The 144179-nt window shown below is 37.4% G+C and overlaps 1 protein-coding gene across 7 annotated transcripts; it reads right to left on the bottom strand.

Moving 5' to 3' along the window:
• Positions 1 to 28409: 28409 nt before the first annotated feature.
• NETO1 (neuropilin and tolloid like 1) lies at positions 28410 to 132829 on the bottom strand. Of its 7 annotated transcripts, XR_011504362.1 has the most exons (12): positions 132484 to 132648; positions 130383 to 130436; positions 130014 to 130151; positions 123689 to 123937; positions 68155 to 68196; positions 67909 to 68036; positions 57784 to 58012; positions 37160 to 37273; positions 31245 to 31803; positions 30195 to 30269; positions 29432 to 29478; positions 29206 to 29333 (listed from the first exon to the last, which is right to left on the bottom strand). XR_011504362.1 is itself a non-coding variant. In XM_070512862.1 (11 exons), the coding sequence occupies exons 1-10, from the start codon at positions 132509 to 132511 to the stop codon at positions 30209 to 30211; spliced, it is 1602 nt and encodes a 533-aa protein (XP_070368963.1). In that variant the 5' UTR covers positions 132512 to 132648; the 3' UTR covers positions 28410 to 29333; positions 30195 to 30208. The 7 variants fall into 7 exon arrangements, 4 of the variants coding, with proteins under 4 accessions (XP_070368963.1, XP_070368964.1, XP_044630807.1 ...); XM_070512862.1 differs by lacking the exon at positions 29432 to 29478 and having other exon boundaries at positions 28410 to 29333; XM_070512863.1 differs by lacking the exons at positions 29206 to 29333; positions 29432 to 29478 and adding an exon at positions 28410 to 28918.
• Between the last annotated feature and the right edge of the window lie 11350 nt (positions 132830 to 144179).

Below are 144179 nucleotides of genomic sequence, written 5' to 3'. Positions count from 1 at the left end.
ACCTTTCTTGCAATCCCCAATGGGTGATAACTTTCTTCAAAGCAAACCTAACCTCCTTCAGATCGTTCCCTTCAACATTTCACCCTCTCTTAGATCAGCGGGAGATGCATGATAAGGCTGAGGATCTCAGGGCCAGTGTTTGCATTAACACACTGGAGACTCCAGAATAAAGGACCAGTCCCCCTGCCTGTTTATTGCAAACCAACAATATCCTGTCATTTGGATATTTAAAATAATTTAATGATTATTTAGCATTTAGTATTAACATTAGCTATATTAGAGAAAACATCTTTAGAGCTAAATCTTTGTTCACATCCTTAGTAATTTCACTTGGATAATTTTTAAAATGTAAAATTGTTTTTTTGAAAAAGTTTGAATTATTGGATTCATATTGGATTCATATTTTCTCTCCATTAAGACTTTACCTGCCTACCATCAGTCTATAAAGAACCTGTTTCTGTATCCAAAGCATCAATAATAGATATCAAAATTGAAAGAAAAATATTTTGCTTATCTGATAGATGAAAAATACTTCAATGTTTTGTTTATTTGTTGAATACTAATGAAGTTGAATATTAATCTATGCATATGGGCCATTGGATTTCTTCCTTAGTGAACTGCTTATTCATAACAAAATAAGAATTCTTGATTTTTCTCCCAAAATTGCTCATACATCTTCTCTATATAAGGAAATGCTACCAGTAAGCCATTACTGAAGTTAAAAGTTAAAACCATGTGAGTCATTCTTGATTTCCCTCTTTTCCTCCCTCTCCCCATCAAACCTTTCAGCCTGTTGTCTCCGTTCTATCTCCAGAATATATCTGCAAGTCATCTTCTCCTAAAGCTATTCATCACTTGTTTTGTGGACAGCTGCTATGGCTTTCCATCTGGTCTCTGTGCTTCCCAGAAACTCTCTATATAGTCATTTGCTTGGAGAGTTTGGCCTGGAACAGTGTCAGCTTGGAGGACGAGCTGCCGTTTTGCAATGTGTCCTCCCAGAGGGGAATCTTCCTGTGATTTTTTTCCCAAAAGGACAGCACATGCCAAGAGTGTTAACACCCTTCCACTATCCCACTCCCCAAATATACTTTCCACAGAGCAGCCAGAGTAACCTTTTAAAGATAAAATCTGATTGTGTTACTACGAAACTTGCACCTTCCAATTATTATCCAGTATTTAGAAAAATTCTAGCCTCTCTTGTAAAAACTACTTTTATTTTGAAACAATCTCAAGCTTACAGAAAAATTGCAAGGATGGTACAAAGAACTTCTGTTCCCCAAATCATTTCAGAAAACGTCAATATGTCATCCATCATCCCAAATATTATAATGTGTATTTCCTACAAACAAGGACTTTCTCCTGCATAATCACAATATGACCAGCAAAAGGAAGAAAGAAAAATGAATGTGTTACTACACTATCATCCTCAGACCCCATTCACGTTTGTCAGTTGTTCCAACACATACTTTGTTTGTTTGTTTGTTTTGTGTCTCAGACAGACCAAGCACTTGGTAAATGTTGGCTGTCATTTTTGAGAACTAATCCAAGCTACTTATTTTAGAGAAGCAGAAACTGAGGTCTGGAAAGGAAATTTGATTCCAATAGCATTCTTTATAGGAAAAAGATCCAAATAAAAATCACCCCTTAAAATTAGTAATGTCTCAGGGGGCTGGCCCCATGGCATAGTGGCTAAGTTCGCATGCTCTGTTTTGGCAGCCTGGGGTTCACAGGTTTGGATCCTGGACATGGACCTAGCACTGTTCGTTAAGCCATGCTATAGTGGCATCCCACATAAAGTAGAGGAAGATTGGCACAGGCGTTAGCTTTGTGGCAATCTTCCTCAAGCAAAATGAGGAAGATTGGCAACAGAAGTCAGTTCAGAGTCAATCTTTCTCACCAATAAATAAATAAATAAATTAGTTTTGTCTCTTTCTCAATCTTTCCTTGACTTCATGACCTTGATGCTTCTGAAGATTACAAGCCAGTTATTTTCTAGAATGTCCTTTGTTCGGTTTATCTAATATTTTTATATGATTTGATGGAAGTTATGCATCTTTGAAGCAAGTATCACAAAAATGATAGTGTGCTCGTTTCACTGCATCCTATCGAGTTTGATTTGTCTCATCTCTGGTGATGTTAACTGTGATTCCTTGATTAAGGCAGCATCTGCCAGGCTTCTCTGTAAAGGTACACATCTGTGTGACCAACACCCTATTTGAGAGCTGGGACATTTCCCTCACTCCATTCTCTCTCTCAATTCTTGCTGCCACATTAGCTAGAAACCAGAAGTCAGTTTTGTCTTCCTTTTCCTCTCATCCAATCATCAAAGAAGTACAGTAAGAAGAACGACTTTGGGCGAAACGATGGTCCACTTCTCAACGTTATTGGAGGCATCGAGGTGGAGCTGGCAGCGCCCTGACTGAATGTAGGAGCCTGAATCTGAGAGGAGAGGGCAGGGCTAGGGAGTTGTTAGCACCTGGATCATGAATGAATGGAATCATTCATTCATCCGCTTGGTGGAAATGCATGGGACAGGAGAGTGATGGGACAAGAACAGTCCTTAGAAACACTAATATTGATGGCATTATTGGAGGACTGAAAGTTGAAGAGCAAATAAAGAAATTATTGCTGAAAACTTACATGAAGAATCATAAGAGTGAGGAAGTTGGTAGCAAGAAGAAAGAGCCTGTCAGAGCTTGATCAACAGCAGGTGTAACTGCAAAGTATCTAGAGGTGACTTAGTTAGACATTGAAAGGAGAAAAATTAGAGGTTTAAAACATTTGCTGGTTTCCTGGATAAATAAAAACGTATACATCTTGCTTTGTGAAGATGGAAAACTAACATATTGGCTACCCAATGTACATCTGTCATTTTGCTAGATGTCTTAGAATAATCTTATTTAATAAACTCTCATGAGGAAAAATTTAAGTAGGCATTATTATTCCTAATTTATAGTTCAAACAGTGCTCAGTTGGCAGGTGGCTTATTCGTATTGGAACTCAGGTCTATCTGAACCTCAGATCTGCACCAGACCATGTGTCCCAAGGAGAGCTTGAAATGAGTCAGAAGTACGTGTGCATGATTAGACTAATACTAGATCAGAGACCCATATTTCTGCTGCCCTCTCTTCAGGTGTCTGTACGACAAATTAGAATTCTATTTTCTTGAGTTATAATTGTTTTGTAAGATTTTCTGAAGGACAAGATTTTTCTCTACCTTATAAATGTCAAAAATCAAATGTAGACCACATTAGTGATTACTAGAAACAGACACTAGAGAAATAAAGAACGAAGAATGTATAATGCAGGAATATTCCCCACTTATTTATCCACTTGGTCAACATGTATTTAGTGAATGTCTAAAATGTTCCAAGCACACTTTTGATGTTGAGAACATAGTAATAAGCAAAACATACAAATCCCCTGCTCGCAGAGAGCTTAGCTTTATAGAGTGGTATGATAGAGAATAAACAACCAAAAATAAAATGCTAAGGGATCATGATCATTATGAAAAAACTAAGGCAGCGTAAAGGGCTAAAGACTGATGGGGATGGGGTGCAGAAGAGGATGGAGTGATGCTCCTTCAGGTAGAGATGTCCTGGGAGTTGTCTCTGTTTGGATGACAATTGAGCGGAGACCTGAAGGCAGTGAGTCACTGCTGTGGATAGCTTGAGCAAGAGCTCACCTGGCAGAATCAAAGGGCTTTGCTGTTTGAGTGCCAGCAAGGAGTCTTTCCTGCTTGAGGTGGAGTAGATGAGAGATAGAGTGTTAGGAAGGTGGGGAAAGATTGTGTAAGAACGACTATAGTAATGATGAAATATAAATAAGTGATATTCAATAGTGAATGGCCTAATTTGAACCAATCAGACCTTGTTTTGTGTTTTATTCTACTTGATTTCCACCAACAAGGACACTCTTGTGCAGATGTTCAAACTCTTTGAAGACCAACTGCTTAGAACAGAAGAGACCCATTAGCTCATTGCCTCCATCCCTCTGGCAGGACAGAACAGAGGTTAAAAAGATCCTCAGCAATTATCTATGACTTTACCAAGCCAAACCCTTATAATTAATCATTCACAACATCCCACTGTGGTATATCTAAGCATTATAATTTCCATTTTCTAGATGGGGAGCTGGAGACAGTAATAAAGCTGAAGGCAGCTGAGGAAGTTATTTTCAAGCATAGCTTAAATTTTGGGCTTACTAACTTCATGATATGTTATTAGACTGGAAAACCCCAAATCATGAATTGGAACAGATGCAAAACCCGCATGACTCCTTATGCACAAAGACGCTTAATAGCTTTTAAGTCAGAAGAGGGGAGTTACAATCACAGGCTCCTCTCCTGGGATTTTTGCTTCAACCAGATGTGCATGAGTTTAAGGCAGAAAGGACAGCCCCACCACATCAAGAATTTCACAGTATCATTCCTACAAGGCATGTCATTTTGAATGCAAATTCAAGGATGTGTCTCTGTAGGATTACCTTGTTTGAATCAAGAAGTAATTTCAAACATTATGTTCTTATCACATAAATTTCAGAAACCATTTTTAAAATCGTAAAGAAGAGTATTAGCCAGAAGCACAGAGATAAAAGTCTTGTATTAAAAAGAAATAAGGAAATAAAACATTGACAGGACACTGCAGGAGAGCACCCATATCGCTAAGAATATGAGTTTTGGAGTTAAACAGATGTGGGTCTAACCTTAGCTGAGCAACCTTGGGCAAAATTCTCAGTCTTTCTCGGCCTCAGAACTCTTGTCTTTAAAATGGGCAAAATAATAATACTTATTTCATAGGGTTGCTGTGGGTGTTAGAAAAGATAATGCCTGTGACTTGGTGAGCACATTTCCTGGCATATAGGAATTCCTGGCATTCCTTGACAATGATTCACTTAATTAACAGCTATTAGAAAAAATATTTAAGTGATTACACCGTTTTGTACATTTAAGTAATAAAATATTATGTAAATGTATAAAATAGTGTAATCATTTAAGTATTTCTTATTATTTAAACTTTAAAATATGTTTTTAATGTATTTTTATGGAATCATACAATGTGGGTTTTATATATTATAAAAGTATAAAAATACTTTAGCAAAACTTCTTTCGTAAAGAATTCCTGCTTTCAAAAGACGTCATTATATCTGCACGATGTTGAGTCATCAGGTTCCACCTAACATTCCACCATAAAGGACACCTTTTGGGAAATAAGTCATGAAATAGTAGACGGTTTTCATGTTTAAGCTATTTTTTTCGATATGGCATTTCAGCATGTGTTACTGGGATTGGAAAGAGACGTTCTGCATGGTGAGAAGAAGGCTAATATGACCACCGAGATGTGTGTTTTTTATATCAAGAACATTTTAAATCCAAAATTCCTAAAGCAATATACACCCCTCAAATATAGATTACTCCACATCTCATACAAATATAATTGGGTAGTAAAGGAAAAAAAATAGCTTACCCAACTGGAGGAAGATATAAGAATTTCAAGATGAGATTGGAGTTTTCTTTCTTGCAGAAATTTAAAAAATGTGAGAAACATTTATCTATTTGTGTGATTGTCTATTACTTATGGAAAATAAGCACAATCAAGCAAACGCATTTCTTCTTTCTGGATTATGAGGGTAATCTTGACAATGATTCTAAAACATAAAAGCTCGACCCTTCCAGAGGGATCAAGTGATAGAAATTTACATCACATGGTAGTATAAGCTCTAAAATCTAAACAGGAAAGCTTCCTGGTTTTGTTCTGCTTGCTGTCTCTGTGGGCTGGTGGGTGTTAATTTAGGTTAATGATTGTCAGCTGCATTCCATCATATTTTCATTTGCTTCTTCTCACTTTAACTATCTACAGATGATTCTACTTGCAGAAAAAGGGAGAACTTTAAAATGAGTCATCCTGAAGCTACTCCGGTTAGGGTGCTGGTGGTGGTGCGTCACGTGAAGAGTTTACCGCACAAGAAAGCTCCATTTTGAGTCTGTTTGAGAGTGCTCCTTGCCCTTCGTGTTCTAGTTAACTGTAATCATCATATGGTCACGTGCTGCCAAGTGGCGTAGTTATCAGGACCTGGGATAACACGCCCATCTCCTGAATGAATACTCAATACACTGTATACTGCAAATTCAAATTTAAGGCAAATGGTAACTAGCAAAATTCAGATCTTGTTTTGCTTAAAACGTTATAGAGTCCACAAATCTGAAAACTAAGATTTCTCGTCTTTCTCAATAGAAAATCAACCACAACAACTCTGCCATTTTACAGCATTTCTTTGTTATCTCAGGCAGCCTATATTTATAGTCTCCTTAATCTTGGAAGCCATATAGTGACCACAGTGTCGTTATGTCTGTGTAATAGATGAAAATTCAGGGAGATGCAGAGATCTGAGCGGTTACACCACAACTGAGTGCCTGCCAGGCTGTCGGAGCTTCCCACTATGCAACACTTCCTGCCTCTTCAAAGTCCGCTGAGTTTCTACTGATATTTAAGAAGCCATTTATAAAGACTATATCTGCCCTCTGAAGTAGAAATTTAATTACTAGGGCCTTCTTAAATATACATGTTTAGAAATATAAAATGACATAAATCCATATGAAGATATATGCATAATTGTTTCTTACAACAAAGTAAAAACAATCCCTTTGTTTTAATGACTGCTACCAATATGCATCTTAGCAAAATAACAATAAAAGTTTTCTGAATAAATATAAACAAACACGTAACACTTTAATGCACAGTTAAGGTAGAAAGTCAGGCTTTGTGTTGGTATCATGGCTTCAGAAAGAAAAGAGTCAAACCTTTGCTCATGAGATAAAGAGAGAGAACGGCTTTTAAGCTTTCAAAGAGAAGCTATATAAGAACATAAAAGTGAGAATTGAGGGATGGAGAAAAGATCCAAAGGAGGGTAGGACCTAGTCCTTACAAGGAAAATTGTCGAGAAAAATCTCCATTTTGTGAGGTCCAAGACAAACAAATTAAAAATCTCTCCTATGTGATTTTGAATATGTGTTGGGGTTCAACAACACGAAACACTCCCGGGGATCCTTAATTGTTCAGTAAAGTGTTCTTGTTTTTTTTTTGGAGGAAGATTAGCCCTGAGCTAACTACTGCCAATCCTCCTCTTTTTTGCTGAGGAAGACTAGTCCTGAGCTAACATCCATGCCCATCTTCCTCTACTTTATACGTCGGACGCCTACCACAGCATGGTGTGTAAAGTGGTGCCATGTCCACACCTGGGATCCAAATGGCAAACCCCGGGCCGCCAAAGCGGAATGTGCGTACTTAACTGCTGTGCCACTGGGCCGGCCCCAGTTAAGTCTTCTTTATTCACAAGTGAGAGTAGATTGTGGGTCTGGTGAGCAGAAAGTGAGAGGCTGGATTTTTTCACCTGTCTGTTCAGGACAGTGAGCAAACTCATTATCACCTGCAATTAAAGGTGACCAATAAAATACAAGACTTTTTTGACTTAATTGACAAAAATATTCCAAGGAGAGCTTAGACATCCATGGGGTTTGAGTATTAGCGAGGAACTGCTTAGCCAAATGAGGCCTTGAGTCTTCAGTTACAGTGGCCAGCCCAGAGTGGTGCATGGAGGCACGAGGCCATCCAGTCTTGGACTCTGTCCATTTTTCTGCTCTGCCACCATCATCATGGGGATTTTGTCCTTATGAAATCAAAATAATCACTTCAACTTCAGACACCATGTCAACAGTCCAAGTGAGAAGAAGGAAGAAGTAAAAGTCATGGGCCACCTGAGTTGTGTGCTTTGTGGTCAAAAACAACGGTGTTCGCAGAATCCCTGCAGCAAACTTCTGCGTGCATGTCACTGACTAGAACTGGTTCATGGGGCCATGCCCAGCTGGGGAAGTGAACACTTAACTAGGCACATGGTCTGAACAAAATTGAGACTCTGTTACTAAAGAAAAAGGGTGAAATATGGGCGACACTCTAAAGGCCAAGAGACTCTAGATGGTATTGGGGCTATTATTCCTTCTCTTAAAAAAGAATTCTTAAATTTGAAGAGTCTAAAGGTGCAGAGAACTAAGAGTTTGTCATTCTCACCTCAATTTTAACAATCTTCTAAATGTTTCCCATATTCATACCATAGAGTTAATTAATGCCAATGGTAGTTTCCTGGAATAAACTCATTAGGTAAATCCCAAATGGATCTCAGGCTGCCAGTCAGGAATAAAAAGAAGTAGGCTTGTGTACAGCTGCTGCATTAATTAGAACCCATCTGGTTTCATGAAACGACTCCAGAATCTCCACAAGCCAAAAGGATGTGTTTTATCTGCGGTGACAATAACAACACCTAAGGCTCTGTGTCAACTGATTTGATCATTAGTATGCCAAAGTGGCTGCAGCTTACATTTCCTCTGGGCCTCCCAAGGTTCTCCACCTCCAGCATGTTTCACGAAATCATAAAATTCCATAACCTTATGACTAAAGAGACCTAGTATTTCTTTTTTCTTTTTTTGAAGAGACAATGTCTTCCCCTTTTAGATTTTGTTGGTATTGAATAAAATATGGTTTTAGAAAATGAAATCTGCTTCGCAGACGCATTTCGATCTACCTTCTTTCTTCCTAACAGAGTTTACTTTGTGGGATGCTATGCAAGCAGCACCAAACTAGTAATTAGAGAATGAAATTGTATTCTCCGATCTGTTGAAAGACCTTGGAGAAGTAACGTGACTGTTCTGGCCGTCAATTTGTCATCTATGAAGCCAGTAGCCTGCACTAGATGACTCATTACTTTCAGCTTGCACACTCTCTCCACCAAAAGGCAAGACCCTGACTATATACTCTCTAATACATTTTTTAAAATGCCCACATTTATGCGAGGTAGGTCATTTGATATCGTTTCCTTTTACTAGAAGGCAAAAGTTGCTTCCCCTTCACTTCCAGTCAGTGTCATTCCCAAAGAAGACTGAGAAGGTAGTAAGATTTTGGCAAAGATGGAAAAACAGAAATAATGTAAAATTGTTAGTTTACATCTGGACCTGATACTGGGTGCAACCTTAATAATGATTAATTAGAGCCACTCACTGGCAGTTTACCTTTTCAGTTTTAGCAATTAGATCCCTCCAATTATTTATAAATATGTATAAATAACTAAATATTTATTCCTGATAAGAGAAAAAGTGCACTACATACAAAAATGTATTACATACAAACTTTCCACTGACAAAATATTTGTAACTGTGGTCCCCTGATGTGGCGGTGCCTGGAGGAAAGGAGCTTCTTTTTCTGGTGCGAGGGAAGCAGTGATGGGGTAGAAATGAAGAAGTTGAAAAAAATGACAATAAATTATCAATATAAGTGCACTATGTTTAATAACGTAAATTAATTAAAATAGTGATCCCCATCTTTCTTTCTGAAAGAAAGAAATATCCTTATATCTATACTGTTCCATTTGTTCCATAAATAAGCTGCCAAAAACATAAATAAATAATGTTAATAATTTAAAGAGTTGAAGAAAGTAGAAGTTAATAAATAAATACGATTCAAAGGTGCTGAATTCTATATTAAAGTTTTACTATGTTGCTTCATCTTACCCCCTTAAATCTGCATTCTCTAAAACCACATATTTTCATTATCACCTCCAACACCTCAATTATCTTTATAAAAAGGAATACTATAATTGCTATAATTAATATTGGTTAACAATTTACTTATTTAGGGAAAGCTTTTTAGTCTAAATTCTCTCTGCTATTTCTCCTGAAGGGTACTGCTTCAGTCCCTAGGTTCTAAAAGGGATAAAAAAACCTCACAGCATCCACCTTGTACTTGGGAAACTTTTACAGCAGAGAAACAAACAGACCCAACCACTCTGTCCCTCTCAGTAATGCAGTTCAAATGGGTTAATTGATAGAAACTGTCTACTTATTCATAATGCATGTTAGTTATTAATAAATGAACAGTAATTTTTGGAGAAAAATGTAGGAAATCATGACAAGAATACTTGGAAAAATTTTCTTGTAAGACTGGGGTGAAGGACGTTGACTTTCTCTTAATGTGTCATCATTTGCTCATAAATTCTACACATGTTTATTGGACATAACCTACACCAGAAGTTTTGCTGGGTTCCAGTGGTAAAACATAAATAGGACCATCTCTCATCTCAATATTCAAATACAATGGAGAGAAGTAACCAAGGAAACCTGTCATTGCAATAACACACTATGGAGGATGAATTCAAACCTATGGGAGTGGAGTAGAGGGGCAGCCACACCAGACTGATAAAATCAGGTATTCTGGAATGCAGGAAAGACACAGAATCTCATAAGGGGTTGTCAAAAGTCAATCTGAAAGATGAAGGAGGTAAGATGATACTAAAGACGTCAGGTTAAAACAGAAGTTGTAAAGCAAACCGGGTCTCTGAAAAGCTAATTTGGTACCAAAGAAATGCTTAGGCTGTCAGATTAGGAAATTTAGATGTCTGAATGTCAGTCATGGCAATTGATGGAAAATAATATACATGGTGACTGAGAAAGGAAAGGCCAGAGAAACTTCAAAGATACTGAGAGTAAAGAGGAATTTATTTTGTTGCAAGTTGATCAAGTGCAGTCTGAACGGATTGAAGCTGTAGGGAAGGAAGAAATATTCCTCTACCCTTCTAGGTTATGTTGGCTGGTCTAAAAGTTAAGTCTACAGGAGACAGAATGACAGGAGAAAACCAAACAAATTTAATAACATGTATACATGGGAGAAACCCAGGAAAACTGAGTAACTCAACAAAATGGCTGAAGCTACCACCTTAAATACTATCTCCAGCTAAAGACAAAGGAGGATGTTGAGGGTAGTGACTTGGGACTTCAAAGGAGAGGAAGGCAATTCACGTAGAGATGGAAAAGCAAATGTTTGGTAAACAAATGTTTGCCATGCCTTGCAAAGACAATGAGACATGGAGAAGACTTGGATCAAATGGGCCTTACTAGGTTCTCCCTGCCTACCACACCTGGCTCATAGTGTATTATAGTTATGTGTGATGATAGTTCCTTCCGGAAACAGCTCTTCTATCCTAAAGTCTTTTAGGGAGTTAGGGAGAAGGTCAAAGTTTCTTTTGTTATTCAAAATAGTTAAACCAAAGAGACACATTTTTGGGATGGCAAATTCTGATCCCCCACAAAGCTAAAACAAACATTAGAAAATCTTTGGAGGTTGCAGAACAAGAGATGGTGATGGAGGCAGGGAGCATTAACAGCATACAGATAATTTGAAAATGGATCCAGAAAACCCTGCCCAGCAAAAGTCACAGAAATTTCAGAAATTTCCGAGAGCATCACCGACATACAACTGGTTCAGACTAATTAGGTTTCTACTTTCTGGTCTCAGGGTAGTTTCTCTCACACCAATCTTCCAAGAATGAGAGCTTGTCCTCCCCATGATCTTGCATTGGTTTGTGAGACTATTTGATGACTTTCTTCTCCTCTGCTAGTGACTATAAGGCTCTCAAAGTCAGAGAACCATTTCCTTTTTGTTCATGATTGTCCCTGCACATCCAGTATGTTGTCCGGAAAAGTTTGAATTGCAAGAGTGAATGGTGAGTGGATATAGTGATTTACAGAAAGGTAACCTGAGCAAGACCATCACAATGAAAATTAGACAACCTGGCCTCAACCTACTTACTGCCTGGTCTCACCTCCCAGGCAGAGCACCTAGAACATACTGTTCCCTTTTACAAACTCCAGCAACAGTCCCCTTCCTTGGAGGGCACTTAACAAGCCTCGTCACCAGGAAAACTCCTAATTTTCCTTTGACTCCCAGCTTAAGAGTCATTTAAGTGGCACAGGTTTTGCAGCCAGGCAAACTCCATTTGAATGTTACCTCTGCCAGAGAAGATGATTGTCATTGTGTGATCATAAGAAGACAACATATATAAAACATATGTAAAACAATCAGACCGGTATCAGGCATATTAGAATATATCTTTCTAGTTTTCTTAGGGAATTAGCTGCTTTCACAATACTCAATTTAAATTATATTATGTATTTATATTTCTGTATGGTTGAATCTATGGTACTATAATTAAATATTTATTTGTCTTTCTCTTGAGAACATGAATGTTCATATTTACATTTCTGGATCTCAATATAAATGTCTGGCACAGATCCTACACTTTATAAATGTTACTTTAATGTGTGAAGCCATGATTGAAGAATTAAATAAACATATATTTTTTGAAACATAAAAATGAGAAGGCTTTTACATGAGCATAATTAAATTACTTTATGGCAAAACTTTATTATAAAGTACAATAGCTACATATATCATTATGTATACATTATAACACTTCAAATATTTACCATAAAATTTATTTTTTGTTGTTGCTAGTCAAAAGTCAAACTAATAAACACTCTTGATTTCTACGAAAAGCCTGAGAACCACACAGCTAACCGTCAAATTGTCACGAAGCTAGGTAAAGCCTATGTATACAGCGTTAGTTCTATTTGTTAATTTAAGTTTCATATTTTGATTTTAGTTTAGATTCGTTTCAGAAGCAATCTGTCAAATTATTTCAGGTTGGAAGATGGCACACACAGACACTTTATTCTGAGATGCTTTGAAAGACTGTGGGTGGAAGAGAGGGGAGATTTTTCTTCAAGAAGGAAATTGAAAAGTTGAATTTCTTGCTGCTGGTAATTACACTCTTATATAAGTTTCTCAATACTTTTCTTATGAAGAAGGATATAGGGAAATACTGAAGGAATGACAGAGACCTAGCTGATCTCTAGAGTTAAAAAGGAAAAACAAAACCACTCCTTTATTTGTTTCTAATATTGTAGGTTGGAAGAATAGATTGCCTGAAGGAAGACAGAGAAAGCAGCTGAAGCCCCAGGACCTGGAGGTGGAGAACAAATCCCAGCTTTCAATATCAATGCCAGTTGGTGATAAGTTAGCTAAGGTGTTAAAATGATAGGAGAAAGATTTCACAGAGTCAAAAGTTACCGTGCAAAGCGATGAAACTAAGTGTTCATTCCAGCATAAAGATATTCAAGAGAAAGGAGCGGGAGGAAGAAAGAGACAGAGCAAGAGTTTCTCTAAGTCTGGAGCTGTGCTTGGTACTTTTTTACATGTTATCATACCATTTCCACAAAAACTTTCTAAGGTGGGTATTTTAGCTCAATTTTTTGCATATACTGACGCTAAGATTTAGGGAGGGCAGGTAACCATGAATCTTAGAAAGATCACAGATATTTTAATTGTAGGGCTCAAATTAAATGTGTTGGATGCCAAAGACCTTTCGGATTTCTACCATTGTAATTAACAAATTCTGGTCCCTGAATGTCATACTTAAAATGGAAGTACCTTTCTGAAAGATACCTCCTTTACAGGATCAATTTTATGGAGAGGTGAGCTGGATTGTATTATTGTCTCTAACTGTTTGCTCCCCCTTTCTTTATAAGACAATTTTACACCCCTCCCCACTGATTCTGGGTTCGGCCATGTTACAGGTTTGGCAAATGTGGCGTAAGCCGAGACTAAGCAGAAGCTTCAGAAATATCACTTGAGTTTCCTCTAACTCTTGTTTTTTCCTCCCCGATGGGAATAGCATGTCGTCAATAAGGTCTTCTCCTTCAGACTAGCTTCTGTAATAAGAAACATGGGGAGCAGAGCTGTTGGAGCCCCTGACATGTAAGGAGAGTGAGAAATAAATGTTTGTACGTATGAGCCTTTGAATCCAGGGGTCACATCTTACTGCTGCCAAGCTCACAACTATACAATAAAAATGCACTGGTGTTGGAAACCACAGACTAAAGTTAAATATCTTGAAGTCTTCCTAGAATATTCAAAATGCATGCTGATCTCTCGACATGAAAAACAAAAAAAAGAAACTGAACATAAGTTATTATTTTTAAGCGTATTTTCTCTAAATCACCTATATATTCATTACCAAATACACACTGAAAGCCTGCTGTATTCCTGGAGCTATATTAGACACAGTATATGGAGCCAGAATTCAAAGGTATAAAGCGGGGCCAGCCCTGTGGCCAAGTAGTTAAGTTTGCACACTCTGCTTCGGCAGCCCAGGGTTTTGCCATTTCGGATCCTGGGCGTGTACATAGCACCACTCATCAAGCCGTGCTGAGGTGGCGTCCCACACAGCAGAGCCAGGAGGACCTACAACTAGAATGTACAACTATGTACCGGGGGGCTTTAGAGAGAAGAAGGAAAAAGCAAGAAGGTTGCAAACAGATGTTAGTTCGGGTGCCAATCTTTAAAACAATAATGAAAGAAAAAAAAAGGTATAATGCATGGTGCCTGCCCTCTATGGAGTTTTCGGTCTAGCAGGATGGCTATTTTCTATCCTAATTGCTGGCTCATTGGACTAATGTTTAGCTCAGTAGGGCGGTGGACTGAGGAATGCAGGAGTGAGAACCACCCAACAGGAATACATGCAACGGGGTACTGAGAGTGACTGGAGAGCAGAGACAGATAGTGTCTTAGCCAAAATGAAGGTTAAATAACACGATAAGCAGGAAAAGTGGATATTATAGAAGCTTTAAATTATAAAATTAAGTAACCAAGATAGAGTCTCCCAAGAACACAACAACAACTTTTTTGAGACAATTGTTTTATTTTCTGGGTTTATACATTAAAACTTGGCATAACCTTGTTGAACATACATGGAGGCAAACACCACTAGGTAGGTTTCCTCCTGGGCATCTGTGCAGTTCATCCCCACTCCTTGTGATGGTGTAAGAGCTTCAGCATTTCAAGTAAAAGAGGCAGAAATTAGGTACTTTGTTGTCATTGTAAGTGATAGTCTCGATTGTCATAGGCCCCAGACATGTTCTCTGTGACACAGTGCGGGAAAAGTTCACTACACATTTACCATATTATAGATCTAGTTCTTTTTCATGCTGTTCTTGGAGCATGTATTATGCTTAATAAATTAGATTTTGAATTCACAAATCAGTATTCACTCATGTTCACAAAACATTGTCTAAAATCTGTGTTATTCACAGATTGGCAGCATGGCATGTAACTGTTTTGATCAAATTATTAAAAGTCAAATAAAATATTTGTAGATATATCGATAGTAATGCCATTCAATAACAAATTCACAGCAGTCCCATGAACAAAGATTCTTTATCCTTATCCCTCAGAGACACAGAGAGAATAGAAGTGAGTAACACCTGTAACAGAGAGCAGGCTGTTAATCTTGATTTAGTGGATACTGATGGATGGGGCTAGATCTCATAATGGTAATTGCATCGAGCACTTAATAGCAGGACTTGTTTTCAAAGGGCTTCTTCTGCATTAATCTCTATGACAGCATCAGTGACAGTCCTATCATTTTATATGTTTAGGTTTGTATACTGTGCACACAAGTTGTTTTTTTCCACCGTATATAATTTAATATGCTGCCACTTGGTGCATAGTTAGATCTTATCTTATGATCTATGATCAAAAACTCCAGGCTTTTAAAATATATGCTTACCTGAAAATGTTGTTTTCTTAATCTTGCCCTATATTACCTATCACAAAAAATGTTATATATTTTTTATATATAAGAAATTATATTTCTTATAAACTTGATTGGCTCAAACTTTGTATATACTCAATAAATGGTAGCCATATTAATAATAAAAAGTGAAATACATTTTCTAGAGTACAAACTTTTAAAATATAGTCAATATTTAATATACCAATATCATTATGCATATCAATAGCACATGAAATCCTTAGTCTCATTCCTAGATAGTAAGACTACTTACTATTACTATAATAAGACTACTGTTACTATTTCTGTTTTTATGATCTCAAAATCCTTTTGCACATGCGTGTGTGATCCACCTCATGTCAAAGCCAACACACATCATTACTCTTCTCTCGACAGCACCACTTGGCCTGTAAAAGCAATTAGGGTCATGCATTCACCTTATCATTTCCACAGGCTTCTTGGTACATGTTGATTATTTCTCTGATGCCTTCTATCTTTTTTTCCCCCACAATCAACCAGGTAGAATTAAGGAAACATTGCGATATATTTAATTTTTTAAAATTTCAAGTGTGTTCCACCAAGGACAACTCTTTTTCTTTCAGGAAAGAATCACTGCCCCTATGATGGCAACACCACAATCTGGAAGAGGCCATGGGGTATCTTCCACTGTATTATTCTGTGCTCAGTCAGGAAAGCAGAATAGCATCACAAGAATAAGGAATTTAATATAAGACTTGGGGATTCCATGGAGAGAAAAGTCTGGAAGACAGCAGCTGAAGGATTGGAGAAGCGGTCCAGAAGGACTTAAGACTGGAGCATGGGGACTGGAAAAAAGCCACAGCTCACTGAGGTGCTTGGAGTCTCCACGTCCGGTCACCGCAGTGGAGAACTGTGAGTTTGTGGAGGCGGCCAAGAAGCTGCTGCATCCACCCACCGTGACTTCCTGAGAAGAATGACTTCCACTCCATTCCTCCTTCCAAATCCTGTCTGAGTGCCCTTCATTGACAAACTCTAACCCAGAGCCAGAGAGGGAAGGAACACCACAAAGCCTAGTTTCTGGTCCTGGTAAAGAGTGTTGGTGGTACTTCATTAAAAACAGACAATCCAAGAAAATTCCCATAAAGAGAAACCAAATAAATAACTCACTGTTGATGAGAAAAATAGTTTTTATAGAGATGAGGATGCTTGCATATTATCATTGTTGGTTTTTTACCCTCCAAATGGTTTTAAATCCTAATTAAATTAGTCATTTAAAGTCACTGAACATCAGTTCCCTCAGGAAAAGCATGAGGTTGCTTATACCAACCTGATAATGTGGTTATGAGGACTGAATTAGATAGTGTGTATTATCAGTATTAGCACATCTCAGGGGTTCAATATGTGAAGTCATCCTTTTGGCAGAAAATGAGTTTGTCATCGGAAAACCTAGATTAAAGCCTGGGAGTCCCTCCATTTATTGGCTCTGGGAATTGGATAAATCAGTTGACTCCTTTAAGACTCAGTTTACTTACCTGTAAAATTGAGAATGTCATAATATCTTCCTTCAGAATTACAACGAGGATACAATTAAGCAAAACAACATGTGTCCAAGAATCTTCGTTACAGTCAACCCGATTTTATTTTGTAGAAACGTGTCATTTTCACGATGGACACTTACTCTGAGACATGAGAGAACTAGGTGTCCATTGTTGAAAAACCAGACCCTTCTAACAGATGTGTGTGTTGTCTGCCTTTGCTGTGACTCCAGCTGCTGCTGTGCTCTCACCTGCCTCGGACCATGAGGTAAACTGAGACTGCTCCATGGAGAACAATGGCATCAAACCCGGTTTGAAAAGGGTTTTGTTGTGTTTGCACTGTTGTGTTTTAATAAGTACAATTTCCAAAATATTTTATAGTCTTTAGATCTATCCTTTCAAAACTTGACAAGAAGATTTAGCTGTCTATCTATAACATATTGCAGCAAGAAATGTAATGGTATCTGAAAAAAAATACAAGCATATCAATTCAATTATACTTGGTAAGCCTTGAGGAGCCTATATATCTTGAATCATTTTTTTCCCAAGTCTATCATGAATATTTGAAAGATTCCCCTGATAAAAAAATACTAATAGAAAAAATAAAATTGTCTATTGAAAATGTTTTGTAGCTGTTTTAAGCCTGGCTGTGCTCTGCACACATTTTTACAAAAAATTCCTGCTGCTCTTTCTGCTATTTTTCTGCTCTTCATGTCCTGCCCGTAATGTCCAGGACTTCCTCCACAAACTCTCTCAAATTCAAATCATAATTTTATGTGGATCATTTCTCTCAGTGTAGATCACTTTACTATATGCCTTTCTACTTGCTCATTGTGATTCTCTTAGCATATTAGCATTTAATTTGCCCTATGATGAATCTTCTTATTATGGAAAGGTTTTTCATTCAACCAAAAATTGTTTATCATGCATCCAATATATTTCAGGAAAGACTCTATATTCTGGCGATACAAAAATGAAAAGGATTTCTACTTCCCTCAAGAAGCTGGTACACTAGTAGGAAAGAAAGATACAAAAATAAATAATTTAATTATTTAATTAGTTATGTACATTGGGGTAGACTTCTACTTCCAGAGGATAGACTATGACCATATATTTAGCTTCCCTCTCTACCAAGCCACTGAGAAATGAATGACATATAAAAAGATTACACTGAAAGCAATGCTACAAACAGGTAACGATTCTGATTTAGGGAATTGTAGAAAATATAAATTAGGGATAGAATTTGTCAGTGATAAGCACTCATGTAAGATTTGGCAGATGGAAGAGGTGGAGAGGGCATTGTTCTCTACAGGCACATACAGCCAGAAGCATGGGCACATATGACATTCACATATGTGTAGGCATGTTCTTCAGAACTACCCTCCCCACTCCGTTTCTGTAGACTCAAATAGTTCTGTGGAGTTTTCCAGAGAATCTTGAGAATTGCAGAATCTTCTAGGCATCAGACCTACTTCAGCCTTATCCTTCGCAAAGCTTCTCTGGACCTTTGCTCCTTCAGGTTTTCAAAGCTTATTTAAGCCCTGAATTCCTAGATATCTTTCCACTGCCCTGATATTTAGAGTGGCTTGGATTTTTCTGACTGCCCCTGACAGGTGTGCCACACTTCCCTCATCTCTCACCTGCACTATTATCACTCTCGTTGTTCTCACTGATGTCACTCTCTCTCCTTTATACACTGTTCTCAACCACAGCAGACAGGGAAAACCAGGTGAAGCACAGCCATACCCTGTCACCGCCCTATTAAAACCCTTCAGTGGCTTACCATTTCCGTCAGAATAAATTTTATTTTTTTAGCACTGCTTGATGATCCCGACCACATCTCCTCCCCATCTACTTCTCCCTTTATCTCCTACAGCTATCACTCTCTCAGTCCATTCCTACCACTCTGTCTTCTCAAACACATCAGGCAGACTCCTTTTGCCAGGAAATCCTTCCCTGAGATAAAACACATGTCTCAGTACTTTCCTTCATTAAACTTCTGGTCAAACATCACACTATCAGAGATGCTGCTCTTTTCCACATAAAATACCAATTCTGTATCTCATCACTCTCTATTCCCCTAATATGCCTCATTTTTTTTAATCAAGGCGCATTCATAACATGACGTACGATTTTTCCCAACTCTCCAGGTCCTTTATAGCTGCAGTAGCAACCCTGCCCCCACCGCTTCCCCTCACCCTAACAGTTTAAATCTAGGAGCTCTCTAAGTGGTGTGTGTCGGGCATTACTTATACAAAGAGAGATATTTCAGTGATGAAACATTGTCATTTATTACTTATTCACATGCTGACTCTAATAGTTTTAAATAGGCCTTATACCATAAATCCATGACTTCTAAATTTATTTACCATAAGCAACCTAGACAGACTAGGTACATCATGCTAAAATCGTTCCATAGACAAAGATTCTCCATTATTTTTCTCCAGTAATTCCCAGCAGGAATTCCTAAAGCATGTTTTCAAGGAGAATTGACTGTCTTTTGTTCCTTGTCTCTCTCCTCTGTCTCCCTGTGTGCTCAGTAGTTTAGGAAGCATGGGTTTCCAATCAGTGGCTAAGATTTTCCTTCCCATTTATTAATTTTAATAAGTGGGTAGTCAACTAGAAGCGGTATGATGCTTGGTTAAGTCTATAGATCCTGTACCCAAACTTGCGAAGTTTACGCCCAGGGCTTACAGTTGATTAGTTACATGATCTTGGCAATGTTATTTAATATCTTTGGGTCTCATTTTCTCACCTGTAAAATAAAGCTAATAATAATTACCTTATAAGATTGTCATGAGGGTTAATTGGGTAAATACCCATAAAATACTAAGAACAGTGTCTTAACAAAAACTGAACATTCAACAGTGGTTACTTATTTTTAATACTTCAATGCAGAGCTACTGTCTCTCAGGTTATCTGTTTTGAAATGAAGCCCATTCTTCTTTTCGTCCCTTCAGAAATGGCAAAATTTGTTAGATGTACTAGGAAAACAGGAATATACATGTGAATGTTCTGGTAAAAGTCCAAATTTAAGTAGTGTCAAGAATATTTTTTTGTATGAAATGATTCTATCTTAACAAGCTAAGCTTTCATCTGATTAAGGCAAAAAAAACCCCAGATCTTTCCCCTTGTAAAATCACAAACTGGAGGGAGTTAGTTACAATTTGAACAGAACACAGACTGAGTCAAAATCACTCAGTTCACCTATCAGCCTCATTTAGTTGTCTCCCTGTTCCCTTGAGATAAAAGTTTGATGATGGTTGACTTTAGAGATATTAAAGTTCTTTTCACCAGTGATTAGATCTGAAGTCATTCCCTGTAAAATTAAAGTTATAAAAATTTAACTTCCCAAGCTCTGTGGCTGATTAGGCAGAATTTAAGTCATTAACCCTCCTAGGAAACGCTCTGAAACTTCTAATAGGCCGGGTCGGGGTGCCTAGGCTCTCCTGAAGGCATCAGCAGGCTCATACTGGACAACCATTTGAAAAGAACTTTATTTCTAGAGAATAAAGTAAAACTTAGAGACATGCAAGAATTAATTGTGGTCCTCATAAATGAATTATGAAGTTGCCTAGAGCTGGCTAGGTCAGACACGTAAATTGGAAAGAGGATCCACGATGCTTTTTCATTTGAATATAAATGATATTCCCCCCTTTTAAATCCTCATGAGAATTGAGAAATACCCACCCCACAAAAGTGAACACCTGCTCACTAAAGTTATGTATTATAGTCATACAAAATTTAATGTCTCATGCTATAGAACTAATATCCAAGAAATAATTTAGCCAAATATTTCTTTCTAGTATGAAACTTAATTAGGCAAAGGTGTCAGAAGTTAAGCAAGAGTCTCAGGGAGGAATTTTAAAATGCTCTTAATGAGGAAAAAAATTCCAGTTAAAGTCCATCATAATCTTCTGGTCAGTAAAACAGAAAACAGACTCGATCCGTCAACAGAGGGACCATGATAAAGGGAGTCTATTACACGGGTTGGAAGGCTGACAAACCAAAAGGGGATTAGGAGGCAGCATGTAGATAATCAGCTTTACAGAGCCTGACCAGCCTTGAGACTGAGGAAAAACTTGGAATAAATTGGGGTTTTCAGAATCTAGAACCTAGAAATTGTCCATTAGTGGCAAATCTGGGAGCTTCAAGGAGGACACAGCTGGCTGGTGCAGATACCTCTGAGGGGTGGTAGGAGGCTTGGTCTCCAAGTGCTAAAGGAAGCTGCAGGCTACTTGAATCCAAGTGCCCTTTCTTGGACGAGGCTGACAAGAACAGGAAGCGAACGAAAAAGCAAGTCCTTTATGTCCCCTCTGTCTTTCCGTCTTCCTCTACTCCCCTCTGTTAGGAAATCTGAAGAGGGATCAGCTGGCAAAGGAAATGATTAGTTTGCAGAGTCCCAGCCATAGTAATTCAGAGCACAATCGATTAGAAAGTGAGATACAATATCTTACCAACTCACACAGTCCTTAAAAAAATGATGCTTATTTACAAGTGACCAAAGGAGAAGCATGTAGTCAGAATATAGCTGTATATTTTATGAAAGTCTCCAAATAGTTGGGAGGAAAAGCTCTGCTAGAGCAAAGGAGTAGAGAGAGAAAGTGTTCTCCCCCAAGTTCATTAACATTTTATAAAACATTTTAACATTATATGACTATTTTACTATCACCAATTTAATATTATCAATTAATAAGAATTAATTCATCTTTTTAACACATAAAGACTATCCTTTCAGAAAATTGGGTAAGTATATTATATGAAATGTGTTCATAGGATGCATCTTAACAATAGTGATCTACTTGGAAAAGCTGCTTTTTAGAGTGATATTTAAAAACGACACTTTTATTCATAAAGTTAGCAAATGAGAAAAGCTAAAACTCTGGAAGGATCGATAGTTCCTAAGTATACTAAATTGATATTTACTTCAAGTAATTCTATTTAAATGTTATTCTAAGCATTTGTGCTTTAAACTTAATATTTTGTGCTTGTTTATTTTGAAAATACAACCTGAGAATTAATTTTTTTTTAAAAAAATGAGAAAGATAATGTTCCCATAACAATGATTGTTAAATGGTACTTATTCAGGCTTACTTTAGAATCTGGCTTAGTTCTGTAGTTTCTAGAAGGAAGGACTAATACATATAAGCCAGGTGTCAGGTCAGGACAGTGCTTCTGTGACAAATAAAGGAATTTATTTACTTGTTTAAATAAAATTCTTCTGCTCATTTCCTCATTTAACAGACCCATATTGACTCTGCATTTAGTTATTTTGAAGGATACGGAAATTGGTCATTCGGATACCCAAACTGTCTTCAAATACTTAGGTTCTAGAGATTAGCAATTCTCACTGACACATTATTAATAGCATATCTCTGTTGGTGCCTCTTCCAGTATCGCTCTCATTGATGCCAAATGGTGGCCCATTAAGATCTAATAGTTAGTGTCTGACCCCTATTCTTCCACACCTAACACCTACATTCCTTCCATTTGGTCCTGTGGTAATAATCCCTCATACACTGATGTCAGCTGACTCGTGCCTATGAAAGGTGAGGTCTTTTCCTGGGTTGTCTAGACCCATGGGGATCACAGAGATGGCGTGCTCCACTTTTGTCAGCAATGCCTGGTTCACAGATATAAAAGCATGGCATATAGGAGACACTATTCCCTCTCCGAAGCAAAAACTGGTAAAATACAAATGTAAAAATTAGAGCCCACAGGTTGGCATCACCGATTTCTTGCTGTTTGTTTATGGACACAATCTCTCACTGTCACACAACTTTCTTCATCAGGTATAGGCTCTCTATTCTACAGATAAAGAAAGTGAAGCTCACAGGAGCCAAACAACTATTTTAAGAGCACATAAGCAGCATCAAGTGAAATTAAATTTGAATTTGTCTTGTTGAACAGCTCTTTTTTACTGCATTGCACCACATTTTTACGTCATACTTACAGTTCTGAGATTACGGTTATCTGGATAACTATAGACATACTTGCTTATCCAATATTATGACATCATGTGAATTTGTACCAAACAATTGTCTGGGATTGAAAAACAAGACTTTCTTTCCAGTGTTGGTATTTCTGTGTACACCTGATGGCTAGGGCTTTTGGGGTCACCCAGGAGCATTGGAGTTCAACGTTGTTCAATAAGATGATGAAATAAAATAAGCATTGGTGAAAATGTCATTCATTTGAAACAAGAATTAGTAGGTTCTGGAAGTCATACATTTCACTGTGGACAAGCGAAGGCTGGAAGTTATTCTTCATTACTGCTCTTTGTAGACGATGTGTTTGCTCCATATCGATTATAAAATGAAGTTTACACAGGACTTAGGAAAAATTGTTTATTTATAATGTATTATAGGGTATAAAAAATATCTTCCAATGCATTGTCATTTGATCCTCAAATGCCATAGGGTGGAGAGAAGTTGCTATAATACATATTTTTACAGATGAGAAACACAAAACCATGGGGTTACTATGAGCAAGTATCAGCTTCTTTCAGTGAAACACACTATGTTGCGTAGTCAAGGGTTGTACTGCACGTCAGTGAGGCTGCTGGCTGACTCTGGGGTTAATCGGCTTGGGTTCAGAGCAAGATTTGTCACACCCTATTGTGCAGTCTTAGAAAAGCTAATAAAACTCTCTTCCGTTTCCTCATGTGTACAATGGAATAACAACAACAACAGCCATAACAACTAGTATTATTATTATTAGCCACAGAATTGCTAAGATGACTAAGGAATTATTTACATGTAAAACACTCCGACTGGTGTTGAGTGTGTAGCACTCAACATGTTCACTAGTTAGCCAACCATAATCTTGAAATAATAAAACATGATAGAAAATAAATAGAAAAGCAAGACAGATATTTCTGGATATCTAACAACCCATCAGTTATTCTTTCTTAATGTCTTTTTTCTGTATTGTATTGATTTCTTTTATTTATTCCAGTCTCATTCAATTTAGCAAACACACTGCTGTCAGAGGATTCTACTTAAAGTATAATTTTTGAGCCATACTCTGCTAAGAGACACGAAAATACGCTCCTTTGAATAAAGTGTGAACTCTTTTGGATGGCATTACATGCACTCAGAAATCATGATGTAACTGCCAACCTATTCTTCCAACTACATTTACTATCACTCCTTTTGTCTACTCCTGTGCTCCAGCCAACTCAAATACATGGTCTTCCGAGACTGCCCCTGCTCCAGGTTCTCAGGGTGGCAATGCTTCCCTGAGCCACTATTTGACAATGGTCTCCAAACTTCCAGACCTGCTTAGAAGGGTAAGTGTTCATTAAGCCTCTCTTGAGCTACTTGAGAATATATTTTTATCCACATATTTCTGCTTCTAACTTCTTTATTATAAAACATCATCTGTATTATACTCTATTGAAAGTTGAATATATTTTGTCTTCCATACAAGTTTGTGAAGGAGGTAACTAATTAGCTTTTCAAGATGGAAAGCTTAGCAAATAATTTTGGACTTTATATTCCTTATTTAGGGCCTTCTAAGTGCCCTTCCTTCTGCGAGGATCCAGGATTAAGCTCCCCACTGGACTGCTGCCTTTTCTTTTTCATCCCCAAAGCACTTAGGAAGAAGCCTGTTATATATAGAGATTGAACAGGCTCAAAAAAGGCTGGCTATGCTGCTATTAAACTTAACTCATGGGAAAGTGAACAAAGAGTACAAATGTTATAAGGTGATATAATAAGAATGTTTTCTTTTAAATAACTTACACATCATGTTTTCAGGTCACATTTACATTTTGTGTTTATATCTGTGACTACTAAGAGGAGGGCAAAAAACTTCATAATTTTTCAAAGAATGAAGCACTGTAAAGTGACTTGACTCAGAGTCCAGAGAGGTGGTAGATGTTGGGGAGAAACAAGAACATGTTGACGGTACAATTATCATGGATATAAAAAGGTGGTTTAACTGTATGATCATATTGGTTCAGGAATAAGAACCTTCTGGAAATCAGCCCTAGTAAATGCCAGAAGTCTGAACCAGGTTGAGTTTACTATTCCTACTTCTGAGGAATTAAAGGCAAATTAAGGGGACTTTTACTTCTTTAGTCACACACAAGGAAGTACAGAACCAGAAGCCACAATAAAAAATGATGAGATGTTATGAGCGACACCTGACATCGGTCGCCTATATTTACTATTTTATTTATTTTATTTTTTTAAAGATTGGCACCTGCGCTAACAACTGTTGCCAATTTTTTTTGTCCTTCTTTTTCGCCGCAAATCCCCTCAGTACATAGTTGTATGCTTTAGTTGCGGGTCCTTCTAGTTGTGGCATGTGGGTCGCCACCTCAGCATGGCCTGATGAGTGGTGCCATGTCCACACCCAGGATCCAAACCAGCGAAACCCTGGGCCTCTGACGGAGCACGTGAACTTAACCTCTCGGCCATGGGGCCGGCCCCAATATTTGTTGTTTTTATTATACTGTTGGATTTACTTGAATGGTATAATTCAGTTAAAGAAATTTTCAGTACAATTTAAAAAGATTCATTAATAAAATTAATCAGGATAATTCTACATTAACAAAGGGCATCATACTTACTGAACAGGATTATTTATAAAAACATGTCTGGTGATTTAACATTATACTTTATTTTGCTAATTTATTCAATCTTTATGAGAGAAATGGGAAATATGAATTAAATGGATGAGATTAATAATTATTTCAAGTCCTATTTATTTTATTCTTTTGTATATTTAACAATTTCTTGGCTGACCATCTGTAATAATAGAAGTGAGCACAGGGAGGAAAGAATTCATAGGTTGACATGATATAGAAAGTAACTCGCTTCAATGAACTTGGACAGAACTGAAACTCACTCTTCAGATCAGATGCATTTAGGATCCAGAGGATTTTAAAGATTTTATTTAATCTGCCTCCAGAGTTGGAAACTGACAGGACTCATTTTCGTCATTGAAATATACAAACTTCATAATAAGATAAAATGCTATTATTTATTCTATCACCAAAACATCAATAAATTATTTGCCATTATTTTGATTAAGGTAACAGGAACCAGTATCATATTTTGCAATTTATTATGATATTCTGAGGTCAAGGAAAATCCATTCAAGGAATTTTTTTAAAAAGCTATCAAATTAGAGGAAAACCCAAATTCTTAAGGGACAAGTGTAGAAAAAGTTGATGCAATAGCTTAAGTGAATAATCAAGTAATGTCGAAGACCTAACTTTATTAAATATCGGGAATAACAGCTTATGGAGTCAGTTAGACTCAGTGAAATCATTTTCACAGAAAAAAATAATGTGAAACAGAAAAACCAGCATCTCTACAATGTGGATTATCCTCCTTTAAAAGCCCAAAGACATTGATCTCCAATTAGATTTATAGCCACATTTTAATTATCTAATCAAGTGGAAGTTAATTATGTCAAATCAAACATTATATATGTCTATTTTGTAATATGATGTGTAAAATGGCATGTATATAAAATCAGGTACAAAAACTCCTATTTCCCAATCAGCACACCAACCTTGAATTTGGCGGGTAAACTGCACTTGGACAGAAGTAAAAAATTTAATTCAGATTTCATAGGTGTTGCCCATAATCATGATACGTCTCCCAGACTTGGAAAGTGAATTCAAACAGAGAGAAATGAAATGAAAAGAGCTATTTTCAAATTAACTTACATAGTCTGTAATTATGCCATTGGAAAACATCTTATGGAATTAATAAAGCACTTGTGTCAGTAATTTGAATTCACTTTATCAAAAATATATTTATTTATTAAAATAACTTGATTTGAAAGTCTTGAAGCATCTCATTCCTTATCTACATGTATCGCCCCGTGTGAACGTAAATCAAAGACTGATAGTCAGGTGATATGATCTGACGTAACCAGTAGATAGAAGTTTTTAATATATTGATAGATTTCCACACTGGCTGTTAAAGAGCCTCCTCCAGGGGCCTCCCAGGTATAGTGGAGCCCCACGTTCCCAAGATCCAGCACCCAGAGTTACTGCCAGGGACGACAGATGCCTCCCGGTCCCTTCCCCGGCATCAGCACTGTCTTCTTTTCTGATGAGTCAATGCCCATTTTTACATATTTTTGGTATTGCCACTGAGGAGGCCTATTTCTATTTGAAATATTTTTGTTTACCCATGGAGCTGTTGTCTATTAAATACATGTAAGCAATCCGTCTTTATCATTATACTTAGTGAAGTTGGATTTGGTTTTAAAAGTCTCCATTAATGGATCTCTGGTGCAAATATCTTTTAAGCAGTGAACCAGCAGATCAGAAGCACTCTATATATTTAGGAAGAGCTGGAAGAGCTGGAAGGCTGTGGACAGCTACAGGACAATAAGCGGTTCACCTAATTTATTTTCCTGTCATAAATAAAATGTCTTGACATAAATATCATACTTTTTTGAGATTATTCCTTCAAAGTGTAAGGAGTCCTATGAAGATTTCTAAATAGAGACAGTAGTATAAAACATAACTAGCACTTCAAAAAAAAATCTCTGGATGCATTAACTTTGAATTAAAGGGCATAAAAGTAGGCATGGCAATAAATAAATCAGTCAAGTCAAACAAAAAAGGCTAAATTTTAACATAAGCAAGGTGTATAAAAATATACAGTAAAACAGTAAAAATACCATTTCTTTATCATGTTCAATATATTTTTTCTGTTCACCAGTTTATCAAATTCATGCAAGCGATTCCTTCTGTAGATTAATATTTTTTCAATATATATTATTCAGAATTGCTATGGTAATTCTTTAATTTTGTATCATAAAATTTTCTTTCTCATTTATTTGTTTTTGTAACGTGTATGAAATTGAATTCCTAACAGAGGTGTATGTGAGCAATTCACCTATTGGATTCGTGAAGCCTGCTGGAGTTACGAGGTTTGGATTGTGATAGACCAGACTGCTTTGCTATCTAAAGGACAGAACCTCAGAGAATTCAGCAGTTTTGGAAATGCTGGTAAGCAGATTTATACTAATTCTGATTTTTCAAATTTATTTTCTAAGAATACACATTCAATATTTTAAAAGTGCCCACCCACTAAATCAAACTTTATAGAGTGTATATATAATTCAACAGCAATTAAACATATTATATCATTTTACTTTATTTATATTAAACACACCATAATTAGTAAGCTTTCAGGTATTGTATGTGTGCCTGAGTATGAGAACAACTCAGAATGGTATAATTTGGGTCATAAATTGGCCTGGTTTTTTAAAGCATTTAAAAAGGACTTTCCTATTCTAAAAGGAGAACATATTCCATAAAATTTTAGAAATCAAATTTTGGAGAAGTAAGCCTCCATACCAAAGGACATCCTGTAGCCTAAAATGTGGAAACAGTTGATATAAAGTGTGTATTTATGTGAGTGAGTTTTTTATCACTCTAATAGAAGAAAACATTTCTCTTAACTCAAGTTAGGAAATTATTATACATTTTTATATATCTTTATATAAAAAGTTACAAGTAGCAAGCATGTGACACAAAGAAATGGAAGAGTTAACAGCAGTATTCAAGAATGCATGCTTTTTACAATGTGTCTAATAAAAAGGATATTTTTCCAACTCAAATATCCAGTACTGACATGCAATTCAATCCTATTGCTAAGTATTTAATCAAAAAACATTTCTATTCAAGGGTATGAATGGTAAAATACCTAATTTCAAAAACTACTTCTGAAACTCGGTATCTTCCTTTGATATAAAACAAAAAAGAAATCGGGGGTATATAGGAAAGGCCAAAAAAAGAGATTTTTCTTATTGCAATCTAGCAGTTTTACTCATTACTTTTGGCTGCGTTTAATCATAACACAACAATAGATGCTTCTAGTCCATGAAACCTCTAGCTGGTGTCTCCATGGTCCATGTTTTCATTTTTCACTGGAGCATGTTCAAAATCACTCAGGAGCGCACTATTCTCAATCAGTCTATATAATGAAAACAATGTACAAGTAACATAAAGTTCATCCCAAATTGTGTTTTTTCACATATCACACAATGTACAATTATCTAACAAAGACATAAAACAACATAGAAACAAAGTGAAATTGACAGTAAAAATAAAGTTGGGAGAGTCTTAATCAGGAACTAATTTCTTCTTCAAGTTTCCAGTAAATCTCAAAATGTATTTAAAAACTAAGGAGCACTTGGTGGCCAGCAACCAAATTACGAAATGAACATATCATTGTGCAGCGGGGATGTCTTGCCGAAGAAATAACAAATGTCTGTAATTCTTAAGTTTGGATAAAGGCAGTGGAATGAATTTAGAAATATGTCCACTTTTCACAATTCACTATAGAATTTTCTTTTCACAGTCCCCATGTTTGTATAAATAGTTCTTCTCTGAAAATAAAACACAGTTAAAACATTTTCTCCCAATGAAAAATGCATACAAATACACCAATTTATCAAGGTAATATAGAGCACGGAAATGCATTCACCTAATTCAAGAATAGTTGGTAGGCTTGAAGAGTTTTGAAGAGATTAGCTGTCAAGCAAATTTAATTGGAGACGAATTAGTCTAATATAGATATAGACTTATCAAGTGGTAAAAGTAAAGCCATTATGATACCCGATGACAAAATAGATGTGCACATAGACAAGTGGTATTTATGGAACATTGTACATTATCAAGCATTCAAATTTTATCTCATAAAATTTGACATAACATGCTGCATTTAATTTTGATGAAATAAGCTACATATTCATGCAAAAATAAGAGTGCGCAAATTGTAAAAGTACCACCAAATACTTAGTGTATGAGTTTTGAGTAAAATATTGCCAAGTTAAATCAATAAAATTATTACCGGTTTTATATATTGACTCCAGTTATATTGAGACAACATTCAGATTTTTTATTATGAAAACCTTGGGTTTATTCTGGTATTTCTTTGAAGAGTTCACTAATTTTTTTCCTTAAAACACATAAAATTTAACTTGTTAATTGAACATCCCTTTTAATGACCTTGCAGTACAAGGCCTGATGGTAAGAATATTAACATTTATTTTAAAGATACATCTACTAAAAGGCATCTCTCCATCAGCATTAAATCCATTATATTTCTAATTATAAAATGTTATGAAACACACATCTCAAGAAATGAATAAATAGCACATTCCCTAAAAAACTACAAGACATTGCAACAAAACAAAACATAACAGAATACAACAAAGGGAGAGAAGGAACCGAGGGCATTGGCTTACCTTGAATTTTCTTTTTAGACCCTAGTTGTGTTGTATTCAGATTCATGTTTGCTTAGAGACCCAATGAGGCAGAACCTGGAATGTTATGGCTATTTCATTCAACAAAGTAATATTTGCACAAAAAATAAATATGCATACAAACATTTACTTAAAAGCATTCTTAAAAATTCATAGAACTGAGGAGATAGATTTTTTTTCCATCAGCATGCAAAAGTACTAAATCAACTAAAAATAGTTTAGGCTTGGAAGATGTAGAATGAATTGAGAAAGTATGGACATTTATAAAACAAACTAAATGCTAGGAAACATGCAAAACAAAACACAAGTAGATTGGATTGGGAGATTTAAAATAAATTTTTTCTAAAATTAAATTTTCTTTCCTCAAAAGTTTATTAATTTTAGGGCTAATAATACAATACAGATAACATTGTCTTTATATTAAAAGGAAAACATTTCTACTAATTCTTGCTACGTTTAAATATAAATGTTTAGTATTTTAGCATACTATGTTGTCAAATGCAATTTGTAATGTAAGTATTATGTGATATGTGGAAAAAAAGTTTTTCACTTTCATACCAAAAATATAATACATTATATTGCAAAATATGTTATTTTTACATTAAAATTATTCAACAAGATGGCTTAACCATCTTGGTAAGGCATTTATGTCCAAATATCATTTCATATCTTAAAATATATAAATATTGATTAGAGCAACATTCATGACCATGTGGAAGCAAATTAGCAATATAAATTTGTGATATAAATTAAAGCCATGATTTCTGAATAAATGTTATATATATAGAAATAAATGAACTATCTTTGGTCTGTGTGTGTGCTCACAGACATACACATATATACATATATGGGATTTAGGAAGAGTATGGATAGCACTGAGAAGGAAAAAGAAGAGGAAAAAGTTGAGACACTATGGTTTAAATCATTAATAAAAAGAGAAACTGAAATATGAAGACAAAATACAACACAATATTCTGGAAGCATTTCAGTCCTCAGGTTATAGTTGTCATCAAAAAATCGATTGATACTGACCGCTGGACGGCTTTATCATGTCGGGACAGCCTGTGACTTGTGGTGGGCACCTCCTCAATCTCATCGATGTCACAGGCATCTGCAGCATCTTGTGAGTAGTTGTGTTTCATGACGAGGATATTTCTTCTGTTCATGGGCGGGATGAGGGGTTTGACGGGCTGGGGGGGCATCTCTGTCAAGACAGAAGCATCTCTTGTGCTGAGGTTACTGCGGCTGCCTTTCGCACTGGACAGTTGTGATCCACAGTGATGGTCATGAACGCATTTGGAAGAGGACCTCCGCAGTTTATGGTAGTTTTCAAAGTCATCTGCCACATCTGCAAAGTCAGCTGTAGCTCCTGTCCCTCTCAGTGTGCATAACTCATAATGAGGAGGTTCAAACACCTCCTGGAAAACTGTCTGGTCAAAGTCCGATTTCCTTTGGACATATTTTTTACGAGGCTGTTTGATCTGCACAATGACAGAAATGATAATAAGGATGATCACAATGCAGGAAGTCACTCCAATGACAGTCCCACTGGTGTTGGTCAGCTGGTCCAGCAGGCTGGCTTTCCTCTTTTCTACAGGTCGAGGAGAGTGAAAACAACAAACAAAACAAGAAACAACCCACCACGTATTAATATGGCAGTCAAAGTGTATAACGAGAACTTTAAAATGAAATAGGCTGAGCACAAAATTTTTATAGGCTTAAAGTAACATAAAAATAATCTTTAAAAATATACAAAAATTTTCACTTTTCACAAAGGCTTATCTTCTAGCCTTAGAAACAGCCCTCCCATTGCCCAGCATCCCTATTTTAAATGTAAATATATGTTTGGAGAAGATCTTGTAAGACCTTTAGCATGACATTTGGGAAGCAACCGGCAATGTTAAAAACAGTAAATTCTTTCTTCTCATAGGTGTAAGAAAACCTCCAAACTCCACTATTGAGGGTGCTAATATACCTATATTGTTCTGATTTTCTTCCTGATGCAGATAAGTCAAAGTAGCAACAATATCCTGATACCAAAAGATAATCAAACTTTATGACAGACACTTCTGGAATGGTGGCCCGAGGGCTTCTGTGGGCCTTTCCCCCAACGAAACAACCATAACTAGTAAAAAGCATTTACAAAAAAAAAAACCCAACCATTTAAAGTTTCTGGAAATTGTCCTAATGGCATACAGCTAATAGAGGTACAAGAAAATCTACTAAATTTTTTTAAGAATAGTGAGAGTTTGTGGCTTTTGAGCTCCCCCAACTCCAGTTTATCATGATGGAATGTCTACTCAGGGAAGTTTCACACAACACAGGCCTCCTCTCCCTGCAGCTCCCAGCCTAGAGTTACAGTATCTCCCCAGGAGGACCAAGCCGCCAGCAGTTCTCAATGCCCACCAAGCCCAGATCCATACCGCAGATGCTCTATTCCAGACAAGAGTGGCTGAGATGTCAGGGGCTCCCTTCCTCCTCCCAGCCCCCACTGGTAGGGCAGAACGTCTACACCAGGCACAGTAGGCTGAGAATGCTTGGCCGCAATCACACTTGCCCCAGCTCACTCAGAGAGCAGAACTGCCTGGAGAGGCAAGCTGAGCAAACCAGATGTTGCCACCTTCACCCAGTGCCCTATTCACAAAGCAAGGGTGTTACTCTGAGAAACTGAGTCACTTCCCTGCCCCCTCTTCACCCAAAGCAGTAATGCAGACGCTATGCCCATGAAGAGAGGCAGGTCACAAAAACAGAGAGCACTATAGCTTTCCCTAAACAAAGTTACTTTACTTGGAACAGAGTGTAGAGAAGTTCAAGCCTAAGGAAATCTCAAAACAATGGAAATTTTCTGGTAAGCAATTAGGAGGAGGTTATTAGCTCCTTAGTAGCCACAAGCCAAACCTCAGAACAGCTAGAAGGTTAACATAATAAACCAAGAAAGTAACAGCCAAGAAGAACCCTCTTGGTTTGGAACAAACCAAAAGTTTGGACTCAAAAACTACCCCTGCAAAGAAACTGAATCTAACTGGATCAGATCATAGAACAATTTATGTTTCTGGGCATTGTCAAAACAAGACAGCAATCATCCAGCAACTAGTGGAGAGTAATAGCTGGGTGTGATACCAACAGGCAGACAGCTAAAGAGAGAGAACAGGGAGAGTCTTGTTAAACCATGGTCACCTGAGGGTGAGAGTAAGGTGCTCAGGGCCATGGTCTTCACGGAGCAACATCAGGGACAGAGTCACCGAAATAGGCCAGCCAAGTCTACACTTATCAACAAGTAAATAAGAAAACAATGATAAGGAGCCCTGGGCAGGGAGGAATCAGTATCCAGAGTTGTTACAATATATTATCCATGTCCAGTTTTCAACAAAATGTTACAAGGCATGTAAAGAAACAGGAAAATACAAGCCTTTGAGACTTTGCAGACAAAGATTTCAAAGCAGCCGTTATAAAATAAGTTCAAGGATCTAAAGGAAAGTATGATCAAAGAAGTAAAGAAAAATATGAGGATAATGCCTCATCAAGTAGAGAATATCAATAAAAATAGAAATTATAAAAAAGAAAAATGGAAAATCTAGAGTTGAACAGTACAATCACTAAAATGAAAATTTCACTAGAATGAGGATATTTCAGCTGGAGGAAGAAAGTATCAGCAAACTCGAAACAAGATAAATGAAAACTATGCAATCAGAAAAAGAGCAAAAAGCCTCAGAAAAATGAGGCAAAGTATCAGATGCACCAACATAAGGTAATGGAGTATAAGGAGAGGAGAATGAGAAAGCAACAGGAAAAATACTACAAAAATAATAATAAAAGATGAAAACGTCCCAAGTTTGATGAACAAATTCACATCCAAGAATTTCAACTAACTCCAAGTAAGATAAAGGCAGAGATCCACACTTTAACATATAGTTGGAATGTTGGAAGACAAGGAGAAAATCTTAAAAGAAACGAGAAAAATAATCACGTAGACAGGAACCCCAATCAGATTAACAGCTGATTTATCATCAGAAATTACAGAAGACAGAAGGCAGAGGATGACATACTCAAAATTCTGCAGGCAAAAACAAACCGAAAACTGTCAACCAAAAATCTAATATTCAGCATACCTAACTTTCAAAAATGAGAATGGAATAAAGATATTTCCAATAAACAAAAATAACATAATTTAATGCTGAAAGACTTGCCTTAAAAGAAATATCAAAACAAATTTTAGGGATTGAAAGCAAATAACTGCAGACAGTAATCCAAATCCACATGAAAAATTTAAAATGACAATAAATTAAGCAGGAAAATAAATGTTGCCAATAAAGGCAATTATGTAAATAATGACAAAGGACAGTATAGTTGCATATTCTTCTGCATTCTTCCCTTAATTTTTTAAAAAATCAATATTATATGTATAAAATCATATTGTTGCGCTTACAGGTTATAGAAATGTAATATAACAGTACAAATGAGATGGGTGGGAGGAAAACTCCCAGAGTAAGGAAATGACATTGGATGGTAATGTGAATCCACCAAAACAAATGAAAAGAATCAGAAATGGTAAATAATAAGGGTTATATAATGAATTATATTAATATATATACTTGCTCTCCTTTCTTCTCTCACCTTCTTTTAAAGACGTAAGTTTACATAAAATAATAATTATAGCAATGTATTCTTGGATTTGTAACACACATGGATATAAGATGTATAAAGTAATAGGTAAAAAAAGAAGAGATAATAGAGCTATTAGAATAATGTTTTTATATCTCACTGGAATTAAGTTAGTATAAATCTGAAATATATTTTGAGAAGTTAGGCTCTCGCCGTAAAGCAACTACTCAGGAAATAACTAAAAAGATACACTGAAAAATCACTGAAGGAATTAAAATGTTACACTAAAACATATTCACTTAATGCAGAAGAGACCAATAAAGGAAGAAAAGAGAAACAAAAAGTACATGAAACATATAGGAAACAGAAAGTAAAATGACTGACGTAAACTCAACTCTCTCAATACCAGCATTAAATACAAAAGGGTTAAACACTCCAAAGAAAAGGCAAGGATTTTCAGAATGGATCAAAAAATAAGATCCAACTAATGCTACATACAGGAGACACACTTTATATTCAAAGAGACAGATAGACTGAAAGCAAAAGGATGGAAAAAGATTGACCATACAACTCACAATCATAAGAAAGCTGGAGTGGACAGGCTAACACCAAAGTATACCTTAAGACAACAAAAATTTACTAAAAATAAGGAGATAGTTTTATAACAATCAATAGAAGAGTCAATCCATCAGGAAGATGGAACATTTTAAAATATATATGGATCCTAACAAAAGCTTATGCAATTGAAGAAAGAGTCAAACAATTCAGCCAGAATAGTTGGAGAATACAATAGGCACATTTAATAATGGATAAAACATGGTAGAAAATAAAAATAGAAATAGAAGATCTGAACAATCTCATAAACCTACTTCTAGAACAATTCACCTAACAACAACAAAATGCATTTTTTTCAAGGGGACGTTTTTTAGGATACGCCATGCTGGGCCATACCTATGCTAGGCCATAAAACTAATTCCAATAAATTCAACATGACTGAAATCATGAAAGGTATGTTCTCCCATCACAAGACAATGAATTAGAAATCAGAATAGTGGTTGTGCCACCTGGAACAGATGAACATGGGAGTTCATCATGCACCTCCATTCATATCTTCTTGATTACTGTCTCATGTCAAATGTTCCTGATACGTGTGGGAACAAAGCCACATTAGCAAACAAAGCTGCTTGCGACTACTAAGCATTAGTAGTGCTGTATTAAGATTCTGCACAAAATGTTTAATTTCCATCCACTCCAAAGGGTTTCCTTGGACACAAACTGATCATTGCCCATATCCCACCATCAAGATAGTTGATCCAGGATCTGCCTTTCTTATTGACTGTATGAACCAGGGCTACTGTGGCAATGCCTTTCATCTTCTATCCACAGAAGACATTTTAGTAGATAATATTAGACTTGCATGAAAGAGTTATTTGCCTGTTTCTTTTCCTTTGCAAATTGGCTAATATTGGATCTGAATAAAAGAGTATATTGGCATTTTCAACTTAACTAAAAGATGCAACGTTTATAAGCAAGCCAAGGATTGCTGTCTACATAAAGAAACCTTTGTGTACAGTCTCCCTAAGGGACTGAGGGGCGCTGGAAGCTATTTTCATTGGAAAGGAAGAAATGCATTTTGGTAACAAAATTTAAGTCAAGTTAAGCGGCTGGAAGTACTTGAAAGCACAAATGTTCCTTCAATCTGCTTTATCTCTAGAGTATGTGCACAATGTCCAATGAAGACAAACCAGAATAAGTGAGAGGTGCAGCCACAGATTAAGGGGCACCGGGTCTGAGAGGAAACAATGCACTACACTGAAAGATGCGACTCCCTTTCCATGGCTCTGCAGGCTCGAATAAGGAGATGTCTGGGTTTTTTTTTTCTTGGAAGACGGTTTACGTTTTTATTTTAAGACATAACAGCAGTTTATTTATTTATTCATTCATTTTATTGAGGTCACATTGGTTTATAGTATTGCGTAAATTTCAGGTATACATCATCATATTTCAGCTTCTGTATAGACTGCATCATGTCCACCACCAACAGTCTAGTTTCCAGCCATCGCCATATATATGTGCTCCTTTACCCCTTTTGCCCACTCTCCATCCCCTAGGAGACGTCTTTAATGAGCATTCAAGTGTTAAGGATAGTCCACTGTGTATTAACGAATGAGGAAACAGCACAAACAAAAGCAAAGAAAAAAGCTTATAAATGGATGATAAAACATGCATGAAGTTCATAAAAGCCACTCTACAGTCTGACTGTCTGATACATATAAACATTGGAATCAACTTCTTCCCACCCTACAGGCAGAGGGATTTTTAAAATTTCAAGGACTCATCATTACCTTTACAATGATTTTCATCCCAAGGATATACACAGTTCTGGAGTCCATTGCAGACCAACGTATTGTTAATACACATGTTACTATGGCAGAAGAATGTATTGCCTTCACAGGGAGCTAAAACAAGAAGAAAAAGACAAAGAAACAGTGTTGCAACTGAGGCGCAGTAGTAAATCACTCATATTACAAATCGAAAAACAAAAAGATTACAATGATAATTTGCTGTCAAATCAAATGATCCGACATCCCATTCTCAGAAGTGCTGCTGTAGTGGTAATTACTTCTTGTGTTACTAATAGAGCTGGCATTCCTCTGGCTGTGCTCAGCTTATAAAATTGGCACGGGGATGTTTTCAATTGTAAAAATGAAGTATGTCATCCATATGGGTTTTTTTTCACTTGGTGCACTCATTCAGCAAAACTTCCGTGCCCACCACATGCATAACAGTATGCTTTACACTGAAATTCCATGCGTATAAATTTAGTTGTACTGTGCAAACATGCTTAATTGAAATACTGAAATAATTTTGAAAAGTATATGCTTACAAAATACTAATGAAGAAGATATATATGAAAGGAAACTCTATAACATTATTTAAGCGTATGAAAAAAACAAAGAATGCCATAGAAATTCAGAACGGGGGAAATTAATCCTGAACAACCTAAGAAAAACACATATCATTTTTGTCAACATTTAACATATTTGTGGTGATGAAATTAGCCTACTTTGTATATATTTCACACATTATGGTAACTTTAGGTATGATGATCCATAATCTCCAGATTATGATGCACATTTAGGGCACTGGGAGGTAAAATAAGAACTCCAAGAAGGTGGACAATTTGGCTACACGAATATGAGAAATAGTGAAGAGTTCAAGATAGCAAAGTACGATGTTAGATATGACTTCAATATTAGGAAAAAGATTTCTTTCCTTATCAGAGTAAGAGGATACTTAGAATAATCAGTCTTAGAGCAATACTGCATTAGGATTAGAGTTTCTGACAGTGCTTTAAAGCTAAGCTTTGTTTTTACCTTTGTAATCACCCCACATATCTCATAAAATGTAATTTTAGTGTTTATTTTTTTCAATAATAGTTCTGTGAGCCTTTTAAGGATAGGCATTCTAGAAAAACATGTTAGACACAAAACAAAATTTACAGTGGTTAATCAATCAGTAAAGGTTTATTAATGATCAATATTATCTAAATACAGCAGTCACAGTATAAAGGATTTTTCACTTTCAAAACCATATATGGTAGACATTTTAGAAAGCTCCCTTCTTTAAATGTATATGCGATATTAACCAAGATTGTCAGGAAAATGCTTTGCATAAGGCAACTTAGTTTATTTTAACACACCTACAGGAATCCCCAACAAAAACCCCCAAACACTCAAGTTTTGAAAATCAAGGTACGGTAAAGATGTAGCTAACTCAAGCAAAGTGAGTCTTGCCGGCTCTCTACACCCGTCTCCTCCGCCCACCTTCCCGAAAGAACAGAATTTCTTCTTCCCTTCACTTGGTTTGACTTTAGGTCCCTGGTTAAAGAGTGAAAAAGTTCTAACAGTCATTTTGGGAAAAAAAAAATGCATTGAAGAGTAGAAAAGGGGGCCGGCCCGGTGGCGCAGCGGTTAAGTTCCCTCACTCCGCTTCTCCGCAGCCCAGGGCTTGCCGGTTCAGATCCCAGGTGCAGACATGGCACCGCTTGGCAAAAGCCATGCTGTGGTAGGCGTCCCACGTATAAAGTAGAGGAAGATGGGCATGGATGTTAGCTCAGGGCCAGTCTTCCTCAGCAAAAAGAGGAAGGTTGGCAGCAGTTAGCTCAGGGCTAATCTTCCTACAAAAAATAGAGTAGAAAATATACAGTAGTCATTTTGAAATGGATAATGCTTAGCATTTTATTGGGCTAGTGATTTGTTAAGCATTGTACAAAACTTCCATAACGTAAAATTTAATTATTTGATAAATTATTGAGAAAATCTGCTTTTTAGTAAGGAACTAAATTCAAATTTCTGTAGCCCACCATAATGGCTTTTGCGGAATTGATATGGTCTGTTAAACAGATAAAAACTGTTGTCAAAATGTGTACACAGAACAAAAACGTGTTTTCTGCAAATAGATTAGAATGACTGCAACATGCTTTAGTAAAAAATTCAAAAAACATTTAATACCTAATAAATTGTGGCGGCTTTGAAGTTACAGTTAACCATCAAGTACAGAATATGTTTAAAAGAGCATATTTAAAAGAGCAATATTGACTTTCCAGAATGAATTGGAAAAGTTATTATAATTACTATTCAATAGGATGGGTTAGTTAAAAAAAATTAAGGTGGTTAAAGTTTTGCACGCTCCGCTTCAGCAGCCCAGCTTTGCGGGTCCAGATCCCAGGTATAGATCTACTCCACTCACCAGCCATGCTGTGGAGGTGTCTCACATACAAAAAAAAGAGGAGGACTGGCAGTGGATGTTAGCTCAGGGCAAATCTTCCTCAGCAAAAAATAGATAAATCAATATGTAAGTAAAAATAAAATTGCACTCTGCAGTTGAGTGAAGTACAATAATATGTTGCTAAAAGCACTGAGATTTGAATTCCAAGTTCTCCAAATGTGATTTTGTTTCTTATTCTGCTGCTTAGTAGTCATGAAAACGTCTTATAAACTATCAGTCAATGTGCCAGAATCAGTTATCATTAAATATTGGTGGTCTGGGTAGGAATGTACCCAATAATCCAGGACTGTCAATAAATCACATTCCTGAAACCTCGTGACACTAAATAATCATGCAAATGTGCCAGTTAACTGAAATGATTCTTGCTTTTTAAAAAAGTTATTCCTGGTACTATTCTGCATCTCTTCTCCCTTACTTTCCTTAATATTTATAGACTTGCTAGGCAAACGTCAACAACAACTAAATAAACAAGCAAATCTTGCAATGGCTAAGAAACAAATGTATAACGACTTACATTCTTTGAACAAGAACACATTTTGTTGCATAGATGCTAAAAATGAAATCTATTGTATTCTGAATTTTCTTGGTATGGTACGTCTTTAACCTGTTAGCATTTCTAGGCTTGTAGTAAATATTCAACAGGTATTTTTAATTGATTAGTATTACTGAGCAAAAGTTTAACTCTGGCCAGGCTGCATACCTGAGTACCCCGGAGAACGGAAGACTCGACAGGTGTGTTTATTGATGGAGAATGCACCTGCAATGCCAGAGTCTTCAAACACAGTACATATTGTGATACTCCCAGAAAAGAAAGCTCAGCAGCATTTTTTTTGGCTCTCTTACTTTTGCTGAGAAAGCACATATTCCACCAATTTATAGAGGACTTACTCTGCTCAGAAGTTCGTATGCATTGTCAAAAGCCATTGCCTCTTAAAAAGCAGCTGCCTTATTTACTAAGGTTATCTAGAAGCAGCCCAAAGTTGAGGTTTACTTATAATAAGGTTGCAGCTAATGAAGCAATGCTCAAAATTCAGAGTACCTCACACGGGCAGTTTCCATGATCAGAAGAATCTACTTATTTCTGAAACTAGGTCTTCTGTTGCTTTCAGAATAGCAAATATAGCTTCACATTGATGTTAAAAAATTAAGCACACAGAAGAAACTACATATTTGTCACTGCTTTTCGTCTCCGAACAATTTTAAAGCATATTTAGACATGATGACCACAGCTATTGCAACTTCTCTTCATTGGAGGTTTATCAAACATCACTATTTTATTATCCATATCTAATGCCAAGTGTTTCTTTTTAAGAAAAAAAAATGAAAATTGAAGGTAGTGAAATATTCTAGTCAGCCAAAAGAATGTCACATGTGCAAGCACAGCCTTGCTCTGGATTTAAATCTTTCAGGGAATATACGAGATGGAAATGATAACAGCAAAGTGAGTCTTGCCTGACTGTCCCTTCCTCCCTCGTCACCAATACAAACGCTTTTGGCCAAAGCATTCTTTTCTGGCTGTGTAAGAGACTGGACGTGAAAACGAAGCTTAGAGAGGGCTTCTGCAGACCCTTTGTCCCGGGATGGTGGAGTCCTGACAACTCTATGGAGGGCGGAGCTGCGTCTAGGCCGGTAAGAGTGATAATCCTCAAGGACAGATCTCGACTTCCATGAACACATACTCAGTTACAACATGTGTAAAATAGGGATAAAAGTAATACTTACCTAAATGATTTAATTATGCAAAGACTGTAGGATAGTGCCAGCCGTACCATGCAGCTGTAATTGTAAACTGTTCTAGAAGGAGAGTATTGCACAGGGGTTTCGGAGTCAAAATGTCTGAGATTGAAACCTTTGTCCGCCACTTCTAAATTGCGTGACCTTGAGCAAGTTTTACTTAAATTTTCCCAGTTTCCGCTTGCCTCTAGATATTGGGGATAATCTTAACTACTACATAGAGTTGTCATGAGAATTAAATGTGATAAACTTTAAAAAACCGTAACAGATATTGTCATATGGTTTATGATAAATACACATAAACTGGTTTTGAACTACTACAGTTACAAAAAACCTTACAATGTTTGAGAGATATGAGATATAAAACTTAAGTGACTTACTATTAAATTTCCTAATTTATAAAGTAAGGATTGTCATTCACAGATCTCTTGCTAAAACTAAATGAGAACGCAAATTTGAAAGAACAGAGTAGACACTTCATACATAGTAGTGTGCAATAAATGCTGTCTAAAAAGATGAGTTATACATAGAAGCGTTTACTCTCTCATGTAACAAAAAAGCATAGTTGTTCTCTAGCTAGCACAATATTATAATAAAAATATAATTAAATGGGTTTCAATACATAGATCTATTAACTATTATGTCTAGCGGTAATATTTAAAATATTTAACGATCAGCACTTCACCAAAACCCAGCAATCAGAACAGATAGATGCTGGCCAACATGCCATCCAGCATATTGCACCACACCTGAATGCACCAGCTGTAGAACGTCCCACGTTACAGCCACTTGGAAGAAATTGGAAAATAAAGGAATCTGTAATGACACATCTTTTTTCTCAAAAATGTCTGGAGGAATATTTACTTTAAATTTCCCTAGGATGTATTTCTCCAAGCCCTTATGCTAGAACACCAGGCATTCATTTCACAGAGCTTCAATCCGAAGTGCTAAGCTGATAAATCCCTTCTCTGATTTGAAAATGGTTTTAAATTAATTCTGATATTACGTGAAGTAACACAATGAAAGGCAATACAAATAGTTAACCTTACAACTTGCAGAAATTGAAGTTTTTACCCCTTCTCTCTTCTGAAAGTAATTATATGAATTTGTAATATATTTAATGTGAAAAAACAAAATATATTTAATGTGTAATGTATTTAATGTGAAAACCGGAGAGCTGCAGCTCCAAGCTCTTTGCTTCTGTTTTGCTGTATTATTTACATGTAGAAGGAAAAAACCAAGTCAATAACCAGTCTCCATTTTTTATAGCCAAGTACACAATAAACACACCTTTCTAAGAAATGTCCAGAACTTTCCTGAAACTAAGATGTCCTGACTAAGTTATTTTAATATCTTGGGGAGTATATTCCTTTGCTACAGCCATGCTCAGTGTACAGTATCATTAAAAATCAATTCTAAAAAAGAAACAGAAAACAGAATTTATTAACGTTAAATACAATGGCAAATGCAGATTTTAAAGTGTTTATACTAGTTTATAGAAGCACAGCTTAGATGTATATGATAGTTGTGATATTCCTTTATTCACAGGATAACAAGACCATCAAGGTAACATGCATTTTCTAACAACAAGTTGTAAAAAGAGATATTCAGTTTCCATCCTGGAAAGTCAAAACAAACAGTGTGTAGAAGAGAACAGATCTTAACCTTTTGGCTACAATATAAAGTCCACGAAAGCTTTTCTGAAGGTTTTAGTGATCCTATAAAATTGAGATTTGGCCGAAAGAGACAGCATTGTCCTACAACTGTAGTAACAAAATTTTCAGAACAGAGAAACACAATACACAGATGCAGATTTTGAGATTATCTACCGGTACTTTAAGCTCAATTTTAAAATTCCAATTTAATGCCTTAAGTGAATACTTATCCAAGTATTTTATAATAAATTTTTTTGAAACACAAATTTAATATAACATTTTGTTCTAGCAAGGAAGAAGTGTACTGTGTACTAGCGAGACTGAGAAATCCCGTGTGCTCCTACATGTCACCATTCTGGTAATTTTCAGGGTGTTGTCCAGAGAAGTTGCATGCCAAAGAAGCCTGTTTAACTTTGCTTAATCCAAACATCTCCAATTTTATTTGTTTACCACTTAGACAAAACAAAAACAAAAGCTTGGGAAGTATTGCCCCAGTGTTCAAAAATCATAATAGGGGAAGAATTGCTAATTCTTAAGGTATCATACAATACTGTGGGAAATTATAAAGTTGGGTGAAAAATTAGGGTACAAATTATTTTACATTATAAAATCTCACACACAAAGACACACATGGAAAATTTTACCAGAAATACTAAGCCAGCATGTTAGTGACGGCTATTTCTAGGATATTTAAAAGTTATATTTCAATTTTATTGAGAAATTTTCCATGTATACACATCCACGTAAAAGTATGGCTATAGACATATGTGTCTATATATATACGCATACACACACAGTTGCTTTTTATAATTGGGGAAAATATAACTTTTCATGAAGAAAACCAAATATTAATCTAAAAAGAGTTTATTTTCTCTTTCATATTTTAACCAGTAAAAGAATAGCTTTTACATAGCATTTGTATTTTATTTAAAAATAATTAACGAACTTAGTATGTCACTGAGTTCATTGCCTTCTTTGGAGTTCCATTTTTAAATCCTCATATATTCCCATTCTTACCACTAGGTGGCAAGCATGCACCATACTCCTGTGAAACAGTGTTTCAATCCATCACGATGAATGCATCTGAGACAAACAAACCTTTACACCTATATTGCTGATTCTTAAGAAATCACAGCAGCAGAAGATAAGCATAACAATTTTGAGCATAGTTGAATTAGATAAGGGAGGACAAGAGAAAGAACAGCAGCCACAACATAAAGGAAGTTTTATTTAAAATTTTAATAAAGAATCATAAAACATATGTTATAATCTTAAAAGTTTAATCATAGATATATCATCATTTTTCAGTACTGTGTTACGTTTATAAATATTGCTGCAATTCTGTAATTAAAAGGTTTTTAATTTATAATTGCTTTTTAATGCTAGTCACTAGCTCATTCTATTAGGGTTATTATCACCCCCCCCCCCAACCCACCCCTCGTCCCCCGTGCCCTGCCCCCTTTCTTTTTAAATCCAGAAATCTTCTAAATACCTCTCAGGAAATATTAAAACAAAATGGAACTAAAACTGGCACCTCTCTGAAACACTGATATTTCAAATACTTGAGCTTTGTGGTTAGTAAAACTAACATGGGTAGATTAGTTCAAAGTCAAAGAACATTCGTGCTTTATCAAGAAAATTTGGAAATAGAAGTGATGTTTGATCTTATTTTCCTTTAAAAATCCTTATATTATCTAAATAACAGCTTGGGGCTTAAGATCAGATGCTTCCCTTCAAGTCTCTCAGCCTCCAGCCCAAATCTTGTTCTTTCTCACACATTCTCCTTGCTGCCCTCAAATTCTTTCCTTTTAACTTTAATTTGATGTTTATCAAAAGCTCCCCGGCTCTGTGCTGGCCTGTGTGGGCACAGCCTCACACACACGCACACACACACACACACTCTTTCACTCACATCTTTGGTTCTTCTCCAGCTCTTTTTTATTCTCCATTTTTCCTCCCATCTTAAATTGGAATGGTCACAGAAATGTGTGGAGAAGCAGCAGGAGGAGGAAATCGCTTGGAGCACATTTACATGTCCTTGCTTCATTTTCTGAATTCAACTTTCATCAGCCTTGAAGACACTGATTTATTAAACCTTTCTGACACTCAAGATGCTCTAGAGTCTATCACTTCCTTGCCTGAGAGATGGAAATAAAGCTTAAATTTATTGTAAATACGTAAATATGATAGATATTTACATTATATATTTAGGTAAAGAATTCATACTAAATAGCAAAATCCAGCATACTTAAAAACTCAGATGCTTTTTTTCAATAATACTTTTAATCAATTCAGGTGACAAAGCCAATAATTTTCCCCTGACTTCTCAGACACCGCCCCCCCCCCCCCCCCCCGGGTCAGGTTCCTGGGGCCGTGGGAGGTCCCTTCTCTTCTCTATCCACAACCTTTTCCTGGGGGATCTCGATCAGACTTAGAGCCTCTGACATTGTTTCCTTGTGGGCTCACACTTCCCTCTCTGACTCCTGTCTGACATCCGGATCTATCCCGCACTTTCAAATTCCTCTATAACATCTCCACGTGGACTTCTAATTACCATCCCAAATAGAATATGCTTGAAGGGCTCACAGAAAATCACCCTACTCATCTTAATCACTCCTTCACCCCACCTCAACGCTCCCCCGACACACCTTCCTGATGTTAATATGAGGCACGACTATCCCCATCCTTTCAGCTGTTCAGGCTAAAGGCTCAGGATCATCCTTGAGTCCTTTCTCCTCGACACCCATATCAAACTGGCCTTCAGTTTTGTCAGCTCTATCTCAACTCTGAGCTCTTGGGAACGTCTCCATTGGTATGAATGAGCCAAAACTACCTTTCACCTACTGGTCTCCTACATGGATCCAAGGACACAGCGGCCAGAGGAACCGCGGTCATTTTTAAGTGTGAATCAGACTTTGTTTCACTCCTGTTTAAAATACTCCAAAACCTTCCTGGGTAAAGTTAGACTAAATCCCCAGCTTTTTAGTATCCTTTCTGCTTGCCCAAAATCTTTACCCAGCTTCCTCCTGAACTCCAGTATCACCCACCACAACCCCAGGGCACTCATATCTGCATCCTTTTCCGCCACACTAGCCCATGTTGGGTTTTTTTCCCAATACACTTATTAAGACTTGAGTGCGTCCTCTTTAATTAACTAACCTGTAAATCGTTTGCCTCCTCTTATAAGAATGTGAGGCAAGGGAGTTGTTCTATCCCCGACTTTATCACTAGGGCTTAGAATAACACATGCCATTTTGTAGGTGCTTAATAAGTGTTTGTCCACTGACTAGACATCAGAACAAAAATACTTTAAGCAGTAAAAGGAATATGACATGCCATCTTCTCATTAAATTCTGACAACGATTTTAATTTCTAAGGAATAGATAAACTTTTCTCAATGAATTTGATGGAAGAAAATATGCAAAACATCAGAGATCTTGGTTATGAGTAAGCATCTCAGTAAGGTTTCAAAGACTTTAAAAACTAGATTCAAAAATGGATAGCTTTTGCTGCTAAGTATCATTTTTAATCATAGTATTCTAACTACAGAAAAAGAAAATGTAAAAAAAATTAAATATATTTGGCCATCAGAATTGCCCCCAAAACAAATGTTTTGTTTTGTTTTTCCCAAAATAAATGGAAAATGTTCCCCTACCACCAAACTTTAAACTTAAAATGGCCCTTGGGCTATGCAATTAGAGAAAATGTCATTTTATTTGAAAAGTGCTGACCAGATTTGAGGCCAGAAATAGATTTGTGTCTCTTCTCTTCATCGCCTTTATCATCTTCATATATGTTTGCAAAGATCAATATCTGCTTCAAAAACTCTATGTTCCAATGTTACTTAGTTATCAGTCAAAATATCCAGTATTATTGAGTAAGACATATTTTAACCTTTTTTAATACAAGAAATTCTTGTTCACAAATTTCTATTTAATCCCATTCACATTTATTGGATTCTCCTCTTTCTGCTAAAATTGCACATTCTACTGTTCCAAAAGACATCATATTAAGCAAAGAGACACATCTTCATGAGAAAATTATATTCCATAGATAGACCATTTCTTTCTGCACAAAGAGTATGAACCACATCATGATTTATGCATTTGATTTGATTCTAAGAAACTATCACACATTTTTATACTATGATTATGTCTGCCTTGGGTCAGCTACACAATGATTTATTCATTGTATGCAATTAGACAGGACGCCAATTACAATAAGGAGGAGATGACGCTTCTTTGGGGTCTGCACTCTGATCATTAATAGGACTTGGACGTGTGGCCCGGGGTTTGCTTTCATGACTGATGTACACATATCTGCAAGAGTTGGTTAGTTTAGACACTCTGTTCTATTAAAGTTACTATATTTGGTTTCATTGTTGAACATGCCAAGTCCCAAAAGGGAGAATTGCAGTAAATAAAGATTAGAGTTGAGAATAAATTGAACACCGTAACCTCAAGCTTGTGATTCAGCTAGTTCAAATGCTAACTATTCAGAATAATAATTTTCTGTCTCCATGCAACAAACATATACTGCCTACTTTCAGTGACAGACATTAACTACAGGAGCTATAAAGTCAAAATCAAAGAGATTAATATACATTATCCCCAAGGATCCTACCAAAAATTACAAGGACTTTGCTGCCTTTCTTCTTGTCCACAGGATCCCTGGAAGACCCACACTTTAACTAAAGACACTGTTGATCTAAAAAGTTCAATGAAAATCCCGCAAAATTTTCTAAGTAATTCAACAAACACACATAAAAGTCAAAATTATTTAAGACAATTGTTTTAGTCTAAAAATTTACCTGAGGAAACTAATTTTATATCTTAATTATTCCACTAAACTATATGTCTATATGCATAAATTTTTTCAATGTTTTGAGTTAAACGACCAAGTCAGTAATCAATGTCCATCACCTTCAATATTAAGATATTTCTGACTGTTGTTTTCTTTATGGTGCAATTGGACTCAATCAAATGCTTAAAAAGAAAGAAGGAGGAGTGAGTCCCTGGCAGATTATACAATTTTGTATCACTGTCCTTTGCTCAAAAACTGTCATTATATTTGAAAGTGAGAAACAACTGACTAAAAAGTTTCCGTATGTTGCTTTCCCATTAATAGACACAACAGTAGCCATCACTTGCTCTGTTCCAGACACATGCATTTAAAACTTACAGCTGCCATGTAGTGTCTCCTCCATTTTCTGGGAAAGGAATTGAGGCTTAACGTCAAGGTGTTACAGGTAAGAAAGTGGCAGAGTTAATTGACCAGCACCAAATGGGTACTCTTACATATTTTCTCACTCTATTTCAATTTTTTTTAACAACAAAACAATTTTTTCAAGTGACTTATTTGTGGTTTCATTTCTGAAAATGTTTAACACGAATTTTAAAATTCTAAACACAGATATACTTGCCAAAAATTATATATTTATGTTTCTTTGTTACATTCCCTTTCTGTGTTTTTTCTATCGTAATAAAAATATTTTATTTTTAAGTAATTTCTTTATATAGAAGCATATTTATTCAATAGCAAGGTCTATGTTATAATTGGTAACATTTCTCCCTCTAGCACATACAATTTTCTTTTCTTGGCAAAATTCACAGTGAATACAATGTCTTTTGATCTTAGCATTTACCCCAAAATTGTAAATGTGTTTGGCCTTGCTTTTTCCAGAGGGAAAACTAAATTTATTGCGAGTTTATTATTATCAATATTTTTTAGTGTATATTCTCAGCATTAGTGAACTCTGAGCACTTTTATATTAATCATCAAATTACAATCTATTTTTTCCCCTTAGGATCCATCAAGTTTACTTTATTAAGGTGACAGATATGACAATTTTACTTGTGTATTACAAAATAAGGAATTTGCACTCTCCAGGACAGAAGGCATACTGTATACACAAGAGGCAGATGGCAGGCCAAAGCATGTTCCAGACAAGACCAGATTACAAAACTTAAGAGTGAAATAACAATCACTGTGCTCTTCTTGCGGAAGAGCAAAGATCCTATTAATATAAACAAATGATAGAGAAAAAAAAACTCTACAAGAGAATTGGGCTCCTTAAAATACAGCATTTCAGTGGATAATTTACTAATGCAAATGAGAAAGTTTGTGATGGCAGTGTGGGACACAGTGCCAGATAGAAATGAACATCTTCTGAAGTGAGAAACACACTTGAATTTAATTTGAATGAGTGTAGTAGCACCTTACGAGGAGCAGCCATCTTACTCATCCTTGTGCTGTTAGAGCCTGGCTGCTTACATGTTTACTGAAGGACCAGAAGCATGAACGGAGGACTACAAATAAGTCTCAAAATGAAAACTTATTGATGACTAGGTTAATAAAACATTAGTAGATACTCAACGTTTAGGGTCAAGCTGAGGTTTGGAGGTTTTTCCTATGTTGCCTACAATTATTTCTTGCCACATCTCCTAAACTACCAAATTTAGGAATAGTAATTAAAATATTAATAAATAATACTATATTAATTAATATATTTTAGTGATATCTTAAGTAATCCATTGCACTAAAAATCACAAATCATCACCACAGAAATATGTTTTAGCTTTCTATCGCTGAATAACAAATGACTACAAACCGACTGGCTTAGGACAACACCCATTTATCATTTCACAGTTATGTAGATCGGAAGTCTGGGTCAAGTGGGTTCTCTCCTTAGGGTCTCACAAGGCTAAAATCAAGGAGGCAGCTGGATTGAGTTCTCATCTAGAGAATGGAGGCCTTTTCTGAGCTCATTCAGGTTGTTAGAAGAATTCAGAACCTTGAGGTTGCAGGACTGAAGTTCCTGCTTTCTTGCTGGCTGTCAGCTGGGGAACATTCTCAGCTCCTAAAGGTCACCCACCATTCTCTGCCACATGGCCCTCCTGATAGCATGGCAGTGTGTTCCTTTAAGGCCAGCAGGAGTATCTGCCACAGCTTAGAATATCTGACTTCTTCCACCCCTGACCTTTAGACCTTCTTTGAAAGGGCATAAAGATTATTATCAATATTTGTTGATAATAACTACAATTCTATCTACTGCATCTTATGTCTGCATATTATGCTTACATGCTATAATCATACAGTATACCACTTTCACATGACTACAAGTATTAGAATAAAGTAAAATTATAATGAGGTTCTTCTGTTCTGGAACATACTAATCTGGGGACTAATGATACAAATAGGAATATATTTTCAAATCATCATATTTTTACATTTGTATCTGAATAAGTTACAGAAAAGGGAAAGAATGAATATACATGAGAGGCACAGAAATTCTTATTACAAATGTCACCGGACTTTTAGGTTTCATATGTATGTTAGAAGCATTTTGTAAAGTCTGAATTAAATGCCAACATTTGCGGGGCCGGCTCCGTGGCCCAGTGGTTAAGCTCTTGCGCTCCGCTGTGGCAGCCCAGGGTTCGGATCCTGGGCGCAGACATGGCACCGCTCGTCAGGCCACGTTGAGGCAGCGCCCCACATCCCACAACTAGAAGGACATGCAACTAAGACATACAACCGTGTACAGGGGGCATTTGGGGAGATAAAGCAGAAAAAAAAAAAAAAGATTGGCAACAGTTGTTAGCTCAGGTACCAATCTTTAAAAAAAAAAAATGCCAACATTTGCAACAACAAAATATATTCTATAATACTGATAATAGGAAGAATATAAGATCACTGAATAGAAGTATTTCCCTTCAACTGAGACTTGAGGAAGGCGTCCTCCCACTATTGCTCCCATAAATATCATACTTCTGCCTCCTACCCTTGCTAACTCTTCCCCTCAGCTTTGTCTGAGCTCTGCCAGAGATCGCTGCCCTGATTAATGATATCATACTGTCTGTCGTTGGCTGCTGCTAAAAAATGTTTGCTTCAGACGAATAATATCCAGACTGCATCTTATAGAGAAATTTTGAAACCTAGGGACAAGGGAGAAAAATCACTATTACCACCAAAGGGGCACTGTCTTATTTAATTAGGTTATAGTCTTTTTAATTTCCTAAATGGCACTGTGCACTTGGATTATTCAAAATGCTCAGTTCACTCTTAAACAATTTATCCAATGGAGATGAACTCACATATATGGGTACCCCAAGAAAGACTTCACAAATTAAGTATTAATTTTGGCTTACATACTCTAAGAAAGATGACATTTAACATCCAAATATATTTTTAGACTAATGGCAAAATTTATTAACCACTGTAACTAATTTGCTTTCTTGGAGCAAAAATCAACAAATATTAGGGAAAATCAGGTTAAAAACATACTTGCAGATAAAGAAGAATAAATCCAACTTGAGAAAGATAAGTGATACATTGAATAATTCCTACACTGATTATAGGAAGTGTGCTGTATTTTATTTTAGTTACTCAATCTGAGTGACTATAATATAGTTTTACTTATTTGCATCACTTTTTATAAAGTCGTTGATCTTGCTCTAAAGAATTACCCAAATTTTAAAAAATTTTGATTATTTTTAAATTGATTATATTTAGTTTAAATTTGACTATATTTAGTATAATTTCAATTTTGAGTATACTTATTATATATGAAAATCCACAATCAATTATGATAGAACTGAACATGGAAGTATTGAATATACAGAATGAAGACATTAGTGAAACGTGCTGTTCACATTGAGTCTTCTGCCAAATTCCTGCCAAATCTTTTTTTGGGTTACAGGAATTTGCAGTACCTAGATGGATGAATAACGTGAGTAATATCTAGTTTTGACTTCTGAAGTCATACCTTCAGCTGCTCTTCTGCTCTCATTTAGAGCTTTTGCACAATAAAGTCTTGATCACTTAATATCTGATTAATGAGCAGCAGACATGCAAATAAACGGAGACGAAAAGTAAATTGTCCACTTTAAGGTTGTGGGGAAATTGTCTACAATAATTTGCTAAAATGAGATAATTTATTTAGTTTCATATTAATTTGTAACCAAAGCCTATTTATAATATAGAAATACACACACAGTAACATTTAAGTTCAAAGAGGAATTGAGTTGGAGGATTCTGAGGAAGGGAGAATTCTGAGATGAATCAAGATTCCTGCCTCTTGGTGTGGAAGTCTCTTAAAACCCTCTCCCCTGGAGATAAGCAGAACCTGTGACTAGCTTGGGATATCATTCAGTGATTAAATTACGTTATATGGCACAAGTTATTTTGCAGATGTAAATAAGGCCTTTAATCAATTGACTTTGAGTTAACTATAAGAGAGATTATCTTGGGTGGACTTGACCTAATCAGATGAGCTCTCTAAAATAAAGTGAAGCATGAGTCAGAGAGACTGCAGGCCGGGAGGAAGAAAGCAAACAGGTAGGTTGTGAACTGCCTGCCTGTTAGAAAGGTGGACTCCTTGAGCTGAGAGCATCCCTGGCCGACAGCTAACTAGAAAGTGGGACCTCAGTCCTCCAACTGAAAGGAACGGAATTCCGCCAACAGCCTGAATAAGCTAGGAAGAGAACCCTGAGTACCAGATGGAAACCAGAGGCCCAATTAACACCTTGATTGCACCTGGTTAGATCCTAGCAGAGGATTCACTGCTTGGGCTTCTGAAATTGTGTGATAATAAATGCGTGTTGTTTTAGGATACTAAATTTGTGGTGATTTGTTACACAGCAATAGAAAACGACCACAGATTTTGGTACTGAAAGTGAGGTGCTGCTGTAACACCCAAAATGTGGAAGGACCTTTGGCATCAGGCAGTGACACAGTTTTGTTGAATTTTGAGAAGCATGGTAGGAAAAGCCTAAATTTCTTCAAACAGATGGTTAGTAGAAATCTGGACTTGGAGGGCTGCTGGTGAGGGCTCAGTTAGAAGTGAGGAACATGTTATGAGAAACTGGAGGAAGGGAGATCTTTGTTTTACAGTGGCAGAAAGCTTACCAAAATTGTGTCCTGCCAAGATATGGCAAGCTGACTTGTAAGGGACAAGCATTGGCTTTATAGCTAACTAAATTACTGAGAAAGCGTTGAAGGTGTAGCCTGGTTTCTCTGGCTGCTTAAAGTAACATGTGGGAGGGAAGAAATAGTTAAAGGAAGAACTATTTAACAAAAAGGAATTAGAACCAGATGATTTTGAAAGTTCTCAGCCTCTCCGGGTGGCAAAGATGTTAAAAATCAGAAATGAGTGCTGAAAGGGTGGCAGAGAGGAAAGGCTGAATGTGTGACTGTACAACCTTTGGTAAACCATCAGAGCATCAAAGGATCATAATGTCGGTAACTAGAAGGCCCTTTCAAGAGGTTAAAGAAAGTTGTGACTTACAGACCCTCTGAGTCAAACGAGAGGTCCTTTAGGAAGGTTAAGGGCAATGATGTTCAGCCATCTCAGGAGGAGCCAAAAAGAAAGAAAGGATTATCCTAAAGAGATTTATGGTTGTGGCATTTGTCTAAGGGAGCAAAAACCAGTGAATTTCAAACCAGGGCCACAAGGTTCTTGAGAAAATCGTTTCAGCAGAAAAATGGTCAGCTTGGACTGAAAGGAACAGAGAGTACCGAATGAAGAGAAGTTGTTGGAACCCCAAAACTCTAATGGCATGAAGCAAACTGATAAAACTACTCAGCTGCAAGCATATGCTGTCTTCCATGAGAAAGGAAAGATGACTCAGAGAGCAGAACCAAGAGCCTAGAGGGCGAAGTCTGTAGCTACAGAGGATTATTCCTAGAACTGGAAATATAATCAAGAAAAATCCAACATTTGCCCTGCTGGATTTCAAAACTGTTATGGACCAGGACTCCTGTTTACTCTCCATTGTCCTGTTTTTGTTTTTGTTTTTGCTTTTTTTGATGAGGAAGATTGGCCTTGAGCTAACATCTGTTGCCAATCTTCCTCTTTTTTTTTTCTCCCCAAAGCCCCAGTCTATAGTTGTGTATCCTAGTTGTAAGTAATTCTGGTTCTTCTATGTGGGATGCTGCTACAGCATGGCTTGATTAATGGTGTGTAGGTCTGCACCCAAGATCCAAACTGACAAACCCTGGGCTGTGAAAGCAGAGCATGTGAACTTAACCACTCAGCCATAGGGCCAGCTCCCCATTCTCCCGTTTTTGAACCAGAATCTCTGTAACTGTTATCCTATGCCTGTCCCACCATTGTGTGTTGAGAGTGTTGGGGCAGGCAACTTGTCTCTTTGATTTGATGGATCCACACACAGAAAGGAATTGTACCCAAGGGGCCAAAGTTCAGAGTCTTTCAAGGACTCACCTAGGAGCTTCATCTGCACCACATTCAGAAGGTTAGAATTTGGACTTTGAGTCAATGCTGTAATGGGATGCTCTTGGGAGCTTTGGGAAATGATGAAAGTGTTTTTCATCTGCAGGGGAAGTGAAGCATTGGGGGTCACCAGGTGGACTATGATAGGCAGAATTTTGTGATGACCCCAATATTTTCACCCCCTGGTATACAAGCCTTGTATATATTTTTCCCCTTGAGTGCAGGAAGAATCTGTGAATATCATAGAATATCACTCCATGATCATGTTACATTATATGACAAAAGGGATTTTGCATAAGCAGTTAAGGTCTTTAATCAATTAACCAAAGGGAAATTATTCTGGTTAGTCTTATTATCAACAAATATTTTGTAAAGTATGTAAAACAATGCTGACATATATGAGCTATATGAGTGATGCATAAGGTCTACCTATTGTTATCATCATCATCATCATCATCATCATCACCTTTAGAAAATGCGAGCTCTGTCCCTAACTCAAAAGTGGCAAAGTTATCCACAAGAGACTTTATGAGGCTGGAAGTCAGGCCTTACGTTCTTGCCTCAGTGCTGTCAACAAATCATTAAGCACAGGGTTGAGGGTGTGCAGGAAAAGCCAGTTAACTTCCCTGGATCTTTTGCTTTTCTGTTTGAATTCTGTTTGAAGCCCAAAATGTTTGGGATTGAAATAGATGGCCTCTAAGCTCTCCTCTAACCCCTAAAAATATCTGATGGTCCCAACCTTAGATTTTTACTCATATTAGAATATTGTCGAATATGCTCTAAGCATTTCTCAACAATGCAGTGGAGATACTATCTTATAAATGTAGGAACCAAGAAAAATATCAAGGTGGTTTCTTATTACTTGAGTAAGACAAAGCTGGTCATTGCTTTCACATCTGTAATCTTTACTCTATATGTGTGTGGGTGTGTATGCAGTAAAGATTAGAACCACCCATTTCTGAGTAGTAGCATTGATTGAAGTCTATTTCTTGTTTTGAAATTTTCATCTCATATCTGAATATCTTGATTTCAATGCAAAAGAAATTGGTCTACACCCACATACTTCATCACAGGATGACTTTGATCTTAGGTATATAATGGTAGAATTCTGCACAGTTGTAGCCAATGCAGAAAAAAGCCATAACAAAACTGCATAGGAACCGTGACACAGAGGATAAATCTGTTTCAATCATAAATGTAAATTTGTAAATTTGTGAGATAATCACAGAGAATGCCATTGTAATACTCATCATTCAAATGAGAATGATAATCCATCCACTGTGTAGGAGCATAAAGGATAGGGTGCTTTCTTCCTACGGAGGAAGAATGCCCTATTTCTTCTTCTGGATTAGTCATTGACAAGTCCACCCATGTGAATGACTTCTGGAGATCAATTAATTAGTTACATGGCAACTTTATCTTTCGGCTCAAATAGAAATATTTCTAATGATATGTGCACAGTACGCTATACGACATTTCTTGTATAAATAGAATTTTAAAGACTCACAGCACTCAATCAATCTTAGAGTTGAAAAGGATCTTAGAGGTTAGCCAGTCCTTTCCCCTACCCAACATAGACATTTTCCCTATGCCATTCATGCTAGATGATAGTCCATTTTTGAACCGAATCACCCCTCTATCCAGAGTCAATATCCTTGATGGGAATCTATTCACTTTTGGAATATCACAGCTCCCATGAGCTAGACATTTTTTCCTAAATGGCACTTAAATGTATCCCTACAATTAATTTAACAAACATTGCCCTTTTTTCATGATTCTAGAAGCTTCTGCATCCTGGTCAGCCTCTTCCAACTGATTCCTCTCCTCCTCATTAATAATACCCAGAAAAGAACAGACTATGCAATATGCATTTGACTAGTGCAGCTTCCCATGAGATTACCTTCTTTGAGCTGTTTATTGCACTTTCCTTAATATAAGCTAATATCGCATAAGAAATTTTTTGTCACTTGTACAGAAAGTATTGGCTCATATTGAGTTTGAATGAAATAAAAGTTTAAGAAGTCCTAGGAGTCAGGGTTCCTCTATACTATTGCTGTTTACTTGATATTTGAAACATAAGAATATATATTATAATTTAGCCCTACTATATTTTATGGTGTAGCTTGGATAAAAATTGCAGATTTTTGTGATATTTTTAAAAATGTGATTATATCACCTAACATACTAGATTGTTGTTAGTGCTGTCAAGTTAATTCCGACTCCTAGTGACCCCACATTAGCCCATATTAGCTAGCCCTTCCATTTTTGTGTCATTTAAATTAGATAGAAGTTCTCAATATATTATTATCCAAGGCTGATAAGAATATTTAATAAAGTACACTCCAACCCCTCACCAAAGGCACGATCTGTTGGAAACAGTAGAGCAATCAGCAGTGAAAACACCAAATGTGCTATCCTACAGGCTGAATCTCTTCATATTCTAGTCAAGAAAATGACAAGAATTTTGGGGGACAAATACCTTGCTGAAATAAAGACACACTTCCTCTAACACTTTGATCAACTACTGGAATAGAGACATAGATAGCAACATGCTGTTTAAATCCGCAATAATGCTGGGAGAATATTTAACACAGTCTATGATGGTATCAAGATTGAGAAAGACTGAGTGACGTTCAGTACTTCTGTGCCCTAGAATTCTCCAACTGCATAATTAGAAAGGAATTTAAAGACAAAACTTTCTATTCACTATATATGTAAAAGAATTGTCTAATACATTTAACATTTATGAATTGAAAAAATATTGGCTACTATGCCCATCATTGAGAAATCCTTGAAATTCTAAAATATTTTGTCTTTTCTATTTAACAAATGTATAGTTTCAAATTACAAGGTGCTGATTCCTTAAAGATGCATTTCTCAGGATTACTTTTCATTTGTATAAATTTATCAGACATGAATTATTCAAGGTTTCTAAAGAACACTCCAAATATACATCCATTAATATGACTCATTATTTGTTAGAACACAATTTTTGAAAAAGTGCTGTGCTTTGCACATAATCCTGAGTATAACCCATTGTGCCATTTTAAATATTTTCTGAAGCTTTTTCTATTTACTCTCTTCCCAAGCAATTCTCTCTCTTTGCCGACTTTAATTGGAACTCTGCAGCCACAGACCTACTTCAAATCAATGGGACTGCAAGAGAAGCCTACTAAAGAGAACCCACCAAATATTTTTAGGCAGGTTTTTAAGATTCAAACTCAAACTTCATCACAAGCTGCTGCATCAGTTCCATATGCTTTGTAAGAGTGAAACCAAAGACAAACAGAAGTCATCCTGTCCCAGTTGAAGGATGTGATCGGTCTTTAGCAAGGCTGTGATGCATGTGCTGAAATCAGGAATCAAAATGTAACATGGAACTCCCTCCCGTCAATGGATCAGAATGAAGGACAGAAGCTCTCAGTGATTTTAACCACTTATTAAGGCACACCTTGCTGTGCTCAAACGACATAAAGAAAACACCAGGAGCAACAGCTTATGAAGACTTATATCCTATGACACATTTGAAGGACAAATAGTCAAATGCAGAGAATCTTACGTTCTTGAAAGGATGTGAAGAGCATCTGAAATCGGCTGTTTCGACTGCCCTCATCTGCCCACAGGCGGATTACCCCAAGCCCTGTGCGGAGCATGACATCGTTAGCCACCGTGCTACAGAACTTAGCTTTCAGATCCTCCACAGAACTGCTTCCATCATACACGGCCACAAAATTCCTTTTGCATTCATTGGAATTCTGCATCTCATAGTCCAAGAATCGTAGGTAGATCTGCAAAACAACAACAAAGATATTGTAATTTCCCAGAATCAAAATATGAAAGAGTTCAGTAAGTACCAGAATGTCCTTTCTCTTTCTCACTGTCACAAGACAGTCTTGATTGCAATCAGTCTTATTATTTTTCCCCTGTGGTTAGTAAGAAGTAAAGATGTAAGACTAAAATCAAATTGTGCTTAATATTTTTTCAAATGTTATTATTCTTTCTTTATTTCAATATACCATTTCCCATAGTGGAGCATTTTTACTCAAATGATCCTTATTCCTTCTCATAACTTAGTTTTCCTTAGTTTGTTTAAGTGAAATAATGTAATGTGAAATCAGAGACTATCTTTTGATACTATTTGTATTAATACAAATTATTTATTTCCATACATTTTGGAAATAAATTAGTAAATAACTACACTGCTTCATTTTTGAGGCAGAGTACATAAAAAAACAAACAAAACAAAGCTAATCCATCATCATTCTCACTATAACATAGTCAAGACATTTAGCTAAGTCCACATAAATGACATTAAATTGACATTTAATGAATAAAAAGTACTGTGCAACTTACTTTATAGATTATTTTTAATTACTCCCAACAACACTATATGCTTCTATTGTCATATTGAGATGAAGAAATTCAGACTATGATGGTATAAGTTGGAAATGAGAAACGAGGCCCATCTGACTCTCTAGTCCATAATCCTCCCACACTATGATACTGCTTCTGACATACTGTTTCACGATCAGCAGATGTTATTTGACTTTGTTCCAGTGTGCATTAAAAAGTCACAAGCAATTAATTCAAACAAATAGTATTTCAAGCAAATAATAAAATGTCAATTGTGGTAAATTATATGCAATAATTCACAAAACAGGGTATTCATAATATAAATCTGAACTATGGCATAAAAACATAACACAGTATGTTGCAGACTTACAAGGAAACGAAAATAAAATGTGAAGTCCCAAGTCAGGAAATCTTCATTTAACTTTGAGAAAGAACAAAAACAGAGAAATGTCGGGAAATAGACAAAACTGAGAAACAATATTAAGTGCTTGAGTTTCATTATGCTTCATGGGTGAGAAGGTTTTCATTGTAGGCAATCTGCAACATTTCAGATGGAAGTGTGGACAGCAATAACAAAATGGAGTAGCATACGTCAAGGCTTCTAAAATGGAGCTGGGAGGCCAGTAAGCAAGTGGGCTTATGCGTGTCTCCACCCAGAGGGAAGGTAACTTTTGAACTGTGCTTCACTGCTGTCACCTTGACCTTCTGTCAAGAAATATGCTTACTCCCATAGATAAGAACCTTTTCTCTTAGAGATGGCCGGAGCGACCAATCATGTAGAGCCGAGAAGTAACAATTGTTGCCTGCACCAATCGCAGATCTTGTAGAACAATCTACTTGATTTCTCTGTTTTTGCCTTTATAAACGCTCATCTCCTTTGTCTTCCTCAGAGCACATTTTGGGTTTCTACACGAATCCGTGTTTCCCAAATTGCAATTCTAATTGCCCAAATAAATATCCACTGTTTAAATTGTAGTGGATTTTCCTTGGTCGACAGAAGCTGTCCTAAAATTTCCAGATACTTTGATGCTGACTTTAAATTAACGGCCATTACTATAGCCTTATACAACAACACACTAGGAAAGCCTGCATTTTATTTATTCCCAAGTTATTACTTTAGTTTACTATATTTTTTCATAGAAAAAATATTTTATTTTATATCATACAATTTTTAAAATGTAAAATATTTAAAATTTATATATTATTCTATATTTATTCTATCAAACGTTCAAATGTTACTCACATAGTCCATCTGTGATCTACCCTTCCCAAGCAATATTACATTCCTGAACAGTATCCAGAAAATTCCAAAAATAACCACTTTACAAGGCACATCTGAAAATATTAAATCTTTCATGTTTTTACTAAGTAGTTTCATTTTCCAGTTTTCACATGGATTTGTAAACAGAGATTGGGTCTTTCAGATGACCTTTATCAGGAATCTGGAGCAAAGGAGCCCAAATGACCTGCTTAAGGATAGTAAGCCAATGAATGTGGGAGCCTTAAATTGGATTAAAACCTGTTAAGTCTTGTTTTAAGGCTCTTTTCACTACACCCCATCGCCCCATCCTGACTAAAAGTAAACAAATTGAAAACACTATAAAAATATAAATATGTGTAAAATCTATGTACTCATAAGGTAATAAACTTGTTAAATGCAACAAAAATGAAATAAAGTACATTCTTTATCAAATAAAGAAGTATACTCTCAAATACTATCAATAAGTCTAACCTACTTTATTAGCCCTCAAAACAATATGCAATTTCAATTGTAAATATATAAAGTTACCAAAAGGAGAAAACGCTGACTAGGGGAAGTGAGACGCTTCCTTTTGAGTGTCATGTAAAGTAACCCCTCCCTCCGATGTTCTTACAACCAAGACCAAACACTTACAAAAACCAAATGCTATGCCCACAGGAAGAAAAACAATTCCTTAAAGTAATCATTTGACTAATTCAAGAAAGAAAGATATTTGAAGGCCTCATGTTTTCAGGTTGAAATGTTTCAGTGGCCTAATGTGTCTGAAGAATTATTTCAAGTTTCTTTCTTACGCTGCATGTGGCAAACAACTGAAAGTACTTATCTGTTATTTGGTTCCTATTGGCAATAACGTAAGTCTTTGTGCTAAGGCATTATTTCACTCAAATCTCTCAACAAGAGACACTTCTAATAACCACTTTAAGATGAAAACACTGAGGTTTGGGAAAACCAAATAACTTTCCCAAAGTGACATAGGTCGTGAAGTAACGGATTGGTATTGAACTCAGATCTGCCTGACACGTTGCTCCTTATTATCACGCTATGCAGCCTCACATAAAGTTAAAAAATATTCTCTGACTCATAGTCCAGAAAGAAAGTTAAAATCTTAAGAAAACAAACTAAAACAAAATAAATAAGCAAGCCAAGCAAAGCCATTTCCATTTTCCTAAGGCAGCTAGGAAACATGTTGAGTATCAAGATATAAATGAGATTCATAGAAAATGTGTGTCCCTCTGAAAGAAATGATTGCCTTAAATTTTCTTAAAAAAATAGGATTATTTTATAGAGGAATATTGCCATAGTTAGAAGGGCCATTTGCTTATTTGGCCCATGTTTTTTCATTTGACAGTTCTAGAGAGTGTCCATATTTTCCATGTGAGGTGAGGGATTTACGTTCTTCCATGAAGCACAATGACCGAAGTCTAAGGACCTCCTGTATTTAAAGGCCATTCTTATTAGAAAGAATACCATTTATAGAGGAAGTGAACAATTACAGTCACTAGATTTTATATATTCACTTCTGAAGCATTCAATTATTTTTTTAACTTCATTTTTTTTAATCCTTCAAGAAAAGAAATAAAATATTCCAGTGGGTCTTAGCTTTCCTGAGTGCAGAGCTGCTACTGCAAAACTTACACGTCATTAGCCAGAAAAGTGGTCTCCCACACCAGCTCTAGTACACATCATAGATCCATGATCATAGCAAAGCCCTCCCAATACCATGATGTAAATGATACTGTCTCGTCAGTTAAAGCTTCTGCCATAATATCACCAAGGGGAAGAGTGCCATATGACAGGGTTTTTATTTAAGGTAGGAAACTGCAGAAAACTCTTTAGTTTCTCTGCTGAAGAAAAGGGAAAATGATAAACAGAATAATATATAACTCCAGTAAAATAGTCAGATTGCAATCTCTTCTCAGTGAATCACTTTGATGCATTCTTCTTTCTAATCAATCACAAAGAGTTTGAGCCGACACAATGTTTTACTGAGCAGGACATAGGAAGCTTCAGAACACATAAGCAATTTCTAGTAATATCTGTCTTCCAAATCACACTAAAATGGAGAGCAGAATCCCTTTTGTATACTTAGAGCAAGTAAATCTAGCTAAGTAATATATTTACAAACATTTAATACCACCCATTCAACCTGGTTCCTCCCCTTATGTCACAATGATACGCAGATAACAGATATTTTGGGGGGCAATTATTTAGGACTTGCCAGAACAGGTTTCTCCATGATAAATAAAAATTACGCCTACCACAACCCAAGAAAAACTGCCCATGGTTTCAATACTACTTTACACTTTTATAAATAAAGCCACATTCTAAAATGTGTGTAGTCCAGGACTTCCGTGGTTGCTGTTTTATTTGTGACCAGACATGCCAGGCCCTATAATTTTAGCTAGGCTATCCCATGAATTTGGAGGGTTGCAGCATCCTCTTTATTTGGAGGAGAAAACCAGAATATTATATTCTTTCCTGAGATGTTTATAAAACACACACTCTATGACAAATCTGAAATAACAATATAAAATGATTTTCTCTTACACATAAAGTATCAAAGTATTTAAAGTCCATCTGAGTAACCCTTCCACATCTGGAGACTGGTGAGAAACTGAGATTTTACTAAAAATACAAAAGTTGAACCATAACATTTTTATTGGTAATTACCTGGCCAGTTAAAATTTTCCTTTTGTTTACCCAATTTTATTCTCATTTTTGGAGATAATGAGGGCAGACTCGATCTTTAGAATCCTAAAATTCATGTTGTAATCAATTATAGTTTCTGCGCTTCATCTATTCACTGGTTTTCTCCTTGCTCCATAACCAAGTCCCACAAATTTAGCAGCTTTAAACACCCATTTATTATCTGCAAGTTCTGAAGGTCAGAAGTGCTTGTGGACTGGCTAACAGTGTTCTCTGCTAAAGGTGTATGAGGCTGAAAACCCAGCTCCTTCAGTTCTGGGACTAAGATCCCTGTTTTCTTGATGACCATTCACCAGGGATCACTTTTATCTCTTGGGAAACCTTCTTAGTTCCTCTGACTCTCTCACTTCACTTTTGCCCACAGCCAGAGAAAACTCCGCTTTTAAAGGGCTACTGTGATTAGATTAGGCTCATCTGGATAAACTCCCTTTTGATTCACTAAAAGTTGACTGATTGGTAACCTTAATTGCATCAGCCAAACCCTCTTTGGCCAGGTCACTTCGCATATTCAGGTGTGTGATGTTTTATCATAGTCACAGTCCCAGGGATTGGGCTGGAAATCTTGGGTGTCATCTCAAGATTCTGCCTACAACAATTAACTTCATCATATACCTTTAGCAAAACCTCATTGCAAAACATTGACATTATACTTGTCAAGTTTTCATGTTTATTTTATTCTAATTTTATTCAAAACATTTTTGAATTAACAACATATTAACTAATTTGAAATTTTAAATGGTAGGTAATTATTAAAAGCTAGAGTTTTATTCTCCCAAGAGCTTAATCATTAAATTAATTATCTTCACTTGTACTTTTATAAGCCTTTTGACTTATCTCTTTTCCTCTCTTAACAAATTTGACAATATCTCCAAATAGTGTGGTTCTAACATCACACTGGACAGGAAGTCAGGAGATGATCTTGCCTCAGCTCTGTTAGTAACCAGCCAAATATTTGGACAAGTCGCCTATCATAGAGTCATTGAGTTTTTGTCTTAAAAGGAGTTTAATATTATCTATGCCAAAAAAATTACTTGATTTTTAAAATTATTATACAAAATCTCTGCCAAACTTTACTTGGATTCCTCCTGTGGAATCACATTTGATCTTTGGGTAGCTCATTATTAAAACAAAAACAAAAACCTTCTCTATATTGAACCAAAATGGTATTTCTCTAGAGAGGTTCAAGCATTCAAATAAATTGCAGTACTTAAAACCATGCAGATTAAGCCTTAGTCTCTTATTCCTCTGTCACATGACAGGGCTTCGCATGTTTGAGGATTGGTACCTGGTCCATTTTTCTATGTATTTAGCAGTTTATTTTTTCCATGAGTTTTAACTGAATGGCAGACATTTTGCTTGGCACTGAAAATCCAGAGAGAAATAAAGCCCAGCCTGCATGGATTGACATGCAGAGGGTCACCAGGATTTCATCACCCAACTGTCTTTTCTGGTAGTTCTTTTCTGGGCCATATAATCCAGAACTGGACCATAATACTCTTCTACCATCCTTGCTCAAGAATCTGTATAAATACTGAATAGAGGCATATTTCAGAGGCATATTTCTACATCCCATTGTTAACACATATAGAAACTCATTATCCTGACTCAGCTTATTCATCTGTTAAATGAACTAGTCAGTAACAAGTTTTTAATGTTCTTTCTGGCTTTGCTGTTCCAAACTCTAAGAAATCTGGATTAATCACTTTCTAATTAAAGGCAATTATCTATATCACTATTCTCAAACAAAAGAGAGACCAAATACTATATTTTCTATTTGTCAAAAGGCTAAGAAGCAATATATACTTGATATAAATTTTAATAGAACCCAAGTAAACTATTTAGCACTTTCATTGTGCAATATGTTTCAATTATCAGTTATCATTCAAATATTCACCACGAGCATTTCAAATGTAACCTGTGCTTTGATAGTCTATTCTCATAAGCTTCTAGGAACTCCATAAAAATAGAAAGCCCACATAGGCAGTCAGCTCCAGTTCTTGCTTTTCTTCCCAGTTATTCAAAGCCACTTCCTATCCTCTAACCTTTAATTTAGCAGAGAAACCCTGTCACAATAGAGCCATCTTTGTCCAGCTCTGCAGGCAGCTTCCCCTTTGGGTCATAGAATGCCAAATTCTGTAACAGACAGGTACACCGGGTATTGTTGGGTCTGGCATGGTACAAAAGACAGCCTATTTACCAGCTGGAAAAAAATGGTGTGTGTTTGCACTCTCATAAAAGCCCTGTCTTTAACACTGCAGTGACAAGGATGCTGGTTACGACAGTGTAGTGGGGCTTGAATGTTTCCTGTCGAAAAAAATGTAAAAAAATCTTTCATTCATACAGTTTAAGAAAAATGAATAGCACTTGCCCATGAACCCACAGATTATGTAAGAAAGCATAATAAACTGCAGTCTAGCTCCCTTATAATCTATGTAGTGGGTTGGGTTTTATGTCACTGATAGTGCTTGATTTTTTAAAAAATTTTTTTCTTTTTTCTCTCTTTTTTTTTTTGTGAGGAAGATTGGCCCTGAGCTAACATCTGGTCCCATTTTCCTCTATTCTGTACGTGGGACGCTACCACAGCATGGCTTGACAAAGGGTGCCTCAGTCCGTGTCTGGGATTTGAAGCAGCAAACCCTGGGCCACCAAAGCTGAGTGTGCCAACCTACCTACTATGCCACCAGGCCAGCCCCTGATAGCCTCTGATTTTTTTTAAAGGAAGAATCACTGTGTCTTTCTTCATAATAATTCATTTTTTCAAAGATTTGTTCAGATGTAAAGAGACCTGCAAGTGGCAAAGCTGGAACCTGTACCATGGTCTCTGAATTCCAGGAACTGGGAGTTTGGGGAACGTGTGGCACACTTCCAAATTATATGCAAACCCCAGAGACATATTCATGGGAAACCCAAGTGAAGAAAGACAAAAATATTTCCTGACATACCAACTTCCTCAAGGATAGCTCTGATTTTTCCCTCTTCCTGAATATTCAGCCACCAAATTCTACTGTATCTATCTTGAATAGTTCCTCCGTCTGTCTACCATCATGGCCTGGCCTCAGTCACCAGTGTCACTGCTACAACTTCCTGGTGAGTCTGCTGTTTGCCGTGTTAACCCTTCTCTCCTTACATCACAGGCAAAAACTATTTTTCCAGGATGCAGATCTGATCACATCACCTTCCTGCTTCACACTCTTCCGTATGATGAAGATAATAAGAATAATAAGACGTTTTCACATTTTGAGGTAGACGGGGAAGCCATTCTGGTTTAAACCTGATTTGGCCTAAAACTTGTTTTTCCCAGAGCAGCCTGATTTATGGTCCATTGAACACGTATTGTATGTCCACTTCAAACATTTTCCCAAAGCAGAGATCGCACTCCTTAAACACAGGGATGAACGTCACCCTTCCTCTGATGCCAATACCAATACTTCTTTGAAGAAAAGCTTTTCTTCCCAGAAAACCGAGGTCAAGTTGACCTGCTGTCTATGTGGTAAACTGCAGCAAAACATCTTGTGACATTGATAAGAAAAAATTGTAGTCCTCTCACGTATGTTCTTTGTTCTGAAACAAAATGTAACCACGCTGCAAACCACGCTTCTCTGGACTGCTTTCTTCCCTGGTGGAGACTGCACTTCTGGGCTAGTCCTCAGCTTGACTCAGATAAATATCACCGTATCTTTCCAATCTATAGATTGGTTATTGATTATTTTCATGGACATATATATCACTAATGCTCTCAGGATGAATCCAGGCTCTTTAACGGGGACCTACAGAGCCCTTTGGCTTAATGACTCATCATCCACTTCTATACTCATACTCTTACTTGGTCACATGCAATTACTTCAATGCCTGAGAAAGCATAGTGTCTACTCCATGACTTTATAGATGCCACTGGCTCTACCTTAAGAGGCCTTCCCACCTTGTCTACGTGATACAAGACTAGTTCTCATTAAGATTCACCCTGACTGCTGTCCGATTCTCCCTTCGGCTTACCTTACCAGGTGTATGTGGTCATTTCCCTCTCTCTACGACACCTTATAAACACATCAATGATCTTGTCTTAGTCCTTCAATTATTTTGTTACAGATCTATCTAAGAATTAAACTGGAAACATGAGGACAAGGGCAAGTATGCTTTTTCATTTCTCCAGCAGGAGGATTGAGACTTTATGGGGTCACTAAATCTATTAATTAACTAACTAACTGTTTCAACCTCAATAAATAGTCAACTACAAATCTAACAAATCAGTAATGCGTGGTTGTAACTATGCTCAATAACTGAGGAATGACAATAAAGGGAGAGGGATAAGCAGAGAATCAACACTCCATATCTATGACAGCTACGAGTACAAAACTATTCATCCCCAGTATTGCTTAAGATACATCCATAAGAGGATGAATATGGTTGTTCTAAAGAAGTCTTTGCAAAGTAATGGCCTGAGTCTGGTCCATAATATATTTCATTTAATACATATATTTTCAATTTTCAAAATTTGTTGCTAGCATTTTTTTTTTTTTTTTTTTTTTGCTGAGGAAGATTCACCCTGAGCTATCATCCATTGGCAAGCCTCCTCTGTTTTTTGCTTGCAGAAGACCAGCCCTGAGCTAACATCTGTGCCACTATTCTTCTATTTTGTATGTAGGACACCTCCACAGCATGGCTAGTGACTGGCATAGGTCCGCACCCAGGATCTGAACCCATGAACCCAGGCTGCTAAAGCGGAACACTTGGACCCTTAACTGCTCGGCCATGGGGCCAGGCCCTGAAAGCATTTAAAAGTAAAGGATCAACACAAAATCTGGATTCTGAGCATGTTATTAAAAAATAATAGAGGACTCAGTTATGCTGGACTGACACTTTCTCCTGATTACAATCAAAAGGAGCTTGATAGGCTGTGAAGCACTGGCTGGCCCCTTTGCACGGGCACTGGCTGTCCTAGGTCCTGCCCAGCACTGTCTCACAGGTTTATTTTATATTCCAGAGATACATTATTTTGTAAGTCCTGGACAATTTCATCTGTAAATATGATTTTAGGTTAAAAAGCAAACACACTGCAGATGCTGACAACAAGGGCGTAAGTATAATTATACTTAGAACCCATTTCAGTCCATTTTTCAGAGAGGTAGTTACATTAGAGTCTCTCGTCCAGGTTATCAAATGATCTCTTCAGCCCTCTCCGTATTATCCATCACGCTGAAAGTTACATTGGACAAGGGAAGACAAGTTGCATTTCAAAACCAAAATAAAATGATAGCTTATGTTCTAGTGTACTAAAACATGTCCAGTTGGCTCAACGCAGCGCACGCCATAGGCTATAGACACTTCCCAAGTCAATCGCCAAATTTGTTTCACCTGAAGACTGACCTTGGATCGTGGAGGCGCTCGGATGTACCACTTGCAATCAACGGCCTCGCTAGCAGAAGCTTTGCCTTCCTTCATAATTTGTATAGACTCCACAATTCCTTCAGGACCGCCCATCTCAAACTCACACGCTAAATAACAAAACGCCAAACAAACATACAAAAATGGAGCTTGAATAATAAACCAAAAGTATATTTCATAGCAGAAAACAAAGGCCTCTGAACATTATTAAATATCTATTTTACCAACCTGGTAATGGTTTCAAAACTCCGAGGTCCTTAAAGTCAGGATCTTAAAAAGTGAGAAGAAGACAGTTAGTCTTATTCTGCATTTATGTCTTAAAATGATGCTGAGTGATGTACCATTAAATTATTCAGGAATCTGCCTAAAAAACTGCATTAGGGGAAAGTAAGTGGTTAAATAGAAACTGTGTGATAATGTTAAGACTGAAATGTTAATTTACAAAACATGTTATCATTACTACAGGGTTTTTATCAATACAGAAGAAGCTATTTTTAAAACTTTCCAATCTCATTCCTTCATCTAATCATCAAATAAAAATCTTACTCCTTATCTCTAACTCCAGAATCAGACAATAGAAGTTTTTGTAAAATGTATCCATAGGTAATTCAAGGTTTGGGTAAACTTTTATCTATTCTAGATACAATTATTTTGTCTGATTTCAAAGATCCTGTAAATTGCTGAAACAATTTTCAATGGAAATATTGGAAGCACGAGGTTAAGACATAAAATCTAGCGTTCCTCTCCCCTGGCAGACTGCACTGTCCTGTTTTCATCGAATCTTCTTTCCTAACTTTTCATGCCACGCTAGCCTTCACAGTATTCCTCAGTATTCTGTGTCCACTCAACAACCACTCTCCTCCTGGTCTTCCTCTCACTCTCCCCCAGGTCCAGCTATCTGACATTCTCCACTCAAGTACGCACTTTGGGGGAAACTTGATTTTTGAGCCTCAGACGTGTCCTCACTGCTATAAGCCAAAAATGGTGGACCCATTTCCATTTCTGGAAATGATGTTGAGATAGGTATACAGCCAGTGAAATAAGAAGGGGGCCCTGTTGGAGGGCTTCTGAGAAAGTTTTTCCCGATAATAAAGACAGGCAAATCATGTCTAGTTTTCCCGGCTCATGTCATGGTCATGTTTGTACTGGACCCTTTGGGATCGTGTGCAGTGGCCAACTTGTGATGTTGACAGGTGCTACTCTGAGAAAATGGAACTCTTATGATGAGCAGAATGGAAACACGAACTGAGTCCTTACCTATATCACTGGGCACCTTATTAACCTAATCTGGAGTTGCACTTCTCTTGGCTTTTTGCTTTTTGAAATAATGCACATCCTTATAGTCTCAGTTACATTGCATTGGATTTTCTTTTATTTGTGGGCAAAGGCATCAGAGGCTATGATTTATCTTGGAGACACATGTATCCAATTTAAAAGATGATTGCGAAATTTAATTTCTTTTCACTACTATGGTATTAGCTATAAATTAACAACCTTATAAAGTTAGAAATATTTTGTGAGACTGAGCAACAGTGATCTAGGACTGAAATATAAAAGGGCAGCGCTTTTTCTGGAGGGAGTTAGTTCTGGACGTTAAGACTCTGTGCATGTGTGTCTGTATGTATCCAAGTGTGCCTCTTCACACGCCTGTGTGCGTGGATGCACTGAGCCCATAACTGCAGGCTGACTGGATTAGTGTACTTATCTTCATTACAGTTCTTTTATTTTTAAATTTTGTTAAACAGTAATGTGTACTGATCTGTTGAAACTGAAAGGCCTGGACCAGCCGTGCTACCGTTTAGTTCTACCAGCCGTGCAGATTCACTTTGCTATAGGACACAATCAGAATGTGGTGATACATTTTGAATCAAGATACAAATTCCTTTGCATAATTGTTTTGAAAACAATTTTTTTACCTTTTTGGAAAAATAGAAAGAAGGAAGTACCTGTATGCACTTTCCATGAAAGAAGCAGAAGTGAGGACAACATAGCCAATTTGGAGGAGGATATCCCCTCGTAGGGGTTCTCTCCTTCATCTATCACTCAGATTGGTTTTCACCATGAAGCAGCTTTATTGGTATTGAAGAGACCCATCCATATTTTCCTTCTTTTTGCATCAAGCTTGTCCACTTCAGTTATCAGGGTTCTTTATTATTCATTATATCATTTTTACTACTTTGCATAATGCTTGATAGGTATTATTGCTACTCACTATTTCCTTTTGGATTAGAATGTTTCAGCCTTGCATGGCTGTTCCCATGATTCTTGTGGAAATGTAGCTGGTATTCTGTTTTCTAGTTTGAAGGCCAACATTTGTTATTTTTATAACTCATGCGAGACAAAGTTGAGAGAATTGTCAGTTCTAGGAATTGAAAATGCATTTTTGACTGTGCATTATTGGTGAGAGCACTGATGCCTTAAAGAAAACTAGGAAAAATTGGTTTCTGCAAGTCTGTTTGAATTAGCTGCCTGTAATATCACAACCACAAATATAGATGGCTGACATGACCTGAAAAAATAAACAACACAAAACAATAATTTCCCAAAACAGCCTTCATTGAATTTAAGAACATTAAGATCGATCTATTGCCCCAGGTTACTTGGCAGAAGCACAATGAACTTGGACTTAGTAAGCTATCTTCTACTCCAGATCTCCCCAAATCGATTCTCCATCAAGCAACCTGGATCAACTTTAAAAGACATAAATCCAATCATGATACTCACCCGCCTTTCCATTGCCCTGAGAATAAAACCATGACTCTTAATGGACTCTAATGCCCTGCATGTTCTTGGGCCTGACCACTTCTCCTCTCAAAATGTGCTGACCCTTTCTGTTTCTCCAATGCTCAAGGCTATTTCCATCCTCTGCACTTGGAGCTTGCTCTTTTCTCTGTCTGCCATAGCTGTCCCCCAGCTGTTTGCATAGCTGGATCTTTCTCATTCTTCAGTTCTTGGCTCAAATATTATCTTCGCAGAAAGCCCTTCCTGGATGACCCTCTCTAACACAGAATTGTGTCCCACTTTCTTCTCTCCGTTCATGGTTTTTTAAATCACAATTCACTATTATTTTGCTATTCGTTTACTTTTTTTACTGACTGTACTCACCCTAGACTATAACGTAGTATGCTCTCTAAGAGACGTTATGTCTACTGTTCCTCTCTCTATCTGGGACCTAGAATACTGCTTGGACATGGTAGATGCACAATAAATGTTATTGAATTTAACATATTTCTCTGTATATAAAAAAATACAGTTATTTTGCACCAAGTCAATTTTCTTATATTGTTGATGCATTTGCATTTATACCTGTGGCTTTCCAATCCAGAGGTTCTGACGGTAAATGTATCAAATGAGATGCTCTATTAGAGACTGCCCTCCTGTTTACCAAACCCAAATATTTTTCTTCCTGGGCACACAGTGACTAGGTTTCCCAGGCACCCTTGCAAGTGTGGGTAGCGGTGTAACTGAGTTCTGCCCAATGAAATGAGGAAAAAATGGTTGAACTTTACTTGAAGGCTGGGCTCATAAAAAATTCTCCACTTCCTTTTTCTCTCTTCCATGGGCAACCTCATAAGCCATACTTCGAAGATGGTGAACTCCATCAGCTTCAATTCCTAAATGAATATGTGGAACACGGTCTCCTCCTTGACTGATTAAACTACATGAGCAAGAAACAAACTTTATGTGAAATGAATGAGGTGCTAGATTTCGTATGTTATTATAATTATGACTCCCATTACTCAGAGGTGTTCAAGACTCAGGGTGTGGTCAGGGGCCCTAGGGTCAATGAGACCCTTTCATGAGATCCAAAGGTCAAACTGTTTTCATACTACCACTAAAATGTTGTCTTTTTGCATCCTCATTTTCTCAAGAATGTATGGCAGAGTTTTCCAGATCCTACAGGACGTTTGATGACATCATCACTATTATGTTTAATAAAGTGTTTGTTTTTGTTTTCAAGAATATTCTAAGGTAATAAGCTTAGGATATAAATGATATATATTTTTCAGAAATTAACTTAGTTTATTCTCAATGATTTTATTAGGCACTTCCTGGCTATCTTCAATTTTCTCTGCTATAATCCTTGTAACTCCATTTGTGTCCAATACATTCTTATTTTGAAATCTTGACTTTTATCTTGAGCCTACATGGAAGCACAATTAGAATTAAATACATTTGCTGTCTTATTTTATAATTATATGTATATTTTTCAATTTTAAAACTTTTCTAATTTTTAAAATTTTATCTAAAAATATAAGTATTATGAACTTTAATAATATTTCTCCTGAAATAAAAAATATATATTTATAATATATTTTTCTTACTGTGAAGGATGGACATTTGTCAAAGATGAAGGAGACGGAAAGACTTGCTTTCTCCACCACATTACACTGTCTATGTCTAAAGTTGTAGAAAGGGATGAAAGTGATATTTTAAAGGGGTCCCTTCCATACCAAAAGGATAAATCTACTTCCAATAAAATGGGAAAGCTGTACATAAAAAGTGAAAACATGACAAAAGCTATCTTTCCTTCAGCTTTATAGATGTTAATAACTTACCTTATTGTGATTTGGGCAGAAAAATATGTTCTAGTAGTTTTATTGTGAGAGTTTGACTGACAAATTATTTTGAAACAAACTGTTTAAAAAGTATCGAATATTTTAAATGTAGACATAATTTGCTCTTTAAAAACTGAAAATTGTTACACTTTGCACACTAAAAATAAAGTCACCGAAACATCTTACAAAGTAAGCTAATGTATTGCATTAACTGGAGAAGCACACACGGAACAGAGACTAATAACGCAGACACGGCTGGCATCGCTACTGTCTACCGGATGAAAAGTTGGTAAAAATCAGGATACTCCTGCTTTCCAACCAGACGGTAACTTGCTGATTGAAAGTCTGAGCTTTAAACAAGAGGACAGAGTTAATATTTTATCTGCAGAACTTTACGTTTGTCTAACAAACAGACAGATGTATAGACGTGGCTCAGCTTGCTTAGTTTGCTTGAATTCGCCCAGTGTCAGCATGGCCCAATCATCAAAAATCTGCTTTTATGTTAATTCTTGGCAACAAGTGCAACTAGTGCTGAAATATTCAAATTGTTGGATAACTTTTGAGTCATATGACATACTGGAACATCTGTGTTGACATTTGTGTTGATGGTGCAAAAGCAACGGTGAATAAAACTGCTTGTGCCTTAGCACGAACCGAGACAATGGCACCAAACCTGAGCCGTTAGTATTCATTGTATAATTCATCCCCATCTGTTTCTGGGGGTAAAAAACCATTTTACTTAAAAATCTCCTTGACGAAGCAGTAAAAATTACTAATTTTTTTAAAATCTAAAATTTTGAGTACATGTCTTTTCTGCAGGAAGAACAGAGTGAATCTGTTGACTTTAAGGAAAACAACTGATGCTATTTGTTGCCAATGCTAAAACTCAAGATTCAAGTAAAGGACAATGCGTCCATCACTGTGTGTCTGACAGCTTCTCAATACTTAATGCATTTTTAAATGTGAATTGTTGATGATGTGAGCAAATATGATTTTTGCTATTGAAAAATGAAATGCATCAGCATCTGGAAGATCTGCATAAAGTGATCCAGTAACTGCCACATAGTAAAGTCTGACGTGAAACAATCATGGCTCGGTAAAAGAGCCAATCGGAGAGCGAGACACAGTGATAGACGCCAATGTAACAGAACACAAAAAATCACTGATACAGTTTCACCTTCCCCATTGCAGCTAACCTTTAAGAAACGACCACCATTTGAGGTTTGGGGTAGTATTCTTCTAAAAAGGCCATGAAAAGACTCCTCCCTTTTCCAACTACTATCTCTGTGAGGCTGAGTTCTCTTCATATACTTCAACCATAAGAATCCACCGCAACAGGTCAGTGCAGAAGCACATGTGAGAATCTAGTTATCTTCCAATAAGCCAGACGTTAAATAGATTTACAAAAAGTGAGGCAGTGTGATTCTCCTAATTATTATTTTAATATTAATTAATATTTTAATGTTAATCAATGTTTTTAAAATTTGCTTTTTATGTAATATATAATTGGTTTATTAGTGTAATTTTTCTATGAATTAATAAACAGCTATTTAAAATTTTATGTTTAAATTTCTAATATGATAAATATTGAATGATATTGCTATAGAAGCCAAAGCACTTTGAGGTCTTCAGTATTTTTTGAGGGAGGATGGGGTTCTGAGACCAAGATATTTCAGAAATTTTGCCCTAACCAACCCCATCTTTGTATCATGGACAAGTGCCTTCTCCCAACAACACTCTAAGTTACAATTTATCAACTTGGGAGTACACAATGCATTTATTTCATATCCCAAATAAATGTCCACAATGCTAGCCATTTTGTAGACGGGCTTGCAGTAAATTATGGTTTATCTGGTTAGACTATGACGGAATCAAATCAGAGGCATTTTCCTTTTATAAATGAGCAAAATGGGAGTTCAACAACTTACGAAAAATGCAACTTGTTTTGACCTAAAACTTAAATAGCTTTATAGCTACCTCTGTAACTGTGAACAAATCATTAAATATTTCAGAACCTTATTTTTCATTATCTGCAATGAGGACATTGTTGGTTTAGACTTTTACAGCTCAAGTATGCCGATATACTACAGAACGCTGAGATATTCCTAGAACAGTAGTTTATGGGAAAATGTAATTGCTTGACCTCGCCATGTAACTATATCTACAAAACCCGCTGATTCTAGGAATCAAGTCTGATACTTAGATATGTTTGCAATGCACAGCTCAACTACCTGACAGGCTAATCTTAGAGCAAGTTAATCAATATTTTCCTCAAATTTCAACAATCTCACACATCCTGAATTATGCCATGAGCTCCATAAAGTCTCCACTTCTTATCTCTACTTACTTTTGAAAGCCATGTAATGTCTGTGGGCATATCTTTATTAAATCAGCTCTTACATTGAAACTAAGTGCCCACTTCAATGGCCACTTTCCTAGTCCCATCCTTTGTTCCCTTTGTTACCTCCCATCACAGTGCGGACACCTTGCTTTCTACTCAAGATTGAAACCTCTGCATTCGTAGTTTTTGAAATCAGTTAACTGAATTTAAAATGCTGTTTTAGAAATGAATTGTAAAAAAATCTTGACAGTACAGTACTAAAATAGCTTGCATCATCATATTATTTTAATAATCTGACTTCTTTCACTCTTTGTCTAGAAGCAACATCATTCTAGTATAAAATTCATAGCACACTATTTTAAACTTCTTTCTGAGGTTCACTGTTATCTATAAGTATGAGGTTGGCAATTATAGCTTCACACTGAGCTTTCCTTCCTAAGGGTCTTAACATCCGCACAGAGTTTACATATCATGACTTCTTTTTGCTAGTTTAGCATAAAACTAACTCATACATGAATTTTAGAAATCAAAACTTACCAGAATTTCAGGAAAGAAATTTGCAAGCCCTTTAAAATATTATTGATGTTTGCACAGCTTGTACCAATGTTTTGCTTCCTTAATTAATTACTTAATTAACTTTTTTTTGAGGGAGATTAACCCTGAGCTAACATCTGCCACCAATCCTCCTCTTTTTGCTGAGGAAGACTGGCCCTGAGCTAACATCCATGCCCATCTTCCTCTACTTTATATGTGGGACGCCTGCCACAGCATGGCTTGATAAACGTTACATTGGACAGCACTGGGGATCCAAACCAGTGAACCCCAGGCTGCCAAAGCAGAACGTGCAAACTTAACCTCTGTGCCACTGAGCTGGCCCCCTTCTTTTATTTATTTATCTGTAATATATGAAGTTTCCTCATGATGCTTTTATTCATATTTTTAAATAAATTGAGAAAATGTAACTTTCTTTAAAAATGAATGCACAGAAGTTGCATTTTGCTTGTGTTCACAGTAAATAGGCTTTTACAATGGTTGTTTTTGCTATATAGTCACAAGGCAATCATATTGTTCTATGGGGAAAATATGCATTTACTATACAGAATAAAGGAAAAATTTGAGGGAAGGAGGGAAGAAGAAAAGATCACAAGACCAAAAGAACAAAAAAGACAATAAAAAAAGCCCCTAAATTGTGTAGGGGCTGGCCCCGTGGCCGAGTGGTTAAGTTTGCCTGCTCCGCTGCAGGCGGTCCAGTGTTTCGTCGGTTCAAATCCTGGGCGCGGACATGGCACTGCTTGTCGAGCCACACTGAAGCAGCATCCCCCATGCCACAACTAGAAGGACCCACAACTAAGAATATACAGCTATGTACTGGTGGGCTTTGGGGAGAAAAAGGAAAAAATAAAATCTTTAAAAAAAAAGAACCTAAATTGCGTAAAACTGGGGTTTGGTGTTTGGGTATTTGAATTAGCTATCATAGAACATATTTTTTTTCTGTTCAAGGGAAATCAAGGAAGTTCTTGATTGATTATTAGCAAACCAGCCCCACCCCCGCAATGCTCTCAGAACTTCACTCATGCGGTAAGTACAACCTAAATCACACAAAACCTAAAATAAAGTCCATCTTCTCAACCAAGTTTTCCACCAGACTTGGCTTAATAGGACATTTCTTGCTGATACAACTGTGGTGCCAACACTGTTGGTGAATAAAATACCTCCAGTGCCCTCCTCTTTCTCTCAAATACTTCACATTCATTCCTTTCCCAATATCCTTTAATGTTTATTGATATGCACAAAAAGTGTTGTTTAGTAACCAAGAAGAAGAGAAGAATTGTTGACCATAGAAGAGTTGTTTGTTTGTTTTTTTTTTTTTGAGGAACATTAGCCCTGAGCTAACATCTGCTGTCAATCCTCTTCTTTTTGCTGGGGAAGACTAGTCCTGCGTTAACATCCATGCCCATCTTCCTCTACTTTACACATGGGACTCCTGCCACAGCATGGCTTGCCAAGCAGTGCCATGTCTGCACCCGGGATCCTAACTGGCAAACCCTGGGCCACAAAAGCGGAACGTGAGCACTTAACGGCTGCGCCACCGGGCCAGCCCCCATAGAAGAGGTTTGAGCAAATACCTGGCAGGTAGAGTGGGACTTGACCTGAGGTTTTATGCCTAGAAGAATGAAAAAAAAAAATGACTTTTCATGAGAGTGATGTGAGAGTCTAGGAACAATTAATGGCATCGCTTTGGGACCTGTGTGTGTGGCAAATGGCTACAGAGAGTAGAATGCTCATGGGCCTGACATGCCAAGAATCGAAGGTAGGGGTGGCACCAATTTGTGTGTGTGCAGCTTGTGTGCGCGTGGTGAGGGATGGCATTATCTTCACATTAGCCTCTTTCATCCCAATTATGTCACTCTATACTAAATAAATTATATCACTGAAATGAGAAAATAAAATTTTTTATAAGAAAACGTTATATTGTCCTACTTTTATTTAAAAATACAAACTCAAGTATCCTGAGGAAGCCCTATAAGTTACAGCTAAATAAATAGACCATGGACGAAATAAAGCTGCACAAGCCATGCAAGCGTAGCTTCAAGATGAGATCTTTTGTGCTTCCAGTGAATTTGATGGCCCTTAGCCCCTTCTAAATAAAGCTGGAACAGCCTCTAATTGGAAACTTTAGGAACGTCCTCTGTTGGTGCCCTTGGCAAGGACACTAGAGTTTTCATGCCAGGTATTAGCAGTGCACATGGGCAGGAGCCATGATGGGACTGGAAAGGAAGAGCAAATGCAAAATGCCAAGTGCTGCCCTGCCTACGGATTGGGCGGGAGCATGCACAAAGTTCCTTGATAAATCTTGGAGAAGCCCATGGAATGATGTGAACAGGATTAAGTTGTGCCAAACTGGACAAGGGGCTGAAGTTAACATATTCTGTCTTTAAAAATAACTGTGTTCTTGGGGCTGGCCTGGTGGCGTAGTGCTTAAGTTCATGCACTCCACTTCAGCAGCCCAGGCTTTACGGGTTCAGATCCTGGGCACAGACCCACACACCACTCATCAAGCCATTCTGTGGTGGCATCCCACGCATAAAATAGAGGAAGACTGGCACAGATGTTAGCTCAGGGACAATCTTCCTCAAGCAAAATGAGGAAGATTGCCAACAGACATTAGCTCAGGGACAATCTTCCTTACCAGAAAAAGCAAGTGTGTTCTTACTTCTAAGTCCCAAATCTCATCTCCTTTCACCAAGGTCAGAATCTTTGAGTTCTAGCCATCCTTCTTCTCTTCAAATCCATAAAATCCAACCACACACTTTTTTATAAAAGCCACGTGCAATGTGTAGTGATGTGGAAAGATTAAGATTAAAAGAACACAAAATGATATGCTAATCAAGTTATAAAAAAAGGAAAAAAACTCCATGATATTATGTTAAAGATACAATCAAAAAGCAGGCAAAATATTAATTTCATAAAAAAGAATTCACCAGAAAGATTTAATGCTGCTGGATATGTATTATGGTAACAACAATTATTGACAAATTTCACCTGTAATTTCATCAATTGCCTCCTTTTTAAATGATTAAGATAAAATTATCAACTGGGCTTGGTACAAAGCAGAGGCCTTGAGAATATCAACCACATAATGGATAGGATACAGATTTCCTGAAATATAAAGTGGTACGCAAATGTAAGGTATCCCATCCTTGTACAATTCAAAATTTTAGCTCCTGGGTGATAAATGGATTAAAAAAACACACCTAAAATATTAACTTTAAAATATTACTCTTGCTCTAAAATTGTTATTTACAAATCAAATCCCATTGTTGCAGCCTCACTGTCTGTTCTTCACACTGCTCTTACTTTCACTAGACGGCATTTAACTTTGGGGTTAATGAGGAGGAGTTCTCACTTTGTCAAATGCCTGAGCTCGGCTGGAGAATTCCCACAGAAAATTCATACCATAGTACTGACTGCATTCTTACAAATGTCCAAGTAGTGCTAGATATGTGGTAAACGTTCATATATCCACTTTTCTCTCACTATATAAAAACATAGACTAGGTAGAAAAAGCCCTTTTATGTGTATTTAGCTCAAAGATTATACCCAAATTTTAGATAATGGTAAAATTGAGCTAACTTAAATATATATGAAGCTATTTTAAAAAAGCCTTGTGTCTAAAATCACAACTGGCAATGTCAGAGGTCTTCTCCTAGATGTTTGCAACTATCTGACAACCAAAAGGATCCTCGTTTATTTGTATTCTCCACTAGCAAGTCACCTTGCCTCATTTTAAGTATAGGGGGATTAATTACAAAAACATTCAGAATCCTTCCATCTCCAATTGTCACATCTCTTTTCATCCCTCTGGTACTCATTTCCCCAATATCACAATGTTCAGAAGGTTTGAATGGGTGTCTGCAACTGGCGCTTCTAATGAGTATTCCACTTGAGAATACAAGTGATCAGATTCAGGTATCTCTTTTTGAACCACACGTTAAGAAAGTTAGACTAGAGCTCCTTGAACCCCTCTGCCTCTGAGAAAGAATTATTTCTCAACAGTGTAACCTCCATCTTGGGGGCTTGGGGAGAATTATAGATGCTGGAGCTCCAGCCAGAGCTGGACTATCAGTGTCCACCTGGCCCCCAAATCTATCATCTCCCAAGGATTGTAAGACTCACACACATTCCCAACCTGTATCAAGCACAACTCGAAGTGTTCACTGAAATGTAAGCTATAGTTTTTAATAGCATTATAGTCACATTTATTTCTGTTGGAATTTAAAAATATTTGTGAAATTGTGAAAATGGTGTTGCATTATAAAAACCTTGAAAATGCCCTTGCGCTGCAGTTTAAGACACAGCCGTTTGAGACATTGTTAAACCTGGACTCCCTTTGCTCATTTTCCTGTCATTCAAATAGAAAAGCACCTAAACCTATTTCATTAAAAGGTGTGAAAATAATCCAAGGTTTCCCCAAGGTAATGATCTAAGCAATATAAATCAATATCATAACTTTTAGGTTGAAAGGAGAGAATTAGGTCTCTCTTGTTTAGTCAGAGAGTATGATTGATGAGATCCCATCAATTTTATTCCCTTAGACTTCATTTTTATCAATCATTAGGCTTCTCCTGATTCCCTGTGCTGAAAACTCCAAAAACAAAATCAATCTGACTCCTTCCTACTTTCTTTTCATCAGAAAGATACCAAGAGCTTTCAATTATTTGACATATATTCAATTATGGAATTGAGATGTAATATACTCAATGATAAAATCTCTCACTGCCAACTCCCTTTCCCGTCTACCATGGCCTTCTGAGCACCAGCCTTCATCACGTTGGGGCATCAGAATCCTAAGAGTCTCTTTGCCTTAGTCCCTCCTTCCTCCAGTGCTTTGTATATAATTTTTGAGCTAAATTGACATAAAACGTAGAAATAAATCTTCTCATATATGGTCAAATGATTTTTGACAAGAGTGCCAAGACATTTGATGGCAATAGGACAGTCTTTTCAATAAATAATGCTGGGAAAACTAGACGTCTACATGTAAAATAACAAATTTGAACCCTTACCTAATATCATATACAAAATAGATCAAAGACCTAAATGTAAGACCTAAAACTATAGAACTCTTAGAAGGAAACATAGGTGAAAAAGTTCATGACGTTGGCTTTGGCAGTGATTTCTTGGATATGACACTAAAGGCACAGGTGACAGAAAAAAGTAGACAAATTGAATTTAATGAAACAAAAAATTTTATGCATCAAAAGATAGTATTAACAGAGTAAAAAAACCCATAGAATGGGAGGGAAAATTCGTAAATCATATATCTGATAAGGGATTAATACCCAGAATATATAGAAAACAACAAAAAAACAAACAACACAATTCATGGGCTGGCCCTGTGGCCTAGTGGTTAAGTTCAAAGTGCTCTGCTACAGCGGCCCAGGTTCCATTCCCAGGCATGGACCCACACCACTTGTCAGCAGCCATGCTGTGGCGGCAACCCACATACAAAATGGAGGACGACTGGCACAGATGTTAGCTCAGGGCGAATCTTCCTCAAGAGAAAAGAGGAAGATCAGCAACAGATGTTAGCTCAGGGTGACTCTTCCTCAGCAAAAATGAACAAAAAACCAAATAATGCAATTCAAAAATGAACAAAAGACTTGAATAGACACTTTTGCAAAGAAGGTACACAAATGACCAATAAGCACATGAGAAGATGCTCGATATCACTGATCATTAGAGAAATGCAAATCACAACTGTAATGAAATACCACTTCAAAACCATTAGGATAGCTACTACCCAAAAAACAGAAACTAACAAGTGTTGTCGAGGATGTGAACAAATTGGAACCCTTGTGCACTGTTGGCGGGAATGTGAAATGGTACAGCCCCTATGAAAAACAATATGGCAATTCCTCAAAATATTAAAAATAGAATTAACATATGATCCAGCAATTCCACTTCTGAGTTTATATCCAAAAGAACTGAAAGCAAGGTCTTAAAGATATTTGTACACCCTGTTTATAGTAACATTACTCACAATAGCTACAACGTGGAAGCTACTCAGGTGTCCATCAACAGAAGAATGGATAAGAAAAATGTAGTATATATATACAATGGAATATTCTTCAGTCCTAGCAAGCAAATTCTTCAATGTGCTATAACAAGGATGAATGTTGAGGACTATGTTCTAGGGGAAATAAGCCAGTCACAAAAAGACAAATACTGTATGATTCCACTTATACCAGATACATAAAGTAGTCAAAATCATAGAAACAGAGAGTAGAATGATGGTTTCAGTGGCTGGGGAAAAGGGGAAATAGGGACATATTGTTTAACGGGTATAGAATTCTAGTTTTACAATTTGAAAAGAGCTATAGAAAGGGGGTGGTGGTGATGGTTGCACAACATTATGAATGTTTTTAATACCATGTATTTAAAAACAGTTAATACGGTAAATTTTATGTGTTTTACTCCAATAAAAAAAATTGAGGGGCGAGCCTGTTAGTGCAGCAGTTAAGTTTGCACGTTCTGCTTCAGCGGCCTGGGGTTCCCCAGTTCGGATCCCAGGCACAGACCAATGCACCACTTATCAAGCCATGCTGTGGCAGGTGTCCCACATATAAAGTAGAGGGCCAGTCTTCCTTAGCAAAAAAAAGGAGGATTGGCAGAAGATGTTAGCTTAGGGCTAATCTTCCTCAAAAAAAAAAATTGAAAAAATAATTAGGTAAAAAAGAGTACACTCCACAGACAGGCTTCCAGGGCTGGAATTTGATTCTAGCTCTTCCAGCTGCAACCTGTGAGACCCTGGGCAAGTCCCAAACTCTTCTGTGGCACCATTTCTTTACCTTGAAACAGGACTAATGATTACACTTCTGTCATGGCATTGTTATGGAAGTAAATGAATTAATAGTTGTAGAAAAGAATTTAGAACAATGCCTAGTAATGTTTATAAAATGGAAAATGTATTTAAACAGGTGATAAATTAGCTAACATATGTATTGTGTGTCTATGTGTGCGTGTGCATGCTAGATAATGCCAAAATGCATGAAATGATTACATAACTTGACAGCATCCTTGGAAGTAAGCCTGCTTAAATCCACATTTGCACACAAGGAATCTGAGAATTAGAAAGATCAGCTGAGTTACCAAAGTCACAGAGCATAAAAGAGAATCCATTTCATTCAAAATGACTCCCAAGCCCAATTTCTCCATACCCCCTACATGTTATCATGATTTATCCACATAGCGACTTAAGAAACTATGCTTTGTGCTTGAAAAGTAGAATATAACTCAGCAATTTATTCTGAATTCCAAGCAACAATAAGTCCTCCAAATAATATCTCTCTTCTTAAGTTTCTCAAAATTTTGAGAATCCTCACACACTTAAAGATAGGCTGAAAAGCTCATTGAATTGATTTCATCTCTACTGCTTTTTAAAAGATAGGCAGAACGAATATGAAGGCACATACATATGTATATATACATATACGTATTTGTATAAAATATACATTTATATATTCATATTTTATCTACATATATGCATACATATATATGTATATAAAATAAAACTTGGACTTTATTTTTTCTAGTTCTACTAATTTTTTATAAAATCAAATTTAAATACAAATGAAAGTAACAGGTATCTAGTATTACAGGCCTTAATTTGTTATATAAAAACTAAAACATAAATTCCACTATTAATAATATCAAATATAACAAATCATCACTTTCTCAGCTTTCACTAAAGTAAAAGAAGTTCAGATTTGATAAAGATGACAAAAATGAATATAAAATGAATCCAAATTTTTCCTTATGAAACAAACTCAGGGAACATGAATATAAAATTTTCCATGAAATTATCAGTGTATAGTACACTTTCAACTCAAATTGTCCACCATGAGTTAATCTGAAGAAAACAGCTGCTGCTATAATTAACCCCCCTTGTTGTTATAACCTGTGTGGTCTGAGCCACAGGAAGTCTTGAACGTGGAGGGGGACCAGGAGGTAAGGAGAATAAAGAGAGAGCAGGGCTAGGTCTATGGATCTGCTTAATGCATGGCTGTCACCCAAGGGGCCTACACCAGGGGGTGTGAATTAAACGGAGGTATAGCATGTTGAGAAGCCCCAGAATTCCCACTCCATGATACGGATACCATGTATCACCAGTAATGCCACTGAGCAAGGCTTCTTCCCTGGTGTACACATCCACAGCTGAGCCACTGCTTGCCATTTGGTTACCACACCACAGGGAAAAGTCAAAGGAACTAGGAAAAGAATTCAAAGAAAGTACAAAAATGAAAAAGAAATAAGCACGGGAAGGTTTCTTTATGAAGATGTATATATAAAAAGGATAATTGAGTTTGAGAAAAGTGATGAGGATGAGGGGATGTCCTGGCAATGGCACAATGAATAACATAAAGATGATAAATATGTTCTGGGTTGACAGTTATCAGGATGTAAGGACTAGAGTACGTGCCTGGAAAAATAAGAGGCAGAGATATAGCTGGTGAATACCAATGTTTAATAACAAGAAATTCAAGCAGTGTGTAGATAAAACGATGAAAATATATTCACATTGGATTCATAGGCAAATCGATCCCTTTAATTTATAATCCACCTTATTTTCCTCCCCATCAAAAAGGGGTCTGAGGTTCCTATGAAAGGAAACAAGAAACTGGACTAGATATATCATAGCACCCAACTGAATGTAAGTGTCTTCCAATTCAAATCTTCTGCCCAAAGTAAACACCGTAATATATATAAAAGTTGATTTTATATATCCAAATGTGCTGAATTCAACATCCAATCAACCCTATACTACGTTTCCTCCACATATTACCATTGCATATCCTTTGTAATTAAAAATCTTAATTTTGTCTTGCCACAGTCATCTTCATTTGTCTTGTGTGTTTGTGTGTGTGTGTGTGTGTGTGTGTGCACATGTGTTTGCAGATGTGAGGAAAAATATATTAAGAACTTCAGTTTTAAAGCACTTCCGGAATTTGTAAATTCCAAAAACAGCAGCATCTGATCTGAGGACGTAAGGTAAAGTGAGAAAAAGTTAACTGTCTTCCATCCTAATTAAGACACTTGGATGGAGAACTAGCTTTTTCAATGGGAAAAACAAAACAGAAATTCAAGTAGTTCAAATTTCTAACTCACATTATGAGGCAAAAACGGGGAAAATTATAATATGTATGGAAAATAAAGAGTTATCTTTTCTAATGGCTAAAGCATTATACGTGCTACCAGCAAATAAAAACTTCAATAGAAGAATAAGCAGAGGGTATGAAAGGTGATATAAATTGACAAACACCTAGAATATTGCATATCCTCCTGCGGAATCTATTCAACAAAATCACTAAACTAATTAATTACCATTTTTTGTATTAAATTAGCAATTGAAAAAATAAATACCAAGAATTAGAGCTAGGAAAATGGACTGTTATACAAAATTGGGAGAAGTAACAATTTGGCGGAAGTAAATTTTGATGTTTACTCTCTGCAAAGCAACTGGCAACAAAGGTATAGAAATGTGTTTAACCTTTGTTCCATCAATTCAATTTCGAGGATTTATCTTAATGGAATGAACTAAAAACATGGACAAGTTATTTAAGTAACTTTTTTTATAATCATTGTTTTTAGGACCTCACAAGTCATGTGGCAGAAGACAAAGTCTAGGACCCATGCAAGGTTGGCGATCTGGTGAGAGACCCACGCTCCACAGAGCAAGAAATGGGCAATACACCACTGTTTAGGTCAGATGAACAAGGGACGTCCAGCTCATTCTAACTCCCATCCCAGCCCTAGAGGGGGAAATAAAACAGAAAAAGGGCCTAGGCCTTGCTGCTGATCCGAGTGAGAGAGAAAAATACGCATAAGAAGTTTTAACAAAAACTTGCCATTCCAGTAGAAATACAGCTCAAATACAAATTACTTGGATTACCCAAACACTTTAAACCATACATTTAATTTACCAGGGAAATGGATGTGCTGGTCACTCAGGCTGAAGCAAATACAGCTGCTTGCTGTAGAAATATAGCTTATCATAGGCATCAATTTTCACAAATAATTTTCCAAGGAAAATGAGCTGTTGATAGTAAAAGTTAACAACATGAAGTCAAGACCTGAGTGAGAAACACTGCAAATAAAGATAGCAAAAATAGAACTTCAAAGACTTCAGAAAATGGAATTACAATACACAGACTTTAAAGGACTATACTGATCATGGGGAAAGAAACTACAAACACTACTGAAAATACCTGCAGGGAATAGCTAACTATCAAAAAGAACGCAATATTTTCGAAAAATAACCAAATAGATTTAGAAATGAAAATCACAATAACTGAAATTAAAAACCCAATAGACATATTTAACAGCAGACTAGAATTAATGCATTGAAAGATGCTAATCATATCAGATTTCCAGAAAGAGATAAGAAAATGGAGGGCATGGAATATTTAGAGAGATCATGATTCACCGTTTTCAAAACTATTGAGAGAAGAAAAATCTTTAAAACTTCCAGAGGAAAAGAAAAGCAGTTTCCTTAAAGAAGTCAATTATATTGATACTTGAGTTCAGTGGAATCCAGAAGACATTGGGATGATGTATCTGGCATGCTGAAAGAAAGTGCTAAACTGAGTCACACCTTGCAAGAAGATATTATCAACACACATAACTTTCAAATCACTACTATCCAAAATATCTACAGACTGATGGCATGTGAGAAACAACGCAATATAAAGTGAGCAAAAGTCCCAAACAGGTATTTCACACAAGCAGTCCAAGTGTCCAGGAAATATAACACTGGCTATTGAATCTTATATATAATCAATAAAAGGCAAATTAAAACAACACTGTGATCCAATCACACAGCCAACAGACCGGGGAGAAAAGAAAAAAACTGATAATATCAAGTTCCAGGAGTGTGTGGGGCAATGAGAACTCTCATCCACTGCTGGCCGTAGTGGGTATTGCTATGACTCTAAAAAGAATTTCATCCTCTGCTTTGGGACAGGGTAGGGATTGGAAGCCAGAAAACTGTTGAGAAAACTATCAGTGGTGCCTGGAGAAGAGTCAAGAAAATCTTACTGGATATAACACAGGCAGCTGTGCTATTTAGAGGTGGAAAGTCAGGCAACACTATTGCCTGCACAACACGGAAGACATGAAATATATTAATGAACTTGGGGATTTTTCTGTGACTTCCAGGCAGAATGTTGAAAGCACCAAACGGTTTCTCTTGGGTGCATATGGTAGGATACAGATAGAGGTCAACCTAATCAGACTTTTTAGTCAGAAGCAAGGGGAAACTTTTCCAATTTAGGAGTCTCTGTTTTTGGTTTATTTCCTACTTCTTCAGCCTGAAAACTATTCTAAGAGTAGAATAAAATCTGGGGGCAAAAATCAAATCAGATCATTGGCAGTGAACGCTGGCTTTAGGAGGAAGACCAGACCAGCTATAATACTCTTGGTTAAAACTGTGGAAAGATGTAAAGAAGCACCATAGACAACTTCTCAGCTCTGCAGTAGGCTTGAAGAATTTTAGGGGCTTCGACCCAAAGCATGCTGGAAGGTGCCTAATGGAGTGGATCATGTTGTGCCACACGGTAAACCACAAAGTTCTGATGACTTTTATAGCAGCTTTGATTCAAAGAGACAGAGATAATTTAAAATGAAAAGAAGTCCCTAAGGTGCCAATTCCCTATAGTCAGGAAGAAGGCTGAGAAACCTACTTACCCACAGACATGGGCCAAGGGACGGATGACTCAGAGAGCAGAGCTTAGAGTCTAGAGGGCAGCGCCAACAGCAGCAGAGAACCACAACAGGCACAGAAAAGGCCCAAAGCAAGGAAAATTCCCTGCTGCCAGTCAAAGGAAATGGCAACTTATGTCAGACTGGATTGTAGAATGACCATGGACAGTCATTACAAGGAGCTTCCTGTTTATCCTCTTTCTAATGGATGAGAGCATTATGGTTATCCTTTCCCTGTCTTGCCATCACAGGTTGGGTGGGTGGGGGCAGATAACTTGCTCTTGTAGTTCACAGCTCTTGCCATCCAGGGAACCACACTTGAAAAGTTGCCCCAATGGGGTGCTGCCATGTAGTCCCATCTGCACTTGGACCCAAGATAGATGACGAGATACTGGACATCAACCTGTGACATAACAGGATGACATTTTGAGTATCTTGGAAGAGGGTCAGCACCTGTAGCTTGTGGGAGGTATATGGATTGTTACAGCCAAGGGCACACTGAGGTAGCCGATCTTCAAAGATACTCTCCAGCAGCATGTCTGCCTCTCCCTTTAGGGGGATGACAGTTCCGTATCAAGAGGTAGAGGTTGAATCTCTACTTGAGCTGTTCCCAGGACTGCTTTAACCAATAGAAAGAAGTGCTGTCCTGGACTTCTGAGGCTAGACATTAAGCATCTGGCAGTGTCTGCTTCCTTCCCTCTGGAGCACTCCTTCATGGTGTGCTCTCTCTTATAGAACCCAGCAAACATACCAAGAGGAAATTCAGTTGACCACATGAAGAAGCCATGTGGAAGAGAACCAAGTCTCCCCAGCCAACAGCCCCTGCTGAATTCCCAGCTTATGGCCAACACCAGCTTCATAGGATGGGAGTGGGCACTGGACAATGCCAGTGCTCATCATCACATGAAACAAAACCAACTAGTCAGCCAATAAAAATGGGAGAAATAGGAATAGTTATTGTTTTAATCTACTAAAATTTAGATAGTTTTTCTTTTACCCAACAAATGTTGATATAAATACCAAAAGATTGTTGATATTCACAAACCTATATACAGAGAATGAAATACTACGTAATAAGTATCCGCGAAGAAGGCCCTCAACGTTCCTCACTTCCTAGTATCTGTGCCCTCATGTCATTGCTTCCACTGGAGTGTGAGCTAGACCTAGTGACTCACTTCTAATAGTGACTTACTTCCAGCAATAGAGATGGAATGTTATTTCTAAGATATCTTAACAGAAATGGTGACATCAACCTTGTTCTTTTTCTGTCTCTCCCTGTCTCTCTCTCTCTCTTTCATTTGCTCTAAGGAAAGTCAATTCTCATACTGTGAACCACCCAATAGAAAAACACACATAGCAAGAAATCAATGGCTGGTCTCAGACCAACGGCCAGTGAGGACTGAGCTAGGGTAAAGCCATCCAAGTGAGCTTCTGCATCCTCACCCAGCTGAGCCTCGAGATAACTACAGTTATCCTGTACACTGAGCTATCACTCTTTTTTTCCTTAACGTCAGTCTTTGGTTAGTATAGAGTATGAAAATCTAATTCTTATACCTGTTAATTTTTAGTAGTTATTACTTAAAAATCCCTTAAAATTATGAAACATTAAACTAAACAGATACCTACACATTTAGCAGTAATTGTTTGGAAATTAGCAGGAATACTACATAAAATAAATTTAACCATGCCATCTATTCACTTTTAGAAGACCTGTGAAATCAATAAAATTTTCAAGTGGAAATATAAAGTTCACTCATGCACTTGCCTCTTACAATTTCAAGATATTAAGGAAAATATTGACAATATCATATACGATGCATTTTCAAGTGGAAATATAAAGTTCACTCATGCACTTGCCTCTTACAATTTCAAGATATTAAGGAAAATATTGACAATATCATATACGATGCATTCTGCCTCTGGCAATGTTTCTCCATACTTAAGAAACACCATTAGGGCATGATGAACAGTTTGCGACATTTCACCAGGGGGTGTTCAAATCCTTAGGCCTCACAAGCATGGTGGAAAGAGTGTAGAAGTTTCTCATGTACGTCCTCCTCAAAATAAAAATACATATTTCCGTAATAATTAGTGATGTCGACCATCATTTCATGTGTCTGTTGGCCATCCGTATATCTTCCTTGGAAAAATGTCTGTTCATATCCTCTGCCCATTTTTTGATCTGGTTGTTTTTTGTTGTTGTTGAATTTTATGTGCTCTTTATATATTTTGGAGATCAACCCCTTGTCTGATAAATGATTTGCAAATATTTTCTCCCAGTTGGTGGGTTGTCTTTCAGTTTTGTTCATGGTTTGCTTTGCTTTGCAGAACCTTTTTAATCTGATGTAGCCCCATGTGTTAACTCTTTCTTCTGTTTCCCTTGACCAAGTAGACATGGTATTTGAAAAGATGTTGCTAAGACCAATGAGACATCACCTCACACTGGTCAGAATAGCTATAATTACCAAGACAAAAAATAACAAATGTGGGAGAGGATGTGGAGAAAAGAGAACGCTCATACACTGCTGGTGAGAGTGCAAACTGGTGCAGCCACTGTGCAAAACAGTATGGACATTCCTCAAAAGATTATGAATAGAACTACCATATGATCCAGCTATTCTACTGCTAGGTATTTATCCATGGAACATGCAAACAAAAACGTGTGAATATATATATGCACCCCTATGTTCATTCCAGTGTTATTCACAATAGGCAAGACTTAGAAACAACCTAAATGCCCATCAAGGGACGAATGAATAAAGAAGATGTGCTATATACGTACAGTGGAATACTACTCAGCCATAAAAAAGACAAAATTGTCTCATTTGCAACAACATGGATGGAGCTAGAGGGTATGATGCTAAGCAAAATAAGCCAGACAGATAAAGACAAATACTGCATGTTTTCATTCATATGTGGAACATAACAAATTCATGGATAAAGAGAACAGATTAGTGGTTACCAGAGGGGAAGGGGGTTGGGGGGGTGGGTGAAAGGGACAAAGGGGCACATATGTATGGTGATGGGTAAGAATTAGACTACTGGGGGTGAGCTCGATGAAGTGAATTCAGAAATTGATAAACAAGAATGTACACCTGAAGTTACACCATGTTATAAACCATTATAATCCCAATAAAATTACTTAAAAAATTAAAAAAATAAAAGCAAAAAATAAAAATACACAGTTTCATTTTCAGAACACAACACTCCCTTTACCATTTTAAGCCTATTCTTTACAAAACAATACTTTATTCAGCCTAGTATTTTCAGATTTTAAGATTAAACATGTGACATTTTTTTTCCTAGAGGATCCGTTGCTCATTGAGATGTTATGATGACAATGATAAAAAGGTTTATATTCCAATAGTACTACTTATAATATTTCTTTGGGAAAAGCCTATACCATAAAATGTTACGTTAATTATAACTTTATAAAAAGATTTTCTTGTTTATCTGTTAGTCACATAAAGCAAATAAGCAATATATTCCTTTGAAACTCCCATGATAGTCATTGTAATTTTATTATATGTGTAATTTTCTAATATTAACCGCACAGAAAATTAAAAATTAGCTAAAAATATAAAAATGGAAATGTACTTAATGCATATATATATTCTATTCCTAAAACACACACACACCTCTATAACGAATTGCATTTTTCCACTGATTTAGATGAAAACGTTTTTGCATAAACTCCATAGAGTTGGCCTTTCTTTCATTTATTTTTTTTATCTGCCACTGTCTTTAAAGTCATGGCGAATCTAAATTATTGCTCCCTTTTCTCCCTCTGTCCGTCTCAACTTCCTTCCTCTTACTTTCTCCCTTTCTTTGTTTCTCAGCTTTCTCTGCTGAGAATTATTCTGGAAAACCTGTACATAAAGCCACAGCAAACGTGTGGCAATCACGTCCAGTGCAGCAGGGATAAGAGAGGTCTGCCCATAAAATTGTGCCACAGGAAAACAGTGACATGGTTCATTCCAATGATGTTTACACACTTACAGCAAGCCCCAGTTTATTTATACATTTGATATCACTTCCTTTGTAGAAAATGATGAGCTTCTAAAGAGCTGTATGATTGCTGAAATTCTGAGAATGATTAACCTTTTACAATGAAATAATGCTAGGATTGCAAAAATATTTGACATCACTATAGGATTTATTTTAAATAAAATATTTTCATAACATTCCTAAGTTTTGTTCTCATAATAAAGCCTTTAATTAATCTTAAGAATGCCAACACTAAAATACATATCAAAATCTGGATTTAAAGAAACTAACTTGAAATATTTAAAATTCTTAATAAAATTGCAGTTTAATTTCTTAATTTGCATGCTTAATTGTATATTTTAGCTGTGGGTCCTTCTAGTTGTGGCATGTCAGACGCCGCCTCAGCGTGGCCTGATGAATGGTGCCATGTCCATGCCCAGGATCCGAACTGGCAAAACCCTGGGCCTTCGAAGTGGAGGGTGTGAACTTAACCACTCAGCCACAAGGCCGGTCCTTGAAATTTCTTATTGTCATGAAAATTTACAGATGGTGAGACATATAGCAAAAATAAAATAATATTAATCATAAAAGGCAATGTTAAATGTAGAGAAATTTCTAAATGAAATATACTGAAAGTAAAAAGGTATACATTTTTAGTTACATAAAATTAGTTTTGAATTATATTTGATATGAAAATATTGCAATTTCAGATAACTTTAGTATTAAATTTAAATATTATATCAAAACCTGGTTTCTCTTAGCTCATTCTATCTAATGAAACCATTCTCCATTTCTATTTCAAAATTTATTTTATTGGTGAGAGACGCATGCAATGAAAACTCAAACTTACAGGTGGCACTATTCTGGCAACAGAAAGAACAGGTTTCTGACTTTGTTTTTGTACTAGAAAGAACTGCATATGTTTTACATTCGAGCTACATAAGTGGAAAAATTCAAATTTGTGAGCTACTCAAAAAAAATTTAGAGATGTCTTTTGACACATGGATGATTCATTAAGGTTCCTTAATCTTATATATAGACAATGAGAGAAGGTTAATTGATCTTTGTTTTTCATGTTTCAGGAAATAGCAACAATCAGTGTGTGAAGATTAGATTTTATAAGCACCTGTTTCTCAAGCTTCAACTTATTACAGTGTACCTCGATGGCAAGCAGTTAAACAAGGAGATTAACATGTTGGAACCCACGCAGATTGGAAAGCCAAACCAATTACAGAAGGTGCAGCCTGCCGTCTCCTTTGCCACATTTATCAACTACACAACAGAACTCTGCCCCTCCCCAGGCCGTTCCCTTTCCTACTATCACTGCTGTTTGTTCATCAGACATCTGATCTCTGTGAGGCAGCACTGAAAACATATATGATGGTGTGACGGTAAATTTTAGGTGCCAACTTGACTGGGCCGTGGGGTGCGCAGACATTTCCGCAGACATTGTGTCCATGAGGATGTTTCTGGATGAGATTAATCTTTGAATTGGTAAATAGAGTAAAGAAGATTGCCCTCCCTAATGTGAGTGGGCTTCATCAAAGGATTAATTGAAGACCCAAATAGCACAAAAAGGGGACTCGAGTAAGGGGGAAGTCCTCCCACCCAGCCCCCTGAGCTGAGACATCAGTCTTTTCCTGGGTTTGGACTCAACGTGAAGAAGTGGCTCTTCTTGGGTCTCCAACCTGCCTGTGTTCAGACTATATCTACACTATTGACTGTCCTGGTCCTCAAGCCTTTGGCTGCAGTTTGGAAGTGTCCCCATCAGCTCTCCTCGGTCTCCAGCTGGCTGACTGTAGATCTCTGGCCTTCTCAGCCTCCATAACCACGTGAGCCAATTCCTTATAATAAGTCTCATATATACAATCTGTTTCTCTGAAGAACCCTGACTAACACAGATGGCGCAAAGCCCCTTCATGATGTGCCCTTGTCTCTATCTCCCGCCCATCTCTTTCTTTGGAAACAGCCCTAAATCCCCTTGAGCTTTGCAACCCTAAAGCAGCTTGCTCTGGCTGCCACACTACATGTTGTCATTTCTTTAGCTTCCGATGTTTTGTCTCCTGGAGCTGAGGCTTCTGTGTCCTCTCTGTCTTCCTCTTTATAAAAATACATCAAAGTGTGGAATCAGCCCAGAAGAATCATACAATATGTAGTGAGCCCCTCCGGTATGCCAGGTCCTGTGTAGAAACTTTAACAGTGATGGTCTCATTAGTCCTCAAAGCAATACCTGTCTCCTAGGCTGGTTATCATCCCAATTTTTAAAGTTGAAGAAAGTGAGATTTTGGGTGACTGAGACAATTGGTGAAGGTCATAGAGTGAACAGGTGTCAAAGCTGGAATTTGAATGCAGGGAATCTTATCCTAGAGCCCACCCTCCTAACTGTTACACGATTACAGTCTCCTAAGATTTAATGTGAAGGAATTGTAATGGAAAAGTCATGAAACATTAATAGGACACGTCGCTCACGTTCACTGCTCATCTAGGCGACACACAGAACATTCGCTGCTGGCTTCCTGTGAGTCTCCTAAATTGTCCCCAGGAAGGTGGCGAGGGGAGTGGGGGGCTTTGAGGAGCAGAGCAGGTAATATTTCACTCCCTGCTGGGGTCTGAGGGTTGAGGAGCGTGGCCCAGTCACCTCTGTCCCCACAGTTGCCGGGACCAGACCCAGCGAGGGAAGATTCTGTGAGAGGAGAACAGCAGAGGTCTCGTACTCATCCTTGACTTGTCCTCACAGCTAGAGGGGAGTTTGTGTGTGATCCACAGTACAGGGAGGATGACAGAAGTTACCTGGGAGCTTGACCGGGGATCCAGTTTTGAGAGGCTGGAGGTGGCAGGGTGCCAGAGAGCTAGCTGGCCATGAGGTGGGCAGGTGGACTGGGCAAGGGAGCCTGACTCCTATGCGCGCACAATGCCAGGAAGCGGCAGCCTGTCCAACCCGCCATGTAGGAGAGTGAGCACTGGGCACAACCCAGGCCACCGGTCAGACTGCAAAGACAGCATCAGCGATGTTATGACACAGATAACAAAGAAAACGAGGTCAGCAACAGTGCCCCCCTCGTACTCCCTTGCAGGCCTTGGGGAAGTGGAGCAGAGAGCAGGACCCATTTGCAGAGGAGGCATCAAAAGAACCGGGTTGAATCTTGAATACGACTTAAAAAAAAAAAAGAAAAGTCACTGGATATGACTAAGTTGTCTATTGCCAAGCAAAACCATGAGCTCAGAATCAAGAAAATAATTTTAGTTATGAAACAGAGTGACATTTTTCTATCCCTGAGTTTCGTGCATCTTGCAACTGTAAAATAGATAATAATTGTGCTACTATTATCAAAACAGCATAAATTGTTATAGGAATAGAAGCTGAAGACATCTGATGGCAAACACTGTTCTGTAAGCTTTTTTATAAATTATTAAAATCATATATATAATCACATTTCTAGAAAAATGAGAACAATGACAGCAGCAGTGGCAATAAATTCTCCAACCTCCCTCTTTCCAAAAAACAAAAATGATATTCAAAAAAACTTACTGTCCGCTAATAAGTTCTATTGGAACACATCCACATCCACTCATCTATGCATTGTCGGAGGCTGCTTTCTTGCAGAGCTGAGTAAAAGCCACAGAGACAGCGTGGCCTCAAAATATTTACTGTCTGGCCATTTACCCAAGGTGAAGCTTGGCAGTGGAAGGACTCTGATGGAAAAGAAGATGGTTGTGTGGAGGAGTGAACCTGACTATCTTTTTAAAAGATCAATCTGGCTGTTACGTGGAAAATACTCTGTTGGGAACAAGGGCTTGACTTTATCATACAATTTTATGTGTCTTTTATAACATTTTGCTCTACAGTAATAATGCTTACTCATCCAAGACTCCTGATGGATTAGATATGCACTCTGAGAGTAGGTAGAATTGTTTTGGTTTGTTTTAATCTCAGTAAATATTGCTCCCTGAATTCCTAACATTTAGTGGGTACTCATGAAATAACTGTTAAAGAACCAACGCATTCAAATCATGTGCTCGGACTTGGCTGAAGAGAACCTTATTTCTAATTATATTTCCATGGCATTCTACTACTAATATGTTTCTCTTCTCATAAATTTTTGTTAGCCTCAATCTTAGAATTATGATCTCAGATGGAATTTATAATTATCTGGCTCTGAATACTTGGTACAGATGAATTAGCTGCCCCTTCTGAACAACAGAAAATGTTCTGGGAAATACTCATTAACTACAGAGGACATCAGCATATATGAATAGTTCCCAAATATTTATTTCATTTCTCGAGACTGGAAAAGCAACGTAAATCACCATACCAGAGATTTAGGATTAAATATAAAATTGTGTCTTGATTTTAGAATAAGAGAAGAAAAAAAGTTGCCAAATGTTCTTGTGGGAGTTCTAATAAAGAAATAAATCTCCAGGGGGCCAGTTAAGTTCGTGCACTCCACTTTGGCGGCCCTAGGTTCACAGGTTTGGCTCCTGGGAGCAAACCTACACCACTCAAGCCATGCTGTGGCAGTGTCCCATGTACAAAATAGAGGAAGATGGGCACAGATGTTAGCTCAGTGACAATCTTCCTCAAGCAAAAAGAGGAAGATTGGCAACAGATGTTAGCTCAGGGTCAATCCTCCTCATCAACAGAAAAAAAAAAAAGAAAGAAAGAAAAGCAAATAAGAAGGAAAGAAAGAAATCTCCAGCCATGGAGTCATAAGTCAACCATAATAGACATGAAAAGAGATCACAACACATGGCTTTCTTTTAGTTTAGTTAATGCTTCTCTATCTTTGTATAATCCTTATTTTTCAATCTTCCTGGACATTTGCATGTATATTTTAATTTCAGGTGTGTCTCTTGTAAGTATTATGTTGCTGGATATTTTTCCTTAATCTAATCCACTTCTCACAATTTTTCTAATTGATGAATTTACTCTGTTTATATTTATATTGATTAGTAACATATCTGGGTTTATTTTTACCATCATATTTTGTGTTTTCTTTACCCTCTTTTTTCTTAATATTTCCTTTTTTCCTGCCTTCCATTTGATTTATAAGATTTCTGTATTCCCTTCCAATTCTTTGATTTCTTGGAACTAGAGGCTGTATTTCTAGATATTTGTTCTCAAACTTTTCAGCCACCTTTTTAACAAAACCTTCCAATATTTGTAAAGGCTCAGTCGTGGGTTTGCAGAACTTTATATGTATTCCCTATATTTTTTCTTGATATTTAATATATGCATGGTAAAATAGTTATTTGAAAATGACTCAGAGGACTTCTGTTTCTCGTCATGTGAATTGACTGGAGTTCTGAGAAGCACCACACATACGCACACACCCACGGACACGCACACATACACACGCACACCCACTCCCCCTCAATAGTCCCTTGACAGTCACAGTCACGGAGGCCTCGCAGGTCTCTCTAGCTGCAGGGTGACTCTCAGGCCCAAACGGTCCTATCACCCTGAGCTGAGCCCCTGCCACGCTGATAGAGCCTGGGCTGGAGAGACCTGCAGGAGCTGGAGAGAAACACCCAGAATCTAGGGCAAGTAGACAGGCTCAGAGAAGGGAAATCGCTCCATGTGAGAGCCAGCAGAAACCCCGCACAACAGATCCTGGGAGTTTGGAATCATCAAATACAGAATATACTTTCTGTAGATATCTGCACAATGTTTTGAAAGAGGCATTTGCAAAAATATGTATACAATAAGCAATTCTAAAAAACAAAGATTTAAAATGGAATTTCCGTATAAAAATTAGTTAAAGAACAGAATTGAAAATTGACAATATTTAAAGAAATAATAGCTACAAATTTTTCAGGATTGATGAAAATTTGAAGCCACTGATCTGGAAGATATAATATCTTCCATGAAAAAAAGTAAATACAAGGAAATCCATGCCTAGACACAGCAATGTAATTGCTAAACACAGAAGATGAAGATAAAACCTTGAAGGGGACAAAAGAAAGGCCGCATCAACAAAAGGAAATGACAGTTAGAATGATTGCAGACAGTTCAATGGCAAAACATAAGCCAACAGACATTCAATGTCTACTAAGAGCTGGGAGAAAATACTGTCAACCTAGAATGTCGGTCAGCTAAAGGATCTCTGAAGGATGAAGGAAAAATGAAAACATTTAGAGAGTAAGTAAACACTGACGGATTTTATCCCAAAGAGATCTATTCTAAAGAAAATTTTGACCATGTAGTTCCAAAAAAAATCATTTGAGAACAGTCTTAAACAGAGAAAAGATCAGCAAACAAATTAAATGGTAATGAGGAACATTCCATATTGTCTGATCTCAATAGCACCTAAATTAGAAATTCATAAAGATAAATTAATTTCATTTAGAAATTAACAAAACATTATTGTAAGAAAAGAATGGATCAGAGAAGAAATTTTAAGAGACTTAGAACTGACCGACTTAAAAGTGGTTAAAAGACTTGGAACCGGTAGAGGAAGACATCAGATAAGACCTAAACAGGAGGAGAGTCATACCACGCACACTGTTCTCGAAATATAAGACTCGGCATGTTAAAAATGCTAGCTCTCCTCATCAATTTGATCAATAGACCAACCAAAATCCCAAAAGTGATTTTCTTTAATGGAGCATGGCAAGCTGATTTCCATTTTTTTGTATGGAAGAACAAAGGGCCAAAAATATCCAAGAAACTACAACCAGTTATTAAATCTTATTATAATGCCATTTATTATTATTATCATTGTTGTGTATTTTCACAGTCCTAGCACATTTCTGACACAGCTAATACGATTCAAACGTGTGAAATTTAAAAGTATATTTTAACATCCAGCTTCTACTTTAGTTGTTAAAACAGATCTATGTCGTTTTACTCTAGCATATGTTTACTTTTTAGAATACAAGCAAATTATTTGTTCCCTTGCCAAAAAGTAGGCTGAAAAGTAAATGGAATAATAAAGACAGAATAGGAACCCTAGGGAACAAAACAAGGTTTGGCCGGCATCTCTCAGACTGAGGCAGTGCCCACACTGGTGCTCTTTAGTTGGGAGCATAAGGTATTGCTGCTTTTGCTGTACTGTTCTATCCCATTAGTGTAGCTCTAAAGGCAACATGCCCGTATGTAGGGATGAACATTGCCTTGTTGTAGTTTAAGGCTAAACTGCGTACCCTAGGCTTAACCTAGGCAGGTTAAGACACTTCTGAGTATATTTGAAGCGTATCCACAGGGGAAAAAAGTAAACCCCACTCCACGAAAAGAGAGACTCCCATTGTACAAAAGAGGAGAAGGGTGATTTGGAGGAGCCCATAGTGTATGTCTCTGAGATTGCCTCAGTCCAGTCCCCAGATGTACATATGTGGCTGAAATGAAAGAGAAAGCACTAAAAGCTCTACTGTTCTATCAAGCCATCATATGGTGCATGTATGTCACCCACAGAATTGAGGAAGCAGCAGCATGGGTGAGGAAGCAGCCTCCACATGAGACAGCAGCAGTGATGCTGTATGCGGGGGGGTGCTTGAGAGTAGAAACTGTGCTTCTGGAATTGGCAAAATCTGTGGCATCTGCATCCACAGATTCAGCATCCTGGACCGTATCCAGACACCCGAAGCTGGGCTTGGCAGTTAGGCGTGAACTTCAGCAACATCAGTAGCACCACAGATGTCTTCAGAAAACCACTGCTAAATCAACTTCATTGGGCGCTGGAAAGGACTGGGGCCTCTAAACAAGAATTCCAAGCAACAAGCAGAAAAATGACAAAAATAACAAAGGTCATAGGGGCTAGCGGTTGGCTTGCAATGAGCAAATGTAATAAAATGAGATTGCCAAAATTTTTCAGGAACAGACTTCATTTGGGGGGTTGGATGGGTGAGGAGGAGGTGGATTTCACCAGCAAGGCATAAAAAACCTGTCTTCCAACACATTCCTAGGGAAACCAAGACTTACATAAAGAAGTGATGAAAGATCAACCTTCAAAATCCTCCCTTGACTCCTCATTGCCCCCCAAATTCAACCATCCACTTTTTCTTCATTGACTCATCACATTATTCCTTTCACTGACAAAGTTCTTGAAAAAGTATTCTGCACATACAGGCTCCAGTCGCTCAGTTTTATTCACTGCTGAGTTCTCTGCAGTCTAGTCTGAATTCTACCTTAACCACTGCAGGAAAATTGTATTTTATAGGAATATAAATTACTTCTTCTAATCACATAATCTGATTGGTAGTTGTATTCCATTTTATGCGTCACAAATTATGTGACTTGAATAGGTTTCTTTCCCTCGGTTACCAGGACCCGACTCCAGCACTTGAAGCCCACTTTGCCCTGCCACTCGCTAGCCACCCATTTGACGATTTATTTTAGCTCCTCAAACAGCAGCCTGTCTATTCCGTTGCCAGTACACCTACTCACATGTTCTGTCTTTATCTTTCTTAATATTTCTTCGCTGAGAAATGCCATCCACACCCGTGATTTCTGCTACCACCTCCATGCCAATGACGAACATATTTGATTCCACCGTCCAGATTTCTCTCATAATTTAAAATTCTATTCAACAAGTGGAGCTACAACAATGAATTAAAAATGATCTATTTTTTCACAGAATTACAGTCAGGTGTGTCAGATTATAAAAGACACTGGGTTACTTCACTTCTATGTATCAAAGATACCTCAAATCAAAGATATACCAACATAACTCACTGTCTTTTCTCCTCACATCTAATCAGAAAATATACGCTATAAATTTTAACTTCTCCATAACTCTTAAAGCTCTGTCTTCCTTTTCATCTCCAGCACTACCACTAGTACCAGCAGTAATTCACCTGGACATCTCTTGCAACTCCTGATTCATAAACAATTCCACTTTCTTCCAATTTACTTTCTTCTCATCCAGTGGTGTTTCTATGTTAAAAACTATGATCACATCCACACATAAAATCTTTTGATGGCTTCCATTGTTTCAAGACTAAACTCAAATATATTAGCATAGCAAGTACTGACTTTCATCTTGGGTAACTTTTCCAAACACATCACTCATGATGTTTTTGTGCGGAGCCTTTATTTCAACCAAGCCAAATCACTCGCAATTTCTTTGGTGGAAAAGCAATAGTACCATTTCTATCTTTGGGCATTATGGTCCTAGAGCCCGGGAGGCCCATTCATACCTTCCTTCTAGCTCGCTCTTCGAAGTGCTTCAAGATCAGGTTTGGTTTTACCTCTTGATAGTGTTTCTTTAATGTCCAATCTCATCTGAGTCCAGGGCCCCCTCCTTCCATAAAGCAATATGCTACCCTTGTTTGGACATATATCACATTGTTCCCCCATCTCCCCAGGTAGGGTATGGGCAGGGTCTGAGTTCTATTTATTTATTATGTCCAGTGTCTAGCACATGAATAAATGAATAACTGATAGATGAACTAAGTTATATCTTTAAAATTTCTGTGCACTTTACAATGTGATTATTCTTAAATTTTGATGCAATGTAAAATATTTTCTAGTTTTTAGAAAATAAAATGGAGTCCCTAAAATTGACTTTAAAACTTATTTCACAATATCCTAGAAATTTTAGTGTGACTCAAAATATTTTTAGGAAAAAGATTATTGTTTGCAATAGTTAATAAGGTCTCAGGTCTGAAATGAGTAATTTGCATCATTCTCATAAAGATCAAATTTCTTTCAGGGAAATATAAACACTTCAGATTTTATTTACTTACATTTATTCTTTAGAAAGAGCCACTTCTAAATTATACTGCAAAAGAATTAAGAAATAGGCAAGTAGTCTTCTTTAGGCTTTTATTAACCCATACACTGTAATAAGCAGATCTGATAACTGTCTCTTGAGTTCTTAGATAACATCTGGCAGTTGATGCTTATAAATGCTGTTACACAACATCTTCTGGCTTCTCTTGCGTCATCCAAGAGATTGATATGTGACTAGACTAGCCTAGTATATTCTGCTGGCTGCTCTCATTTACACAGGCTGTTAGATAGTAATGGATAGGCTAAAGTACGGTTTATCAATTCAGTTTTCTATTTAAAACTTTGTAGTTTTGGTGTTTATATGTATATTTTTACTTATATAGTAGTGCAATAAAAAACTGTTCTTAATATGGCTATATTTTTACTGGCAAGTGATATTATTTTATTCTATTTTTTTAATGTGAATTATAATGCTGGTAACTTAAAGCAAATAAAATGAGCAAAAGTTAGAAATGCTCTTAGTTTGTATATTGTTTAATGGAAATAACTGTTATTAATTTAAAGATTGCAGAAGTATTTATTCTGCTTTATTTTCTCTGATCATTAACCTAAAATCATTACATTGATTCCAAAGACCCATGTTAGGCACTGAGTAAGACACGGACTCAGATCAAGGGAAGGAAAATTTACGTTGAAATATTTAACACATCAACATGACAATGTACCTAGAATAACATGCAGCACTAGATAGCAGCTACTGCCAAATCCGGGGGTATAGTCTGCAGGGGGAATGCGATAGAAATTTAAAGAAAAGAAAAGTCACCGAGGTAGGAAGATTTGAGGAAGGCACATTTTATGAGAGAAGTAGAACGTTTTCTCTCAACAGGGTAAAACGCAAGGAGAGCTGCACTTGTGAAAATTAATGGTGAGGAATCTGACAAAAATGAGGCAAAGGGTGGTAAAGAGGTTTTCAGAGAAAACAAAAAGCCACTATCTTATTACTTCCCTTCTAATTTTGTCTCTTTGATGGCCATGACAATCACCAAGTAAATTTTGATATAAAAAATCAAAAGAGGGAAAAATAAGACAAAATAATCACTTAACTGAATAATCAATTCAATCACCACAGAGACTTTGCAGGCTGCAGTTAGCTTTTAACTAAAAGTGCCTCCTAGAAATGTTTTCCCCGCCCTGGAGAAAAATGCAACCATGCTTCTTGCTCAGATGTTCACTAAAGATTCAGATGTTGACCTGGACTCTAGAGAAGAATGATGATCTCAATAAATAGCTAGTAAGCAATATATGCTATATAATGTACCAAAAACTTTGCCTGCCTTGTATTTTAAATTGTCACAGCAACTCAAAAAGTTCAACACTATTGTTCCCACGTTATAGGTGAGAGATCTTAAGATCACCAAAGTCCACATGGCTGCGAAGTGATGGAGCAGGATTTTAACCAAACTCTCTGAGGCGATATACTTCCCTCTGAAACACAGGTTATATTTTGCTGTAGCCAAATCTTTAGAACACCAGGTAAAAGGATCAGAACATGTGTAACTTTATGCCAGATCTTTAGTGTTTAACATAACCAGATCCACATAAATGCAGTCTATGCTAGCCAAAATCATAGGAAAAAATATTTGAGCCCAAGCCTCAATTTGACTTTTGAGTTACATATTTTAAAAATTTAATCAACTATCTGAACATTAATTTCTTTATAAGCAATATAATAATAATGAGAATAACGTAGTTGTCAAATTCCTAACATTGTTGTTCAGATTCTAATGAGGTTGGAGCTAGATAAAATTCATATTTTTTTAAATTTATTGATGTATGTATTTATTTTTGATCCTGAAATCATCTCCAACTTTCTCATTGACTGGAGAAATAAAATACTGTCTTGAGTTTTGACTGGCACATTGTTTGGACAAAAATATGTTATATATATATGATAATTCCCAGGCACTGGTGACAAAAAATAAGGCATAATATCTGGGCTGAAGAACGCACAATATGTGGGGGTGGTGGGGGGAGAGTTGCTACTGACATTATATATAATAGGAAGATCATGAACACCAGACCAGGGTTAGGAATGAGAAGGACCTCACAGAGGAGGGTATCTTCATCTGAGATTTAAGCTTGGAGTTGGAATTTGCTAAGTGTGAGAACTTCCTAGATAAAGCAAAAAGTGCTTCAGTGGCCATTTTCATTGGCACAAACTGTGGTGCACTGGGTGGTCTGAGTGTGGCTCAAGATGCTTTAGGTCAAAGCTCTGGGCACTGGAGCATCCAGAGAGAAGACTGGAGAAGGAAGAAGATCACAGATGCTCTGTATGTCCTGCTAAAGAGTTTAGATCTTATTCTGGAGGCAAAGAGCAGCCAATAAAGGAGTTTAAGTAGACCAGCTTCAGGATCAGGTGTGAATTTTAGGAAGTCCACTGTAGTGGACGTTTGGGTAACATGGGAGGGGCAATTCTGAAGTATGAACACACTAAAAACCTGTTCTAGTAACTAACTCAGGTAAGAATTTAGGAGGGGCTTGAAATTAGTGCTGAGATGGAAAGGTAAGAGAGATTCAAGAAATAACTGGAAAGCAATTCTGAAGGACGTGGAGTTATATGATAGGCAAGAATAATAGATAATTGCACAGTTTACTGCTTAGGGAACTAGGGACTGGTCGCACCCTTACCCCAAATGTGAATGCAGCAGGAAAATAATTTTCTGGAAAGGAAATAGTGATATTCTTGAACTTGAAGAAATGGAACATGCCACTAAAAATATCAGTGGGTTGAGAAGTAAATGGATGAGAAAGAGGTAATATTTGAAGTATATTCTTCCATATGTTGACACTACAGCTCATGTTTGAAACACAAATATGACTCACAGTTACTTCCTTATAAATCTCACAGTTTCGTGGGAGAAAAAATATGTAAACAGATAATTACAAGGTAATGAGAAAGATCAACAAGAGAAGGATATATGTATACATATATATATATATCACACACACATTACAGTGTTAGCCTTAGAAGAAAGGATTTTTCTCTGCCTTGAGACAGGAAAAGGGAAGGTGCAAAAGGAAAGAAATGACCTGGGGGCAGTATTTAGAAATGATTCATCAATGTTTTCACCACAAAAAAGAAATGGTACTTGGGTAAGGTGATGGAGGTGTTAGCTAACATTACAGTAAAGACCATTTCCCGGTATATCAGTGTATCAAATCAACTTGTTGTACACCAATTTACACAATGTTATATCTCAATAAAAATTAAAAATAAATAAATAAGAGCTTATCTAGTAGACCAAGGAACCAGAATAATCTTTGTAAATTACAGATAAAATTATGGCACTCCCATATTTCTAACGTTTCAACACCTACCCATTTTCTTAAGATTTAAATTAAAATTACGTCATACCAAAGCTACGCATAGTTTGGTTCTGTCTCCATCATCTTCCTCATCTTCTGCTACTTCACTTGAGTACTGTCCATACTTTAGTCACACCTGCCTTCTTTTAGTTTCTAGATGTGTCATGCTGCTTTTCACCTTTGAACTTTTGCACAGGCTCTTTCCACTGTCTAGAATGCTCCTTTTATCTCTGCAAGCCCATGATCCACCATTTTTCAGCCTGGTTGACTTCCATTGACCTACCAGCCTAAACTCAAAGACTGTTTTTCAAGGAAGTCTTATCCTATCTCATAAACCAAGTCAAGTCCCTTTGTCATATACTTTTTATAACATTTTCGTCTTCTCCTTTATCCCACTTACTTGTAACTAATTAACACTTAAAGTATGTTATTTAATATCTGTAACTAGACATTTAAGGTCTTTAAGACTAGGATCCATATTTGTCTGGATTATCACTGGATGCCCAGTGCCCAGTATAGTAGAACTTTACTCAGAGTAAATGCACAACACTTACTTGGTTAGTAAATGCATAAAGAAATGAAGGAGTTGAGAAAGACATTCCAGGCAGGATAAGCATATGTAAAGGCACAGAAAATTGTAATTGAAAATAGTTTTTTATGAATGGATGACTTCTGTCTAAAGGAGAGTGGTGGAAAAAGACTAGTTCTACAGACAGGAATCAGATTGTTAAGGTCCTTGATTGCCATGATAAGAAATGATATACTAAGCTACTGAATGGTTTTAATCAGGGAATGGATACAATTTGATTTTTGTTCCATATAAGTCTGGCAGAAATGAGTTAGATAAGTGGGGAAAATTTATCTGAGTGAAACAAGATAGGCTATTATACTTGGCCAGATGAGACATACCAAGCGTGGGAACAAACATTATACAAATAGGAAGGGAGAAGAGAAAAAGCACAGGTCAAAGGGAAAGAAGCAAAAGTTTGCATGTTCAGCTGATGATATTTGTAGTTATCTCTTGAATGTTGATGAATCACTAAGAGTGGCTGGCATTTAAATAATGTTTCTCACACAAAGGTCACAGTTATGTGAGCAGTTTGGACTCTTCTTCAATGACACATTCTCTTTGACTGATATCTTGAGACAATTCTTATGACACCACTAGGTTTTATCTCCTTGATAGTCTGCCTGGTTGGGCAGTGACCACTTGGCCCACAGAAAACTTAACCATTCTTGCTACACCAAGATGTGGGAGTGCAGGCTCAACCTACTTCTCCCAACATACTTCGACCACCAGCACAGGCTGCTCCATTCAGACTCCAGCCTAAGAAATTCTCCCAGTAAAAGTAGGCACTGTTCCTTTTGCTAACATATGCTTCCCAACTCCAGGGCACAGAGGTCCCAAGAACTCTCTCGCCGCACTGCTCCAGTTCTTCCTGGCAGGAGATATTCCTAGTTCCATTTCTTGCAGGAATCCATAATTTCTAAGACTGATTTTCTTAGAGAATTCTTAACCAGGATAAAAAATTCTCCTATTTTCAGATTTTGTGAATTTCCAGTTTTCTATTTAATGAAGGCTGTTGGGAAGTTGAGGGTGAAATTTGAAGCATAAGCTTGGTCACTTAAATTCCACATGGATATATCTAACAACCGTCTTTAGAGTTTTAGGATTACTTTTTTGCCTATTTCTCTCAACTGGAAGGTTTTGACTAAAATTTCCAGTCAGCAGGAAAAATTACATTCTATTATATTCATAGTAATGCTTAAGTTTTTAGGGTGATTGTGGAGGTTAAAGGAAACAATGCATAAAGTAGATTTTGTCTATTGTTATTATTTTTCTACTGTCCCACAAAGTATTGACAACCATACGATGTTTAACAAATTTAAACTTCTGTTATTATAATGTCAAAAGAAAGTAAATAAAAGAAATGATCAATATTTTCTTCTTGCAGAGCTATTGTTAAGAACTGTATGGCAAGGGAAGTTCTGCTGAATTTATAAAGTGAAGAACTGAATCTGTGGTCTCCCAATTTGAATAAAAAGAAACAACGTAGAATTCAGAGTTAGAAAGAATAGGTGGGATTATTAGCTCCTCCAGCTGTTGGTCATGTTGGTGTGAAAAAGGCACTTTGCTTTGCTATACACTGAATGTTTGTACCCCCTCGAAATTCATAAGTTGAAATCTCCAAGATGATGGTATTAGGAGATGGGGTCTTTGGGAGGTGATTAGTCATGAGGGAGGAGTCCTTATAAATGGATTTGTGTCCTTATAAAAGAGATACCAGAGAGCTGCCTTTCCCCTTCCACCATGTGAAGACACAGCAGAAAGACACCATCTATGATCTGGGAAGTGGGTTCTCCCCTGAAACCAAATCTTCCAGTGCCTTGATCTTAGACTACCTCTTCTCCAGAACTGCCAGAAATAAATTTCTGTGTTTATAAGCCACTCAGTCTATAGTATTTTGTTATAGCAGCCCAAACAGACTAAGACATGCTCCAAAGTTCAAACTATTCATCTATAAATCAGGGGAACAGGGAAAACAGTACAGTTTTGTTTCAAAAAATCAAATGATTAATGTTTCTAAAAACAGTTTTAACGGACTAGCGAATGATTCTACGGTTTTAGAATGTTAGAGCTCCAGTAGTCTTGGATGACGTCAAGGTCTACTCAGTCTCCTTATAAATGAGAACACGGAGGCCTAAATGGATGAAAGAGTTGTCCAGGATCACATGGCCCACTCTGAATCCAGAGCCCACAGGACCACGGCGTTAAGTGCCTTGAAGATGCGCTAACGTCCTCTCATTTCAGCAGAACACTTCAAATGCTTTAACATGACTGCTTCTTTTATTTCTTGTCACCAAAAAAGGACAGACTCTCTCTAAAGGAAGAAGAGTGTAAACAGGGAGATCCTGTCCACATTAAAGAAACAGAAAAGGGGGAAAAGAATAACTTTTCCCTTGGCTCCAATATTCAAGCATATTTAAGAAAGGTTATTATTAAGCAGTTTTTGTTTTTAATTCAGCCATGGCCCTTTGTATTTACCATGATTATGTCTGTCTGTCTCCTACTCCTGGAGGACAGGCACAGCCTTTGGATCTATCATTTCCAGTGCCTAACACATAGCAGGTGCTCAGTGAACACCCAGTTAACGAAGGCAGAGTCTATTAGCAATGGACTTTGCAATGCTCTCATAGTCAGAAGTTGTTTCTCTCTCCATAGTTTGTCCTATTGCCTAGAAGTATAATCTCCATGCCTGGCTCCCTGGAGACCAGCAGGCTTTTCAGTTCTTGTAAGCAGTCATCCTTTAAAATGCAGATTGCCCTAGCCTGGGTGAATAAAATTCCTCCTCAGTAGAGGTTGGTTTATAGGGCCATTCTTCAGCCAGGACAGAACTCTAGCTCAGAATGAATATCTGCATGAAAGAGACATCAGATAGGTGTCTGTATGTCAGGATGAAATGGTTCGGAGAACAGCCTGTAAACATGCCCAAAGGGAGAGAGGAAGCTGCAAAGGATCCTATCAAATGGTGACACATACGTTATCTTATTTAATCCTTGTAAAATTGGATCAAACAATGATAACAAGCACTTGGAACATGAGAAGTCTCGAGCTCAGAAAGGTTAATTGTTTTGTTTTAATTAGTAGCTGGACAGCGTCCTAAGTGCAACCTGAATACAGGCTCCCCTTTTCCCAAATCTGTGGTCTTTTAGCAACTATGTTGCCAGGCCCCTAAATCTAAAGTCTTAGGCTTCAGCCTGGCTGGCTCTAAAGCTGTGTTCTTTCTGCTGTGTCACATGGCACTTTCACCTGTCACCACCAACTAAAACCAGGGGTTGTACCACTTTGATGTTCATGGTCAAGAAAGTGCAATAAAGAGAAAAGATATGGATCTTTTTGAAATTTACTGAAAAGGTATAGCTGATTGATGTTATTTTTCCACTTAATAAAACAAATAAAATGTAAAGAGAAAAGGTTTGGAGGAGGAAGGGAAGATATTTTCACTGCATTTACAACTTTTCTCTAAGTTTGAAACTGTTTCAAAATTAATTTTTTAAAAGTCTACAGAAACATAAAGTAGTGCCTATGGGGTGGAAATATTCAAAATCATGATGGCTGAAGCCCGTTATTATTTCAGCATTTAAAATTGTTATTCACTTTTTTTTTATTACTTGGCAGCATATGGATTAAGTGAATTAATCATTTTCTATGGCAAATATACATTATAATGTACTTCACAAATATGAATATTATTTTACTGGTTTAAAGTTGATTCATAAGATATAAACTATAAGCAGTGATATTATTATTATTTATTACTAATATTGCTGACTAATGATGAGGATGCCGATGACGAAACTAATAATATTATAATTGAGATTTTAGAAATCAAGGGGAAGAAATTTGCTTAATTATGATATAGGGACGAATGTTACTGTTGTATGAAAATGGTAGGGTATAAAGAAAAGATAAATTCTAGGATTACTGAAAATGTCTGAAGGCTCCACAATAAAAGCACAAAGAGTGAAAAGAAATCAATGTTTTTGAGATGTTAAAGCCCTGAAACAAATAGGTATTTACTTGTTGACAGCAGGGCATAATACCTAAATATACACACTTCCTGCATTCAAATCTCAGCTCTGCTAGGGGGATGACCTTGAGCACAGCATTTAAACATTTTAAGTCTCTCTTTTTTTTAAACCTAAAGCAAGAATGACAATGATATAATGCCTCATAGGTGGGCTATAAAATTCAAATGAGATAATGCATGTAAAGTACTTAGAACAATGCTGGCATATGATAAGAACTCAATAATTCATTGTTTATGTTAAGATGAATATCTTGTAACGAGATTATAGAAAGTGAGCATCATTGTCTAATTATATCATTATTTCGTTTGAATTAATTTTGAATGACTGCATTTATCACATATTATTCTGCTGGACAATTACATGGAGAAATCTGGGAGAGAGGTGTTTTATCTAACAACCAAATCCAAATATTTTTTATAAGAAATAAGTTATTTTTGTATGTATGTATGGATACCTACATATCTATGCATATGTATCAGAATACGTGTATGTATCAGGTATGTATCGGAAGATTATTCAAAATATTTTCCCCTTAAATCCTAATAGAGAGAATCAAGCAACAGATAAAGCAGTAAATACTGTCTGCAGACAAGGAAATAACTCAGTGAACAGAAAAAAGTGACTCTTTTCCTTTCTCTCTTCCCCTTTTTAAGCTGGACCAAATGTGCTTCTTCAAATCTTGCAGGACACCTGAAATTATCCTGATAATAGAGAGATTATATTTCCAAAGTAGGTATAGATAAATGAGGTCATTCCCAAAAGGAAGTACGGCAAAGTCACACAGGAAGAAAAGCTCAACATGATTAAACAAAATATTATTAAATAACCTGGTCCTTTAATATGCACCACAACTCATGTCTACTCTGCGCCTTTCAAAAGTATTCCAAGCTCAGTTTTGTAACCGGCCTCATGGAAATAGTTCTCTCCATAATTCAGGAAAAAGTCCCCACTCTTGGGGAGGCTCCAAGCACAAGAGAGAAGAAATATTCTTCCCTTATGTCAAAAAATAAATTGTATTACTAAAGTCCATCCAGACCCAAAGAAAAACTGATGCCAATTGATAACCTGCTAAAACGTCTATAAGAGAGATGCCAAGACAGAATAAAATGTGAAATTACAAAATACACAATTCTGTATTCTAATTTACTTAGACAAGAGTATTGGCTCAAATGCATACAAGGTTCTATTTTAATACGTGCATATCATAATCCGTCGGAGTTTTGTGCCTAATTCTCTAATTAGCTCACTTCTTCCCCTTCTCTGGCTGCTCTTCTGTGCTTTAGCTGTAAACTGCTAACAGACTGTGTAATATGTTCACAAAGATAGCACATTGGGACCTCTCTTTTGAAATCTTTAAAAGTAAACATAACATCTTCTGTTCTTTTATTCTCCAACATAAGTTATGACAGAAGCCATCACCAGGCCATTAAGGATAGCAACCTCAGTCATTTCTACTTCTCTTCTCAAAATGCATGCCTAATGAGTGACTAAGCTTTATTGAGCCACATTTGTTCTTTGGCGATATTGCCACACATACTACTATAATCTTGGCTCTCACAATTTCTTACCTGCATTATTTGAATTATTTTATTTTTGTTTTCTGTGCTTCTATCCTCTCTCTACTTAATCCAACCTCCATTCTGATAAATCACATGCCTGCAATAGATGTCTCAAAGCTTGCAACTGAATTTAAAATATTAGTATATTTCCCACTTCTCCTGAAATCATGTTTGTGTCATTTACATGGCTTACAGAGCCATGCATTATCTGAACCAGATTACTATTTCAGTCTTATCTCAACTCAACTCCTCTCCCTTCAAAGTCATGTACCTACTTCCCAAATGGTCTTGACTACTTGCTACACATTTTACCAATTTTTTCATACCTAGTGTCTCACTCATTCTATCTTCTTTATTTAACTCTATTTGTTCATTCATTTATTCATTCATTAGCTCAGTTAGATATTCATTCAAATAAATTTCAATAAGCACCAGCTAAGGCTAGACATGGATGAGGCAGTGGAAATTTAAAGACGTAAACCAAAGTTCCTTCCTTTTAAGAAGTTTGGTGTTAATGAAGAAAAAATATCTCTTGTAATGCACTTCACAAGGGCATGATGGAGCTATCCTTGAGTGAGCACAGGAGGACACTTGATCCATCCTGTGGATGCAGCAAGGGCCAGACAGGAAAGTGCCACTGAGGTACAGGTCTCATGTCACATCAGGTGACGCCCCCACTCATCCTCTAGATGCCAGGACTTTGTGCACTTGCCAAATTGGGTATAAATATTTATTTCCTCAAATATACCATAAGCTCTTCAAGAGTAGATGCTGCATCTCAATCATTTTTATATCGCATTTAGTGTAGAGTCTGGACCAATTATGGATCAATAATTTTTTATTGTTGTTGAATGAATCTATGAAATAATGAATCAGAGGCCTAGAGGTGATCCAGGGAATATCATTTCACATGTGAAGTAATGTCAGTATTTTGACTGTATCAACTGGTAGCAAAATCCATATTGATCACGTGTCAAGTGCTGGTCTCATGAGGAAACTGAAGCTCTAAGAGATGAATTAAATTGTTGTTGCCAAAAGTCACACATTAAGAAAGTTTCCAAGCCAGGATCTGAGCTTAGACAATTTGGCACCATAGCTCATGTCTGACCATGTTTCATGAAACTATGAGAGATATATAGATAAAATATGAAATTATTTATATTATGTGAAACCATATATTATTTGAAACTTCATGTATTACATAAAAACTATGAAACCATGACAAAAATGGGTTTATGCAGAGATGAAAAACTAAAGACCTATATAAATAGACCATAGCAATGATTTGGCATATTGCCAATATCCTCATGAAGGAACTGAGTATCCTCCAGCATATTTTGAGGAAAAGGCTTAAAATCTTTTTAGTTGAATGTGTATTATAAATTATGGCCTCAGATGATTAGTATTTTTTTTCTTAATAAGGAAACATAGGTTATACTGAAAATAACTTGAAACCATTGAGGAACTTCTCTAGAACATGGGTACATCATAGGCATAAAAGAATACCTCGTCCATAGATAATGAGAAAAAATGCCAAATCACATTTCTATAGCCATTTTACCTTAAGTTAACAGAAAGTTGAGCTTTATTGTGGATTACTTTATGATCTAAAATAGAACGTGTAAGTTGTTCTTAGAAGAAAAAACTACATCCAATTCAAGCTGGATAGTGTAAAGTTTAGCACAATGAACATAAATGCCGACACTAGCATTTTGAACAGGGAAATAAATATCCTGTTTATTCATATAATCACTACATTTCTCCTATCTTAAGGGCTCATAAATAGTTCAGATGGAAATGGTATCTGGATGTTTTTGTCTAGAAAATGTGAGAGCAGACCAAAAATAAATGGGGCTGGCAGAGTCCAGAGGTGCCATGTGGAGCCTAGAGATTCAGCAGCCTAGAGAAGCAGCAAATAAAAGGTAGGGGGAAATGCATTGCCCAGGAGTTGTCAAGGAAAGAGGTATGCAGCCCTGCCCAGGTGACTGAAAGGCACTGGGGGAGAATGGGGCTCAGGCAGAAAGCAGAGCAAGAATCCAAGAGGATAATAAATGGAATGGACAGGATGGAAATGACATAAAAGGTAAAACAGCTGTCAACAAAAAGACAAGGACAGTTGTATTAATTTTTAAATAATCATTTTCTTTCCATTTAAAATTGAGGTGAGAATATTATTTGAAGATGATTACTAAAAGAAAGTAATATGCACATGCAAAAATGCTAGGAATAATTTTCTCATCAGTTAACCAATTATCTACGACAGCAGATCTCTACAAAGCTGATTCATTGTAATGCCCATGGAAAACCTCTATTTCAGACTTTACCTGTCATTGCCATGACAACCCTCATCTGTGCTTTCCTGGTGCATCAACACAGCCATTGACCGTGCTACAAATTCTACTTCGTTTGCCCGCCAAATTTGCTAAGGGAAATGCACTTTCAGACTGCACCAGCAAGCACAGGATAGTCTGGGAATGTTTTCAGGTAGTACTTATTTCTGTATCACATTTCTCTCTGAATCACTTAGAGAAACTCCTTGGGGCTTTGAAGTGCAAATTTTAGAAGAAAAGTTCCCAGGGAATAGTAGAGTCTTCTGATTTGGGTTATGATCAATAAAGAACAGTGTAGAGGTGACACACTTATGACTAATATGTCCTACTGCTTAAAAAAGTCAAGTTCAGTTCTTTTGGGCATACATGCCTTGTTGATTGTGAATAGTCCTACTGTATTATAATCACTCTAATTCCTGTGGCAGTCTAGTTGAAGTGAGGTGGCTGAAAGTAGTTGGAAAGGGAAAATGCCATAAGGATGTACTGAAGCAGAATTTCAAGCAAGTCAGCATCGCTGTGGAACGGTGGGACGCTGGCCAACCGAGCAAGCAAGAACAGACAGCACAGCTCTTTTGAAGCAAAGGCATCAGGCAGATACGCCATGAAGAGGCAGAGGCTTAAAGAGTGCCAGGTTCTACAAATAGCTATTATTGCCACAAACAAAAATACCACCATCCCATGCACATCTTTGGAAAAGATGGCAAGTTGTTATTTTGTTAGAGTTTCAGCCATATTTATACATAAAGATGGAATTCACACAAAATCGAATGATATATATATAGACATATACATCCATCCATATAGAAATAGGGTATCAATATATGTGCAGGAAAGTCTAGTTGAGAGAACTGGGTCTTCTGCATTACAACAAATTTGTTTTAAAAATGTGAACTGATAGACCCAAATAATTGCACTCGCTGTCCCACTGGTGAATTCTTACATCATTTGTTTACTTTCTATATCACTTCCCAAATTCTAACACATCTTTTAAAAACTGGTTATATTCTATACTAGTTTCCTTTTGCTCCTGTAACAAATTATCACAAATTTAGTGTCCTAAAACAAAAGAAATTTATTATTTTACAATTCTGGATGTTAAATCTGAAATGGGTCTCACTGGGTTAAAATCAAGGTATTGGTAGGGCTCTTCCTTTTCTGGAGGCTCTAGGAGAGAATCCATTCCTTGCCTTTTCCAACTTCTAGAGGATGCCCACATTTCTTGGCTCATGGGCACCTTCCATCTTGAAAACCAACAATGGCCATTTGAGTCTCTCTCACGTTACATCAGTCTAACACTGACTCTTATGCCTCTCTGTTCCACATTGAAGGACCGTTCTGATCACATTCGGCCCTTCCAGATCATCCAGGATAATCTCAACTATCTTTGGATCAGCTAGTTAGCAACCTTAATTCCATCCACAAACTTAATTTCCCTTTGCCACATAAAATAACATATTCACAGGTTCCAGCTTTTTGGATGTAGACATCTTTGTGGGTCATTATGCTTCCTACCATGGTCCAACCTATGTCTCACTAAAATTCAAGTCCATCTCACAGGCAAAACGCATCACCCCATTCCAGGGTGCCCAAAATTCTCAACTCATGACAGCATCAACTCAAAATCCAAATCCCATCAGCTTAACAGTCCCACATCTCAGCATCTACATCATCTAAATCAGGTATGGATGAGATCCTGAATATAATCCACTCTGAGGCACAAATTCTCTCCATCTGTAAACCCGTATAACTTAAGAAACACCTCACCTGCTCAAAAAACACAATGATGGGGCAGGCATAGGATAATATTTATAGACATTTGTGCTCAAAAGAGGAGAAAACAGGGCCCAGACTAAGGGCATAAGGATTAAGTTTGCGTGCTCCACTTCGTCAGTCCGGGGTTGCCGGTTTGGATTCCAGGCACAGACCTATGCCCTGCTTATCAAGCCATACTATAAAGTAGAGGAAGATGGGCTCGGATGTTAGCTCATGGCTAATCTTCCTCAAAAAAACAAAAGGAGAAAATAGAAGAAAAAAGAAATCCACCAGTCCCAAGCAACTTTGAAATCCAGCTGAAAAATTCCACTTGGTTTCAAGGTCTGGGAATAATTCTCTGTGATTCTTAGCTCTACTTTCTGGGCTTAAGGCCCCACTCTCTGGGTGTAAGGTTGTGCCCTCTGAATCAGCCTTCCTTTTTTATGAAAGGTAGAATACATCTACCGCAGCTGAGTACTTTTATCAGCGTGTTTCTTGCTTGTAGATATTTAGGTGGTCTGACTATTTTCTTTTGTTTCATCCTCTCTCTCTCTTTCAGTTCAAGATGGCAATGTTTCTGCTGATATAACATTGTCACCAATCTCGTACTTTTCCAGTGTATGTCATGGGATTCACTCTACTAGCCAAGAGTCTTTTCAGATCATTTCTAGATAATCCCATCCCTATTTTTGGCTTCTGCTGAGATGATGGAAGAGATTTATGAGTCACAGGTCTAATCATTTCAAAGAGCCTTTTGTGAGACTGAATACTCTGATCTTTTTATCTTTCTTAGAGATTAGCAAAAGGTTGTCTAGCTTTACCTTCACTTTTTTCTTTAGAGCATGCTTTTCCAATCTCATCCCAAGATCCCCTAAATTTCAATAGTCAGTGAAGCTCTTAATTTTAGAATCTTTTGCCATCTAGCCAGTCATTAAGCCTTGGTTCCTTTTAATTTAAAAGTCCTTCCTTCAATCTGTCACTTCCCTCTTGTGTTTTCCTATAAGCAACAAGAAGAAATCAGGCGGAGCCTTCAACACTTTGCTTGGAAATCTCCTCAATTAAATATCCAAGTTCATTGCTTAAAAGTTCTGCTTTCCACATACCCAGGATGCAATTCTGCTCAGCTTTCTGACTCAATATAAGGATTCTCTTTCATCCACTTTCCAGGTACATGTTCCTGATCTTCTTCTGAGCCCTCAAAATAAGCACCTTTAACGTTCATATTTCTACCAACAGTTTATGACAACTCAGGTATTCTCCAAGATCTCTGTATTTTCAGTACCATGCTCCTCACTTCCTTGTGAGTCCTCACTGGCAAAGTTGTTAACATCCATATATCTACTCACAGTCTGTTTAAAGCAATATAGGGTTTTTGTTTTCATCATACTTCTCAATGTTCTTCAAGTTTTTGCCCACTGCCCAATTCCAAAACTATTTCCACCTTTTTTCAATTAGTTTTTACAGCAGCATTCCACCTCTAGTCTCCAAAATCTGTATTTGTTTTCTATTGCTGCTGTAACAAATTACTACGAACTTCTAGTGATTTCAACAACACAACTTTATTATCTTACAGTTCTGGATGTCGGAAATCTAAAATGGGTCTCATTGGGTTAAAACAAAGGCGATGGCACGGCTGTGTTCCTTTCTGGAGGCTCTAGCGGAGAATCCATTCCTTCCTTTCCCAGTTTTCAGGTTTCCCACTTTCCTTGGCTCATGGGCCCTTCTTCCAGCCTCAAAGCTGGAAGTGGCCTTTAGAGTATTTTTTCTACCACATCATGCTGACACTGGCTTTTCTGCCTCCCACTTCTACACTGATGGACTTTTGGGATTACATTCGGCCTTCCCAGATATCCAAATTAATCTCCCTGTATTAAAGTAAACTGATTAGCATCCTTAATACAATCTATTAATGTAATTTCCAATTGCCATGTAACCTAATATATTCACAGATTCCAGGCATTAGGATATAAACATCCTTTTTGGAGGGGAGGCATTACTCTGTCCATTACACATAATTTTTCACTTCTTATAGGCTCTGAACTCATTGTAGAGAAGATAGGGTCTTATACATACTATAATTCAATAGTGTTAGCATAGTGGGTCGAGACATATTTGCTAAATAAATGTAAGCAGCAAATACAGTCTGATGGAAATTAAGTTATTCTGTGCATTCACTTTAAGAATAGTTACACGAGCTCTACTTAAATTGCTATAATGCCATACAAATTCTAAAATAGAGAAACATTTTTAGCCAAGAAAATAACACTGTGAGGTGTTTTCCTGATAATGCCTTGATTTATTTTGCACATAAATAAAATTACAATAAGCTTCAAATTATCTGCAAATTGTTATGAAAGGAAATGTTTAAAAAAATGAACAGCCTAGATAATAATATTTTCTTAGGCAAAATATACAGGATGCTTAAAATTTGAAAAGCGTACTTCTTGAATATGCAATGATAAGTTAAATGTTAGAGTTTTCTAGGAGATTTTTACCAAGAAGCCTAGTAACTACAGACACCCAGAAAAAACGAGAATGTAAAATGGAGATAGAGCATATGCATTATTTCTTTCATTTGTTTTCTTTCTTGAATTGTCCTCTTGCTCAAATGATACAATGTCTCTTTTGGAGAATTTAAGTGAAGGTTGGATGCTGGTCCTTTGATGTCGGGACGACTGTGGGATTGAGTGCAGACGTGATGTCATAATTGATTGAGGCATGGCCTTGGCTAGTCCATAAAACACATTTGTGCAAATTAGTAAATAGTAATCATTTCTGGATATGACTCTCTCCAGGGCAGCTGAATGTGAATGGAATCAGCCCTTGTCTCTCCCTCAGTTGAGTGTCCTTAACGTGGACAACTATACACAGGCAGCCCTGGAGAGAGGGATGGTGTTGGAGAGTGGAAGCAACTGGCATCACAAGAAATTAAAGTTTCCCCTTGAGTATTTAGCATGCAAGCCACAGGTTTCAAGTCATGAGAGCATTATACATACAACTGACCATGTCAGTAATAGCAGACATTTGAGAAGAACAGGAAATGAATCATACACTTCAGGCTTAGATGGACTGAAAAGGCAGACTTTTATAACAGAGGCAGAGGGAGGGGAGACAAATCATTGCCTCTTTGGTCATTGTGAACTGAAAGACATTTCAGACAACATGGGGAAGGTGAATTTTTAAATGCACACACCAGTTAATGGTGAAATGTGGATGATATAGTATTATCTCTTAATTAAATTCTTGAATATAACTGTAGGAAAAGTGCTTGCAATATGTGATGTAATTAAAGTCATAATCTCTACCCTTTGTAGGTGCATCAGCACAGTGGTTATATAACTGATAAGCAGTAGCTTAACTTCTGCACAGAGTTCACAAACCTGAGCAATGCATTTTCTCAAGACCTTTGATTTCTTTATCTTTAAAATGAAAAAGTTGAATGAGATGAACTCAAAGATCTCTTTCAGATCTAAAGAAAACACACATCTATGATGGAAATACACCTGAGACCCCATTTGGTCCAGTCCCAGATGAACCATATTCAAAAATATGCAGTCCAGCAATTAACCACTAAATAAATACAGACACTCCTCAACACTATTCTCTGCCTCTCCAGGAAACAACAAGAGGAGGAAGGCATTCTTTCTGTACAGAAAACTTCTTAAAAATCTTCTTTCTCCTTTGCTACTGCTTTCAATATTCTCTGCACAGATGGGAGCTAATCCTGGAAATTTTCTCTCCCACTCTCAACTTCTCTCCTGAACACCCACCTAAACCAAACAGCATTTTGTCTCTCTGTTTATTCTTCATCCCTTCCCCTGAGCCTTCTATTGTACAGATCTGATCAACCAAGTCACAGGCTGGGTGGCAGGCAGTACGGAATAGATGAAATTGCCCTCACGTGAGTATCTTTGGTACCTAATAGGCACCCTGCTATGCCTCTCAAGTTTTTAAATTTCATTTCTTGAAAAATATGCCTCAAGAAAAAATGTGATTTTGTCCCATACGCTTTCCATTTGAGAGCCTTTGCTGGGGCTGAAATTAGAATATTTGGGATCCACAGTGAAAATATAATACAAAGACAACACAATACCACCTGAACTAAATTTATTCAGTCTTTTATTTCTGTGTGGAAAACTAATCAAATAAAGTCCTACTTTTAAACTTAACCTTTAAAACCTTTTATTCTTTCATCTTTTAGTGCAAAATCCAAATTAAATTTTAGTTGTTCAGGAAATGATATAGATAGATAGATGTATGATTTTTTTTTCTTTCTTAGCAGAGCGTATATCAGAACACTGGTATCTTGACCAGAAAATTTAACAACTTTCAACATGGTTAATACTCAATGGACATATACTTTTCAGATACAAAGAAGAAAAGCATCGTGTTGGATAACTAAAATAACATCGACTCCATGACAATATTGTACCTAAATAATATATTCCATTTAATACACATAGAAATCTTTTTAAAACACTCAGTTTAAATCAATGCAGTGCAGTGTATCCTTTCCACTGCTTTAGAAGTCAATCAGCATGGATTTTGAGAGGAAGCTAGGAATTGGGCAGAATGTTCCTAAAACACTTTGAGCTCCTCAGATGAAAGGTGCTATTTAAGTACAAAGTATTATAATAATTTCAACATATTTAACAACTCCACTCACTTCCATGCCAATACCTAACTTGACCTCACCTATTTGGTACTTTGAGATGCAATCCTTAAGTTAAATTTCTCCAATAGGGTGTGTGTAACTTCATTCCATAAAACTAGTTCAGAAAAAGTATCATCAAAAGAGGAAGATTCCATAAATATCACATTCTATGTCCGTAAATAGCAGAAAATCTCTCTATTAGAAAGGAAAGTACAAGGCTAACAGAAGATATTTGTTCCTAAAGAGATTGAAAGGGTTACTTCCTCCAAGAGTAGAGCATCCTTTCTTAATCTTGAACAAAGTCCCTGGTAATACCAGTGGACTGGGGGTACAGCAGATACTTTTACATATTTTCTCCTTAGTTTATATGTTCAAGTGGCAAAGAAAATTGAGGTATGCAGGCAGCTGGCTGTAGGGGAGAGTTATTTTCTACTCCAAAGGCATTCTTAGTTTGAGTAAAAAAAATTGTGCATTATGGAGAAATGGTATTCTCCCTTCTAAAAATTCATTTAAAAATTACCAACTACGATATTTTCTCTTTTTTGATTTTTTTATCTTAAATCATTTCCTTTACACAAGTAGTACCAAAAATACAATGTCCTTTTCAAAAATTAAAGCGTTATTGATAACGCTGATCAATTTTCAATATATCTCCATCTTGCCCCTCAATTCCTCCTCATTCCTCTCCCGTTCCCTACCTCTGCATAGGGTAACCATTGGTAATGAGTTTGGTGAATATTATTCCAGTATTATTAAAGTTCTTTCATTATAAAATATTTTCTTATTATTCATTTTTCTACAATACATTTGGCTTAAATCATTTTTTAAGAAAAAAGTCTAATTAAGATGAGAAAACAATATCATTCTTTTATAATGAGCAGTTTTATATGTTTTGTATAGTTTCTTATTAAATTATCCACGGATTATCAAATTTTCCATCATGTACCTTTCAACATTTTCGGTGATTCTGGAACTCATCTCTCTTCTCAGAAGCAGCAGGGTATATTGTTGAGGATACCTCACAAGCAACTCCGTTTACACAGGAAGAAGAGAGGGTTTCCTTACAGGCTCATCCAGGAGCCGCCCACCAGGGCTCTGGGTCCCTTGGCACTTCGTCAAGCCTCACCCTTGTCCTTCATTTCTGCAGACCTCAGGGCTTAGACCAACTGACTTCTCCCTGACTATTGCTCAATCCCACACTCCTCCTTATGCATGCTAGACTATACGCCTAGGTGATTAATCACTGCATTGTGAGCCTGTGTAGTGACACTGTATCCAAAAATAACCATAACCCATGAAATAAAAAGTGAGGAATCATCAAAATGTGTCAGGAGATACCTGAAAAAAACACTTTAAGAATGTTTCCACTGCATCTTCCCTGGCTCTGCCCTCCTACCTTCCATATCCACACATGACCTCCAGTTGGCTAATTCCCATCTACACCAGTTCAGAAGCATAGCTATTGGGAACAGAAGCCAGGGATTAAAAGGCTATTTCTTTAAATTTAGTAGAAAAGAAAGTCAAAGAGACTCAGATATTATGGAATAGAGAGTTTTGAGGTAAGAGTTGACACAAATTAGTGTCCCGATCAGGCAGAATGGAAACTGAAGACTGGACAAGGGAACTGACCCATGGCAGTTTGAGAACTTGAGCACCATTGGACAAAACAATCCATGTCATGGAGATGAATCATCAAGCATCTTAGCTGGATTCTATTAAACATACATGTTGTATAATTAAGCTTCAATATTTGGATTCCACACTTGCTACACAATTTTCTGATTATAATCTGGATAATCATGTATGTTTGCTTACAAGAAAAGTTGACCTATATGATTCTAAGAATTCTTATTGAAAACGTACATATGTTTATATGTAGATGCATGTATATAAATGTATAAATACATATATTTATATTCAGTGTTTTTAACTTGATGAATGTGATTCATTCCTAAGAGTGGGGACATTATTAGTGTGCTGACATCAAGTTTCTGAGACTGTAAATTAAATTCCAGATTCCAGATTGTGGTAAATTCACAATAATAATAAAGACCACCTGGCTTCCCTCTGCTAGCTCTGCTCTGACATATTTTACGACTGCATCAGAAATAACTATAACTCCCACCTGGATGCCTAGGCGCATTTAAACAAACCTAACAAGGAAAAGTACCATTATGTAGGTATTAGTTTTGCCCATCTTCCCCAAAAAAATCAGGGAGAAAGTGGCCGTAATTTGAAAAATCTGGGACACATGTTCTCCCAACAAACTATACCAAACCTACTCCATTGTTCCAATGAAATCAATGAAACTGATGGGTACCAACAGATGAGATCTTATAGAAAGTGAAAAACTTCATAAATATCCATTGGTTGGCAATCAATCGATCTTCAAATAATCCTGTGAGGCAGTCAATATTATCCCTCATTTATAAATAAAAATATTGAGGCACAGAATACAAAGAAACATGTCCAAAGTTTACAGCAAGCCAGAAGTAAGAAAGCCAGGACTGGAAGCCAGATCTGATTCCAAAACTAGCGCTCCTCACAGCTGTGCTGGAGTCCTGTCTCAAGGTGACCCAATGGGCAGACCTTCCCCTCAAACGTGCAGTCCAGTCAGGGGCCCTGGTGATCTCGGCAATGCTTTATATCCTAAATCATTACATTGACTTGAGGAACTCCACCCGCTCAATTTCCCCAAATCACTACTTGAAGCATACTACCAAATCAAAATTAAGCCCCAATTAATCTGAAGCCTGCCTGATTACCTATTCCCTGAGTGCTGTCTGAATTATCACTAATCCCTGCCCCCTTCCTATTTCATTAACTAATTGGCTTCCTCAATACTGCCTCTTTATAGAATGAGTTGTAGATTATTGTGCCACTCAGGCAATGGCCTTGGGCCACAGAACGTCAGCTTCAGCAGTCATGGAAGTTTTACAAATCTCCTTTTCATGGTCCTACTTTTCCCTCATGTGCCCAGTGTAGGTGTCCCTGTCCTCTTTCCTCTAGTTTATCTGAGCAAAAACAGAAGCTTCAGTCCATCCTTAACTCATCTTAATATCATGGAATCATCTCCTCACTTTCCCTTCTCATTCAGTTGTTCCTGGCGAGTAATAAAATCTGCTCCTTCTATAGATGAAGTAAGGTGGCTCTAAAGAAAGAATGGGCAAAGAACAATGTACAGGGAACAAAGTGGCTTTTTCAAACCTAGGATTGCAGATTAAGCTCCACCATTTATGTTATCTCAAGTAGAGATAGAAATGTGACTAGCATTGCATATGTTGATAACGCATGTTAGTTGACGCTACATCCTTTATGAAACCACAGTTTTAAATCCAAGATGTTATTCCCATGATCACCAATTCCAGGATGAAAATACAACTTAAAAAAGCTTAGACCATACCTGATTATGCTCAAAATTATCAGATAAGAAAAAATACATATATTTCCATTTACAACTTTAGCACTAACGATCTGACAGATGAAGTAATCTCAGCGTTTGCACCTTTTTGGAACACGTCAGCTTAGTTTGATCACCACATGTGAAATGGCCAAGATTTCTGTGAACAATCCAGTACTAGCAAAGCATAATTAAAACCACAATCTTTTAGTGATATTATGAAAATACCCCTTATGTTTAAGGTTAATACAGTTAATATCTGACTTATTTAACAGAAACCATAATCTCATAATGAAAGTCATCATTAATCTTACATTAATTATTTTTAAAATTTGAGTGCTTGAACTGAGCATCATAGCCTGCTTTGACGTTACCGCTGTAACATGCAACACAAACTTCAACAAATTTGACATATATTCCCACTTCATCTGTTGCCTGTTATAACCTAAGTAAAATGATAGGTGCAAACTGAAAAAATACGTAATTATATATAAATGATGTGCTTTATATAATTTGAGTCATTTTCCCATTAAAAAAATGACCACTTCATCAAATCTCAAATTGCCTAGCCTGATGTTCTTGCAGTTTAAAAATGTGATAACGGATTTTTATTGTAATAAATGATAGCTCATCATAAAGTGAGCCAGTCAACATCACAGGCCCTTTTTAATATTAGCAGGTTAAAAGGAAAATTGACATAAAAAGCATAATTATATAATTACAGATAATGTCTGCCAGACTTTGCAAATGAGTATTTGGCTGCTACGGGTCTCAGTCTTCCTTTCATCACAACTCTTAGGAATTTGCATTTCTAAAAAGAGATTAGACTGCTTTATGCTAAGATCCATTTGCTTTAAAAATTATAATTTGCAGAACAAACAAATTTTTTATTCAAGTTCACCAAAGATCATTTTGATGGATACATTTTACAATACTACAACTGCCTTTTCAAGTTTATTGGGATTCAACATATAATTAGTCTCTTTATTACAGACTACCTCTCAAATCACACATTTCAGCATAATGGAAGTCCATTTAATTAACTGTATTGCTGATGATCATGTAGACCTCTGAGTCATTATACTTTACCTCGTGTAAGCTAAATTTTAAGGAAAATATATTTTTGTTTCAGAATTTGTGAAATTAAAAGAGCGTGCATTATAGGTTTGGTTTTAAATAGAACTGCAAAATTCTTTGAAAAATTATAAAGTTTCTTACAAAAGTTCTTGTACTGTGAAGATATAAAACTAGGAAGAGAAAGATATAGGGAAGAAACAAGCCCCTACTCACCAGGTGTGAAATTGTATCGAGCTGAAAATCCCATAGATTCCAGCTCTCCATCAGCAAAAAATTTAATCCATAGAAATCTTCCACTGGATTTTATGACAGGTGGATTTTGTTGTCCACAAAAACGTCCAATTATTGGAGAAAATCCAAAAGGTCCATCTCGAACTTCAATGTGATCAAATTTGCACTCCCAAGACGGTTCAATAGAGTACTTCTCATCAAAGTAGAGCTCAATGCACTGTCTTGGGGCAGCTGAAAAGAAGAAAGATTATGTCTAGAAGGCCTTTTAAAATCTTTAGTTAGATTTTTCTGATTCTACTTCAGATTTTATCTGTACACCTTCTGTGAAACTTTGAACATGATATGCAAGGAAACGCAAAGCAAGGACGCTATACTTAGCACTCTAAGTGTTAATATTTCCATAAGAATGTCTAAGGGATGCCCCTAAAATTGATGATGTTGCACAAAATATTATCCTGATATAAAATGACCATTTTGATGTCTAACACAGAACTAACCAAACACAGTATTTTTTGTGAAAGCCTGCCAGCTCAGGTTTAGAAAGTTGAGAGGCATCTTTTCGTGACTTCTCCTATATTTTCTGGAGTACCCAGTTTGAAGGTCAGAAACCACTTGAGAATTGTTCAGCATAAAGTTATACAACCATTCAAATAGTCTCAATCGGATGCCTTGATTAGATCAAAGCGCATATACAAGGATATTAAGAGTAATTTTTCTAGAATACAAATTTTATCATGTTACTCTCAGGTTTAAACTCATTCAGCAACTATCAGCTATGGGAAAACGATCAACATAATTTACATATAGGATCCTTAAGGGTATCCTATAATCCTCACTTCTGAGGTCTTCTCACCTCACCTGCAGACCAAGCTCAGACCACTTCAGATGTATCATGTTTCTAGGATACAACCTCTTTTGGACTCTCATGTATTTTCCCACTTTCTTGAGTATCTATGTACCTCTAATTTGTTAACTCTTCTTTATGGAGGCAAATCTTACTTAAAGGAAACTTCCTCTCTAAGTCTACTCACTAAAGACAAAACCTATTCACCTTGTTTTTAGGACTCAGCACAGTACTTGTCATTGAGGATTTCTCAAAAAAATCTTTGTTGGGTGAAATGTGAATGAGCTTGTCTTCATAAATGTTTTTATAGTTCTCCAAAGAACCATGGAAGAGACTTAAGGGGCTAGCAGCTCTGCAAACCTGCACTTGGATGCACTGGCTAGGCCCCTTCCATTCTTCCCTTGTCGTGTGTCCAAAACGTTCACAATTCTGGCATTACAGGCTGACATTCAGCCAGGATACCCCGGAATAGCCATAACATTTGTTGAAACATCACACACATTTATCCCAGCTAGTAAACAGCTGTTGCCTGGAGTCCTTTGAGTGTTTCCCAGCCACCGGGCCCTCTTCAGGGACCAAGCCCCTCCAGAAACTGGAAAGTTAAGACCTGGCACAGCAGAGCCTGCTGCCCATGTGATCAGCAGTCACTCTGAATGACTGCTGTCCACACCACACCATCATCCTTGATGGCTTTAAAACCAAAGTCTTGCAAGCATGGATGTCAAAAATTCATACAGTATTGAGATACATGATGACTTGGAAATTAGAGACTTATAAAATACAATGCAATCCTGATGTTCTGCAAGGATAAACTTGAAGATCAATTGGTTAAAGATCAACGCATGCTAAAAGACTACTTTAAGGATTATTTTGAATCTCTAAAAATGTTTCTGACTCTTTAGATATTGAAAAGAGACATTTGTAACTCTTACAAGAAAAAGCACAAATGGTTTTATCTGCCACTAAGGTATATCGCAGAGGTTAACAAATATAGTATCTACCATGAAGATAAATTTGAGGGAGTTTCAATGAATTTTTAAAAATCTGAAAATTGGAAAATATCCTAAGAAATTGCCTGGACAACTATGTCTTTCCTCCTTAAGTATTTGTCCAAAAATAAAAAGGCAAATGCCTAAGAAACTGGACTATTTATGTATTAGCATTAAAGTACCATTTATATGTATCATTATCATATAGAATATGTCTTTGTTTTCCTTCTCTTTGATAAGGCAGTATGGTGTTTTATGAGCAAACAAACTATTTCGGAAAGTGGGATATTTCTTTTACATGTAAATAATGTATGGCTAGCAGACAGTAAAGCAATGAGAATAGCCCTGTGCTAATTTATATAAAACTCTAGATATAAACATGTATCTATTTTCCCTATCAGGAAATATTTGGCCATCTAACATGCATTCATTTATGCATATCTTCATTTTTCATTGTCACTTAAGTGCTGTCCAGCATAGATGAACAAGCATTTCAATGATCCTTCAGGAAACATACTATTACTTGGCTTCTGATAGATCACGTTATACGTGGACAAGTCCTTTTCCTTTGGTCCAGGATGTTGAAATTAACTCCACACACTCAACATATGAAATTCCATAAGTTGAATTTTATAAGGTAATAAAATCACTTTTAAAAAGTAAGTATGTAGGGGCCGGCCCTGTGGCCGACTGGTTAAGTTCACACACTCAGCTTTGGCAGCCCAGGGTTTCACCAGTTCAGATCCTGGGCACTGACATGGCACCACTCATCAAAGCCATGCTGAGGTGGCATCCCACATAGCACAACCAGAGGCACTCACAACTAGAATACACAACTATGTACTGGGGGGCTTTGGGGAGAAGAAGAGGGAAAAAAGTAGAAGATTGGCAACAGTTGTTTGCTCAGGTGCCAATCTTTAAAAAAAATATATTTCTTGTTGTAAATTTAAAAATGAGTGATTATGGTACATGTAAACCATTTGAAGCTATCTAGGTCCAACTCCTCAAAGTCACATTTCCTCTCCCTGCAAATCTCTCAATTCACAGTTGCCTTTCACTTTAACATTTTTCTATAAGCCATCATCGATCTAAAACAGAGGCTCCTTTTCTAGAGGTCTTAACCTCTGAGAATCACTGGACACATTGAGAATTACGAGCACCTTCACCTGAATGTGCCCAAATATACAGAATACTGCTTCCTATTTGAGGGAGGTTTAAGAGCACCTGAAATCCATAAAAGGGACCCTCCTTTCCATGACTGACTCCACCTGTATTTATCACAGCCTAGCTTATCCCAAGAAACCTGATCAATTATTTATCTCTCTTTCTCTTGTATTTTAATCATACCTTTTTCTACAGGTTACTCTTTTCAGAATTTAACATGACAATTTACCCCATTAAAAGAAGAAAATAAAAGAAAGAATGAAAGGGAAAATTGCCTTTCTGCTGGTGGATCATCAACATCCCTCAGGTACTCCCGCATCCACAGCGAGCTGGCCCCCACCCGCACCATGTCAATGAAAGCACACATCCTGAACTTCCTAAAAGCTTCTTAATTGTCTCATTCAATAGATGCATTTGCTTTTACCTTATTTTTCTTTGCTGTAAAAACTAATACTTTGGCTCCTCCCTGAAAGTTGGTCCACTCTAGCTCCAGTAACATCTTTTACCTGGTTCTCCAGTTGATCACTCTCGACTTTCCTTCACAGTTCTTTTTACCTTCCTCCTTTCTCTGCCCCTCCCTGACATTATTTTCCAGAATTCTATTCTCCCTCTTCTTTCCTCTCTTTCTAGACCAGTGCTCTGGGTGCCACAGTGCAGTGGCATCGTACTGGAGAGCTATTATGATACAATGATGCCTGCAGCTCCATCTAAGACCAATTAAATCAAAATTCCTGGGAGCAGACCCAGGCATCTGTATTTTTTGAAAGAGTTGAAAAACACTGCTCCAAATACTCCCTCTGGATAGTTTTATTCATTCTAACAGCCTCAACAACAATCTCTATATTTATGAACTATAAATTATATTTTCAGCCCAGAACTCTTCAGTGAGCTAAAAATCTATATATCCAATCTCTTTATGAGACATCTTCATAAATACAAAATCGATCATATTATTTTTCCTTTAAATCCTCTTTCTCTACCTATATTCTTTATCTGCCATGGCCATTTCATCTAATGTCACCAAACCAAAATCTTTAGAATAGTCCTGGGATTCTTATTCTCTCATCCCTACATCCAGTCATTCATGATTCAGTTTCCTAAATAGCCTTCATTTCTTCCTTTGACTCCATCACCAATGTCACTTCTGTAGTTCAGGCTTTTACTATGGTTTACTTGGTTTTTCACAATAGTTCCAGTTAATATTCTTTTCCTTCAGGTACTTCATCAAAATCTCACTTTATTAGTTCTTTACTTGAATTATTTCAATGGCATCCCATTGTCTATAACACAAAGTCCAAACTTTCATGGATGGAAGAGATAGAAGACCAGGTCCTTCTTTACCTAGACTGCCAACCTCTTCAGTCTCCTCAGTTGTTCCCCTCCTCACTCTATGCAGCAGGCCTTTGATACCACATGTGGGTCTGACCGCACCACTGCACGAGCTAGTCTATACACAGAATGATATCTCCTGGATCTTCTAAAAGCTAAGAGTAAGCTTCTCCTCTTATAGCCTTCTCTTCCTTCTCCCTACTTCAAACACCGTGCTAATCTTGGGGCCCCTTTAGACTGTTTTCTGAAAGGGGCGTATCCTCAACCATACTGAAAGTTCCATAGGGCAAGTACCATGTTTGTTTTATTCAATGTTCTCTACACTGTATCTAGAAGAGTGATTATCTCTTACTAGTTGTTCAATAAATATTTGTTAAATAAATACATGAATGAAAAAACAGCTAGTATGAACGATTTCCAAAAGGGTATAGAAGTGTCATTGATAGTAACAGGAGGTTCTGTTTATTTCCCAACTTCAAGTTTTGTCATTGACATAACTACAAATGAATGCAAATATGTGAACCATCCTAAAATGAAATGTTAGCAATGCTTTTTAATTATAAATAATAATAAACATGAAAACACAATTCACATGTGAAGATTTGCTTCTGAATTAATTCTTTAAATGAGAGAACTATTTGACTTTATTGTTTTAATAATTTGGAGTTTTAAAAACTATTGCTCCAAAATGCAAATTATGCTATGTGAATTTAAGCAAGATATTTAACTCTCTGTGCCTTAGTTTCCTTATCTGTAAAGTAGGGACAACAAAAAGTACCTACTTCCTACAATTAAATGTTTTAATATACGTTAAGTTCTTTGAAAGTTCCTAATATATATACAATAGATATGTAAATTAACTTGATAAAAAGAACAATGAAGTTTATCCCAGGATTTCCATATTTCAATTTCCTTTTCTATCAAACATGAGGAAGAAAAACTGTCAGAGCTCAGTTTTCTCAGCTTTATCCTTTTATTATGTGAGCTTATTGTTTTCCCTTCTTCTTGTAGTGTGCTGTATCTTTGTTAAAAGTTCAACTTCAAGCACAAAAAGGAGAGAGGAAAGATCCCTGGCCCAAAAATCATTTCCAGATAGAAATTCTTGAAACGAGTTAAACAGAAGGCTTTTTTCTTTGAAAGAGCTACCAAATGAAACTGTCCCTCATTTACAAGTAAATACTGAGCATTCATATCTTCTTCCTTAAGGTGGCTTGTCTGTCTGTATGTGGGGTGGGGGTTGGGGGTGAGTTTTGGGCTACCAGGTATTAACATTTCTATCAAAATCTTCTATCATTAGATGAAATGTTGATATTTTTAACAATTGTACTTCATCGAATGGTGTCTACAAGGGGAAGAGAAATAGGAAAAGTTCAAAAAGAAGTGAATCTTTTTCAGTACTATTTATCCTTCGAGCTGGGAGAAAATGATGAAAAGAGTCACCATAATTTGGAATCCCGACTTCGGCATTAAAGTATGATAACGTACCTTGTTAGCACAAACTAAGGCAACTGTCATTCAGACTGATGTTCAGAAAACATGATTATAGATTTATTTCTGACATTAATATGTTACTTGTGCCTCATATTATTAAATAAAAAATAACAAATGTATAGGTTATTCTAATAATTGTTAAACTGATAAAATACTAGTTTCCAAATTGTTACACATTAGGAAATATTATGCCAACTCTGCATTCAACATTACTTTAGAATTCCAAATCAATCAAATCAATAGCCAAATAAACTAAGTTGTTGTTTTGTTTTTATTTCCTAGAATTTACTTGTTCATAGCCTATTCCTAATAATTTCAATAATTATCTTTGATTCCAGATTTCACTGCTGTTTGCTTCACTCAGAGATATTTACATGCATGGTCTCAAAACCAATTTTTGTAATGTTTATATGAATATTGTGCAACAAAACTCAGAGATGGCCAGGTCCTGCTTAGCATGCCCTGGGGCTCTGGCACTCCCTGCCCTTACCTTCTATGATGTAGATGCACTCTCGGTCAGGGGGGTACTTGCTGGGATAGTTGGGAGAGGTAAAGATACCTCCCTCTGCATGTTTTGTCCAAGTTCCACACTGCACTGATTTCTGTGTTTCTGAGGTGGTTTGCTTTTCTGTAAGAAATTTTAAAAAGAGCCATTATCCAATTTGCTATAAAACTAAAAATAGAGGACATTCTTATAATATCCATTAGTAAATTAATTTCTAAATGTCATCTTAGTCAAAACCAATCAGTTATACACACCATAAAATGTTCAGACATTCTGGAATATTAAGAATATGGGAACAATAAGACAATGCAAATAATTAGAAGTCTTCCACTCCCATTTTCCAAAGAAACACACCTGTTCCTTTCTTGGTTGCCCCAGACAAATGGAGGATGATTAAACTTGCTACAACTGAAACAGAAGAGAAAAATTAGAAAATGATATTAATATACACTGAAATGATGAAATTCTATAACAACATAACATAATTTAAAGTTAAATGATATCAAATCAGATTAATTTTGTTATCGTTAACTGTTCTGAGTTGACTCAGAACTTGGAGAAACTGATTCAAAATGTACAAATCAGGAAAACTTAGGAATCCCTTCAGGAAGTAATGCAAGTTAAAAATGGATGAAACCCAAACTCCTAAAGCAAATGCACCCTTCAAGAGGCAATATTGTAACGTAATTCACATTACAATAGAATTTCAGGACCAGCTCTGTTTCCAAGCTGCCCTTCATGAATAGCTTTGCTAGCATCTCTAAAGAAAGAGTGACAGCAGCTGTAAGGATGAAAAGGAAAAGCTAACAATGAGAAAGGACTCCAGGACTGATCCTAACACATTGCCAATGTTGTTGTATTTTAGAAAATAAATACTTAGGCAAATCCTATGGCCTGTGGGGGAGCGGCACAGGAGAAAAACAGATTAATGTGGATTGGAGGCATTAAGCAGCACTATAAAAATGTTTCTCATAAAAATGTACTGAACTCCCAAGTAATCCCAGTCTTCAGCATTTTCTAAGCTATGAAATTAATCTCTTTGAACCTTAACCTTGATTTAATATTTAGTATTATTCAAAAATAGATTATTATCTTGAGAAAGGTGATTTCTATGAGCATTTTATTGATTCATTTTTTCAGTATCAAAAAGAGACTGATCTGTAATAAGAGTAAATCTTCAAAGACTACTGTAACCTGAACTTCTGATTTACTGTCATCTTCTTGATTTACTCAACATTTTTACAAAACCTAAATCTAGAAAAGTATTAAAGCAATCTAGTCTTCCTGATTTCCGATTTTTCCTCCTCTACTTAATTTTTGTAACTTATTTTGTTGCCCAGTTACCCAAAAGCTCTAAGTTCTATTAGGTGTATAATCATATTTCCACTTAAAATGAATTTGGGGAAGGGAGGACATAATTCACGATGATTTCCTAAACTGAAGCTCACTACTAGAGCTTATAAATTTACACTTAAAGATTATTCCAAGAAAAGTGTGTGGGCTCTGTTATTAGCATTTGAGAAATTATATCAGTTATATTACTGTGTATTCTAGCCTGGTCATCTGCTTTCAGATTAAAATATTAGTCGCTGTTACTGTCTGCATTTAAAGAGGAAAAAAAATCTTATTTTAACTTGCCATACAAACAGACAGGTATCTAGCTGTCAGTGTCAGGATGTACGTTTGCTGTATTCTTTACTCTATTTTTCCTAGTTTGGTGGAATCACATTGTGGAACACGTACTACGATGAACACATCAGGAAAGCTGATCCTTCAGCTGCGCGGCACAGGATTAACCTCTACTTTCTGCTTTATAATGTGAAATTCCCACCACACATTTTCTTCTATTGGCTTTTACTTGATGACTTCCGATGCTATTTTCCTCCAATTCCTTGCCCCCTCAACTGCACGCGTTACCGCACACTCATAAACCAACACTAGAGATCTGCCGGCCAGAAGAGTTGAGGTTGGCACCGCTCTCCCCTCAAGCGCTGCGTTCCAGTGCGCCCTAAACTACCTACTGGAGTGGGAACATGGCCCGCTGAGCTCCAGAAGCCCCTGAAAGAGAAACATTCCTCCTCATCCCACAAGCTCTCAGCCCCGCTCTCCCTCTCTCCACCTGCGCTCTCCTTCGGGCCCACTCCCCAGCCTCGTCCGCACGTGCCCATCCCTGAACTACTCGCCGCGCTCAGCCCCCAGGATGTCGCTGCGCGCGGAAAGGCTGTTTTCCTTGGCAGATCCTGACATCCAGCGACGACTGACGGTGCACCGCCCCCACGCCCCGCTCTATTATGCTGCAATACAGAAAGTTTACATCTGCCCCAGACTCGCGGGGACTGCGGGGTCCGGCTGGAGCGCGGCGGCGAGGCTCGTCCCTGCGCGTTCAGCCACGAGGGAAGAGAGGGAGGGAGGGAGGGAACCCAGAGTGGACCGGCGCGGCGGGAAAGGTACTCACTGTGAAACAAACTGCGTCCATAGATCATGTCTGTTCGTTACACCAGAGGTTCCGATCTCCACAAATTCCATTTAGAGACGGGAAGACTTCCAGTGGTGGGGGAGAGGATGGAGTCGAGAGATTTTAAATATGCAAACCAAGAACAAAATGAAGGGGGGGGTGGGAGAGAGAGAGAGGAAAGAAAGAGATCCGAGCCCACACAGCAGCAAGATCCGAATTCGTGCGTCCTCCGCCCCTGGCTCGCTCTGGCTGGCTCTCTCACCGCCGCGAAGCCAGCATCCCCACCATGACGCTCGCATCACACCCGGGCGCCGATCGCCACCATCAGCACCGCCGGCGGCAGCACCCTCCTCCTTTGCATCATCGCCGCCGCCGCAGCTGTCAGGAGGACGCGCGGGCAGTCGGCGCGCAGGCGGCGGCGGGCGCGGGGCGAGCCCCGGGGTGCCCCGAGCCGGGGACGGGGCCAGGCGGCGGGCGCAGCGAGGCCGGGGCCAGTCCAGACCGACGGCAGCGACGGAGCGGGCGGCGGCGGCGGCGGCTGGGGCTCGCTCAGTCCCCAGTTTCATACACCACGAGCAGCAGGTCGGAGCAGCCTCCCCGGGAGGACGTCCAGCAGCAGCCCTCCTCTCTCCAACCCTTGGGGATCTTCCGCTGAGGCATTGAAGACAGGAGGAAAGGGTCCGTCATCGGCTCGCCGGGCTCCACGCCACCTCTGCGATCTTGCGGAAAGAGGAGCGGGTGGGTGGGTGTCTGGGAGGAGGGCTTGAGGGTGGTGGAGGGGAACGGGGGTGGCAAAGGGGGGCGGGGATGGGAGGTAGGGAGGGGAAGGAGCAGGAAGATGGCAGAGTTACCAAGTGGGCGCCTGAGTCATAGCCCTGGGATACGCGACCCTCCAAGAAGCCGGGAGCCGGGGTGAAATTGCGCTGCTCCGCGCGGCCGGCGCCCCTGGGGCTAGTGCGCGGCGGAATGGGGCGGCGGCGGCGGCAGGAAGGACATCACAGGCCCTCGGATCCTGGGGGGGAGGGGAAGGGGAGGGGGTGAGGACCAAGCTGGGATCCGTCACTTGGTCAGCCCGGGCCGAGGGGGCCAGAAGGGAACTGGCAAATCCGGAGCTGGATCTTCGTGCCGGACAAAAGGCGTGCAAGGGGGAGGGGCTATCATGTGAAAATCCCCTTCGGGGGTTAATTTTTCACTTTTTAAGGGTTAGAAATTGCAATCGATCTGTTTCCCATCCCTTATAGTCCAGCTATCTGAAGGAAGCGGATTCTATCTCTTCCCGGGGGTGAAGGCGCTGCCGTTTACTCAGGTCTCAGGCTGGGAGAAAAGGCAGGTGTGCGCCGAAGGCAAAGGCGGCAGGAAAAGTTTCGCGGTTTACCACCTGGCCTGATGTGGAGGTCGCCCCCACCAAACTGCTCCTGCACAGACCCGGGCTTCTTGCAGTTTGCCTTCATCCTCCCCAAGATATTTGAAACCCCCAAGGCAAACACAGATCACCTACCACCTCAACATGGAGAAACGCGCGCACGCAGGGCGTTAAACTTAGGGGAGAAAAGACAGTTGCTGGGAAACAGCCCCGGAAAAGCTCCGGCTTGTAAAATGCGAATAAATGAATCCGAAAGCACAGTAAACGCGGGGCTGGCGATGCTGGGCAGAAGCGCGCGGGGGTTGGGGGGAGGCCCTCTCTGGACTCTGCGGCAGCACTCCTCCCCGCCCGCCTCCGGCCCGCCTTCCCAGGCAGCTGCGGACCTGCCCGTGCCCACCAGCTGCCAACCGGACCTTTGGACCACGCAGAGGCCGTCGAGCCTCGGCGGCGGCCTCTGCGATCCCGGACCCTAGGGGCACTCAGCCGCAAAACCTCCCCCTCTCGCTGCACAGCCCAGACGCGGGCTCTGTTGGGGAGGATGGCGGTGAGGAGATGGGGGTAGGAGGGACTAAAGGAGGTAGAAGCGGAGGGACGCTTTGCTGCTAAAACTAGCGTCACCTCAGATGGCCGAGGAGAAAGGAAAGGGCCGTGAGAGAGGACAGAAAGGCATCTGAGGCTGGGCTGCTGCCGCTGGGCTGCCTGCCCCGCCTCCACCTGCCGGCACCTGCTGCTGCGGTGCCGGGCCGCCCGCGTGGGTGCGCGCGCGCGGGCGGGTGAGGGTGGACGCTTGCCGCTGCCCTGCCCTCATTTCCCCCAACAAAGCGGCTGGGAGAGGGTGAAGGTCTCCTGACAATAATTTGAGACCAGGGATAATGAGATGCCCCCAAGTCTGGAGGGGATTCTGGAACCTCAGACGCAAACTCCAAGACTCCTTCCACGAAGCGTTTGGTTCCTTGATTCCAGGCAGCTGCAAGTCCTCGACGGTGCAGTAAAGTGATCAAGTAGAGGCGCGCGCGCGTGTGTGTGTTTCATTCATTTAATGAAACATGGGTAGATGCGGCAAGAGGCGATGCAGAAATAGAGCGAGAGCGAGCGAGAAAGGGAGGGAGAGAGAGAGAAAGAAATAAAGAGGGAAAGAGACTGCGTGCCTGCAGAATGCCACCTCCACCAGAACTCGGCGCCAGCGAGAGGAGCTACAAGCTTGAGAAAAGAGCAAGGGGTGAGCAGAGGTATGGAGAGTCATGAGGAGCGTCTCGGAAAACCGGTGTGTATCTGCCCACCTGTGTACTTGTACAAGGATCGAGGGGGAAAAAGAGGCAGAAGGTCCCGCGGGAGTCGTGTGACCCACGTGCGATTCTTGTGCCAGCGCGGAGGCTGGGTTTGGCGGAGTGGATGGGAGTGGAGTTGAGGAAGAAATTCCCCAACAGCAAAGACGCAAAGGCTATCAAAGAGTGGATAGTAGGTAGATAGAGCGGTTAGCAGATGACAAAGGACACGGGTCACCAGTGGAGGAGGGAGGGTCCTCACCAAATGGCCAATGAGGCAAATTGATAGTGGAATGTTGAAATCTTTAAGATGGATAGTAATTATTTTTTACATCCAGAAATATGTCTTCTTTACGAAAATGATAAAATCCTGCAATGAAACAGTGACAACGTTGAAAATTGTCTTAAGGAAAATGACTGCATTTCTCAATTGCAATTTGAAGACGGAAGAATGAAAACCTGGTCTTTGCTAAATCTGTCCACTCAAGTATGTCTAACATTTTTCCTCTTCTTTGCCCAGGTCGGTTTCCCAAGACAGATTTTTTAATTTGTCCAAGGAAGTGGCCCCCGGGATTTTGTTAAATAAGTGGTTCTTATATCAGGAGGGGGTATCCAGGAAATTCAGGAAGGAAATCTCAGGGAAAAGAAGAAAAGGTTGGGGGGGTGGAGGGCTTCAAACCTTTTGTCATGTCCTTCCTCTCATACCCTAGTGGCCAGTCTGTCTGTCTGAAATCACATTCTCATAAATAGCGGCCTCTCTGATCTTTGAACCCTAGTGCTCCCCTGGCCCTGCCTGGGGCTGAGGGATTGCTCTTCTGCTCAAACCTCAGTGCTGAGGGAGTGTGTGTGCATGTCCTGGACCTGGGCCATGACAGAAGCATTCTCAGGGACTCTGTTCACTCACCAGGGGACTAGACAGACAGATGCTGAGGCTTCTGCTCTCTCCCAGAATCCTTCCAGGCTATGCTGCAACTTTTTCCTTGAAGGTTCCGTTCATTTCCCCCGCACACACACATACGCACAAATACTTTTAACCAACCGCCACATCCTGCTTGTTTGGCAAACTATCTTCTCACTTTTGAATTCAGAACCACCACTTGCTGAGTAATGCTCTCTCCCTAATGGAGACCCACAAAATTTTCCTTTCTGAGAAAAACCAACATATGGGAAAAGTTCAGCTTCTCCAAGGTAAGGTTACGCACACATATGGTCAAATTTCAAGATGTGATTATTTTGAAAGGGTGACCTAATAAACTGATAGATTTTATAAGTTAAATGTGCTGTCCTAGAAGAGGGTATTTTGTCACAGTTCTCCAAGGGTAGCCCTGAAATAGAGACTACTTATAGAAGATAAGATAGAATTCACGCTTCTTGAACCAAATTGAAGAATCACTGGTTTCCTTTAAGCTACACCTCATAGCACTGAATGGTAGGGAGGATTTCCAAAACCCCAAAAAGAATTCATATAGGGCATTTGCTCTTCTGCTTCAAAAGCATGTAGTATTTGCTACTCAGCCATAAAAAAAAAAAAAGAAAAGAAAAAAGATAAAATCGTCCCATTCACAACAACATGGATGGACCTTGAGGGTATTATGTTAAGTGAAATAAGCCAGAGAGAGAAAGACGAACTCTGTATGACTGCACTCATAGGTGGAAATTAAACATAGAGACAAAGATAACTGATCGGTGGTTACCAGGGGAAAGGGGGGATGGGGGTCACAAAGGGTGAAGTGGTGCACCTACAACATGACTGACAATAATATACAACTGAAATTTCACAAGGTTGTAAACTACCATAGTCTTAATAAAAAGTTAAAAAAAAACAAACCATGTAGTGTTTGTCTACGTACACATAGTTCTCTACAGAAAATAATGAGCTCCAGGTCCACTAGGGCAATTTCATGAATTCTTCTGCAGGATTGGCATCTTCAAGGTCATTTTTCTACGACTAAAAGAGGTGATGTTATAAAAAAATAACCAAAATAAAATAGTGCTTCTGATACATTCTATATGACATTAGTTCCCAAAAATTTCTAAACGTATTTAAACTTTTTTTCCAGTTATGAGATGTAAGCTTGTATTTTCCATTTTATTAACTCAACAATATACAAGTGATAATATTGCTTATTTAAAAATTTATAAATAAACAATTTGCTGCCAAATATTGGAATTTTTTTTAATATCTGTATTACTTTAACATGAAACTGGCTTTAAGCAATATTAGTGAAGCCATTTTCCTTCAACAATGCCGGTGTATCCTGACAGAGTAGAAAATCTTCATAAAATAAAAAGCAGTTGAAATCTTTGAAATCCTACGTTTAAACCAGACAGGATGTTTTGTGGACATGACAAGAGAAGTAAAATATGGTTTTCTTAGAAGTATGAATATACTGTATTGTTAGATATCTCAAGAACATTAGCCTCCTGTAGGCAAGGACTATCATAGGCCTGCATTACTCCACCAATTGTGATCATGACTTCTGCCTATGTAGGCATCACCTGTGCTGTTTCACAGCAAATGGCAGTTGTGCTTCAGGAACAATGTGTTATTCTCTCTGTTTGGGGAAAGGTGAGGGGGATAGAAATAATTCCATCATCCACCAGTATGTGCTAAAATTTTAGAAAAAGTTTATTTTCCTTCTGAGTAATATTCAATTGACAGCCACTTAAAAAATAACATCAAGATTCTTTAAATAAAAATCAGCCTAATTAATGCTAGTAATCTGTAAACCAGCATTAACTAAAGGAATATTATTTATAAAGAACTATTCTGAGATTGACAGGTGTACTGCTGTATAAAGGATCTGCTTTTGTACTGAGCATCATGTCAGAATGTCCCTCACTGTTATTCTGGGGAGAAAACAAGTTTCCATCCCTAACTGGAGAGGGGATGTAATCATATTTGGAAAATATAAGTTAAGCTGATGAATAAATCTACATATTCCGTGTCAAACCATCCATTAATGAATAGAAACAAAACTTACTTAAAACTGCTAAATCAGATATGTGAGTGTTACTTATGAGTTAGATATAAATTTTTTATGTTTGGTTAAAAAATGTAAGTCTCACTTGAATTTGCTTGCTTTGCCTGTTTAGGACAAATCATATTATTACTATGATTTATTGCATCCTATGCGGATGATGTGAAAAATAATAAAAGCCAAGATTTGCTTGTTGAAAATAACCCTGAATGTTAAAATAGGACAGGACTCATATTTGACTCATGAAATAATTCTGAAGAGGGAAACAATGGGAAATGTCCCAAATGTTTGAATTTCCTTTTGCAAGACAAGAAGAGAAATACGGAGTAGCTCTTTCCCCTTGTTTTAAGGCAGACCAAGTTGGAAAAACATACAATTTCAGAAAGGAGTGAGGCTGCAGCAGATTTTTGCCAAGCAGATATGGTTATGATAATTTTTAAAAATCAAGGGAAAATTTCATCCATTCTTTTTAGTAAATGTATCATTTAAAATAACAGTCTTCAAATTGTTTTCTAATTGACGTATGACGTTAATTTTTCAATGTATTTCTCTGGGAAATAAAAAGATTTATTAGGATTGTTCCAGGGCTATGTGCAATACATGATTCCTGTCACAGTTGCACTTCCTTCTAAAATGTTGCTTTCTAATAGAGTGAAAAGAAAAGAAAGGTTGTTGGAAATGACAAAAACCAATAACATTCTGAGGGATACTCTGAAAGCTGTCTTAACACATTCCTCTGAGCAGAGTGAGCCTTTATCAAAGGGATAGACAGGTAGCTAAGGGAAAAAGAATTGTTACATATGCATAAGACACACATTTGAAGACTTTACTAGAAAGATGTTTGTTTTTAAGTTTTGCTTGAAGACTAGGATGAGAGGCAAGCTTTGGTATTACAAGAATTGGACATTCTCCCTAGGTCAGGGTATGACAACTGAGTTGATGTCTGAGTTAAAATCAGAGACGATTAGGTTAAAATCATTTTAATTCCCAATTGAACAGCACAGCAGAGTTCTTTTGATCCAAAGGTTATAAGCTGATGCTTTTGAGTAATGTATTTTATTAAGTCCAATTCTGGATAATTCTTGCTTCACTTAAAAATCCTGATTGGACCACAATTAACCAACATTCCCAAATGTCAGCAGCCCTTTTAATCAAAATGAACGACTGATAATTCACTAAATCTCCACCACCCTCAGCTACTCCCTGACACTATTTTATCTCTGTCAACATCTTTATGACACTGGTTCTGACTGTTTAAGACATAGGATAGATTTACGGTTTGTTAGCCTCTATACACATTTGAGTTAGCAATCCTTGATCTTATTCCATCCTATCATTTTAAAAACGGAGAAAATGAGGCCAAAGGAAGTGCAGTGATTTCCACAATGTCACTTTATTTGTAACATAGTAAATGATCGTATCAGGTCTTCTGACTCACAGGGAAAAAAACAAAAACAAAACTTGCTACTCCATTTAGATTGTTTCACCTGAATTCAAAGGAAAGCCCTAATACTTTTTGCCATTTTTCCACTTACTAACTTTTATCTAGAGTGTGTATGCCTCCAGAGCCATGGCTGGACATAGTGTGCTCACGTGGGTTAGCATAAAAAAAGAAAACTCTAGAGAGCAATTAAGGAAAATAGCAAATGACTTGTAGGAAAAAGCATAAAGACCAGAAATTCCTTGGTATATGCAACATAAAAATGGGGAATGGCAGAGATTGCCGTGTCGTTGTAAAGTTTTACTAAAATAAATGAGTAAATACACACACAGGCATATAGACACACACATGCAACATAATGAGAAAGCAGGTGGGTACCCATTGTATATATCCAGGCTAAATCACATACTACCTGTTAGAAGAAATAACAATTCCTTAATTAGATTTTTACAATGTTCAAACGTGATGTGTAGAATTTAAGAACTTTGGAATCAGGAATATCTTATTAGAATACCAAGTCTGTCAATTAGTAAATATATAAAAATTAAACTTTCTCTGCCTATTGCTTTCATCTGTACAACAAGAATAATAACACATAGGGCTCTTTAATAAATAAGTTTATTGACATATAGAGCACTGAGCACAGTGATAGATATATAATATATTGATATTCATATTTATATTCATATAAATAAATATTATGTTTTGTTAACACAATGATCTACCTACTTTTGTGTCTTTCACATGGAAGAAATTTCATAAAAATCTGGTACCTAGATGATATCTATACCTATTCCTTTATCTATGCATGGACCTGTACCTATATCTATATCTATCTATATCAATAGGTATAGTATAGTTATATCCTCAAGCCAATGTTTTTACGGTTTAATATAACAATGCTGATAGATATCTAAGCTGAAAAAGGTTGGTATATATCACAGCCAATCTCAATATCTGATAGAAATAATGTAAGAAACTCTTCAGGAAATAGAAGATAGCTGTGTCCTGAGTTGAGAAAACTGAAGCTTGCAGCAGAGATGGAGAAGGCTCGGGGCTGTGAGTGAGGGCTTGCTGAGGGAGAGCTATATAATGATGTCAGAACTCTCCCTTGCCTTGCTCTGGAGGCTTCTGCCAATACACTTTTATTAAAAACTTTGGATTTCTTATAGATTTTGTTGGGGTCTCCTCCATCAGATAAAAACTATATTAAAAGTCTCTTTGAGAGATTTCCCTCTCTGCTAAGAGTTAGATGCTATGAAACACTGACTTCAAGACCATTGCCTGCCCTGTTGTCTGTTTGAGAGGATGTACAAGGTACACATAAGATTCTTGAGGCCTTTTCCTCTAGGTGAATTTTTAATCAAGGTTCTTATAGCTGCAACCTGGATTTGAACTTAATCTGAAACCCAGTGTCACTGGCCAGGCCCCAGATTTGATTTTTCTTTTGAAGCCATTTCTTAACTTTGAGAATATTTTGCCATCTGGAAAGACTCAAAGTGACAAAAAGTTTTATTTTTTAAACTTAGTGAGTTCTGGCTTCTTTCTGTTTTCTCTAAATTCTCTTTGAAAGATGAAAGTTTCATCTTTAGCAGTTTTCTCTCTAGTTGTACCTTATCATACACAGCTGAAAGAAATCTGTTGGCATTTTCTCTGTAAAGCTCCTTAGCCAAATCTATCACATCATTAGATATATTTCCTATTTTCTACATTAATGCAAGTGACAATTTTGTTAAACTTTCCACCAATATACAGCACGTCAACTTCTCCCCTGCCTCTGATAACAATTTCTGTATTGTCTTTTTCAGCGCCCACCAACAGTCTCCTCAAGGTCCTTAAGGCCTCCAACTTCTGCTCTGTCCCAAAGCCAAGGCCACCTGTTTTAACTTTATTTTTACAGCAGCACCTTCTCATTTCCAGGTACTAATTCTGTTCTAGTTACATATTGCTGTGTGACAAACTAATCCAAGACTTTGTCTTAAAACAAACCATCAGGATGAGTGTGGAAGGGTGGCTTGTTTCTGCTCCATGTGGTATCAGGTGATGTGGCCAGAGCTAAGGATCAACTTCCAGGGTAACTTCCTTACTCATAAGTCTGACGCCTTGGTGCTCTTTGTTCTTTCTCTCACCTCTCACTCTTTCACAATGATGTCTCATCCTCCCATGTTTTTTATATGGTTTGAGCTTCCCACAGTGTGGTACTCTCAGATTATTTGCACTTCCTACTGTGGTGTCTACCTTACAAGTAATAGGGACTGGAAGCTGCAAGGCCAGTGAAAGTGTACACCTCAAGCGGCACATTATCATTTCTCTCTCATATTATACTGATCAAAGCAGTAACAGGGCCCACTCAGATTCCAGGGGTTAAAGAAATAGAATCTACCTCTTGATAGGGGAGTGACATGGGCACATTGCAGAAGAGCATGTAGGACTGGAGATATTACAGAGGCTAACTTTGAATAATATAATTTGCCATACCTACTCCATTGCTACCCCCTGGCTGGAAAGAATCAGGGTGAGTGTGAGACTGAGTGCAATATCAAGGGAGCCCAGGGGTGTGGCTATTGTGGAGAGCTATTGGAACAGTGCAGAGTCACAGTCATCCATCAGTTTACTCCACATCCAATCCTTCTTGGTTTGGGCAATTACAAAAGAAGTTGGATGACATGGGACAAGAGTAGTTCTTGGGACAGGGGTTTTCTGAGGTAAGGGCAAGGTATAGGGACAGGCTAAATCAAGATGAAAACACTAGAGTCTGTCTATCCTGAGACGTCCTCCAAATTCCCATCCCCTACACTCAGGTGGAGAAGAACAAGCTAGGACTTGATTTTTTGCTCTTTCTTTACGTGAGCATCATATCAAGACAGCTGCTAGTCCCAAGGGACTAACGAATGATTTAACAGTTACTGTGCAAGCACTCTGAAAAGAAGATCATACGTAATACTTATATGAGCATAAGAAAAAATACTCACCATAAGGGAAGGTTATTTAAAACTTTACAAAGTTATAAAAGTGCAGTGGATTGTTCTCATACATGGCTACAACAATTTCTTCCTATCTCTCTGCATTTTACAATATGACATTGATGCTCCTTCTATAAAGATGTTGGAGTTTACTTCCCTACCACCTAAATCTGGTGACTGACTTTGGCCAATGAGACATTAGCAAATGTGATGCAAACAGGGACTTGGCAAGTGTTTACAAATTGGAAGTAGACTTCTTGCTGGTGAGAAGTCTTCCATCATCGTTGGAGAAATCTGACAGCCTTTTGGAGGAAGATATCACCTGGAGCACAAATGAACCATCCAAGTGGAGGCTCTTAAAACAACAAACCCCCAACCAACTGCCACCACCATCTGCAAGGCCTCCCTGTGACATAATCTCACCATCCAGCACTAGTTGGGCCAGCAAATGACTACTGTTGAATGAGTGACCTCAGTTAGGACCAGCAGAAAAAAACCAACTGAACCCAGTGCAAGTCACTGACCCACAAAATCATGAGCAAATAAATTGCTTATTGTTTTAAGCCACTAAGTTTTGAGTTGGTTTATTTTATAGCAATAGATAACTGACACAGAAGGAGAATACATTAGAAATATTGGGTGTAACAATGATCACTGTTGAAATGTTAAAGGAAAAAAAAAAAACATGAGTGGTTTGAAATGGTCAAAGTTGAAGTAATTTCCCAGAAGGCATCAAGAAAAATATTAGATATGGAGGATAGACATATTAGGTTATGTACACATCTCAGAATGAGAGAAGGTTAAAATAATAACAAAAAATAGGAGAACAATTTCAAGTTAACAATGACATAACTGAAAAATGTTTAGGACCTCAAACCAAAAACACATATGAATACTGAACAGAATAATTTGGAGAAAAAACAAACAACCAGAATCACAATAATAACATTTAATAAAATCGTTTGATAAACATTTAATAAAATAACGTTTAATGAAATTTAATAAAATGCAAGGAAAATTCTAAAAGATTATGAAGAAAGGATAAAAGGAAACAATAACCAACACAGAGCAACAGAAAGAAATACAGATCACCTCAGAAAAGAAGAATTATATTGACAAACAATCTTCTGAAAAGTAACGCTGGGCACAAAAAAGTCAATCGAGCTATACTGTCAGTGTTAAAGGAAAACACTTTGAAACTGAAAGGCAAATGCATGTAAACTATCACTTGAATTCAAGAGTGAAAAGAGAGATATTTTTAGCATACCCAATTTTAAAGAATGCTTAGATGATGCATTATAGCAAAAAGAAGAACTTCAGTAAGATGAATTGTAATATGGAAGTAAAAGTGAGTAAAGTCTTAGGAAAATGTATTCTCTAAATGAGCAATTGATGTATATTATGTATGGGACAGGACGGAAAGAACAGAGAGAGGTAGGTGGGTTCTAAGTTTCTTGTTTGGATAAAAAATATAGATATTGACTATCATTAGACACTGGTAGGGAATATAAACATAACTGTATACAAATAAGTTAGAGGTAATCACTATACGAATAGACAATGTAAATGTTCATGTCAGCTGGGGAATATTTAACCCATCCAATGGAAGATATACGTAAAAATGAACAGATAACTCAACAAAGCAAAACAAGATAAGTTATTACAATAGATATATTTTAATAA

This window comes from Equus asinus, chromosome 7, assembly GCF_041296235.1.
Source record: "Equus asinus isolate D_3611 breed Donkey chromosome 7, EquAss-T2T_v2, whole genome shotgun sequence".
Taxonomy (NCBI): Eukaryota; Metazoa; Chordata; class Mammalia; order Perissodactyla; family Equidae; genus Equus; species Equus asinus.
Note: the sequence above shows the minus strand (reverse complement) of the source record. Positions and strands in the feature narration are given on the sequence as shown.

What these genes read in the sequence shown, in the direction of transcription:
- NETO1 (XM_044774872.2), bottom strand. Translation starts at nt 132,511, where the DNA reads ATGATCTATGGACGCAGTTTGTTTCACA. An exon ending in GGATGAAAATCATTGTAAAG is followed by an intron (nt 31,804 to 37,159) that starts GTAATGATGAGT and finishes CTCGACCTGTAG; the next exon opens with AAAAGAGGAAAGCCAGCCTG. An exon ending in CATGATAAAGCCGTCCAGCG is followed by an intron (nt 30,270 to 31,244) that starts GTCAGTATCAAT and finishes ATAACATTCCAG; the next exon opens with GTTCTGCCTCATTGGGTCTC.